Raw genomic sequence first — 144,179 nt, forward strand, 5'->3', positions numbered from 1 at the left:
ATGAAAGGAAGAAATAGTGACATCTAGGCAAGGATTCTTGCACTGAATCCTAGAGCTTTCTTCATGTTCAGTGGTTTCAATTCCCTCAGCCTGGTTGTATCAGATTCATCAAATCTGACCATGAAATGCTAAGTGACACTCTCATTGGCAATGCAAGGTCAGTGAGGTACCAAATAACTGAGGTTTACAACTCCCTGAGGGTATGTCTACACTACCCCGCTAGTTCGAACTAGCGGGGTAATGTAGGCATACCGCAATTGCAAATGAAGCCCGGGATTTGAATTTCCCAGGCTTCATTTGCATAAGCAGGGTGCCGCCATTTTTAAATCCCCACTCGTTCGAACCCCGTGCCGCATGGCTACACGAGGCACGAACTAGGTAGTTCGAACTAGGCTTCCTAGTTCGAACTACCGTTACTCCTCATTCCACAAGGAGTAATGGTAGTTCGAACTAGGCTTCCTAGTTCGAACTACCTAGTTCGTGCCGCGTGTAGCCACGCGGCACGGGGTTCGAACGAGCGGGGATTTAAAAATGGCGGCGCCCCGCTTATGCAAATGAAGCCCGGGAAATTCAAATCCCGGGCTTCATTTGCAATTGCGGTATGCCTACATTACCCCGCTAGTTTGAACTAGCGGGGTAGTGTAGACATACCCTGAGGGAACTGAGTAATACCAAGGCTGGAATCTGACATGAGGCTCAAAGCCTGGCAAACCAGATCACTAATGTCAGATTTCTGATCTTAATTGTGTTTTGTGTTCCAAATAAAGAAGGTATTACAAACTCAGTCGATGGATATCGTGACCACTACTACTTTGATGATAAGTTGTCTTAACTTCATTATGGGCTACAGAGATAATGAATTTGAATGTGCCATCGTTGCTTCCAATTAAATGGCAGAAAACTTAGGAGTTGAGCCTGTTTTCAAGGAAACTCATAATCATTGGAAGAAGAGACAGTTTGATTACAAGGACAGAGATTTTAGCTCACTCATTGGACATTTGAATATTGTCATAAACGATAAGTTTTGACTAATGAAGCACCACCAAAAGATCTGGGTGATTTTATGATCTTAGCAAGCTGCTGGCAGACAGGAAAATACTCTTGAAGAATTGTAGATCTTCACTTGATGCTGATATATGGGGAATGGTCAGACTTTAGTTGATAAAGGCCTCTGTGGCAAACTGGGCAACATCTTTCACATTTTGCACCACAGGAAGCACTCTTCACTTCTAGGTTTCCAATTCATTCATGATGCAGGCCTGAAAGACACTTTTCCTAATGCTTTGAGGATTCTGCTTACATGGTCGGTCATAGTCACAAGTGTTGAGTGTAGATTTTTGAAGCTCAGACTCATTAAAATATATATTGGATTGATAATGGCTGATGAAGGACTGACGTCACTTGCTATTTTATCACTTGAAAATGCCATTGGTCAATCTTTGGATATCTCTGACACCAAACTTAAGTTTATGAGAGGGTGAAGGTGAGAAATGTGACCTTTTGAACTAAAGGACTAGGTTTAACATTCTATGATTATCACCTACTGTAACACTAATAGTGATTCACCCAATGTTCGTGCACAGTTCAATTTTGTAATATAAGTACATTTCAGTTATTCTTAAAATTAAAAAGTTTCTATAAGCTTAGAGGAAACAAATGTTTTATTTGCTTATATATGACATGAATAAATAAAAATTTACAAATCCTCGTATGCAAATTTATTGCCTTATATGATAGGGACAAATAGTGCATCAAAGTTGTGAAATGGGCTACAAATACAATAAAAATAAGGTATTTCCAAAGTTTAACAAATGGAGAAGTGGGGACACCATTGATGGTCCTTGTCTGGGGCACCATTTGGTCTAGGGCTGGCACAGCCTATCTTTGACTGCTGTTTGCCAACATGACCTATTTGTTGTTGGTAACTCTCTGCTGTTGACAGTGTTGCACTGCTTTAAATTATGCTTTAATGTATCCTTGGGAAGTTTCTTCTGGTTGCCTCATGTGCAGTTACCCACTTTCAGTTTATCACACAGCAACTGCTTTGGCATTGAGGCAGTGAATGGGAACATATTTATGAGTGGGAGTGCTGAAATCCAGCCTCCTTACTTCTGGCCTTCCCCCAGCTGAGGCAGGGAGCAAAGCTCCAACACACAGAGTCTGGCATGGTAGCTGAGCCCCTGGTGCATGGGACCAGCAGCTAGGACCCTGGATGCCAGGTGAGGAGCCCAGGGGTGTTGCAGGTTCCCCCTCGACCTCCTCAAATGTCTAGTTCCCATGCCTATACATTCAGGTGTCACCCATCTTCCACACATGACCAGCCCAGTGCAACTGTGATGTGAAGAGCGTAACTTCAATCCCTGTGGAACAGCTGCATTCCAGAACCTCATTATTAGTAACTGTATCTTGCCATTTGATGTGGAATATGGCATGCAGATGTTGTACATTCAACTTATCTAAAAACTTGAAGAAGTGATGCACATAAATGGTCCAGGTCTTGCACCCATAGAATAAGTTCAACAGCACAACTGCTTTATAGACTTTTAATTTTGTTTGAAGTTTGTTTGAAGTTGCCAGACTCTGCCTGATAGTTTGTCAAATGATGAGCAGGCTTTGTCGATATGACTTATCTGTTCCTTGTATATAGCAGCATTATTCCACAATGTCTGTAATTGCTTTCAGCTGTGGTGGTGTGGTGTGCTGATGGTGACTTTTGGCTTTGTTTCAGGTTTTCTTAAAGCAGACTGAATATTAATTTAGCAGTGCAACTTATGTTTTTTAGTGAGTAGCTGTTGGATTTCTGGATCACTCTTGTTGAACTGGTCTTAGTGTTGTTTCACTATACTCAAAGTGGCAAGGGCAACTTGACATATAGTATCACAGAAAGACACCCATTTACTTCTAGCAGTAGCACAAGAGGTCAAACTAGCATGGCTGGACAGAGCTACTGTGATATTGTAGCAGAACTGTGCTTATAATAGCTTCATCTTAAAATCACTACATTTGATTGGTTTAAATGATGCTTACAATGCACTGGTCATATTACAATAATGGTTTGGAGTATATGGTGTAATAAGCCAAGAGTCGGCCACATTGTTACCTACCAGCTCTGTGTTCTTGGGGAACCAGAGCATGGAAACCCGTCATCCCTGTGTTCTTGGGGAGTCAGGGAGTGATAAACAAGGAAAACAATCCCACTTTCCTAGGCCTCTGCTTGAATCAAAGACGAAGCAACAAAAAGGCGGGGGAAGACACACCTAAATCCCTCCAGATAAGCGTGATAGGACTCCATTAGCATACAAAATGGAGAATAGCTCTTCCAAACAAGAGCCACACTGAACTATGGGATACTGAAAGCAGAAAAGCACTGCCTGATGGGAAATCTTTGCTCCAGATGCTAATGAACCCAGGCCCGCTCACCCCCAAATTAGTCATTATCAGACCAATTCTGGTAATAGATCTTATTGATATCCAAAATACTGAAGCTGCCTAGTTGTATTGTGAGCTCTTTCAAGGAACATCACCCATAGTCACTCTCTATTGTCTCACCTCTGTTTACCCATAAACAAATCCAGTGTTCTCCTTGAACTATTGTCCTGTCCCTACAAAAACGCCTACCTTTGCTCAAGAAAAACTGTTCTGATGCCTGGGTGTAAACTCTGCATCAATTCCATTGAGACTTCATCAGCTCCTGCCTGACTGTGGTGACAGTTCTGCTCTGCTTGTCTCCTGCCCTCTGAACCCCTCGGCTACCATCACCATCTGGGAACCCCAATCAGTGCAAGCTCCATGGAGTGGTGTGATATATATATCCACCCCCCACTCCACAAAGCCTCCTGACCCTGCCTTCTGTAATCAATTATATTGTTTGCTCGCCGTAACATTTGTAATTGGTTTTAATTTAGATTATATATATATATTGCAACAATGCTTCTTGTACCCCCAAAATCCTGTGGGGTTTGTTCATCCTGTGGTTTACCAGTGAATGATTGTGGTGCAAAAGTGGGGATAGGAAGGTGCTGAACCTGCGGGCATATGAGGATGGCAGCTTAAAGTGCTGTTAAATTCAGCCCACTGAGTCCAAAGGCACATGAGGGTTCAGCGTGGCATTGCTGTTAAACCCAGTCTGCCAAGTCCAGGGATGTATAAGGGGTCAGCTTGTGAGTGCTGATTAACCAGTCCTCTCAGACGTGCTCCGTTAGTGGGTTTGAGTGTCTGTGTGTTTCTAAGGTGGGAAGAATCCTGTCTTGAGGAACATAGTTCCTACAGGAGAGCTCCACTGGGAGGAGGAATTGGCAGCAGGGAGAGCACAAGTGGCACAAACAGCACACTGATAGAATTATTAACATTCCTCACCCCCGCAGCCCCATAAGAATATCCCTAATAAATAAGCATACTCCAGAGTAATGGGGAAATCTGGTAACAACATGTCTGACTGTAGTAATTTGTATGTCCTGGTGATCTTGCTGCCTGATTATGTGGTCAATATGATGCCATTGTTTGGATCTTAGGTGCATCCATGACATTTTTTTTGTCATGTAGATGGAAAAGGCATTTATGATCACTAGTTGTCACTTCACATATTCACTGAGTTGTAGAGTCCTGTTGCTATTCTTTTCCACAGTCCCCCGCTGTCTGCATGCTGCCAGGGTATCACATTACTTCCAACTCTTGCATAAGTCCCGCAGAATGATCAATTTGTTTGATTCTGGTGCAGACTGGATGAGTTTGTCTAAATCACTAGAGAACATCTTTCACATCATCAGAATTAATTAAGGTGGGAGCATAAGTGCTGCTGATGGAAGTATTCTACTTGTGTTTCAATGGCAAACACAAAGACGTAAAACAATTATGCCTTTACATAGACTTCAAAGGACACACTGAGGGAGCAATTAGGATAGGAGGAGAGCCAGCAGAAGACAGTCACAGAAGCTTAGGGAGGACAAGATTTCAAGAAGAGTATAGACAAAGGAGTCAAACTCATCAGAAGGGTAAGGATGGAGTACTGGTTCTGAGCTTTGGTTAGGAAGAGGTCAGTAGAGATTTTGGCAAGAGTAGTTTCTATGGAGTGCAAGTGGTGAAAAACAGACCAGAGACCAGACTCTGAAGGAGAGATAAAGGAGATACTAACAGAAAATACTGCATTTAAGGAGCTTAGAAATGAAAGGAAACAGAGATGGAGTGGTAGTAGGAGAGATAAGTGATACCAAAAGTGTGTGTTTTGTTTTGAAGAGACTAAAATGTTTGTATTGTGAGAAGAAAGAGACAAAGTGAAAGATTAATGGGAACAGTAAGGAAGCTATGAAAGTGAGTGCTAGCAAGATAAGGATATAGGTTGCAATGCAGTCATTGAGGCAAGTTGAGGGACAATAGGAGAGCAGACTAGAAACTTAACCCTCAATGTGTGTTTATTAATATTTATATTTTGCAATGGTGCACTATTCAATGTGTGTAATTTTTGATGGGATCTCCAAAATATTCTTCTATAGTCCCATTACATTCCAACAAGGCCACTATCATGGTTATCATGTCCAACATGCTTGTATCTATGGCATTCTAGTGTATGCATCTACATGACCACATAAGGTTGCAGGTTCTGTCTCTAATTTAATTTTCTCTTCCCATTTCTGTGCATGGCTGGGCAGAGAGTCTTTCAAAACATGTAGCTGAAGGGGACACAAATGTGCTTTCCGCACACATCTGCTCTTTTTTTATAAGAGATGAAATGCAATAAATACTTGTCCAGAGCCTCAGTCAATACTTAGGCCATCTTTACTGTGCTCAAGCTACTTCATGATAGCATATGGGAATGTGAAAAACAGACATTTCTTCTTGCAAGACTTTCAAAAAGATATTTACCTGTGGCTGTCACAAGGATTAAATTTATGGACTGAAAATTTGGAAGTCACTATATTTACGTAGTAGTATGCATAAACAGCTATAATATCTTCAAACAATAGCTCATGGAGAGTATGCCCTTCAAATGAATCATGATGCAAAACCCACAGAAGGCAAAGGAAAATCTTATGCTTTCTTTACCAACATATTACAGGACAGCACATATGTGAACACTAATTCTTCGCTAATATGCTGAGATTGTAATCAAGGTTTTGCATTATTCTGTGGGAGTAATTGATGTGTTTTCTTATCAGTGGGAGGCAGAAGGAAATTCATTTTGAAAATGCTGAGTTTGTCACTGGCAATGGAAACATAGTGAATGGGCTTAGGATATGATTTAACTGTGTCCCATACATTGGCATTTCTTTGTTTTTTAAGGTTTATGTTGATGAGGGATGTCGCACTTAACCATTCTTAATTCCTTTTAAAAAGTAATTTTTGTTTATGGAGTATTGCCTGATTTGTAAGGCCTAAGTCATTTTTATTAGTGTTCACTCTTATAGCAGTTCTCAAAATGTAACTGTAACATTCTGTATGTCAAAGCAACAACCCAGTGTCCCCTGTAAACTGTGCACTCATGGGGTCACTCAGGAGAGATTCAAATTCTGCCCAACTGAGTAGCAGAATACCTACAGCTCGGTTTTATTTGTTTTTGTTTTGTTTCTACTGATGGGGCACATTCACACATGCCCCATGCACATAAAAAATGTGATCCATTGTACTATTTCTGTCATATCTCAGGCTATGTCTACACTGTGAGGGTTTGGCAATGCTAGAGCTGTCAACATGAAAAAATTGCCAAAAGTGAAAACTGATCAAACTGTTTTTTCCGCCTCCCATTGGCAATATTTTGTGGCCACATTGCTAGCACCCTGTCAAGAAATATAGAAAAGCAATGTGGGCAAGCATCCCAGGCTATGTCTAGACTGATGGCTTCTTTCGGAAGAAGCTTTTCCAGAAGAGATCTTCCAATAAAACTTCTTCCAAAAGAGAACGTCTACACAGCAAAAGCGCATCGAAAAAGCGATTTGCTTTTTTGAAAGATAGCGTTCACACTGAATGGATGCTATCTGGCATTTAATCTGTGTTCACTATGGATGGAGTGGTCACCAGGGCACCTGTGTTTTTTCCTCTTTCCTCTTCTTTTGAAATAACTCACACTTTCCCATTCACACATGACTTTTTCCGAATGAGTCCTTTCAGAAAAAGACTTCTTCCTCATAGAAAGAGGTTTACCAATGTTGGAAAAACCCCTCTTCTTTTGATTTTTTCCCCCTAAAGAACACAATTGCAGTGTGGAGGCAACTTAAGTTTTTTCGGAAAAATAGTCATTTTTCTGAAAAAACTCTGCAATGTAGACTTACCCCCAGAGTGCAGTGTTTTTGGAAGGCAGAACTGATTCCCGCATTTTTTGGATTCCCTTGTAACTCTGTGAGCTCTCTGTGCTAAGGAATGTCAAAGCAGCACAGCAGTCTCTCCAGCCTTCCTCCTGCAGCAGTAGTCTGCCTGCTGCTGTGTTCCTAGCAGGACAGAACAAAAGCATTCCAATAATTTGCTCTTTGTTTGTTTCCCAAACAGAGTGGTTCACTCAGCTGTCAGATACTTCCCAGAGCATTGAAAGGGGAGGAGCGCATACCTACAGGACAGCAGAGAGTACAAAATACTGAGCACAGCAAACAGGAGAGGCATTGTGGGATACTGGCAGAAGCCAGTTCTCTCAACAAAACAAACAGCAGAGTCCACACTGGCTCTTTGTCAACAACAAAGCGGGGGTAGGGAGTCTTTTGCAGGGCTGGAATTTTTTTGTCACCAAAATTGAGCGTTTTTCCCTACAAATGTCACATTTTAGTGTAAATGCTCTCACTGCTTTGTTGCCAAAAGGCAGGTTTTGGTGACAAAATGTGCCAGTGTAGACAAGGCCTAAGTCTATTGTTTTTCCCATAATTGCTACGCGGGTAATCACAATTTCTACATTTGAATCTATTACTTCTTCTGTAGTTACTAATAAGTTAGTTGAATGAGCAAATATTTTCAGTCCTACCAATAATGCACATTGTCATAATCCAGTTTTAACTACTCTACCACTTATGGTGCCTAATTCATCCTCTGACTTCCAAGTATAGTTTGAGGGTTATGGTCATTTTTCCCCAGATTTTTGCCACATTAACATTCCTTTCTCTTGGTCATTAAATAAAATGTCATACTTGTGGGCATCATCAGAGATAAGCCTATCCTGATATGATTCTGGGCTATGAATTCTATTATTCTGACAGGTCCAAAAATTACTTTAATTGCTGCTTTCCTAGCTTCTAGAATCACATTCCTCTATGTAAATGGCAAAGGTTTTACTGTTTGGATGGGTTTTAGACCATTGGATTGTGAATGTCTTGCCGGAATTTGTACCATCAAAGAAAAATCATGGAGCCACAAATACCCAAAAGAACCAAGATGAATAGAACCTCATCTTTCCATCATTGGACTTCCCCTTCTGAAAGATATAAATAACGAGGTTCCCTTTTCCTTTCAAAACAAATGTATCTTGCATTTTAACAGTATAAATAACTTTCTAACTTTTCAGTAACAGAAAAAGAAGAAAATCCTTTTATAAATTGCTATTTTAACAGTAATTTTCCCTTTTTACCTATACTAAATTTTAATTAATTTTAACAAACATTTTTATTTAGTTCACACTACGTAACACTCTGCTATTAATATCAATAAAACAATTTAGTATTTCTATTATATCTACTCCTATGATGCCATACTCTCCCACTCCTCTACATATAAGTCTAAATCTAATGCTCATTTGTCTTTGGCTTATGTTAATTGATAATGGTGCACTTATAATCATTAAAAGTTGTCCTCCTACCACTTTTAAAGTACAAAATTATTTTGCGGGTGAATGAAAGTAGGTTAACTTCAGTATCTGAATTCAAAATGGATAGGGTCTAACTTATATAATATAATAAGACATTCCCACTCCAATATTGGAGTTGTTAAAAATAATTGGAACTAATAGCTTTCTGTTCTGGTCCAAAAATAGTGGTGTAATAATCATTCTGGGTATGGTCTCTTCATCTTCCGATGCCTCTACACCCTGATCACCACTATCTTCTTCTATACTACCTAATACCTGTCGTATTTTCCACTTCTTCCTTTGGCAGCTCCAAGAAGCCTATTATCTCTTCTTCGTTTAAATTAGGCAAATCTTCAAACTATCTATTGCCTGCCATTCGATCTCTCTTTTTCTTTCTCTCCTTTCTGCCTTTCTATTATTTTCATCTCTCTTTCTTTCCCTATTTGTGTAAAAAGACATGATCACTATCTTACTATTTATCACATTACTATTTCTACACTATTAGTATTAAAACATATTGGTTTGTTAGTATCCCTTATTTATATGCTGTTAGTTTTATTATAATTGCTAAACGTATTGGTATTACAATTAAATAATCTAAACTTAATCTCTAAACTTATCTTTTATTTTACCATTTTAACCACTTTTAATTCCTAAATTGATGGAGAGAGAAACACTCAAGGGAATGCGTATTTATTCTCCTAATATTCCTGTAAGCATGTACCCGTCACCTGATTTGTACCTTATGATGTCTGCATCTACTGCTGTATATTACTAGAAGATTTACCTGGCATTGGTCAGGCCCTTAACTCGATTAATTTTTTTTTACGGAAAATAAAATGAAAATGTACACACTCCATTTAAATCATTGCTCGAGGGTGTGACTGGGGATGATGGGTTCAGTACGCTGGCTGCCCCGGGGAGAGAGGACTATCCCAACCTTCTGTCACCGCAGCAGCTTGTGCCAACTTCAAGATATTTGCTGTTAGCACTGATCAGTACTATGTCAAGCACCATTTTAATGTGCCCTGATTTATATCTACTATGTGTGTGTTCATTGCTTTTTTTGTTGAACTGGTTCAAAATATGTCCACAGCCTGATAACTGACACTGTTTGTAGTTGGTGTATTTAGTGAATGCCATTGTATGTGCTTAAATGCTCTTGTATCTGGAGCAGGTCTGGTACATGTGCTTCCAATCACTAAATCCACGGTGGTTGGACATGTCTTCAGAATAAGAGTGTCAGAGGAGGTAGCCATGTTAGTCTGTAACTTAAAAAAACTTAAAAAACAACCAGTAGCACAAAAACAAAAACCCCAACAACCCAAAAACATACAGTATCATGAGCTTTCGTGGGCACAACCCACTTCTTCAGATGAGTGGAGCAACAGGCACAGAGGCAGCATTGTGCCTACAAAAGCTCATGATACTATATATATTTTTGTTAGTCTCTAAGGGTATGTTTACACTACAGCGTTATTTCGAAATAAGCTATTCCGAAATGGTTAATTCGAAATAGCTTATTTCAAAATAACGTGTCTACACACAAAATGCATTTCGAAGTAGAGTTTTGTTATTTTGAAATAGCGCGTCCACACTGAGTGGATACTGAATCGCACTTAAGGCTGGCTGGAACCAGGTCTGGCAGGGCATCAGGTCAGGATTTACTTTGTGTGGCTGCTGCCTGAGGCTGTCTGAAGCCTGTGCTTAAAGGGACCCCTCCTGAACAGCTGGTTCCCTACTTGCTTGCCTACCTCGATGAGGGACAGCAAAGCATTTTGTCTCTGCGTGCTCTGGTTGCCCTCACTCAGGACACTACAGCACTCTGCAACATGGAGCCAGAGCTTCCCCGTGCACTCTGGTGCTTCTCTTGGACGTGTTGTTGCGAGCCTGGCTGGACTTTCAGCAGGCTGCTATCCGGGAGGTCCATTGGGGGGCAGTCAGTATCCAGGAGGCCCTGCGGGAGAGCTTCCACCCTGAGGAGCACTAACAATCTCCCTGGTCTGCCCCACTGGGGGCTTGTGCATCATTCCTCCCTAATTTCCTTCCACTTACTCCCCGCCCCAGCTCCTTTTCCTTATGTCAAATAAAATACATGTTTTTTCATAAACACAAACTGTCTTTATTTAACAAAGCTAGAGGGGGGATGAAACTCCGGTGAGACTGGGGAAAGGAGGCGGGAGAGGGGAGAAAAGAGGGTTGGAGAGGGGAGGGGGAAACCTGAGAGGAGGAAGCTGGAAGGGGGAAGCAAGGGGAAGAATGGGGAGGGGAAGCTCAGGGCTTACGGGTGGAGGGGGGTCTAGCCGGACCAACTTGATTTTCATGCGAATCTGCTCCTGGGTTTGCATATGGCCTTTGGTGGCCAGGCTGGCAGCTATCCTGCCATAGATGGCCACGTTCCTCCGTCTAGTGTGGAGATCATGGACATTGGGGGCATCCCCCTCCAAACCTGAATAAAGTCCATGATCTCCACCCTGGACCAGGAAGGCGCCCGCCCTCTCTGGGCCCTGGCAGGCTCCTGGGAGCTGGCAGACTGCTCCTGGGGAGCAGTGGAGGGCTGGCTGCCAGTGGCTTGCTGGCTCATGTTTTGGGGTCACTGGGTCAGGGGCAGTGACTGCTGGCTCTGGGCTAGCAGGCTTGGAGCTGGCACAGGCACTGTGGCCAGAGTCTACCCCTTAAAGGGCTCCAGGGACGGGAGAGGGGAGGGAAAAGAGTGTTCTTGGTTGAGGCTGGAGTGGCCACCAGTGAACCCTGGGAAGGCTGGAGGCCCCCTATTTCAAAATAAGTGTCTACTCAGCACTTATTTTGAAATAGCTATTTCGAATTTGGTGCTATTCCTCATAGAATGAGGTTTACCAAATTTGAAATAAGCACTCCGTTATTTCAAATTTATTTTGAAATAGCAGTTTGGCTGTGTAGATGCTAGGAAAGTTATTCCAAAATAACTTGGCCTGCTTCACATACCTGGCGCTTGTGCTGGGGAGCAGGGTGGGGGCTTACAAGCCAATACGGCTCTCTGGCAAGTCTGCCAGGCGGGAGGAGCAGGTCAAGTCCTCAACCAGGCTCCATGGCTAGAGCACTGGAAGGAAAGAATCATCGAATCATAGAAACATAGAACTATAGAACTGGAAGAGACCTCAGAAGGTCAACAAGTCCAGCCCCCTGCTCTAGGCAGGATCAATCCCAAAGAGTGGGGACAAGCCCTGTACTGCAACCCCAGACCTCAGAAGGATCACTGAGCGGTGGAACTGGGCAAGCCCCTGCACCCTGACCCTGCTCCTCAGCAGGGGGAGTGCTGAGCAGGGCAGGCAGTGCTGGGGCAGGAGCAAAGCTGAAATGCCACTGGGAGGGCCTGGATCATCAGTGGGTGGGCTATGGCCCAATCAGGCCCACGGGTGGCTAAACCACTGCTGCTACCAGTCAGTTGTGAATCAGTTTGGAGTTGGAAAATCCACCATGTGGACTGTGGCAATACACGTGTGCAGAGCCATTGCCTCCTGCTACAAAGAACTGCAACTCTCTGTAATGTGCGGGAAATGCTTGATGACTTGAGGCAATGGGATCCCCTAACTGGTGGGGCAATAGATGCAGGGGCAGCCCATGCGCCTACGTTGCTGTTGGCCCGGGGCTCCCGATGATGACGTCACAGGGCGCCTGGGTGCCCAATGATTACATCATGGCCATTGACAGCCATGCAGGTGGGGGCACCGAGAGCGTCTTCTGCCTGGGGCACCAGCTGCCACAGCTGGCCTCAGGCAGCTCCTGAATAGATGGAATTTGCATATCCCAGGCCAACTTGCAAAGAAGTACATCAACCAATGAGAATGCCATTAGCTATCATCTTAGAAAAACCATGAAGGCTACGTCTACACTGGCCCCTCTTCCGGAAGGGGCATGTAAATTTCACGAGTCGTTGTAGGGAAATCCGCGGGGGATTTAAATATCCCCCGCGGCATTTAAATAAAAATGTCCGCCGCTTTTTTCCGGCTTTTAAAAAAGCCGGAAAAGAGCGTCTAGACTGGCCCCGATCCTCCAGAAAAAGTGCCCTTTTCCGGAGGCTCTTATTCCTACTTTGAAGTAAGAATAAGAGCCTCCGGAAAAGGGCACTTTTTCCGGAGGATCGGGGCCAGTCTAGACGCTCTTTTCCGGCTTTTTTAAAAGCCGGAAAAAAGCGGCGGACATTTTTATTTAAATGCCGCGGGGGATATTTAAATCCCCCGCGGATTTCCCTACGACGACTAGAGAAATTTACATGCCCCTTCCGGAAAAGGGGCCAGTGTAGACGTAGCCTGCAAGTCAGGAGATTTATTTGGGCATAAGGTTTTGGGGCTAAAAAGCACTTTGTCTGTTGCACGGAGTGGTTTTTACACACCAAAGCTTATGCAGCCCAAATGTGTTAGTCTGCCATAGTGCACTCCTCCTGTGTGTTCTTTTTAAACAGCTAGGCTGTGTCTAGACTGGCAAGTTTTTCCGCAAAATCATCTGCTTTTGCGGAAAAACTTGCCAGCTGTCTACATTGGCCGCTTGAATTTCTGCAAAAGCACTGACGATCTCATGTAAGATCGTCAGTGCTTTTCCGGAAATACTGTGCTGCTCCTGTTCGGGCAAAAGTCTTTTTCTGAAAGACTTTTGCACAAAAGGGCCAGTATAGACAGCACAGTACTGTTTTCTGCAAAAAAGCCCTGATCGCGAAAATGGCGATCGGGGCTTTTTTTTGCGGAAAAGCGCATCTAGATCGGCCACGGATGCTTTTCCGCAAAAAGTGCTTTTGCGCAAAAGCATCCTGCCAATCTAGACGTGCTTTTCCAAAAATGCTTTTAACGGAAAACTTTTCCGTTAAAAGCATTTTCGGAAAATCATGCCAGTGTAGATGCAGCCTTAGAGACTAACATGGCTACTCCTCTGAGTCTGGTCCTGAAGAACAGCAGCACACAGGCCCCTTTGGACACAGGAGCCTAGCTCAGGCCACGCACCAGTGGAACGGAACTGGAGCAGCACCGCCCCCTGGCCCCTCACACCCTGGGGGGGGGGGGGGGTTAAACCCTTGCACGTGAGGTCTGGAGGCCGGCCGGTCAGTAGCGGGGTGTAGGGGAGGGGCGACGCCACAGTGCCTGGCTGAGTACATCACGCGCCGGCAGCTGCTGAGTGAGGGCGAGCACGTGACAACCGTCCGCCACATTGGGGGTTTCTCCGCCGCCACGAGGCGACCGGCTTGCAGCGCATGCGCCGCACTCTCGGCCGTGGGGCTCGCGAGAGGCGGGGGGCCGAGGTTGTTGTGAAGCTGTTGGAAGCACGTGAAGCGCGCAACGTCATCATAAACACTAGTAGGGAAAATGGCGGCTCCTGCCTGCGGAAAGGTAACGAGCGGAGGGTGTGGGGGTAGGGAGGCGCCCGCTGCCTGGAGCGGGCGCGGCCTGTGCCGACGGGAAGGCCCGGCCGGGCCCTGGTGCTGCCGCGTGTCTCTGTCTGTCCTGGGCGGCGGGAGCGAGGCCAGGCCCCCCAGAGCGCTGGGCTGCACGGGGGAGCAGGGCTAGGTAGCCTGGCTGGCAGGGGACAGGGGAGATCCCTTCTGCTGCTGGGGAGGGGGCCCCTCAGGCGCTGGCGCCGAGTGTCCCCGTGGAGCGGCGGGGGGCAGAGGGGATGGGATCCCTGCGCTGGTTCTCGGGGGACTCCTCAGTGGGGGAAGGGAGGCGCTCGGTGACAGGCAGCGGCCGCCTTCGCCCCTCCCAGGGAGCTGGTGACATCGGGTGCCTGGCCCGGCGAAGCGGCGTCGTGCTGCCCGTTCCCACCAGCCTGTCGTGCCGCAGCCCCGGTGCTGGGGGCGGCGGGTTGTTGGTCGGCTCTGCCTTAGTCTGGCTGAGGCAGCTCCGCTCCACTCGGCGGGGTGTGCGTCGCTGGAGAACGCCCGGCCGCCGGCCAGCCCAGCGCTTTGGTGAAGCAGTGGAGCTGTCCCGTTGTCCTTGGCCTGGTGTGCAGCAGCCTTTTTGCCAGGCTTTGGCTGGAGTGCAGCGAATGTATCTACCTTTCCACACTTTTGGACAGGGATCGGCAACCTTTCCACACCAAAGAGCCAAACTGCATCACAGTTCAGAACAGTGGTCAACAAAAAGCCGTATAAGAATGGCCGTGCCTGAAAATACACAGCTTAATATTCTTGATAATTGACATGATGATTGATAGTAGTATAAATGAAACTCTTTACTTAGACTCCCTTTGGCCAGTGCTCTGCAGCCACAAACGGACTTGCAGGGAATCATGGGACCCCCCCCCAGGTGGCAACAGAGCGGAGATGACACAAAGGAGAGAAAAGGAAAAGAGTGGGCAGAGGAGATAAGGCTCTGGAGAGCACTGCTGAGAGATGGGGCTGGGCCGCTACAGGGCCTGGGGGGTGGGGGGGAGGAGGAGACAGAACTACAGGTTTGACCTTACCACGTGCTGGGGCCCAGCTGGGCACATGTGCTCCCCACAGGGTGCCCTTGTCCTTTGCAGACCTCAAGGAACCCGAGCACTTACCAGCCAGGTTCCCACCAGCCCTGTGGTGTGGGGCGGTGGGAAGCGACTCTCCACAGAACCCCCGGGAAGGCAGGAGGGAGACACTGGAGCCATTGAACCTTTCCCCTGAGCTGGAGCTGGGGCCAGGGCTGCATGATGGCTGCCCAGCTGCTCCTGGAGTGGGGACTGTAGCAGCTGCTGGAGCTGGAGTCCCGGGCTGCTCCTGGGACTGTCAGGGCCAGATTAAGAGGGGGCTAGCCAGGCAACTGCCCGGGGCGCCAACCTATGGGGGGCACCTGATTGAAATGGTAAGGGGCGCTGTGTGCCCAGAGGATGGGCCGTGCACGCGCTGTGCACCTATTGCCCAGGGCGTAAGTATGGCTCTGTCCGGCACTGGGGCCGGGGCTGTGGTATGGCTGTCCCCAGCAGCAGCTATGTGGCCTTGGCACCAGTCCTTCCGCAGCTCTAGCCCCAGCACATGGGGCAACTGTGTGCCATGCAGCCCTGCCCTGGGAGCAGCCGAGCAGCCATCACGTGGCCTTGGCCCCCCACTCTCCCACCAAGCCCACCAGCAGCAACAGCTTACTTTCCATATCCAGGGAGGGTGATAGCTGCTGTGTGAGGAAATGGACAGGATTAAAATTTTTTGTGTGCACCCGTGGGGAAATTTTTTGTGTGCACCCCTACAGGGAACTTAGCCTATCATCTGCCAAAAGAGCCATATTTGATTCTGTTGCGAGATGTAGATTGCTGACTCCTGCTTTAGGATGCTGTGTGGTCTGTAAATAGAACATAGTTTAAGATAAATCTAATAATTCAATATATGCAGGGCTCTACCATGAGCCAAAGGTTAAATGAGCACTCATTAGGTGCATTCATTAAGCCTTTGATTCATGGTAGAGCCCTGCATAGAACTATTTTATTAATCTCCCACATAATTTCATTTATTTTTATCCCACTTTTACCTGCAAAAACCTTAGATTCTGTAGGAAAGGCAAATACACACAAAAATATGGGTTACAGTTGCCAACTTTCCTGCCTGGATAAACTGTATGCCATTGTCGCAAACAGGTGCAGCATGTTTGCAAAAATTTGGTGGTGCCCAGTATGTCCTGACCCCACACCCGTTCTCCAATCAAGCTCTTCCCCTGCTTCCCTCAAGTCTCTGAGAGGGAATTTGGGTTTGCAAGGTGTTCAGGCAGGGTCATCCAGGGGCTGGCAAATGTCCTGGGAAAACTGCCCCCATTGCCCCAGGCCAATCCTCCCACCCCAAGGCTCTGCTCTTTCCTTGAAGTCCCAAACCAGTTCAGAAGCCTTCTCCCCCAAGCAACCTGAGCTGAAGTGTGTGTGTGTGTGTGCGCGTGTGCGCGTGCGCGCATATGCCTGGCAGGGGTGGCAGCAGGCCTCATCACTAGGGATATAAAATTCTGGTTAATCAGTTAGTTAAATGTTAGGATGATCCAACATTTAACTGGTTGACTAAGTGGGGTCTGAGCTAGGGACTGCTCTAGCCAGCTGTAGCAGACCCCAACCCCACACTGGGTCTGGCTACTGGCTTCCAGCCATCTGCCACTTGTGCCCAAATCCCAGTCCTGGGACTAGGGTTTACTCTGCTTGCTCCCAGCCTCCAGTGGAGCAGCCCATACCTGTGGAGCACACAGACTCCCCCCTGTTTGCAATGGGCCCACTGTGGGACTGGAGCAGCCCCCTGCCCATGGAAGGCAGGAAGCTGCTCCAGCCCCCACCAGTTACCCGGATCCAGTAAGGATCACCCATTTAGGATGATTGAGGCAGCTGCCATAGGGCCCACCAAACTCCCTCTAAGAACCCCTGTGGCTCTGGGTTTGGGTTCTGGGAGGGAGTTTGTGTTCTGGGTGCAGGCTCTGGGCTATAGCAGGAGATAGGAGGATGGGCAGGCTTGGTGAGGAAGTTTGGGGGTTGTAAGGAAGGGGAGAAGGTGCAATCTCTGGAGGGAGTGGCGTACACCAGAAGGAATGGGCGGGTGCACTCCACACCCTAGTATTTTTATTGCCCAACAAGTAATTCTGCTTATCACAATTCTTTGTATTCAGAATGAATTGCTTTAAAAAAAATTTCCAAGTTATGTTTGTATGTGTCACCCTTGAGAATCAGTAGCTTGGGTATGTACCCGAGTGAAAATCCTTGGTGTGAAGCTCACTGGTACATAAGAACAGCCATACTGGGTCAGACCAAAGGTCCATTTAGCCCAGTATCCTGTTTGCCCAACAGCTCACCAAAGTCTGAAAGTAAAGAATGGTGTTCTACTTCAGTCTCCTTGAAAGAGTAAGTACATTGCAGTTTCAGTGATGCTGGTCTTAACGCAAGAGAACACATATAATTATCCAAGTGTACCCTTTTTAGAGGGCATTTAAGACTCCTACACCTAGCTGAGTGGAGTTAGAGGAAGAATTTAGTAGAGAGCACTAAGTAGTAGATTGCTGTCTTGATGTTTGAGAGAGAATACAAAAACTAATGTAGGAGGCCATTTCTCATTTTTAGTTGAAAGTTGAATGTGACCTGCCAGTTCAACCAGAATTATTTAACTATCTATTTAGAAATATTTTGCAAATAAATTTCTTTAATGTTATACTTGAATTTTTAAAAAGCCTGTTAACTTGTTACTGAATTTTTTTTGCATTTCTCGTGAATTGAACAAAAATACATTGTTTTTGTTTTTAATCTGTATAACTTTCAGATTTCTAGAGTAGCAATGTTTGTTTCAAAGGCTACAGGAAATAGCTGTTTTGAAGTAACACTAGTCATTGGAAAAATGTCTTTGGTAGTTTTTAAAAAAACTAAATTTTAGGTCAAATTTTAGATTGTCTATTTCAGGCCAGTAATTTATTGGATGATCAACATTAGTTCAGTTTCATTCTTCATTACTAGGTGTCTGCTTGTTCCTTTGGAATCCCCATCACTCTTCTTTCCTTAATCGGGGAATTGGTACCTTATTCTCAATAGTTCAGCAATGCAAATTGAAATGGAAATTGGAACAATACTAGTGTGGGATTCTATAATGATGAGAAAAGTAGAAGCTGGTGTTATACAATACACAAGTGTTTTCTTTTTTCATATCTGGAAGCCATGACAGATCAAAACCTATTTGTGGATCCCATAGGTAATTTTTATCTTAAAAGGATAGTCTTTTGGCTTAACTACTGTTTTTTAAATAATTTCTTTCAAAATATATGAATGTTGAAGGATACTTCATTTCACAAGAGTAGGTAAGGTGCATATATTCTTCGCATAATTCACTTGGGTTTTTTTCACATTCTATCTCACAAATGTCATAATAAACAAGCTAGAATACGTGGAGTGTTGATTGTGCCAAGTAAATGCGTACTCCAAGGTGACATGTGGGCTTGAAGAAAACTAGTGATGACAACCTGTAGACAACTACATGATTAACCAATAAGCCCATGCTTATTAGTTTATCCTGTTGACTGTATGCATTCTCCCCTCCCACCCCCCCGCCCTTGCTGCCTCTGTATCAGTGCCTGTAGCCAACTCCCCACAAGCCTGGATTTGCCTGTCCCTCCCATCCCCGCATTGCTGCCTCTGATAGGCAGGAATTGATAAAGTGTGGGAGCTGGCATTTAAGTGTGCTGGTGCCATGGACCCACAGAGGCAGTGGGGGAGATGGGCAGGCAGGAACTAGCTGGGAGCATGCAGCTTAAATACAGCAGTGCAGGATGGTGGTGGTAGGGGAGGCTGCTGTGAAGTGGACTGTCTGTGGCAGGCCCAGGCTCACTGTTGACAGAGGTTGCTCCACAGCATCAGCTTCTGTCCGCAGAGGGTCTGAGCTCCCCATGGACAAAGGTTGCTCCGGCATCCCATGACACATCCTCTGTGCATGGTGAGCTTGGGCCTGCTGTGGACAGAGGCTGCTCTGTGGCAGCAGCCCCTGTCCATGGGTGGGGGGTCCATGCTACCTGCAGACAGAGACCTCTCTACAGAAGGAGCCTTTGTCCGAGAGGAGCTTTTTTAAACCGGCTCCCCTCTCTGACCAGCTCCTGTTTGCCACCCTGCGCTGCTGACTCTGATAGAGAAGCAACAGTGTGGAGTGGCAGGGCACTCTCTAGTAGTGGGGCCAGGAGCACATTGGCTGCTGTCTCCGGAGTCTGTTGAATAGTCATGTAACTACTAAAATTTGATGCGGTTACACAACTATTCAACTACACGCTATCTAACATCCCGAAAGAGAACCTTCTTTTCCTGCCAAGGAATTCTGTATATTGTGGTAAATGTCCATGGATGTAAGTCATGGTTTATGCTAGTGCAGATCATTTCCCCTCAGGGTTTGTGCCACAGCAGCTACATCAGTATAGCCATGTGTGACTGGTCTGAGGCTATGTCTAGACTATGGAGCTTTTTTCCGGGATACCAGGCATTCAGGGAATGCGTCTGCTCTTTTTTCATGAGGAAAAAGGGCTCTTCCAAAAGAGGAGGTTTTTCCGAAATTTGGCCCAGTGTAGACAGGTCAAATTTCAGAAAAACTTCTTCTGAAAAAACTATCAGAAACAGGTACACAAATTGTGGAGTGCAATTTGCATACCTTTTCCCAAAAAAAGTGTAGTGTAGACAGCCTCAGAGTTGACAGACTGAGAGTACTCAAATAGGGCAAACTGCAAAGAATGGGGTGAACACTCCCCCAAACTAGATGTTGTTCTAATACTTAGATTTACCAAGCCTGCAACAAAACTGCTTGTACGCTCATAGGTGCTGATTTCCTCTCTACCTGGTGGGATGCTCAACCCACACCCTCTACCCAGGTTTGTCCTGAGTCCACTCCTTCCCTATGCCCCCATCATTCTTAATCTGTTCTTAGCCTTGCCCCCATTCCACCCCTTCTCCACGCTCCATGCCTAACCACCCTCTTCCCACCCCCTCCACTGAGCTTCCGAGATGTATTGGGGCATGCGTTTGTGGCATTTAAGAGATTCTAGGAGAGAAGGGGAAAAGCTGATCAGCAGGGTTGCCAGTAGATAGGAGGCTCTGGAGGAAGAAGGGGAATGTGGCTGCTGTTGGTTGCTAATCATCCACTAATTTTTTTTTCCATGTGTGCTCCAGCCCTGGAGCACCCATGGAATGGTGCCTATGTCTGCAACACCTTACTAGTTATCCAGAAGCCAGAAATAGAGTTCCCTTAAAGCAGTTCAGTCTTGAGCTCCCACAAAGACAAATCAAATATGAGGACTATTGAAAATCTTGTTCATCATATAAAAAATTCTGTTAGTCTCAAACCCTCCATGTTAATAAATATCTCAGATTTTGCACAAATACATGCTTACTGCAAATTCTTATTAACTAAACTAAAATTAATTCTCCTTTGTTTCCTGAGTTATCCTAGGTCCTAATTCTTTTACTTGAACTTTTATTTCTGTTAGGCTCTCAAGAAGGGACTGTAACTCATTTTTCCCTCATTGGGTGTTCACCTTTTACAGTTTGCCCAAGTCAGGTTTACTTTCTGGGTCCTATTTGTAATGGTCCTGCCTTTTGACCGAACATTGCTCCTGATGAACATATTTCTTGATGCTTATTATTGGAGTTTTTCTGGCAGTTGAGGCAAGTGCTCTCCTTCCCCTTCCTTCTGTTTGTGTCTCTTTACCGGTTGTAAGGATAACATCTGAGCAGTAGTCATTTTTTCTGTGGCTCTGTTTTCTGCTTCATATATTGCCTCTATTGTATAAATCAGTGGTCCCCAATGCGATGCCCGCGGGCGCCATGGTGCCCGCCGAGGCATTTGTGCGCACCCGCCGACAACCTGGGCCAGCCGTGGCGCACTGCAGGCGCTGGCCCCAGGCGCGCGACATGCACCGGCGCCGGGTGCGCGGCGCTCGGGTGACCCCAGCCCCGGGGCACATGCCGGCGCGCGGCTCGGGCAGTGGCAGCGCCGGCCCTGGGCCCACGGCACAAGGTGCTCGGGCCGCCCTGGCCCCGGGTCACATGCTGGTGCCGGGTGCAAGGGCATCCCCGCCTCTGGCGTGCCCCAGGACGCATGGCACCGCCCCCGGGCGCCCGGCGTGTGAGTGGCCGCACCCCCGAGCGCCCGGGAGCCTCTAAATGTTGGGGACCACTGGTATAAATCATGTTCCATGATGTACATGTCAGCTAGGCTTTTGCTATAGTTTATTCTGCTCCCTTTGGTAGGATTCTTTGCTGTTGCCACACCTCCCATAAGACCCTTGAACAGCCTTATTTGTTTCTTGTACAATTATTATATTATTATGTTCATGGGCAATTTGGAGTATTAATTTAATTTTTTTTCAGTAATGGTTCATTATTCAGTTTCTTTTAAAAATAGTGACCATCTACCTTAAAACATGGTGTCAGTTCTCTGTCCTTCATTGCAGTCACCATGTTTTTTCTGTGCCTGCAAGTACCTATCTCTGCATCCCTGTGTGTCTCCCAGTGCTGCCAGCCAGCCCGGGTAAAACCTGCTGGAGGATGGGGATCTCCTCGACTACCAACAGCAGTGCAATAGGGCTTGAGTGGCTTCAGGCTGCTACTGCATGTTAGGGCTGTTAACTATCATGTATTTATGTAAACTTGTAACCACTGGATTTTTTTTTTAGTGGTTACAAGTTTGCACTCGGGTTGGGGGAAGGTAGGATAAAGAGGAAGCAGTGAGAGGGGCAGGTTGCTCCATGGGAGCTGAAATATGTGGGGAGCTGGCTTGAAAGCTGCTTCCTACAAGTACCGGCTCCTGCCTGATACAGAGGCAGCAACTAGGGGGAGGAGGGGAGGGACATGTAGTCATTAGGATTAACTAATAAACCCAAGCTTATTGGTTAATTGTATAACCAGCTACACACTAACATCCCTACTTTATGCCTCTGCCTGCACATCCTGTGGTGTGGGGAAGGTGTGTGCAGAGCTATCCCTTCCATAGGTGTAAGCTGTGAAATTAACAATTCATTTTGTAAACTGACTAGGTATCATTGATGCCAACTCTCCTAATTTGATCACAAGCCTCCTGATAATTAGGGCTTTTTTTTTTTTCTGGAAAGCCCCAGCCATGGTTACTAGAATTAAGCTGGATCTGGGAACTTCACTACGTGATGCCTTATGCACTATTATCAACTGTGACTGCTCTGACTTAGTAGATTGTATTTGTTTGGAGTATAGTATTTGAAGAGAATCACAGCCTTTTTTTTCTTAAAAACAACCGAACAAACAAAAGAACAACAACACCCCACTACCTTTAGATCTCATGGTTTGTGGAGAAAATCTAGACAGTGTGCCCCAAGTTCATCCAAAGATGTTTAACACCAGATGGCAAATCTAAAAATATACTTAGGGATTTTTGTTTGTGATTTCAAGAAGCCATTCTATTTTTGGAGGATAAGTTTTGAATTCTTGGGATTGGCCATACAGTACATGCAAGTTGACAGTTTCCCCCTTTGTCCAGGAGCCCAGAGAGAGACCAGGATCCTACAAAAGACATACAACTGGGTCCTCACCCTGAAACTCCCATGTCTTCATGTTGGGATGGCCCCCCACTAACATCTGCACTCTTGCATTGAGATCCTGCCCCCTCTCTGCTAACATCCACATTCTCACACTGGGATTCCCCACCACAGCCAGGGGTGACTGAAAGCGAAACCCACCAGCTCTGCCCCACTGGCTGCAGAAGCACATTAGCTCAAGCAGCTTCCTGGCCAGTGCTGTTTGCATTGCAGTGGAGGCAGCTACCTGTGGCCTCCGGGACAGAGCAGTGCCCTTGGCCCTGGGACTATGTGCACTGAGGCCCTGGGTGCTACTGGGAGCCATGTGCACAGGTGGGTCCCTGGGTGCTCCTTGTCCCCCCAGGCTGGCAGTTGCATGGCCCTGATTAAATAACTTTTTCAAAATATTTTGCAAGCCGGCTTTAGGAAATGCTTGGGCTGTAGATGGCCTGTGGACCAGGAGTTTGAGAACACCCCCCCCCCCCCCCCCCCCCCCGGTCTAAGGCACCATTTAACAGAAGGATTCATATAGTGCTTCTTTATAGTTAAAATGTTGTCTACACCAGTTGGAGGAATTCTTCTGTCAGCATACTTTACTTTCCCAAGAAGCAGTCCCATTGTCATAGTGCTGTCTAACCCTAGAATTCAGGTTGGCATAACTGCATCACTCCAGGGTGTAAATTTTTCACACCCATAAGTGGTGTAATTATACAAACATAGGTTGCTAGTGTAGACAAATCCTCATAAGGTGCTGTGAGGAGAGACCTGTGACTGCATAGGGTTCTTCTTTAGTCTTGTCTAAATTAGAATGTTTTTACCAGTGTAGTTATACCTATTAGGAATGTGATATTTTTTCTCTTTCACGTTTTTGACTGACATAGCTATGCCAGCAAAAGCTATGCAGGCAAAAAGTCTTTTTGATAGTATAGTTTATTATATTCAGGAAGCTGGTTTAAGCTATATCGTATGTCTGAACTGGTAAATCCTTTTAAGTATAGACAAGACTTCAATTACTTTTTCATTGAGCCGAAGAGATAAAGTATAACTCTCTTTTACTCATAATTCCAAAGTTTCTGAATATTCTTAATTGCATTTTGTATTCATTGCAGAACTCACAGTAAAATTTGTGTCTTATTCCCTGAGGCTTTTAACCTTTTTATGCTTGAGACACTTGTATTTCAGTTTAAATACCACTGTTATCGTATAATCAGATAGCTGTCACACCTATTCTAATATCGCGAGACACTTTCCAACTCTGGCAAGCTTATCATAAACTTGTCAATATTTGATGGCTTTTTACTTGAAGCCCAACTCCTGGAATGTAATGCAAATTCCACTTAAAAAAAGGAAAAAGCTGACTTTTCCAGTTCTCTTCATTGCTGTGAGAGAGCTTGAAGACATTAACCCTAAATGCTCCAGAGGAAGAAGACACATCACGACTCAGCTTTTTTAAAAGCTTCTGAATTCTAAGTAGTCTCATGATCTTTTAGGGGCCTGATTGCTGTTTTTTGAGTGCTTATGGTTGGCAATACCAGGTTCCAAAATGTTGGCACTGCTTTTATCCTGAATCTTCAGCCTCAGTTCTTCCTAAGCCCAAAGCTGCTAAAGAACTAGGGGTGTTAGAGTGTAATTGAATAGTCATGTAATAGCATCAAATTTTAGTGGTTACACAACTATTCAATAGTCCCCAGAAATGGTGCTGGCAGTGGGGAGCCCCGTCACCCTAACCTGCTGCCTCTCTATCCGGGGCAGCAGCACAGTGTGGCACATGGGAGTCAGTCTGTAAGGGGAGCCAGTTTAAAAAAACAGCCGGCTGCCCTTGTCCACGGGGGTCAGACAGAGGCTGCTCTTTGTTTTGGCATCATCAGAGTTGTCATTAGAACTAAACAGTTTTTGTAATAGACTTGTGGTTAAAGTTGCAACTATTCCAACTGTTTGAAATATAACACTAATAAATGTTTTGTTAGTACTTAAACATTTCTAAGGCATAGTCTGCACTACATAGTTAGATTAATATACGGTAGCTTATGTTGACCTATTTGTCAGTATCTACACCACAGCTTTGTCCTGCTACTGTTGTGTAATTAGGGTGATGCAGTATGTTACTTATATGCACTAGCTTTCTCTAACAGAGTCATGAAATTGACAAGAAGGTTGCCCAGGACTTGTTCCTGGTGAGGACATACACCACTGACCCAAGGAAATGTAGATGTGTGGCTGTAAGTTGACCTACTATAGATTAAGTTTTAGTGTACACATATCCTGAGTATCTTCAATACATAAGTACATTTTCAGGGCATAGACAGCATTCACAATGTTTTGCTAAGCTAATTGTACTTTTATCATGATCTTTATAATTACTTCTTTATCACCTCCTTTCTGATGATGATAAAAAAAAAAAAGAAATTGCTCTAGTGGTATGTTTTTTGTAATAAGCCCCATGGTTCAAAAAGAAAGAAAGGAAAGATGGTGTTTATATGGTGGCTTTTTTTAGCATATATTCATATTCATAATTTGAGCCATCCGAGAATTAAAGGAGAAGAGCATCAGATATGGAAAAAAAATGGACAGTTAGTGGATGGTTTCCATTCTTGGAATATTAATGAGGGAAACATTTTCCTCTGTTTTATTCTGCTTGTAAGTTATGTAGTTTAGCCTTAGTACAATCAGTTGTCCTACTTCTGTTTCAGTACAATATAGCATAACTATTAAACTCACTAATTATCATATATTGATATGTATAGTTAAATTATAATATTTTTTAGGCTTTTTAAAAATGTTAATTTGCTGTTCAGAAAGTGACTGGTGTGTTCCAGGATCTTAGTCTGATACAGTCTTCTTAGCAAACTGGCAGGCTTGTCCTGGGGTACCCCAGGCCCACAGATGTCAGTTCTTGCTACCTCGTATTTAGTGGCAGAATATTGTGCACTAGTATGGAGTCTATTATCACACATGAAATTAGTGGATATGCAGTTGTAGACCGCCATGTGCATCATCTCTGGTACCTCGTGTCCGATTTCATCTAATGGCTTCCAGTTCTGAGCAATATTGCTCCTCCTCATATCAAATGAAAGGCTGCCACTGGCAGGTTATGGAAAAAAAGTATATGCTGACCTAAACCTGCTGCTGTACAATTATCTTTTAAAAATTGCTAGCTACACATTTGCCATCATGTCACCCATTATCGTGTAGTAATGTGATAGTAGTTGTATAAACTGTTAACCGATGTGCCTGGGCTCATTGCTTAACCTTCATGGTTACACGTGGGGGACCCCGCCACCCTGCGCTACTTCCTCTGTATCAGAGGCGGCAGCGCAAGGGGAGGGGGCAGGTGGGAGCTTTTAAGCAGGTTGCCCGTGGGCATCGGCTCTTGCGGAGCTGCCTGCCCCCCTCTCTCCTGCATTGCGCCTCTGTGTCAGATACAGAGGTAGTAGTGCTCCTGCATATAAACATGTAACCGCTGAATTTTTTCAGTGGTTACACATTTACCTGAATAAATGCTTTTTAACATCCCTGTTATGGTCTCATCTGCCATGTTAGGCTGTTGGGGTGCAAACATTCTGAGAGCAATGGATTTCAGTTAAAATACCCAGCCAGTCTCTTATTACCAACCCCACAATATGTCTGCCTGGTTTTAACTTGCTCTGTCATCATTAGTCCTTGTTGAATAGGTTCAGACTGTGCCAGGTCTCTGTGCAGACAATCAATATCTCTGGAGCCTTCATGCAGCCCTTTTTACAACTGTGCTGCAACACAGATGATGGCATGCATTTTCAATGAGTGCCTGCTGACTAGGTTCAGCGGTGGTCTAGAACAGTGGTGTGTAACCCGTGGATTGCAACCCCCAATGGGGTCGCAGATGTCTTGCCGGGGATCATGGCACTTAGATCTGGCCAGCTGGGGGATAGGCCCGGCCATTGGTGGCTACATGGCACGGTGCTTCGATCTGGCCTGCTGGGGGTTGGGCATGGCCACACGGTTGGGCTCTTAGATCTGGTTGGTCAGTGGCTGGGCCCAGCAGTTGGCGGCTCCTGTAGTGCAGCACCTATATCTGGCTGGCACGATGGTCGCAGATCAAAAAAGGTTGCACGCCACTGGTCTAGAAGAACTGTATTATGCCACTCAAGATGCCTTTTTCGAAAGAGAGCGTCTAGACTGCAACCTCTTCTTTCGAAAAAGTGAGCCGCTTTTTCGAAAGAGAGCACCCAGGCAGTCTGGATGCTCTGTTTCGAAAAAGCCCTGTTTGCATTCAAGAACGCCTTTTTTCGAAAGAACACTTTCGAAAAACGGCGTTATTCCTCGTGAAATGAGGATTACCATCATCGAAAGAAAAGCCGCGTTCTTTCGATTTAATTTTGAAAGAACACAGCTGTAGTCTAGACGCAGGTGAAGTTTTTTTGAAAAAAGGCTACTTTTTTCAAAAAAAACCCTGCAGTCTAGACACCGCCTGTGTGTGTGTGCACACAGTTGTTTTTTGGGTTTTTTTGGCTTCTCACTTGTGTGTGGCCTGTGACTGATATCTCTGTGGTTTAGTGTCCTCCGACACAAAAAAGGTTCCCCATTCCTGCACTAAATATTTGCAGCTTTCTGTTGAACTTTTCATCAGGCAGGGCTGGAAATGAACAAGTACAGAGTTTGTTTCCAAACAAATCTTATTTGTATTATTTGATGTGTGTATTTGATGGGTGTATTATTTGATGAATAGATTGCCTGAAGAGTCTTCTGTAAAAAATTACTCTGTGCTCTTTCACAAATTCCAGCCGCGTTTAACATTGTCATATCCTTGACCTCTATGGATTTGAAGGTCTTTTCAAGTATTCTGTATATTGGCTTTGCAATTTTTTTTTATTTTTTTCCTTTGTAGTCCTCAGATGTCAGAAAACACTATTTAATTTCCCATGCATTATCTTGAGTGTATCACACAATGAAAAATACCGTGCTCTCTGTAGGAAGCATCCGGTTTTCAGTCAACAGTCATGTCATCATAGAATGCCTTCTGTAGGTTTTGGATAACATGTCAAGGACTTGTTTTTAGTTCTCTTTTATCAAGTTCTGATAGTTCAAGCAATTGTAAAGTACAAAAGGCTGTTCCTTGGGTCCCCTGTTTTGTTAGATCCGTAAAATGAAATCATTCAGCTAAAACCAATGTGGCATCAAAGAATTTTTTCAAAATTTCATATCATTTTGTGGTTTTTTCCTCAACTTGTTTAGAAGAGAACCTCAGTTTCAGTGTGGTTCTTCATACTTTTTTCCAGCCAAAGTGTAGTGAGAAATGCACAGAAATATGCTCGTGGCTTTCAAGCCGTTCGTATTATGCACTCCAATTACTTTTGAGTTCATCATCAGATTTACCAAGCACTGTTACTTTTGTTGCTGTTCATTGCATCCGTCAAAAAGACAGCAGGGAAAGTCAAACAGTTGAGTGCACAGATTCCACGCAGACCAATTTTTGGACAAGTTTTTTCTTTCAGCAAAGTCCTCAGAAATATTTACTGGAAAACCATGGTTACAGGAATCTCATGGAAAAGAGGCTGAATTCTTAGAAACTCCATTTGATGGGTACAAATGTTTGTACTTGTTAGCCATCTCCATGTTACTGGATCATTACTAGCCAGCTCTTCAGTAGTTTTACTCTGCAGTTCATTATCCAAAATTAATTCAAAGCTGATATCTTTGTTATTATTCCAAACAGGAATTTCTTGCTTGTGAGATCTTCCTCCTGGATATTGATGGATATCTTACATCATCTTCATATCAATCCCAGCCCATCTTTTCTTCCTTTTTACTTAATTTTCAAGTAGTATTACTCTTTGCTTTCATTTAGGGCTTGTCTAGACTACATCCCTCTTTCAAAAGAGGGATGTAAATGAGCCCAATTGAAAGTGCAAATGAAGCGAGGATTTAAATAATCCCGTGCTTCATTTGCATGATTGTGTCCCAGCGGTATTTTGAAAGTGAAACTGCAGTCTAGATGTGGTTCTTTTGCAAAAACCTGTTTTCCAAAGAATGTCAATGGTGTGTTTTTTTTTTTTTTTTTTTTTTGAAAGAACTGTGCCTAGACTACAGTTTCACTTTCGAAATACAGCTGGGACACGATCATGCAAATGAAGTGCGGGATATTTAATCCTCGCTTCATTTGCACTTTCAATCGGGCTCATTTACATCCCTCTTTCAAAAGAGGGATGTAGTCTAGATGAGCCCATAGTTTCTCCTTACAGGTATCATGTTGTTTCAGATGTTTCTTTGCTATCCAAGAGTCATACTCAAAAAGAAAACAGTTCTGTTACTACTTCTGCATTTTCATCACAGGTTTTTATTAGGGATGTTAAATTTTCGATTAACCAGCTAATTGAGTAGTTGATGAGTTGGGGGGCGAGGCTCATTATCCCCACTGCTGGCAACTTTTGCTACATTTCAAAGGCAGAGGCTCAGTGGGGAACCTGGTGTGAGCATGGATTGCTTCAGTCCTTGCTCATGCCGGGTTCCCTGCAGCACATCTGCTTCTCCTGTCCGTCTCTCCCCCCCCCCCCCCTCCCCCCCCCGCCGCACTGCTTACATCCGATTGATATAGAGGCAGCAACAGCGGGGGGACGGGAGAGGGGGAAGAATGCGAGTAGTTCACTGTTTGACTACTCTTTTACATCCCTAGTTTTTATTTCAGGGACAGTATGTACCATGTTAGTCATAAAAGAAGTAGGAATTAAAATCCTATTAACTTGAGAGGAAAAGTGTGCTTTATCAAAAAGTATATCTGTAAAACAGTATACAGGTTAAACCTCTTTCGTCCCAGATTCTGTGGTCTGGTAACATCCATGGTCCAGGAGGACCACATCTGTTGCTAGGCCAGAGAGTCCTGGCCGCAAACGTTGAGAGTGGCTGGGAGTAGAGCCAGTCTGGCAGGAAGCAGCCCACAGGGCTAGTGACCTGGGGGTAGAAAGCAATGGGAGAGACTGCTGCCCCATGGGGGATGGGAGCAGGGACCCTCAGGAGCAGGTGTGGCCCAGCACAAGGAGGATTAGAGGGGACAGGGAGCCCCAAGAATGGCTAGTGTCTTGCCCGGGTTAGGTGATTGGGTGTCAGGAATCCTCAGGAGGAGCTGTTGCCCTGCACTGGGATGGGGAACCCCTGGAGCAGCTACCGTTCTACATGGGGCCAGAGTGCAGAGCAGAACCAGGCAAGTGGGTCAGAGGAGGTCAGGCCTTTCGATTCTTCTGAGGCAACAGCCAGGAAGGAGAGCCCTCGGAGAGCCCGGACACCTGACCTCCCCTGTTCTGGCAAATTTCCTTGTTTGGGACCACTCGGGTGCCAGTCTAGGGATATTCAATTTGCACAACTTTTTTATAGTAGTTCATGATTACATTTAATAAGATTTGAATACAGGATGTACTACAGTTGATTCCCAATCTCCTGATGTAGAAGAAGTTGCAGTACAAATCAGTAATGATATGTTGATATATTGTCCTTAGAGCTCTATTTTTAAAAGATGGAGGAAAGAAGATGAAAGACTACGTAAACTAAGGATTATCAGGACTTGAGTTCATGGACCATGAGTTTGTAATGCAAGGCTTGAGCATCCGCACTTATTGGTGACACTCTAGAGATTTAGGCCTTGTGTATACTACGAGATAAGGTCAAATTAATTAGTGTGGTTTTTTTAAGCACTCAGTTTTGTGAAGTTGAAGGTGTATGTTCCCACAGGCTTCAGCCCTCGGTGCCAGCAAGTCTAAGTCAGCGTTGGTGACTCCTTACAATGGGGCCACAATCCACTTTGGGGTCCTGAGAATCACTGATCTATAATATTTACAAATTGCAGGGACATTTTAATACTGGCAACATGAGCTTTCCAACATGTGTGTCTCAAACTGTAGCTACCCGTGACCACACAGGGTGTTTTCTTATACATTATAGATAGGTGCATAAGAAGCCACTCTGCTTGTTCTCTAGTGTGATTTGCTGGTCTATAGCAAACACAAGTTGTGCTTTTTGATAGATTGATTCATAAGCATTTCATCCAAAGTGGGTCTTACCTATGAAAGATGTATATTTTTGTTAGTCTCAGAGGGTATGGCTAGACTACACGTTTTTGTTGGAAAAAGGTATGCAAAATACACTCTGCATTTTGCGTACTTTTTTCTGATTCTTTTGTTGGAAGAGGCTTTTCTGACATTTGGCCCATTTAGACTGGGCCAAATGGCTGAAACGTCCCCTCTTTCCAAAGCCCCCTTCTTCTTCATAGAACAAGGAATACAGAGGCTTCTGAAAGAGCGTGTTTGCTCTTCTGCAAAAAAAAAAAAAAAAAAAAAAAGCAGTATCCTGATAAACCCCCACAGTCTAGCCGTACCCTGAGATGCCACAGGACTTCTCATTGTTTCATACAATTTCAGTTTTCTTCAGAGTTACCTGTTACTTGGAAACAGCTACAATAGAAAGTTACAAACACCTTAGAATGGAGGTTGTTCATAATGCTGAAATGTTCATAACTCTGAACAAAACAGGGATGACTGGTGCCTGCAGGAGGAGTCAGGAAGGGGCCATGTGGGGGCAATCAAAATTTTTGTGAAGGAGAGCAGCGCATCTCCTGAATGCTAACACGAGTCACCTGTGGAACAAAATGTTACTGTTCTTTCAGACGTTTACAATTAAACATTGACTAAACACAGCTTTGAAAATTTATTATGAAGAAGAAAAGTGCATTTAACCATTTTAATTTAAAAGAACAGTTAAAAATGTTTCCTTACCTTGGCAAATCTTTTTTTAAACTTTCCCTTTATTTTTAGTAGTTTACTTGTAACACTGTACTGTATGTGCCCTGCCCTCGCCACTTTTTATGGTCCTTGTTACTGCCTGATTGCGTCCTTCCTAATGCAGCGTGTGGTTGATCAGTTTGTAACTCTGATGTTCGTAACTCTGAAGTTCTACTGTAATGTTATTTTTGCTAGTGCCCCTTTCTTCCTCCTTTGCCCTCTTTATCCTTCCTGTTAAATAGATTATAACCATCGATTATTAACATTCCAATCATGGGGATCGTTCCATCAAGTTTTAATAATACCAGCTAGATCAATTTATGCTCATTATTGAACAATTTGAATTCCTTTGTTACAACTAGTGCAGTGGTTTTCAATCTATTTGTTGTTGTGGGCCACATCCAGTACTACCTGTATGTCCCTGAGGATGTCACATGGGCTGCAACTCTGTGCTGATTAGACCACTGAGAACCACTGCATTAGTATATAGCAATTTAAGAATTTCTTATCTGTCTTGTTTGATTCCTTGGTTAATTTTGTTCTCATAAGACTTTCTTTGACATAAAGATGAAGTCACTTACATTTTATTTGGTAAAAAAAAAATCTAAGAATATTAAATTGTGCAACAGAAATAATAATGTAAAAATAAAATAGTTTAAACAAATATATATTGCTATTTCTAGTTTAGCTCATCCATGAGAGAGTTGCTTTTGAAACTAAAAAATGTCATTAAACTAAATATTATTGACTGAAGATTTTGATTGACTGAGTGCCAGTGTTACATGGCTTGCTCTGTTCTAGAGCTTCTGCTTTTTTTTTCATACTAAACTGAGGAACAGAGGCAACAGCGTGGGTGTGGTAGGGCAGGCAGCTCCGTGGAATTTGGTACTTAGCTCCCCCCTGAGCACAACTTCCCTCCCCTTCTGTGGGAAGCAGCAGGGGGAGGGAAAGAAGGGCAGGCTACTCAGCAGGAACCAGCACACATGGGAAGCCGACTTTTATCCCCACAGACACTGGCTCCTACCTCCCCCACCTTGCTGCCTCTGATTCAGAGGCAGCAAGGGTGTGTCGTGTGTAGTCATTTGGATTAACCAGTGAGCCCAGGCTTATCAGTTAATTGTTTAAATGACTATATGCTAACATCCCTAGTTAGGAATTCTGTTGTGAGATTAATTTTTTTCACAAATCTTTATCCACATTAACACATCCTCAGTCTCTCTATGTATTTATGATTTTAAATAAGTCTCAACATTTTATGAATTCAAAAATAAGTGCTTTATACCCAACATCCCATGTTATATGTGTTAAAATTAGTCTTGTGAAAGAGTTGATTGATCATAATAAATTTGACTATAGGACAGTTTCCACAACTAGATCATCCTGATTGCCTGTCGGCAAAGCTTTCTCTAAGCAGATGGACTAAGAACATAATAATGGCCATATTGGGTCAGATCAAAGGTCCATCCAACCCAGTACCCTGTCTACTGACAGTGGGCAATGCTAGGTGCCCCAGAGGGAGTGAATCGAACAGGTAATGATCAAGTGATCTCTCTCCTGCCATCCATCTTCACCCTCTGACAAACAGAGGCTAGAGGCATCCATACTATTCCTTACCCATACTGGCTAATAGCCATTTATGGACTTAACATCCATGAATTTATCTAGTTATCTTTTAAACCCTTCACAACCTCCTCAGGCAAGGAGTTCCACAGATTAACTATGGGCTGTGTGAAGAAGAACTTCCTTTTATTTGTTTTAAACCCTCTGCCCATTAGTTTCATTTGGTGGCCCCTAGTTCTTATATTATGGGAACAAGTAAATAACTTTTCCTTATTCACTTTCTCCACACCACTCATGATTTTATATACCTCTATCATATCCTCCCTTAGTCTCCTCTTTTCCAAGCTGAAAAGTCCCAGTCTCTTTAATCTCTCCTCATATGGGACCGGTTCCAAACCCCTAATCATTTTAGTTGCTCTTCTCTGAACCTTTTCTCATGCCAGTATATATATATTTTTAGATGAGGAGGCCACAGCTATATGCAGTATTCCAGGTGTGCACGTACCATGGATTTATATAAGGGCAATAAGATATTCTCTGTCTTATTTTCTATCCCTTTTTTAATGATTCCTAACATCCTGTTTTCTTTTTTGACTGCTGTTGCACACTGCATGGACGTCTTCAGAGAACTATCCACAATGACTCCAAGATCTCTTTCCTGATTAGTTGTAGCTAAATTAGCCCCCATCATATTATATGTATAGTTGGGGTTATTTTTTCTAATATGCATTACTTTACATTTATCCACATTAAATTTCATTTGCCATTTTGTTGCCTCGTCACTTAGTTTTGTGAGATCTTTTTGAAGTTCTTCACAGTCTGCTTTGGTCTTAACTACCTTGAGCAGTTTAGTATCGTTTGCAAACTTTGCCACCTCACTGTTTACCCCTTTCTCCAGATCACTTATGAATATGTTGAATAGGATTAGTCCTAGGACTGACCCTTGGGGAACACCACTAGTTACCCCTCTTCATTCTGAAAATTTACCATTTATTCCTACCCTTTGTTTCCTGTCTTTTAACCAGTTCACTCCATGAAAGGATCTTCCCTCTTATCCCATGACAACTTAATTTACGTAAGAGCCTTTGGTGAGGGACCTTGTCAAATACTTTCTGGAAATCTAAGTACACTATATCTACTGGATCCTCCTTGTCAACAAACATGTGGACCCCTTCAAAGAACTCTAATAGATTAGTAAGACATGATTTCCCATTACAGAAACCATGTTGACTTTTTCCCAACAAATTATGTTCTTCTATGTGTCTGACAATTTTATTCTTTACTGTTGTTTCAACTAATTTGTCCAGTACTGACATTAGACTTACTGGTCTGTAATTGCCGGGATCGCATCTAGAGCCCTTTTTAAATATTGGCATTACATTAGCTATCTTCCAGTCTTTGGGTACAGAAGCTGATTTAAAGGATAAGTTACAAACCATAGTTAATAGTTCTGCAATTTCACATTTGAGTTCTTTCTGAACTCTTGGGTGAATGCTCTTTGGTCCCAGTGACTTGTTACAGTTAAGTTTATCAATTAATTCTAAAACCTCCTCTAATGACACTTCAATTTGTGACAAGTCCTCAGATTTGTCACCTAGAAAGGACGGATCAGGTTGGGAATCTCCCTAACATCCTCGTTAGAATTCATTTAGTTTCTTTGCAATGACTTTATCGTCTTTTAAGTGCACCTTTTGTATCTCGATCATCAGGGGGTCCCACTGGTTGTTTAGCAAGCTTCCTGCTTTTGATGTACTTAAACATTTTGTTATTACCTTTTGAGTTTTTGGCTAGCTGTTCTTCAAACTCCTTTTGGCTTTTCTTATTACATTTTTACACTTAATTTGGCAGTGTTTATGCTCCTTTCTCTTTTACCTCACTAGGATTTGACTTCCACTTTTTAAAAGATGTCTTTTTATCTCTCATTGCTTCTTTTACATGGTTGTTAAGCCACGGTGGCTTTTTTTTTAGTTCTTCTACTATGTTTAATTTGGGGTGTACATTTAAGTAGGCCCTCTATTATGGTGTCTTTGAAAAGTGTCCATGCAGCTTGCAGGGATTTTACTTTAGTCACTGTATCTTTTAATTTCTGTTTAACTAACCTCCTCATTTTTGCGTAGTTCCCCTTCTTGAAATTAAATGCCACAGTATTGGACTGCTGAAGTGTTCTTCTCACCACAAGAATGTTCTTCCCATCACTTCTCATACCTTGGGCTACGGATTGATATGAAAGAGAATGTCCTACCAAACCAGATTTTAAAAGTCTGGACACTTAGCTTAAGTTCCTCAACTACTGCATTGCAGCATTAGCAAAGAGGTGATTTCTTAAGTCACAAACCCTGAGGAGGTGTGTAGATCAATATCATTATCTTGAATTACTTGGTAATTGGATTTCCATGGATAGTAGCACTTAATCTGTCCTTTGGAAAGGGAGGCTGCTATCTGTGGAAGGAGCAGAGGGGTAGCAAGAAAATAATGGTAAAATAATTTAATCTAGGAATTGGGCTTTTTCCCCCCCTATCTTAAAATATTCAAGACTTCTGTAGTTGGAAAAATGATTAAAACACTGGTTTCAAGAGAGAATAGCACTTATTTGAATAGGGATGTGAACGAATAGACAACCAGATGATTAAATGATAAGCATAGACTTAAAGGTTAGTCTAGTTGACTACTTGCATTCCCCCTCCTCCCCTGCCACTGCCTTTGTATCATAGGCGGCAAGCAGGGGGAAGCAGGAGCCAGAGCTGAGGAGAGCTGGCTTAAAAATCAGTTTCCCCCAGCATGGACTCTGTGGTGCTGAACTCCCCCGCTCCCTGTGCTGCTTCCGGGACACATGGGAGACTGCCATGAAGCAGCTTCTGCCTATGGTGGGGCCTGGCCCGCCTTGAGCAGAGGTTGCTTTGCAGCAGCAGCCCTTGTCCACGGGGGCAGTCCCAGCTCCCTGCAGACAGAGGCTGGTCCCCAGTAGCAGTCCCTGTCTGTGTGGGGTCCGAGCTGGCCATGGACAGAGGCTGCTTTGGCAGCAGCCCCTCTCTCACCAGCAGCCTTTGACCACAAGGAGCTCGGATCCCCCGTGGACAGGGGCATCTGCCATCCTGCACTGCTGCTTCTGTATCAGGTAGCTGGTCCGTGAGAGGAGTTGGTTTTGAAACTGGCTCCTCTGGCGGACCGGCTCCTGCTGGCCCCCCCACGCTGCTGCCTCTAATATAGAGGCAGTGGCACAGAGTGCCAGGGGACTTCCTGGGAGAGAGGCTGGAGCACACTGGCTGCTGACCTTGGAGACTATAGAATAGTCAACTAACCACTACGAATTCTTGCAGTTAGTCGACTCTTCTATTACCCTCTATCTAACATCACTGCCTTTGAATTCTTCACTGAGAAAGTTTGATTTATGAATATTGGTTGATATTACGAACTCTTGTGTCCTGGAATGCCTCTATATGGATGCAAAATCCACGATTTTCAGAAAGCCACTGTAGCACAAGCCTGGATATAATGGAGAACAATTAGACCTGTATGGTCTCCTGTTCTGGTGGAAGAACGTTGGGATAATGGGTATATGGTATGGAAGTTAACAAAGAAGTTAGTTACACCAGCTTCTTTGCAGGGAGGGAGGAGTGGAACATTCCCAGAAGAACAAAGAACCCAGGGATTGGAAGAGGACATACAGTCTTGAGATTGACACAAAGCTTTGGTCAGGAGAGATGAAGAGGCAGGTATGTTTCATAGAAGCAGAGTCCTGTTTAATGGTGGGACAGACTGAGTCAGAGAAGGCTAGCTGAGCTAGAAAGTCTCCGTGATTTTGAAGAGAAGCTGAGTTTCAGAAGGATTCCAGACGCTTCAGAGGATTTTACCCAAGCCCAAATAACTCATAAGCGTGGTGAGTAACCTGAGTCAGGGAAATGTAGGTGTGTTGATTATTTTGTATAGCTCTATGTACTTCTCATGCTATGTAAGTAAAGAGTGGTTTTCACGATCAGGTGCCACTGACTAGGTAAACTGTAAGCCAGTAAGCTAGGTTTGTTAGCTAGTCAACTGGCTGCCTATGTTTTGTCCACTGTCAGATATATTCCAACAAGAATGACCTGATATAGGTGATAGTTTATCTTTTTGATCGTGTTAGGGTGCCATCTGTATGAAAGTCTATTTAAATACCTTGGTTTTAAAAACGGCTCCCCTCATGGACCAGCTCCCTCCTGGCATCCCATACTACTGTTTTTGGTACAGAGGCAGTAGCGCGGAGTGGCTGGGGGCTCCTTGGGAGTGGGACCTGAGCGCACTGGCTGCTGGTCCTGCCCCCAGGGACTATAGAATAGTTGACTAACGGATAAGAATTCATGAGGTTAATAAACTATTCAGTTAATTGATATTTAACATCTCTAGGTTGCACCAGGCCCTATGCCCTCCTCAGGATGGCCCTGCGTACCATCAGTGCATAAAATGTACCTGTTTCTTTTATAATTGCTCTGCCCCCTCCTTTGGACGACCCTGCCTCCCACTAGAGTGTAAAAATGACCTTTTATAGTTGCTGTATATTTATTTAATTTAATTTTCTTTTCTTTTGCATCTGTTCAGTATTGAATAATGTTCACATTTAAATACTAGCATAACACTGCTTAAAGTAGTAAAACTCATATTTAAGAACTTCATTTCACTGTGTGCTGCATTTTTCTGAGTTAACATTGTGATGTTAACATTGTCACACCCTCATGCTTCATGAAATGGATTTATGGACACAAATATGCATAACTCAGAGATGCTTGGGACAAATTGCCTCATGTTATCTATCAATCTGAATGTCTTAATCCACTGGATCTGTATATCGTATTTTGGTGTATGTATCATTCTTGTGTGTAAAGTTAGATATATGGCGTATGAAATGGTTTTTAAATGTGCAAATGAAAGCCATCAAGTGTGTTTCCAATGCTGGGATGCCTCAGTGTCTGGGCAATCATATGTAAGCAGCCCCTTTTGTCCTTTAAGTCATAGCAATGGTTGGTCCTAGGAAGCTATGTGATCTCTCTAACTGGTAGGGACTTGCCAAGTAAAAATGAGAATCTGTAAAACAATGGGAAGCTTAGCAGGGTCTTGATCTTTGTGTGGCATGCCATTCCTAAGAAAGTGAGCCAGAGATCCCAGGGAAAATGAGACTGCCCTGGTTCTGAAGGTTTAGCAGGAATAAGAACAGTTTCAGGGTGAGTTTGTAATAAGTTTGTACTGAGGTTTTAGTGTTAGATTAGCTAAGCATTTTTTGTTGTTTTTAAATTTGTAATCTACTTTGCTCTTCCTTTTATCACTTACAACCACTTATATCCTACCACTTGTACTTAATAAAATCTCTTATTATCATCAAGCCAAGTGAAAATAATTGTTACCTGGGGGAGCAATCAGTGTATACATCCTCCTTCCATTGTAAAAGGGGGCTTACCCAAATGGGGTTCTGATCCCATTTGGGGAGTAGTATCCCAGGAAGCTGGGCCTAAAACTGCATTTTCCTTGGATCTGAAGCATTTCAGTGTCTGTACTACTCCTTGTGGCGGGGAGCAGTGATTTCAGCTCTGTGCTTTGGCTGCGGGAGACTAGGGAGCTGACTCAACAGGACAGGGCAGTGAGAAGCCCCAGAAAACAGGAAGGCGAGTGTCCGTGGCTTTGTCAGCACTCCAGGAAGGCCCCCTTCCCCCGGGGTCGTCTGTGACCTCACCCTGTCACAAACATCTCTTAAGTAACTTGTTTTTTGTACAATGAGTAGTCCTATGTCATCTTAGAGACTAACAAAAATATATAGAATCATGAGCTTTCATGAGTAAAACCCACTTCATCAGATGAATAGAATGGAAATAACAGTTTTTTATTAGGCATAAATATCTAAGGGTAAGAGTTTTGGAGACTATGAACTCATTCTTTTTGTTTACTGTCTAATAAATTAGTGCTTTATTATATTAGACAATTTTTGACAATATTTGATCTGTCGATATGCCAGTAATTTTTGGGCTAGTCAAATGCTAAACCCTACGGAAGGTTCACACCTTGTTGGAATTCTGGGGAATGTGCAAGAGCAACTGGAGAGGCTTGTGGCAGAAGGCATAGTTTTGTTGTCTAGGCATTTGGACTACTGGGTTCCCATTGCTAAGAGTTCTGTTAGAAATAAGGTCTGCATCTGAAAGACATGTCTGTGAGACTGTAGTCAGGGACAGTGCCTGTACTCTGTTAAGTCCCATTAAGCCATGAGCATGTGGGATTCAGTATTTGGATCCCCTCACAGAAGTCTGGTGAGTGCCCAGCAAGGAGAGCTTGACCAGATCAGTAACATTTGAACATAGGGATATTTCAAATAATTTTTTGTGTTTTTGCTGTACTAGATTGTCCAAAACTGGTGGTATGCAACCCCACTCATTTCTTGTCTCTAGCATTTAAAATAAATGATTCAATTTTATGTTTGTGAATAAGATTGTTGGTTACATAAAAAATTATAATACATTTATGGAAGACTGCAGAGTTAAATTCAGTTTTGCCTTTTTTTTTTTCAGCCCTGTACTCTGTCCAGCCAGTGCAGCATCCACGTAACATGTGTTTGCCAAATTTGGATTACTGTGTTTGAAAATATAATGGTTTAAATGGTCTAAAAAAAACAAATAAGTTTGTGAAAGGGTATTGGTTTTTAACACAGATTAAAAAATCTGAGTAGTTAGTAGAGACAGCTGTTAGATTTTATTTCCAGAAGTGTACATTTATCCATTTTGATCAATTCATGCAATTTTATATTTCAAGAACAAATATGCCTACAAAGTGAATTACATGTTTTATGTTTCTTTCTCAAAACCTTGATATTGAGTGTTTGAAGTTTTTTCCCACTAGATTCCCCTATTCCCCAGCCTAATAGTGAGTTTATTCAGATTCACACAAACCCTGGTTTTCATTTCCTTTGATTAAGGTTATTTATATCAAACAGGACAGGAGATCATGTTGAATCTTGGTAGAGGAGAACACTGTGTTTAGATTATTTTGCAGATACATTTTTTTTAATATATGGGAAAATATTGTCTCATTCAGCAGAAACAGTTTACATAACAAATCTTCAACTTCTGATGCACTTCAATTCCGTTTATAGAGTAAAATAATAGGGTAGTTGATTAGAGTTAACTCACATTTTTAAATAATACTGATTTCAGTTACAATACAGAATAAAAACTTTACACTGTTCTCTTTATATTTGCACTGTAAAATGATAAACAAGTGTTTTTCAATTCACTTCATATAAGTTCTCTATCACAAGTGCAACTTACAAATGTTGATTTTTGTTTTTGTTAAATGACTGTTGTTTTTGAATGCAATGTAAAACTTACAAAGAACCTATAGATCCGCTCAGTCCTACTTTTTCTTCAGCTAATTGCTAAAACATACACATTTGTTTACATTTATGGCAAATAATTTTTCTCACTTATTACAATGTTACCAGAAAGTGAGAACAGGTATTCGCCTGGGACTTAAGTAGCAGAAGTTTTGCGCAAAAGGGACTTTTCCCCGAACGGGAGCAGCATAGTATTTCCGCAGAAAGCACTGATTTCTTACAGTAGGAAGTCAGTGCTTTTGCGGAAATTCAAGCGGCCAGTGTAGACAGCTGGTAAGTTTTTCCGGAAAAGTGGCTGATTTTCCGGAAAAACTGGCCGGTCTAGACACAGCCTGAGATTCCAGCTACAACAGTGCCACGTGAATGCCTGTTTTCATTTTCCAGTGAGATTGTGAGCAAGAAATGGGTCACATTATCTCCTGCTAAATGTAAAGACACTTGTTTGAGTGATTGGCTGAAGAAAGAAAAGGATTGAGTGGATATGAAGGATCTGAACTTTTACAGTTTTATTCATGCAGTTTTTTATATAATTCTACATTTGTAAGTTCAACTTTTATGTAGTGATAGAAATGTAGCTGTGTTAGTCTGGGGTAGCTGAAGCAAAATGCAGGACAATGTAGCACTTTAAAGACTAACAAGATGGTTTATTAGATGATGAGCTTTCGTGGGCCAGACCCACTTACGAAAGCTCATCATCTAATAAACCATCTTGTTAGTCTTTAAAGTGCTACATTGTCCTGCATTTTCCTTCAACTTTTATGTAGTGATTGTACCACAGTAGTTATTAGTTTAATTGAAAAATATTTCCTTTGTTTTTTACAATGCAAATATTTGTAACGAAAAATATACATATAAAAAAATATGTTGAATACTGTACACTTTATATTTTATGTTGTAATTGAAATTGATATATTTGAAAATGTAGAAAACATCCAAAAATAATGAAGTAAAATGGTAATCTGTTGACACAAATCATTTTAATCACATAACCACCCCAGATACAAGCAGAGATCACAATTCAAATTAATTTTAATTGTCTAAAATTCCCCCAAGTAACTTTGTACTACAGTGTTTCATTGATCTTATAAATTAGTGGTTGCACAACTTTTTTTATACTGTGGACCAGCAAACCCATTCACAAACTTTTTGTGGATTGGTAACATTTTTACAGGTAAAATGTTACCTGTTTGCCCAGTCCCAACCCAACCCCTGGCTCTCCAGTGCCTAACTACTTTGACCCCTGCCCCTATGCCCCATGTCATTTGACCCTTTAACGTCTGGCCCCTACAGCCTATGCCCATACCCTCTTGCCCTGTGACCCCACCACATGCTCACCCAACACCCCTGCACTCCAGAGCAAGACTGCCCCTTTCTAAGGAGTGTGGCTGTTACTGCCATGCCAGTAGGGGGGATTGATCATTGGTAGCACACGTGTTCTCTCTTCCTTCGTACCCCACCATCCCAGGCATGTCTTGTGCCCTGATGCATAGAGGCAGGGGCAAGAGGAAGTGCAGATCCCCATCCGACCCTTCATCTTACCTGGATGGGAGGGGGGAGGAAAGAAGGTGTCGTCTCCTACTCTGCTGCCTCCTGCTCCGCCGCATTAACCTTAATGCTGCCGCTGGGCAAAACCAGCTACTGTAGCTGAGCCGCCACAAACTGCTGGCTTCGGCTCCAGCAGCCACCGTGGCCCGGCAGCCAGTAGTTTGCAGACCGGCACTGGTCTGCTGACTTGCACTTGAAACCACTGCTATAAATTAATCTTTCATTATACTGAAGTTGAAATCAAACATTTTGTGCAACAATCATTTCTTTGTCCAGGATAAGTCTGTGACAACTCACTTTGTGTTTATACATCAGGATTAATTTTGAATTTCAGGGCAAATCAAAATTATAGATTAATTGGATAGGTTAATTGTATAGTGCCATTTAGTTGCTGTAAATGTGACTTTTATAGCCTTTAATAATACTGTGAGTAAAGTTCCCTCTGTATTAGCTGTCTAGTTACTTAGGTTGTCTAAATGTTTGCTATAAAAACTCAGCATGTTGATCCATTTTTTTACAGGTTATATATGAACAAGAAGGGGTTTTCATTCATTCATCCTGTGCAAAAAATGATGACCAGGATAGTTTAATATCAGGAGTACTACGTGTCATAGAAAAGGTAATAATTTGATACAGCTCATTAGATTTTTTTTTTCTTTTGTTTACCTTCAGTGCATCTAATATACCAAACATATTGTAAGTTTAAAATAAAAATCCTGAGTGTTTGTGTTTTAAAAAACACTATCCTGTTTGGCCGCTGTACCTAAAATAACATATACATAAATAAATGCATATAATTCTTTGCATAAATAGGGAGAATTGCATTTTTGTAATTATCAACTTACTGAGGTTGTGTTTGATGGATTGGATTATAGGAAGCTGAAGTAATAGTAGACTGGAGACCATCAGATGATACTTTGGACTCGTCCAATATCCTCTGTGCTGGAAAGGTATGCTTATTAATTACTGGCATTCACCCTTTCTGCAGGTTTGGTTTATTGTTTATCTGCTAAATTTAGCTAGACGATCCTAAAAATAGAAATTTACTTCTTCAGAGTGGTGGTTAATTTTGTTACTGCAATGCCTAGGATTGATGCCTGTACTTGGACCCCATTATGTACAAACAGAACTATAAGACAGTTATGTTTTGCCCTCCAAGTGGAGGTCGCTAGGATCCAGTGAAACCTGGTCTTCAGATTATGAAAAAGGGAAGTGCTACCTCTGTGGATCTGCCTAGACTAGGTTTAAAGATATTGTGTTAAGATGTTAGCTCAAACACCCTAACAAAAATGGTTTAAATCTAGAAGAGAAAAGATCTTGTCTTTAACTGTACTAGTTTGGAATGTACTAAAATAAAGCTATTATAATACAAATAATTAAACCTTGCCTATTTTTGTTAAATTTTGGAAGATCTTAAATTGAAGTAGGTAACATGATCAAACATCAGACCTCTAATTCATAGTCAAGAAAAACTAGGCCTAAGACAAGTAATTGTCTCCTCCTTTCTTGATGTTGCAGAAATCTCTCTGTTGGCCTTTAAAGGATCTGTGCAGTCTTACTATGTGTGTAGATGTTAACTTCTGAATTTTTTTTAAGTGTGCCTATGGTAAACTCATATCTACCTAAGCTATAGTAATTCTAAGTCCCCACTATATTAAGCCCAATTTTGGACCCTGCCTACTAAATCTATTGAAATAAAAGCCCCATAAAAGATTAGAATGTTAAAGATCCTTTAGTGTAGTTGCTTAAAAACACCTGTACAGAGCGGTATCAAATCAAAACGAAAACTTATGAGAACTCTCTTCTCCTGCATCATGCCTACTACAGAGTGCTGGGTCTGGCTTGAACCCTCTAGGGTCAATAAAAGGTCTTGGCTCATCATGGTCCTGGACAACCTGTCACCTGTGCCACCTCATCCTCTTAATTCCACTTCCTCATCTGCTACTTTTTCTTTGGGGTTGAGGCCACCTGTCAGTGTATCCACTCCCCCTGAATTATCCATGGGCCATGTGGGTGGGGTTGTAGCTGAGGATGGTATCCAGCTCCTTATTGTAGAAGCAGCTCTTTGTTGTAGCACTAGAGCAATGGTTTCACTCTCTTGACTTCTGATATGCCTGCCCCGCTCCTTGAACTTTGCACAGCACTGATTTGTGTCCTATTAAAAGCCCTTCTTCCACATGCCGTGAGAAATCTTCCTGTATGTACTAAGGGTTCTGACAGCTGGAAAGGAGGTGGGGCTGCAGCTCTCCCCACAGAGCTTTGATCTCCCGTCTGTGCCTGTGTCCCATGCTCCATCCTCCAAGAGACGTGGTCTTTGGGATTACCGGGGTGGGAGGGGAGGGAGGAGCTGGTGCAGGGAGGCAACAGCGGTCACCTGAGTCTCTGTACCTCTCCCCTCCCCCCATTCTCCATGGCAGGATTTGGGGGTGATGGGCACAGACATGCCCTCCCCAGGCCACTGGGACTCCTGGGCCAGATTGTGAATATGTTCTGGCCATAGATGGCCTGTGGGCTGTGAATTTGAGGCTTCTGCAGTAGAACCTACAACTCTGATATACTTCACGTGGGAGATTGCTTAGTGTGTGAGTGTTCACTGGTGAGCAGTAAAGATGCCACATGAATTGTCCATGCTTAGCAAACAGCATGTGGAATTTCAAGATTTCCTATTCCTTTAAAAGGGTGGTGGTGGATGCCTGTCTACTTGGCTGCAGGATATTGCAGAATTCCTTATTCACTATATTTTATGGATTTCCATATAAAATTTGCGCAGATTAAGCAAACAAACTTGCAAGTCACTGTCCCAGCAAACTCAACATCAGCTTTTGACAGTCAGCATAGCATCTAGTAAATGACCAGTGAGGTTGTGCAAATTGTCATTGATGACAATCTGCAGACAGTGGTATGGCATGGATTACCAGAGGGGCTAAATTAGGTTGAAGAGCCCCTTTTTTGTGTTGATAGACAAGGCAGGTATAAATCAACTTGTCTCACAGCCTTTTGTAAATTTGTGGAGCACACAAATAGAAAAATGTGTTTACTTGCAGAGTGATCAGATTTCATTTGGAGATTATGGAGTAAAAAAGTTAATCTGGTCTATGCTCCCACAGCCCTTCTTACAAGGTCACTTTAAAAAAAGAAAGTAGGGCTAGGGAACCTAAGGTTTGGAGGATGGATGTGGTCCCCGACTTGCATGGATCTGGCCCCTGATGCTCAGGGCTCCCCCCAGCATTTGGGAGCCCACCCTGGCACAATATTTCAGCCCACACCCCATAGGGCCCCCCTACGCTCTGGTGTGTGAGGGGAATGTGGGGAGTGTCTTTTCCCTTCTCTGTCAGGACCACCTCAGTGTGGGTTTTTTTTTTTGTTTTTTGTTTGTGTGGCTCCCTACTGATTTTTCTGTGGGTCAGTGGCCCCCAAGCCCAAAAAAGGTTTCCCACCCCTGCTTTAAAGGGTTGGACCACACTTGACATTTGGAGAAAATTCTGCAGGTGTATTCAAAAGAAAGTGGAATTCTGAAATAGAATCACAAAGTATTCAGGGGTGCTAAAACTAGTTTTATAGCTAGTATGCTGAGAGCCATTGAATCAAACCCTGTATATGATAAGTCAACCATTGTCACAGCATCTTTAGTTCCAGCACCTATGGAAGCATTTGATTTTATATTGACCTTAGTATATGGCTGTCTCCAATACAAAGCGTAATGCTTTGCCATCTTAACTTTTACTTTTAATCCATGTTGCTGCCTTAACACTATGATCTTGGTTTAGAACAAATGCCAATTCTTTTTCTTAGTATCATTGACACATGGAATCTTTGTGGGGAGTTGGGAATGATTGTTTTAAAAATACTATGTATTTAACCTAGAATTGTTAAAATCATTCCCTTTCTGTTTGTTGTGGTCATAAGAAAGGGCAGAAGTAGCTTGAGCGTTTTACAGTTTAGAGTAATAAACAGTATATACAGTGTGTCATTACTGAGATGAGATCGGTTTGTCAATTTTGAATATGTAAGGTTGTTTTAAAATTTCTACTTAATGCTAGTGCATCTCTATCTGGGACGATTTAAGATTATTTGGGTGATCTTCACTGTCTTTTTATATAAATTTCAAATGTTTGGCTTTCTTCTGAGTTTAAATTTAACATGGCATTTCTTTTCTTTTTTAAATTTATTTGACAACTGTTCTTTTGAGGATTTTAACACTCATGTCTTTGTACTTTTGGCCTTACCTCCAATTTATCAAAGGTGTTTGTGTTTTTTGAATCTTGAAATTAGCTGTTGATAAAATTCAGTTTTAGTTTTTGTCTTTTGTTGTTGTTTTTTCGTCTTTTTTGTTCAGGATTCCAGTTCAGTTGTAGAATGGACACACACACCTAAAGAAAAATCTCCACGGGGGTCTGACCACCAGAATAATTATGAAGCAGAATGGGACATGGTCAACACAGTATCGTTTAAAAAGAAGCCACGTTCTAATGGAGGTGCATGCGAAAATAAATGCTGAAACTTCAAATATTTCATTTGCTATTTAACTTTTAGTTTTAAAAGAGCTGCTTACTTATAAAAATACTCTAGAATGTATTCCCTCAGACACTGAACTGCTGAGGTAACTTGTGGCTCGAATCACGTTTTTTTCAGGTCAGTTGATCTCTGCCCCCACAAAGCTGTCTGGTTCAGTTTAATTTCCTTTCTAAAAAAACTTTAGGGAGAATGTGATTGAAGCTTTAGTCTTGCTAGCATTTTAAAAGTTCACCCTACTGAGGTATAAATTAATGCTGTACTAGGCAGATGCTACTTCACTATTGGAACACTAGCAGAAGTTTTAATATACTACTATGCAGTGAAAGCATGCACATAAAAAAAAGACACGTATTTGGAGAATTGTACTCTGTTTCATACTTAATACTACAATTTTGGTAAAATTGTTGTTGGTTGCCTCTCGGGAGCCGAGGAAGACATGTTGTGCATTTCATGTGGCTCCGGAGCCCAAAGGTCGAAGCACACATGCGGCTACAAATAGGGCATGGGACGCCGGTTGTCAGAACAGGAGAGAACATAGCTCTGCGTTGTTTTTCACGTGCAGCTGCGAGGCATTGGCAACAGTTGTCCTCAAACTTTGTCACTGCTTTTCTCGTAAGGGAACGCCAGTTAGTCCTGTCTGCAGCAGCAAGTTCAAGTGGTTGAAGGCCTGTCCACTGCAAGTTGGTCTTCAGGTTATCCTTATACCTCTTCCTCAGGCATCCCTGTTTGCAACTACCACATACCAGCTCCCCGTAGAACAGCTGCCTCGGGATCCTGCTTTCGTCCATGTGGAGAACTTGGCCAGACCATCAAAGCTGGATCTGGAGGATCTTGGCTTTGATGCTTGTGGAACTAGTTCTGTCAAGCACATCTTGGTTAGTAATTCAGTCCTGCTAGCGTACTCACATGATTTATCGTAGGGAGCACATGTGGAACTGATCCATCCGCTTGATGTGCCTACAGTTCAGGATCCATGTTTCACAGCCATACAGGAGAGAGGTGAGGACCACGGCATTCTATACTTTGATTTTAGTTGATAGGCGAATATCTTCGTGCTGAAGAATTTTAATACGCAATCTCCCAAGTGCCTGACTGGCTTTCTGGATCCTCACTGTAATCTCTTTGTCAAGGGATCCATCACTTGATATTGTGCTGCCCAGGTACTACCTTCAGTTGTATGCCATTAATAGCGATACATGCCTGTGGAGGAGTACTACTTGGTGCAGGCTGGAAGAGGACTTCTGTTTTTCTGAGGCTAATTGTGAGACCGAATAGTTTAGATGCTTCAGAGAATCTGTCAATGATGGTCTGCAGGTGGTGCTCTTGGTGTGCCATATGGGCGCAGTCGTCAACATACAGCGCTTTGGTGATAAGCCTCTCCAGTGTCTTGGTCTTTGCAGTAAGGCGTCTCAAATCAAACATTGAACCATCCAAACAGTATCTGATGTAAATACCAAGATCTAAGTCTCTGACAGCATGCATGAGGACTTGAGCGAAGAACAGGTTAAAAAGCACCGGGGCAAATACGCAGCTCTGTTTCACGCCATTGGAGATGTTGAATTTCTCAGATGGCGCACCATCTGAGAGTACCTCTCTTGTCATGTTGTCGTGAAACAGCTTGATGAGTGAGATGAACTTTGTTGGGCAACCCAGTTCCTGAGGATGATCCACAATGCATCTCTGTTAACCGTGTTGAATCCCTTCATCAGATCAATGAAGACAGAGTAGAGTTTCATATTCTGCTCAAGGCACTTCTCTTCCACCTGTCTCATTACGAAGATCATATCGACAGTACTGCGATCGCGCGGAAACCACATTGTGACTCAGGGAGACTCCCTTTTGAAACTGTCGAAATCAGTCTGATCAGGATGATGCGGGCAAAAATTTTCCTGGCAACGGAAAGCAGCGAGTTCCCGCAATCGGCTCTTGCACCCGTATTCTTGTACAGAGCAACTATCACGGCATCACGGAGGTCAGATGGCATTTCTTCCTCTTCCCAAATACTGGTCATTTCTTATTTGGTAAAATAAGAAAATAAATAATTTGGAACCATCTGTTTTTTTATATCTAGATCCCAGGTGGGAAAAGGGCCTCTGCGGGCCAGGTTTGTCCCGCCAAGTGGATTGGTCCAGCCTGCAGACATCCTGCATCCAGGCCAATCAAGGCCTAGGGACGGGGGAGCACGCAAAGTTTCCTCCTGGCCTGCCCTTTCCCTGCAACGAGCGTGTGATGCTTAGAAGCACACTCCTTGCAGGTCGGGCAGGGCAGGAGGAGACTTTGCACACTTCCCTCGTCTGCAAGCCCTGATTAGCCTGGGGGTGGGGGAAGCGTGCCAAGTCTCCTCCTGCCCGGCAAGGGGCTTGACACTGAAAGTCAACTGCCAGCTGTTGCTCAGCTGATGGGTGATGGTAAGCAGCGCTCCCTGGCAGGGTGAGGGCAGACTTAGTGTGCTCCCCTCGCCCCAAGGCCCTGATAGACGTGGGGACAGGTGGGGGGGGAGGAAGGGGAGGAGCGTGCAAAGTCTCCTCCCCTCACCAGGGGTGCAGGTGTCTACAGAGAGCTGCCACCTGTTCAGAACAGCTGGCTGTTCTCTCTGGGGAAGGGGGCGTGGGCAAAGACTTCACATGCTCCCCCATCCCCAGACCAATCAGGGTCTTTGGGCAGGGAAGAACAGAAGTGTCCTGGCCCTGCTCCCTCTGCCTGAGGCCCTGACCCTTCTGGGATGGCCCAGAGCCACTTGAACAGTTTCTGAAGTGGCCCCCAGTCAAAAATTATTGGCCACTCCTGATCTAGACCATCAAGTTTTTATAATTAGAACATGCCCAGTTCTTATGTTTCTCATTATTTTGCTTGTAATTGTGGGATCTCTACTAGTTACTTTTGTTCTCCCTCTGCAATCCCCCTCCATCTTTTTATATTCATTGTCTTGCTCTGTGTTAGGACTGGATTCTATAACTTGAGGAGTGAATGGGGCCTACAAACCCCGTATTGAGCCTCTCCTGTTTTCAGGTAAACAGCTAGACAGCAACCACACAGCTGCCCAAACTGCCAATCATGGACGCTGGCTCCAACAACTTCACCCAGTAGAGGAAACAAAGCCTGCTATAAAGGGGAGAGTACAGAGAAGGAAAGAAAGGTTAAAAAGCCCTGGAATAGCTAATGGGTAACATCCTTGCATCAGGCTGCCTCCAAGAACGCGGCCAAAAGACTGAAACAATTTCTAGTGTGTCTAAAAACTGTTGTGCCTGGGGCAAACTAAGGAGTGCCAGTCAGGGCAGCAGAGACTCTACAAAAGACCACACTAGGAGTTGGTGACAGGGACCCTTTATGTTCATGTGGCAACACATCAATGATGGTGGTTCTTAGAGTGCATGTCTATATTTGTATTCCATTCCAGGTGCACATGAGCTGTCTGTGCTTAATATTAGAGATATTTAGTTAGTAGAGACCGTTGAGTCTGCTCCTGCACCTTAAGTACCCCTTAAACCACAGGTATAAAGGACTGTAGGACCAACCACCACTCCAATTCCTTCTCTCTGTCCATGGCTGCAATGGAATGCTCAGTGTCCTGTACACCTATAGTGTTAGCTCTTATTACTTTATTGCTGCACATAGTGGTTGCTTAATGTTAGGTTAGTGATTCCTTTTTGACAATTATCATTTTATAGCTGTTTTATAATATTTTGGTTAGGTTTCAGTAATTTTTCAGAAGCTTTCATTCACGTTCCCTCCCAATTTAGGGTTGTTTTTATTTTGTCTTTTTGGGTGATAATGCCTCACCCTGAAACACCCTACTTCAAATATTGCTCTTCTTGCAAGGTAATATTTCCTCCTAGTTATACTCAGGATTGTCTTTTGTTTATTGGAAACTTATCCCTTCAAAAAGCCGCCAGCGTCCGTCGGAACCTCGGTTGCTCTCCAGCCTTTTTCAGAACTTCATAGTTCATTGTTATTGTTAGGGTAGTTAGTGATAGTGTAGTATAGTTTTTCAGTTTAATAGTTAAAACAGTTATTGTTTAAAACAAAATTTATTTGCTGTCAGGGCTGTTTTGCCTTGATAACATTTCCTTAATGGGATGCCAGGCTCTGCAGGCTTCAAACACTATCTGTCCTGCAGGCTCTTAATCCCTGTCTCTGATGGGCACTTACAGTGTGCTTGGTGCCTCAGGCAGGCACATGCCACTTCCCAGTGCCAGCACTGCAAGCAGTTAACAACCCATGTGCATAAAGGCAGGGAGCTTCAAATGAAGCTTCACTCCCTTGAGAACACCATGAGACCAGCCTCGGATCCGGAGCACTCCACTTCACCTTGACAGCCCGCTCCATTGGCCGTGTCTGAGAAGGCTGCTCCCTCAGTCTCTGGTGTCACGGACTCTTCCTCTGACCAGCCTAGAAAGAGATCCCATTCTTCAAGTAAAGGTGTAACTCTCCTTCCAAAAAATAGGAGCAAACCCCCAAAATAACCCCTGCACTGACCTTGACTAGGGCACCAGACAGGGAGGTACTGGGGCTGTCTGACATAGATTCCTGAGAGTCCAAAGACCTCAGTAAGGCAGGTGCTAAGGCACCAGACAAGCCCAAGTCAAAATTGGTGCTGCTGCACTGTGTGCCTCTGCCTTTGCACCGACGAAAGCAAGGGCTAAGTCTGCTGGCACTGAAGAAACCTAGGTCTCATTTGGCATTATTGGCACCTATGCTGCTTCTAGCACCAACGAGGCACAAGCACCTGGCATCAGTGACCCCACATCCAGCACGATCAGCATCATGGTGGCCGTAATGCTCTCCATATTGCTTTCAGCACCAGTGGCCTCGGTGCCACAGCTTTTCACAATGGTAGAGAAGCTCAGAGTAATATCCATGCCAGTGACCCCACTATTTGGCACCAACGGTACTCCCACATCTAGCAGGTTTACTCTCTCCTCTCCTACAGGCTCAGCACTGCCACTCTCAAGCGATGAAGACAGGGAGACCTTGGTTAATACTCATATACCAAGGCATTCCTCCCCAATGCAGCCCTAGCAGCAGCAGCAGCAACAAGCTCCTCTGCAATGGTAGCGAACTTAATGGCTGCCCCTTCCAGTACCACTGTCAGCCAACTAGCTGTACTGGGACCCCTGGGCCCCTTACAGAGCCCAGGAAGTGCAACAGGTACAGCCTCAGTCAACTCCATCTACACCATCGAGGGCCACCTCTTTACCCTCCCTGGACATAGTCAACTTACCTGGAAGAAGATGAGTCAGCCTCAAGTGATGAAGAGTCTTCTGTCTCGTCATACCCACCAATGCACATCTCATCATCTTCCCTGATAACACAATGATGTCCCCTCCTCCCACAGCATGAGATGATTTTAAGTCGTTCCAAGAACTTTACAAGAGGGTGGCCAACGTCCTGGAGGAAAAGGAGTAGCTAGCAGGAAATGTGGTAGAGGGGTCAAGAGAGGACCAATGCTGTATCCACTTTACAGGAGCTTGAAACACGATGGTAATCCTAGGCAAGAGAGGCTTGGATTTTCCTCACAACAGTCTTAGTGGGTGGCCCAGAGGAGGTACTTCGCTAGGCTCTGTAATGCATACCTAGAGTGAAATACACATATGGACACCACATCTCAAAGAATTCAGTTAATTTACAAGTGAATACCTTTTATTTCTGACTGGGCTGAGGGGTGTCATGGGATATGTTACTTGTAGCTGGGATTTCATTCATTCAGTGAATCTACAGGTGCTAGATAAATGTTGTAGTATATAGCAGTAGAATGAAGTCTGACAGCTGTATTAACTGTTTAAAAGACTGGGATGAGGACAGGTAGAGTGGGAACTAAAGAATGTTACAGTGTACACTCTGTTCCCAGAGGTACTGTTATGTTTCTGGAACATTGGTAGTATTGATATGAGGTATATAGATGCTAATAGTGGAAACCAAATCATAACTGTCACAATTTTGTCTTTAAAGATGCTACAACTCATACAAATGGCGAAAGCAAGTGGTCATTCCAGTTCAGTTTGACAGATCTGAAATCAATCAAACAAAATAAAGAAGGCATGGGATGGTCTTATTTGGTATTCTGTCTGAAGGATGATGTCATCCTCCCAGCTCTTCATTTCCATCATGGTGATAGCAAATTATTGATTGTGTCCCTTGAAAAATATGTGGTGCTGTGTGAGTAAGTATCAAACAGTTCTTAATCTATTAATCTATTATATATTTGAGTTTCTGTCCGTCTGTATGTTCAAGAACTTCTAAACAGTAAGAGCTAGGACCACCAAATTTGGTATGCAGCTTCCTCTTATAGCTTGCTAAGCGTTTGGTTGTGCCAGGACAATGGGATATGCTTGGAATGCGCTTGTTGCTCATAAAATAGAGTGGAGGGGGCTCTGGTAGGGACTGTATAATGGGACTGTAGACTGTATAATGACTACAGGGGAGCAGCAAGGGGCCAAAGATGAGACTGGGACAACTGTATCCTCTTTGGAGCTGCAGGCAGCAGGGGTGGAGAAAGCTATCTACTATATATTTGCGAGAGTTTGTGTCCGTCCCCCTCCCCCCAGCTTTGCCCACTGCGGCTGCAGTGGCCACGGACAGGTGCTTCTCACCTAGCACCAAGCGGCTGTGGTGAGAGAGGGTGGGTTATCCTCTCTCCCTGAGACAGTCTGCATACTGAACCCCTCATCCCCATCCCAGAGCAATGATTTAATTGAAGAAAAACAAAAACTGAGTTAAGGATCCAAGCAATGCCTGGTAAATCTACTAGTATACAATATAAATAAATGCAATAATTGTGAATTCTAGCAATACACTTGCCAGTGTCAAACTAGGTTCTGAAAATTTAACATTGAGCAGTTAATAAAATTCCCTCCCTTTTAATCTTTTCTCACTATTTTAATATTTATCTCATTTCTAACAATTGATTTAATAGTTTTCACTTAAAATGTTTTGACATTTCAACGAGCTTCATCAATCTATAAAAAATCATACAACCTCTGCAAAAGCTGTGTCATGGTATTAGCACCCTCTAGTGAGTACAGAGTGGAAATGAAGAGGTTTATGTTTTGTTCACTTCACTGTTGTCAAGAGTTTGTGACTGTCAGTTTATCCTCTCTCCTAGTTTCTTCATCTAAAAATGGGGTTGATAATAGTCAACCTATGTAAATTACTTTGGGATCACCAATTATTGTCAGTCATATATCCTTGAAGATACCAACTTTCTTCTCTAGACTGGAAAATTTCTTTGAAGTTCAAAAGCTTGTGCCGTGCATGAATATAAGTTGGTACATTAAAAAGATTTTCTCACCTACTTTGTTTCCTATATAAGCAAAATAATTTATTATTGATGATGATTTCTATTGTCATTGTCAGCATACATTAGTCAAGAAGTTAAACTGCTGTAAAAAAAGTGTCACTCTGACATCTAAATCTATATGTGTTTCCTCCAAAATTATCTTCAAAACTACATTTATTGCTAATTTATGTGTTTGTTTTTAGCTACTTCACATTCTCTTAAAACTTTGAATTAAAAAAAATGGCCTGGAAAATGACTATGGAGATTTCAAGTATCTGAGAGACCTGTCCTGTTCTGTAACTCTTGCTGACCCAGAAATGAAGGACCAAATACAAATCCTGAACTCTGATACCCTCCTGATAGCCTAATAGTGATATATCACAAGTGCTGGTTTCTCACTGACAGTCTGTCCTGCAGGAACTTCATTTGTCTTGGGCTCTGGCTTAGTGGAGTTTTTCTGATCAGATGCATAGCTTATGTTTCAGAATACCCACTATTGTATTTAACTCAAGAAGTTGTTGTTCGGTGTCTTAATTATTATTTGTATTGTGAAAAACTTAAACAATGAATAGACTAGTAGCACCTTAAAGACTAATAAAACACATAGATGGTATCATGAGCTTTCGTGGGTACAGCTCACGTTGTCAGATGACAGAAGTGTTAGAAGTCCAGATCCGAGAATAAATAAGGGAAGGAGGGAGGGAGGAGAATGGGGAGGGGAGAGGGAAAAAAAGAGACAATGAATAGATAAGTTTCATAGGGGTAGCTGAGTTAGTCTGTAACAGGAAAAACTTAAAAAACAACATAGTCTAGTAGCACCTTAAAGACTAAATAGTTACAACAGGCTAATTGTACTGACATCTTCATCATATGGACCCACAGGAAAGAAACCCTTGAAGAATTTCACAGGGATTTCAACAAATTCTGCTCCACCATCTACCTCAGTCTGGATCAGTCCACACTAGAGACCCACTATCTTGACACTACAGTACAATTAAATAATGGACAAATTTCCACCAATCTATACGGGAAACCTACCGACCGCTACACTTACCTTCGTGGCTAGCTTCCATCCCAGACACATTTCTCAATCTGTTGTATATAGCCAAGCCCTGAGATACAACTGTATTTTCTCCAGTCCCACAGACAGAGACAGACTCCTACAGGATCTGTATAGAGCATTCATAAAACTGAAATACTCACTTGGAGCAATGAAAAAACAGATTGATAGAACCAAACAGTACCCAGTCATGAACTACTTCCAGACAAGCCAAAAAGAGAAAATAACACAATACCACTTATCTACAGTCCCCAACTTAAACCCCTCCAATGCATCGTCAACAATCTACAACCTGTCCTGGAAAATGACCACTCACTCTGAGGCCTTCAGGGGACAGGCCTCACTTACAGACAACCCCCTAACCTCAAACTAATTCTTTCCAGTAACCACACAGTACACCTCCATCATAATCATTCAGGAACCTACCCCTGCAGTCCGCCCCAGTGTCAACTCTGCCCACACATCTACACCAGCTATGTCCTCTTTGGACCCAACCACATCAGCTACCAAATCAGAGGCTCTTTTAACTGCACATCCACTAATGTGATCTATGCCAACAGTGCCCCACTGCCATGTATATTGGCCAAACTGGACAGTCTCTATGGGAAAGAATTAATGGACACAAATCATATATCTGAAAAGGGAATACACAAAAACCTGTTGGAGAACACTTGAATCTACCTGGACATTCATTAATGGATCTGCAAGTCACCCTTTTGTTTCAGACAAATTCCACAAGTTCAAATACACAGAGAACAATTGGAATTTAACTTCATTTACAAGTTTAATTCTTATGCAAATGGTATGAACAAAGACATCAGCTGGCTCGCACATTACCCTAACCGACACTTTTGTGGGTTAGGACTATTAATTTAGATATGTGGAAGCTGTATCGTTCGTTCTGGCCTTTCTCCCAATTGTGCTGTCCAGGGATGAGAAAAGATTAACATATAAAATTTATAACTGTGGAGAATTTTTTGAAGTCCTAAATGAAACGTGATGGATTGTGTAGACTCCACATGGACAAGGTAGTGCCAGCAAGGTCTTGGCATTAGGGTTAGCCCACCCCTTCCAGCCTTCTCAGTCACGGGGAAAGGCCTTTAAAAGGGAAGGAACTGCAGTCAGGAATTAGGAGGAACAACAGTATTGCAGCAGATTGTAGGAATAACTGCTGAAGCTATGGATGAATTACCAGCCAGGGAATGTTCACTATGACTCTAAGGAAAGTACTGTACAGTGGCCCAGCCCGAGCAATTTCCCACAACCCACTATGCTAGTGGGGAATTTTTGGCAGACTGTAAACTTTCTACCCTCCACCCTTTTTGAGGTTCCACAGGCAAATCATCTAATGTGTTAGAGTATGTGATTTAATTTTAGTTTCCCACTTGGAGAGACTTAAGTTCCACAAAGGGGGCAGAAGCCTTGCAAGTAGTAAGGAAGTGGGGCCTGTGCTGGACCCACCCGATGTAGATAACTCTGTGTGTTCAGGTACTTCCATCCTTTGAGAGGAACTGCAGGAGACTTTGTTACAGAGGGACTTGTGCCGTCATTAATAATTGCTTGCAAATTTCTGTATTGATCTGCAAGGTAGAAGCAAGGGAATACATGGTTTTAGTGAAGACTTCCATCTGACCCAACAATTTTTCTCAATACAAATCTTCATACATATCACCTTGTTGAAAAGGGAAATAGTGATTTTAAAATTTTAAGAAATATTTTGACCGGTTCACCTTGTGACCAGCTTCATAGTGCTAACATTTAGTCTCTGTATCCTTTGAGAAATATCCTTTAGATGTTCAACCCCCCCTAATTTGAAAGGCTGTCTAAAGTTTGTAAAAAAAAAATAGAGAATATCTGGTGTTTAAAATGTTTTGGGGATTAGAGTGAGTACTTCATATTTACATACTTTTAAGTGACATTAAAAAACATGTTACATATATTTGTGAGTTTATTCTCTTAAAAAACCAAATGTTTTCTAGAAATAACGTTAAGGTGGCAACATAGTTATTTTTCTTGCTACATTAGAAAAGTAATTTATGGCAAGTAGCAAGATAAATTTGAATCTGTAAATACAGTAATTGTAATAGTCAATTTAGTTTTTTGGCTGAATATACACATGATGCATTGAGAGTAATATAAGACTAATTATCATTATCTCCACCTGTTCCATTAGGCTCATATTTCTCTTTACTACTCCCTTTTCAGCATAATCTGCTGTTGCATTATTGTAGCCCAAAGATGGATATATGATCTTTTATTTTCTTGACAACTCTCCTTTGAAGTGGTACTCTTGTGACAAAAGTGTGTACTTTCTCACAACATGAAATCAGTACTACACTTAAGATGTTAAGTGTGCTATGAATAAAAAAAAAATCCTTCTTTTCTGGCCCGTGAATGTGATAATAGCAGTATCACAAAAAGAAACAGGGTAGGATTATTAGATCTTCTTTACAGTTACTAGGGAGCTGTTCCCCCTGCTCATTATGCTTGCCTACCCCACTCTCTCTGGGAGTAGTTGTTTGGTCAGGGGGAGGAGGCAGGAGTAGGTTGGTGTAAATGTCTGGCCATGGGGGAGGGGGCAGGAGTGGGATGGGGATGTGGGGTCTCGGTGGAAGGAGTAACAGGGCTGAGGGGGGAATCGGGATCGGATGGTGGAGGGGACGCGGGGAAGCCTGGTAGAAAGGTTGGGCGGAGGGGACCTGGTGTGGCCCGGGGGGAAGAGAGAAGGATTGGGCTTATCTGCTGGAGGGGGACCAAGGATGGCCTCGGGGGGAGGAGGCTCGAATGACAGGGGGAACGTGGGGCAGCTTGGGGTTGTGTGTTAGGCTCAGATGCCAGAGGAGACCCAGCCCCAGCAGCTCCTCCCTGGCAGCGCAGCCAACCTGGGCGAGAAGCGGGAGCCAGAGCTGGAATAGTCCATGTGATGGCATGAGGATGCAAATGACGTGATAATGTCACTCTTGTCCTGCAGGAAATTTAAAAAAAAATATATAGAGAGAGAAATGGTTTTCTAGTATAGCTACACTGGCAAACTCTCGTACTGGGATACATTGTACCTGTTCCCCAAGTGAAATAAACTGTATTTTCAAAAGGATTTTTTTGCTAGTATAGAATACTAGAACTGAAAGGGACCTGGAGAGGTCAAGTCCAGTCAAAACTGGCATATCCATTAAGGCTTTTGCCTACATAATTATGTCAGCAAAACATCATATCCTTATGCAACGTAGCTATACTAGCAAAACTTTTAAGTATAAATGAGGCTCAAATATATAACTGCTACTTAAAATATACTTCTACCAAATTCCGGTATATAAATACCACGCCTTAAATACAGCATGCAATTCTGATTGCCTCATCTTGAAAAAGATATGAGTAATGGGAAACGTACAGAGAAGGGCAAAAGAAATTATTTAGGTCATGGAATAGCTTCCATATGCATATAGAGTAAAAAGATTGGGGCTTTCCAGCTTGGAAAATAGATGATTCGGGTGGGGGGAAGAGTTATGATACAGGTCTTTGCATAGTGCATGGTCTACCTGCGGAACTTGTTGCAGGTTATGTTGTGAAGGCCAAGCTATAGTGGGATTCCAAAAAGAATTAGATAAATTAATGGAGGCTTGGACCATTAATGGATTTTACTCAAGATAGTCAGGGTCAGGGGTGCTACCCCATACTCTGGGTATCCCTAGCATCTAACAGCTGGGAGTGGATGACGGGATGGATTACTTGATAGTAGTCCTGTTCTGTCCATTCCCTCCTAAGAAACCTGGCATTTCCTGCTAAGCATGGCCCTCCTAACATTTTTATTGTTGCATCATTATAGGTGTTTCTTTGTCCTGCCTATCACTTGCTCTTCAGTTTACTACTGTGCATAATAGGTGGTTATAACAGCATTACAAATGCTTTCTAAGGAGTTTTTGACTAATAATGATTATTTTAATATGGTGAAAAGTAGGGTGCCTTGACTGCTTGTGAATAATACATGGTTGTGGTAGCTAACAAAAATTGAGGTTGTTTTTAGATCTGCATAGAGAGAGCACGATACTATCTATAAATGTCATTGACTTATTTGCTTTTTAAAATCTTAATGTTAAAAATTCCTCAATCTTTTCCCCCTACTCACCTGGAATAATGTTTTCTCATTCTGTACTCTATACCTTCCCTCTCTTCTAAACCTACTTCTTTAAATAGTTTCTCCAACAAATATTTCAATTTTTTGTGACAGCTTAGTATGGTCAATATTAAATAAAAATAAAAGAAAACATATGGTCTTTGTGTAAACAGTCAACTTAACCCTAATGTATTCTCTCTTCCTGTCCTCTTGCTAATATCATCACTCCTTGTTTTATTTTATGACATATATAACCTTAGTTAAAATATTTTCTGAGAAACGACATTCTCTTTATTTTCTGATATTGTATAGAAATGTTAAATTATCAATTATTTAATGTTTCGTTTCTTGCTATTTGCATTATTCATATATATTTTGTGCCCCTGAGAGCCATATAACAACATGGCTTTCTAAAACAACATAATAGGATAGGCTGTCATTTCTCTCCCCTCTCCTCAAACTTGGCTAACCTTTTTGCCTTCCATGTAATAATAATCTGTTCCAAAAGTATTCAGTCACTCCTAAAGTCAGTCTGTCTGAAGTGGCTAAGATGGAACAAATACAATGATTGGATTTGTCACTTCTAAATATTCTGTTCTATTTAGTTTGGCTTTGTATCTCTCATTTTATTGAATACGATCCTGTTCTGATGTCACGTTGTCAAATCTGAAATATTGTGAATAAATGCTTTTGTGAAGGTGTGTAGTTCCACATTTTGTTTTGAAGTATCTGTCTAGAGGGTGAACGTTTAATTAAAATGGAAATTTCTTACAAGAATTTTCATTCTCATAGCTTGGCAAAGCGTAATATGTGACTCAACCTTTGCCGCCTACTGCTGCTTTTAGCAAAACCCAGTTGTGGTTTATTAACTGCCATTGACTGTGGTCTGGCAGACTCGAAATGAGATCTCTTGTTGAATTTCATATCCTCCTGTATTAACATTGTATCCTGTCATGTTGGAATTGAAAAGAGATAATATTTATTAAAGTTCTTATCTTAGGCTTTAATAGCAAAGTATGTGTTCTTTGTAGCAATGAAATAAAAAGTAATTTTTGTTTCAAAGACTAGAAGTAATAAATTTAACCAGTTGATTTTCTAAATAGTGAACGACAGCTGAAGAGCAATGGAGGGGAAGGATTGTCATAATTTTGTAAGTGATTCACTGAAATACTAGTTCAGCCATCTGATGGTCAGGCTGGCATTTGGATTCCAAACTAGAATACCTTTTGCAAGACTGTAATATGACAATTCTGTTTCAGAATAGAATAGCTATGCTATTTACAAGCTTCATTAATTTTATATACAGTACTTATTTGGCTGAAAGTAGACGACATGATTGTAAATATTGTTGATTGAAGAACTCACAAAATAAAATCAGGAAGACTGCATTCTTGTGAGAGAGACAGTTTATTACTCGATTACTTACACATTTATATGCTAGATTTCTTATATCATTTACAACTTTTTGTTGGGTACCTTAGCATGAAATCTACAAGTAGTAAGAACAATCCCTGGAAAGTATAAGGAATATAATGGGTCTCTTACGTTCCTTTGCAGTTATGTTTTATTTTACATTTTATTTTATTTAAGCCTGTTTCACAACAGCTCATAAAGTAATGTCAAAGGAGAATTGTGGCACTTAAGTCCTAAGGCACTATGTACTGTTGTCTTAGACAAAATGCTAGCTTGTTAATGAGCAATGTATTTTGTTGTTCAGATTCTGGCTATTAAAAAGATTGAGAACTATATATAAAAATGAAAAAAATTGATTCTGTAAATCTTTTAGTAAGTGTATTATGTTCGGGGTGGGGGGGAGAGAGGATTTTATGTTGCTCATCAGCTTTTCTTACAAAAAGCACCAACTCTAACTTACAAAACCTAAAATTTTAAAAACGTTTGTGGAAAAACTGTATTTTATTACAGATCTCCAGAGGATAAAAGAATTCTTCTTGTCAATTGTCAGAACAAAAGCCTTTCCCAGTCTTTTGAAAATCTCCTTGATGAGCCAACATATGGTCTAATACAGGTATGGACTATATAAAAAAACAACCTATCCATCAGTATTCCTTTCTGGTTTTAAAACTGTTATTTAAAAATGGCTCTGCCATTCCACTGCCAAAAGAATTCCCAAACAATTAATTATACTTTGTGTAGTAAGTGCAGAACTTATATTCTACTTTTATTACATGTTCATAAAAATTAATTATCATATGATTAAGCCATTCCATAAGCTCCCAGTGCTGCTACTTCATATTGTACAGATTTTATTTCAGACAAAATTCTGCTTACTTCAGCTGTGTCTAAAGCATTATACATATTGGTACAGTAAAACTCCAATTGTCCGGCATCCAGTGATCCGGCACTCCTGATAGTCCGGCACCAACTGGAACCTGGAAGTGCTCCAGCCAGCCGGACAATTGGAGCTGCTCTGCCCCCGGCTTCCCCAAATCAGCTGCTGCTGAAACTGACCAGCGGCAGACTTGGGGAAGCCGGGGGCAGAGCAGCTGGGGTGCTGCAGGGTTGATCCCGCAGTGCCGCCCTCTCCCACACTGCGCAGTTCCTTGCTGATCCCCCACCCTCACCCGAGACCCCTCATAGCCCGCTTCTGGTACTCTGGCATATCTGATAATCTGGCACCCCCTGGGTCCTAAAGGTGCTGGATTATCAGAAGTTTACTGTATAAATATTTTAGATTATTTAAATACAATCCATTTTTTTCATGGAGGGAGGAAAGAAACACAAGGCAAATCTTGCCCAAATGTGTTAGGTAATTATTAGAGGAAAGAATGATTTCTACCAGTAATGTTATTTCACTTAGAATATGTGCTGTTCACTGCACAATATTGTACAAATAAAAACTATTCTGTTTTAGAAGTGCCAATCACTGGGTGAAATCTTGGCCTCAATAAAGGCTGCGGCAATATTGCCATTGACTTCTTTGGGATCAGAATCTCATCTCATTGATTGATTTGATTTACAAGGGAAGTAATATTAACTAAATTGTATTAGTTTTCAGATTTAGTGATCACAGATAGTTTATAAGATTTCTAGCAGGATGCTTCTTCAAGATGTATTTTCTCTGTGAAGGTAGAGCAACTAGACAGAAGAAAGACATTTTGGGCCATTCATCATTGGAAAGTAAGCACTAGATGTGACTTATTGTTCTAATTATAAGTAGGCCAGATTTAACTAGCACATCGCTGGCCAATCTCTGAAATAAAATCATTAGTTTAGACTAGACTAATACCTGTTGTTGATTTTTCTCATTTTAGTCTTTTTAGCACATTAGAATTCTACTATGCAAAATTGATATTACAATATCTTTAACTTCCAGAATAATTTGAGAAATTACTCTTGATTTTAATTTATATTTGTGTTAGAATAGGTGTGTAAAATGTTAGGCTGTTACTGTTAACTTGTTTTCCTCTCCTACTACATAGAAATTGAAGAAGGATCCGTATACAGCAACTATGGGAGGATTTTCCAAAGTGACAAACTATATTTTTGATAGTTTGCGAGGAAGTGACCCTTCAACTCAACAGCGACCACCATCTGAAATGGCAGACTTTCTTAATGATGCTATTCCAGGGCTAAAGATCAATCAACAGGAAGAACCAGGATTTGAAGTTATTACACGAGTAAGTGTAATATAATATAGACATAAAGTACGTTTTCTCACATGCTGAATATTTTCACTACTGCACTTACTGATTTTAAAATGATTGAAGCATGTTGTGTTTGCTCTTGAGGCTTTGGTTTATGTTTTGTTTATAAACTACAGGTCTGTTCCGGCCTAACTTTTAGGCTGTATCTAAGCCCACCTATGCTAATTTAAGCCTGAGAGGGTTGATACATTTTCCAACACAACCAGATCTTGACCCTTCCCCTCGAATCTTGCCACCTCCTGTCCATGAGGTCGGCTCTTGTCTTGCCTGTGGGTTTGGCGTGGCAACAGCCATATGATCTGCTTCTATCAATCACTGATCATTGTCGCTCTGTGTGTGTGCTGCAGAGTGAGAGGCACAATGCTGAAAAATGGCAGTGGCCAGTGAGAGAAGACACATTCGCTACTGTGCCAGTCCTGCAGCCTAGAGGAGGAAAACTGCAAATATTCTAGTTGTTTTCCCATCTGTTTTGGTACAGTCACTTGTGTCCTGCAACTCAATGGGACACTACTGTAAACCATGACATAGCATAAGATCAGCACTAATAGTTTGAGAGTGTACATCATTTATCTTCTTACAAAATTTCCAGGAGTTAAAACTTTTCTCTGAATTCATGAAAGGAAAAATGTTGAAGTGTCATTGCTAACTTTAGAGTCCAGTTTAGCTCTTATTGAAACTAGGGATGTCAACATGTAACTAGGGATGTCAACATGTAGTTGATTACACAATTAACCGGTAAACCTGGGCTTATCAGTTAAACCTATTCACTACATGCACTCTATATCAGAGGCAGCAAGGGGCAGGGCAGGCTCCTAAATGCATTGGAAACTGGCTCCTGCGAAGCCGCCTCCCCCCTGCTGCCTTCCACAGAGGCAGTAGGGGTGGAGGAGACAGGCCAGAGCCAGCATGCATGGGGAGACGGCTTTTAAGTGGTGCTCCCCATAAGTAGTGATTACATGTTTACACACATACCCAATAGTTAACATCCCTAACTGAAAGTAGTGGAAGCTCAGGTTGTTCATCTTATAAGGCTGTCCCCACAAAAACTGAACTGGTTCATTTCATGCTTGGCTTATTTCCTGCACTGATTTTAGATCTATCTTATGCACTTATATATTGAGAGACTGAAGATATGTGTGCAATTAACTTTATTTTTTGCATAGGTAACAATTTAGAATCTCCATTTCTATTTAAAACAAGTCTGACTGTATTAAAAATATTAAGTTGAATGCTCAGTTACAGTTGTAGCTGTATTGTAAATAGTTGGAGATAGCAAGTAATTCCATGCACTTAGTTTGACCATGAATGACTTACTGTGAACTCTGGATATTTGTACAGTTATATAAATAAAATACAATTATTTTATGAAGTGATTCATGGCCAGATGCTTTGAGGTGACATTAAATGGATGAGGAGTAATGTTTATAAAACTTTTTAAAACTCTAATAATTCAGGTTTTCTCAACAGCTGAAAACAAAAACAAAAATTCTCAGTTCAACTACATAATCTCTAGATTCCTAATATTTACTATCCAGCAATTGTTCAGTTAACCATGGACATTACAGAGAAATATATATGGTATATTTGAGATCATGCTGATCATGCCTTGATATGTTAAACTGCCTTCTAAGTAGCTAAAACCAACTTGAGCTTAAGTAGGCTTTGTTGCTGCTATGAGCAAACATTTTGTACTGCATGGCTAAAATAGGAACTAAATCTGAAGCTTGAGCCATACTCAGTGCGCACATATTTGGGTTGGGGATTGAGGAGAAAATAATTTTTTGGTCATGGTGCTTTGTTGCACTTTCAAAACTGCCCTGTCTTCGGCGTGAGAGAAGAATGGCCAGTGCGTATATACAGCAATTAATTTTCTCATCTCACTCTGAAATCCCTACTATGTTATGATGTACAAGAAACCCCTGTGGAACTGTGGCATGCTCCTCAAATATGTCCTTCCCCCGTTCCTTTTTTAACTTCCTATATACAGTGTACAGATGTGGTCTCTTCACCTCAAAAAAATATTTTGGCCTTGGAAAGGGTTCAGAAAAGGGCAACTAAAATGATTAGGGGATTGGAACGGGTCCCATATGAAGAGAAGTTAAAATGACTGGGACTTTTCAGTTTAGAAAAGAGGAGACTGAGGGGGGGATATGATAGTTATATAAAATCATGAGTTGTGTGGAAAGGGCAAATAAAGAAAAGTTGTTTATTAGTTCCCATAATAGAAGAAGTAGAGGACACCAAATGAAGTTAATGGGTAGCAGGTTGGAAGCTAATAAAAGAAGGTTCTTTTTCACACAGTGTGTAGTCAACCTGTGGAACTCCTTGCCAGAGGAGGCTGTGAAGGCTAGGACTATAACAGAGTTTAAAGAGAAGCTAGATAATTTCATGGAGGTTAGGTCCATAAAAGGCTATTAGCCAGGGGATAGAATTGGTGTCCCTGGCCTCTGTTTGTCAGAGGCTGGAGAGGGATGGCAGGAGACAAATCATTTGATCATTGTCTTCTGTCCACCCTCTCTGGGGCACCTGATGCTGGCCACTGTTGGAAGACAGGCTACTGGGCTAGATGGACCTTTGGTCTGACCCAGTATGGCCATTCTTATGTTCTTAGTGCATCTGTTGTGGCCATAGTCTTAAGTGCATATGGAGGAGCGAGCTGGATTTAATACTATTGTGTGTGGTGATGGTGTTTTTATTTTTAAATTAATGGATCAGTGCAATAGCATTCATGTAACATAGGGTTTTTTAATATTTTAGATTGATCTAGGTAAACGGCCTGAAATTATCAGAAGAGAGCCAGTGTCTACTGAGGAATGGACTAAGAACATGGATTCAGAAGGAAGAATCTTAGATGTTGACTACATAAAGCAAATGATATTCAAAGGGGTAAGTAATGCTCATTGATGAAGCTTTTGCTAGGAGTTGAATCAACCAATCACTTCAGATCAGATTTCACTAGACTCATAGACTCCAAGGTCAGAAGGGACCATTATGATCATCTAGTCTGACCCCCTGCACAGTGCAGGCCACAAAATCTCACCCACCCCTCCTAGAATAATCCTCTCATCTATATCTCAGATATTAAAGCCTTCAAATACTTTGAAGACCCCAAGATGCAGAGATCCTCTAGCTGTGATCTGTACCCCATGCTACAGAGGAAGGCGCTACTTTCTGCTTATTTGCAAACTGCCATTGAACTGATCTTATCATGCTTGCAATTTCTAGAAGGTTTTAAACTGGTCAGTGTTGTTGGACAGGTTATACAAAGGCTGTTGAAGTGTTCAAACAACATTAAGGCAAGTCTGCAACAACACAAAAAAAATGCTGTTCCAAGACAGAGGACTTTTGTTGTCTGATAAGAGACTTTGGAAATAAAAAAAGGTGGAGATAGGTGACTGGGTTTTGGTCAATACAGAAGAGACATGACTACTTAGGGAGGGAAAGTGTTCTAACCCAGCATGTCTGCATAATAGACTTTTGTCGACACAAGTTTCATTGGTGTAAAACGTTTGTAGTTATTACATCACTTGTGAATTTGTGTTTAGCTGCTCGTGTCAGTTTTTGCATATTCACCAGGAGCGCTTATGTTGATGTGTGGCACATCATGAATAGCATGCCATAAACCACGGCCATAAACCATAATATTACAGCATGCCATAAACCACTGCCTTTTGCAGATTTTTTGCAGTGCATTATGAAGCATATACAAGTTGTATAGGGGGGACTGAGACAGGAGTCAAATTTCCATTGTGTATCTTTTCCCATCCCATAACACCATCACCATCCAGTAACTTTTATACCTTTTTGAAAATCATACAAATCTTCATGGCATTTTTCACTGTCTACCATCTCTGAACAAAGTATGGAGCTCATAGCCCTCTGTGCTATGGTCATGAACGTTGCAAACACAGAATGAACAATATTCTGGTATCTTCATAGCTGCAGGAAGTTCTGCAACAATGGCTGTGGGGCATAGTGAAAAACAATTCAAGGTTGTTGGTATGAATGGAGTAGCTGCAGATGATGGAGCTTTTAGGTCTGAGAAATGGGCAGCAATTGGTGGGATCACATTGTAATGCAGGTTTAGTACAATGAACAGTGGCTGCAGGACTTTTGGATATGACAGGCTACGTTCTGGATCTGTATTCAGAGTTCATCTGAGCCTTTCAGCACATAGACACCAAAATGAGAGCTGCACTGACAGTTGACAAGCAAATGGTGATTGCATTCTGGAAGCTTGTAGTGCTAGATTGCTACCCATCAGTGGGAGGTCATTTTGGAGTTGGAAAATCCATAATGCGGGCCATTTTTATGCATGTATAGAGCAGTTAATTGTATCTTGCTATGCAGGACTGTGACTGCAGGTAATATACCAGACATTGTGGATGGATTGCTAGCTATTGGGTTCCTGAACTCCAGTGGATGAATGTATTTAAAAAAAATTAAAAGTGTATTACAAAGCAAAAATAATGCAAAAAATAGTATGATTAATAAGTATGGTGCAAACTAAATTAATGAAACAGAACCTCAAAATTAGAATGTAGAAAACATTCCTGCCTATCCATTTCTGATAAACCTGCCCCCATCACAGCTCTGACATGCCAGGGTATGTGAAGCTGTGGTTTACTGTTCTATGTTGTGGAGTGATAGGAGTAAGAATGCAACCCCTGATGCCACCTAGAATGGTGTGTGTGGGATGGTGGTGGTGGTAAGCATGGGGATTGCCAAAATGTAGTTATCCATTGACTGCATAGGGAAAAAGGGGTGTCAGTCTGTATCTGTGGGCCAGCAAGAGTCTGGAGGTCAGCAAGAGTTTGCAGCATTTGTGTTTGTTGCCTGAAAAGCTCCATTATGTCTGAGAGCATCTCTCCCTCCTTTTTCTCCTGATACTTTTGTGCCTTTCTCCTGTCTGTTTTTTCCTTCTCCAGGTTGTCTGCTATATTTATCCTCCAGGCCCTCTGTTCATAGTCTGATGTCTGACTGACTTGCAGGATCTTATTGAGTATGTTCTCCCTAGTCTGTTTTTTTTCCCTCTTCTTCCTCAAGATCAGATGTTTCTATGGGGGTTGAAGGGGCATCTCTCAAGGCTACAATGACAGCAGCTGCAGCAAAAACAGACAGATGTGATGTTGTATTTACAGTCACAGTGGAAAGTAAAAGATAAGTTGCAGAGCTTTTTTCCCTTACTCGTATGAGAGTTTTAAATAAGATATATTTATTGACACTCTTGCTTTGGAGTGCATCTGCATGTGAGGAGTATGACCTTCCAGGGATGGATTGTAGGGTAGAAAATGAGGCAGTTGTTTGCATAAACAATAAAATTTAATTCCCCATTTCCATGTGTTATAAGCACTGCATAGTGACAATGAGTGCTGGCACTATTTTATTATTTTAGCTGATACCTCATTCTTGCAGGTAACAAAGGCATAGTGAACACAGCTGCTGCTGGTGTTCCAAAGCTGCTTGAGTATGTATGCTGCTGATCTGTTTGTTGTAATTATGCCTGCAGATGTCATACTAGAATGGCATGGGATTGTCCTACAGTAGTGGAAGAAATAAGGTTTCTTCCTTCAGAAGGAAGGATATGAGAGTACCTCCATTAAAGTTTCATCAAGATCTCTCAAGACGAAGCTAGGAATGCCCTCACGTACATAAACAAATTTTTCCACATGATTCCCATTTTGCCACTTAGTCCTACAGTAGAATAAAAAAAAAATGAGCTCTACTTCTGTTTGTTTGCATCTCTTCTTATATGAGGAAAACAGTGACAAATAGATAACTGTGTAGTGCTAACTTGGAAGTGGGCGGGATGCCATCCTCACATTTAAACACACTGAAGAAGAATGCATGCATGCACCTAAGATTCCATTCCTTCACTGAGCTCACCCATGCCAACCGGGTAGCCTGGTGGAGTCTCCTAAAGATTCTGGCTTACAGCATAGCTGGACCCTCCTGCTGCATCTCTCTCTTCTGCCTCTTCCTTGCTGTTCATGGCAGAGTGTGTGTGTCAAGCTTCTGGGAGGTATCCACAGTGGTGTGTGAAGTGCTTGATTGGGTTTCCACCAAATATGATCATTGTAAAAGTGGCAGACCTATTGCTCCGCATCAGATCAACTTTTGGTCTTCCTGGCTTTTTGGTGTGCCTGCCACCATTCCTTCACTTTCATTGGGCACAGTTGCTGATCTGTCACACCCCTTCACCTGCATACCCTGTGCAATCATTTTGTATGTTTCTATGACTTATCTGTACCACTCTCTTCTCCTACAGACCCAGGGCATCCTATAATCCCTGTCCACGCTGGCAGGAGCAAACGTGGAGCTTGTAGTAGGCCAGTTGGTCAGTCACATATTTGGGAGAGCTACTAAGTGTGTTGTCCAAGGAGTGAAATCAGGAAAAAAACATTTAAAAATGCATTGAGTTTTAAGGATGTGTAGGAGTGGCTTCCGTGAAATATGCAGCAATGGAGTTCACTAGAGCAGTCATTATTGGGCATCATGGAGCAGCTGCTGGAAGACTATTAACATCAACATGGATTATATAGTGTCTGCACTAGAAACACAATATGTCGATCGGGGCTTAATGCCATTTGAGGAGGTATAATTGCTGCATCACTGTAATGGGCATTTACATCAACAGGAGATAAATCTGAGTGCAAACACATATGCAAATAGGTTGATGTAAAGCTACTTACATCAAGCTAACTCTGTAGTAGGTGTGAGCAAAACTGCTTTCACGGGCCAGATCCGGCCCACCAAGCGGGATGATCCTGCTGCTCCCCTGTCCCCAGGCCAATCAGGGCCTAGGGATGGAGGAGTGCACAGAGCTTAGAATCAACCCTGGTGGTTGACTCGAAGCATCGTGCACTGGAGGGCAAGAAGCAAGAGACTTTGTGCACTCACCCCGACCCTCAAGGCATTCAGGCCCTGGGGGCAGGGAGAAGCGCAAGAAGTCTCATCCTGCCCTTCCCTCTTGCAAGGAATGCACAGTGCTTTTGCATGCTCCCCCAACTCCTGATTGGCCTGGGGGTGAGCAGAGCGCACACAGTCTCCTCCCACTCTGCAAGGGGCACGGCACTTAGTTGCCAGCTACTAGGCAGGGGCAAGGAGAGAGACTTTGAGTGCTCTGTCTTCCCCAGGCCCTGATTGACCTGGAGGCTGTGGGGAGCACACAAAGTATGAACAGCTGGAGGTCCTCTCTGGGGGAGGCAAAGATTTCAAACCAATCAGGGTCTGTGGGAGGGGAAGCAGGGAAGTGTCCTGCCCCTTCTGCCTGAGGTCTTGCCCCTTCTGAAGTGGCCCCCAGTCAAAAATGATTGCTCACCCCTCCTCTATAGCGCAGATCAGGCCTAAGAAGGTACCTCCCAAGAAACCACTAATGTTTTACACTTGAATGAAAGTGCTATTTTCTTTAGGATGCCAGTCCCCTTTTTTTCTGAATTTGTTGTGGTCTTCCCTTCCTATCCTGACCTTGTTTTTTTTCTAACTGTGGTTTGTTCTGTTAGCAAGATTGTTGTGGGCTGTGTTGAAGCTGACTCTGAAAATTACTATTACATTTATCCATGTTTTGTGGAATCCTGCATTATGTGAACTCAGCTTCAGTGGTGCAAATCTAATAATAACTACAAACTAAAAATGAAGTTATGCAGGAGTTATAGCAGGAGCACAGTTCCTAATCAGTTATTGTGTGTGATGCTTGCTTTTTGTTTTCGGGTTGCTCCAGGTGCCCAGTAGGCTCTCTTGCTCGCTTTCTAATCTTTACAGTGTGCTGGAGAGGTCGTCTGTCTGAGCCAGGAATTCCGAAATGCACAACATCTTAAAATTGAGTAACAGCATTATCCCCACGTTTTTGTATTTTGGGCCATCATTTTCTTGCACATATACAGTTTTAATTATTTCTTATATGCATCAAGATTGAAAACCTGTCTTAAAGGGTAGAGCAAGAGTGAGGATCTCTTCCACCTATGCTGTGTGTTTTAGCTACCCTGTACCCTCTCATTTTGGTGTCTTTGTAGCAAGCTTATTGATTGGCTGTCATTGCAGTGCAGCCCATATGCGTGTTTACAAGCCCTGTACTAAGAAGGCTAGCATGTTTTAATGCCAAAGCACCTGACAGTGTATGAAGTGAATTCTTGAGATTCCTTCTGAACACGTCTCAATTTGCTTTTCATCTATTGGGTCTGATTATACTTGATTTGGTGGTAAGTGATACAGCAGATATTTGTGGCACTGCTGCAGCTATTTTAACATGGTGAAGAGAGGAATAGTGAGGAGTAAAATAATATTGCTACTGTCGTGGCTAATATTGGATTATTGAACAATAGCATTGCCAGTTCAAGAAGTATGTTTGTTTTGTCCTCACAGGTACAGTGTGGATGCTTGCCCAAAGGGTAGTGTTTCCCAAATGGTGTTCCACAGAACCCCAGGGTTCCACGAAATGAAAATAAGGGTTCCACGAGAAAATTCCATTACAATAACATTTTGATTTTAAAAAATAATTAATATTTAATGCATATTAGTTTTTTAGTTTTCTTTTTTGTACACCTTGTGATTTCTGTTTTTAAATGTGCAGTTAAACTAAATGTTGCTCTCACGACCTTGTTTAGCATTTGTTTATTATTATCCTTACTTATTTGTGCTCTACTTTTTCAGTTCCATATATAAGACTGTTATTAGGGGTTCCGCAAAATTCTTTTGAGTTTAAAACAGTTCCTTGGCCAAATAAAATTGGGAAGCACTGCCATAGGCGCTACAAGGACTCGTCCTATTTGAGGGCAGATAATGGTCAGGCAGGAGTAATCCTTGATATAGGAGAGAAATGTGGTAGGAAGACTTAACTATGAAAGATTGTTGAGTATACACCAATATTTTGAATTGTATGGTGGGATCATTTCCATGTTTTGTTTTTATTTATAGTTATGACACAAAGGGTATTTTAATATTAAAAACAGTGTACCAGGCCTTGGAATATTGGGTAATTGGGTCTAGGAGAGAGCAGATTTTAGAGATACAAAATAAAATTAGGACTTGTTACAGAAGTGTTAATATTTATTAGAATTTATCTTGTCTTTTAATGCTTATACAAAGGTTCAAGAATGATATTTTTGGTGAGGAAAAGTAGTATAGGGTGAAATGTAACTTACCTATTGATTCCTCCTTCACGGTTTCCAAGTTGTGCTTGATGCTTCCGTAGTTTTCACCAGCATCTGTGTAATCTGTTGATTTTGTTCCAGTCATTTGTCAAACAAATTGCATTTGTTCTTTAAATGCCTTTCTCGGTAAAGGCTAATTGGATTCTCTGTCCAGGTCTGTGGCTGTCTGGACTACAGAATTGGGGCGTGATTCCCTTTCCTTGCCCCATTGATGTTTCCTTATCACTAGGGCCCTACCAAATTAGGTTCCGTTTTGATCCATTTCAGTCATAGTGTTAAAATGGTCAATTACAAGGTTTCAGATACATACATCTGAAATTTCACTGTTTTGTAATGATGGGGGGGGGGAGGTTGAATTGCTACCCTCATTTCTGTACTGCCTTCCAAGGGAAGTTCCAGAGGTGGATCTGACTCCCCTTCCAAGAACAGCCAGAGCTATGCAAGGAAGGAGGTCGTCCCATTCCCTCCCCAGCAGCTAAGAACTCCCAGTACATAAGAACGGCCATACTGGGTCAGACCAAAGGTCCATCTATCCTAGTATCCTGTCTTCTGACAGTGGCCAGCGCCAGATGCCCCAGAGGGAGTGAACAGAACAGGGAAACTTCAAGCAGTCCCTCTCCTGCCACCCAGTACAGAGGAGATCAGACTCATATCCAAGAATCTCTTAGCTACAGGAAGCTCTGTAGATGCTGTCTTCCCAGCCTTGGAATTTTCCGTAGAGAGCAGAGGTCCCCAGTGGTGGGTCTGATCTTCCCTCCAAGAGCAGCCAAGCAGGGGAAAAGGACGTACCATCCCTCCTGACACCTGCTGGTACTAATAGCTGGAGACCAGTGCATAGTAGGATCCCCAAATGGGACATCCCCAGCCCTGTCAATACTGTTCACCTGTAATATATAGATTTCACAGGAGAAATATCTGATTTTTTTCCCATGAAATCTATAGATTGTAGGTGCATGCCACCTTTTTCACACTGTGAATTTGGTAGGTCCCTAGTCATCAAGCTAGTGCAAGTGTGAATAGTAGTGAGGCCACAGTAGCATGGGTAATGACAGTGGAGTCCCACCTGAACTGTGCTTGGAGTACAAACCCATCTGAAATTGGAGGGTATGTATTCAACACAACTGTGTTGCTGCTGCTTGTGCTACAGTAGCTACATGCCATTTCTACTTTTGTTAGTGTGATTGAGAATGTGAGTATGTGTACAGAAGCTGAGGAATCACATTTCTAGCTTGTAATGTAGCCATAACCTTTGAAACCCCATAATGAAGTGAGATTGCAGGTACTGTAAAGCTCTGTGGAAGGACACTCTTTGCCTTCAATAACCTGAAAAGTCATCTTAAATTTTGTTTTCAGTTATTGCTTTAAGAAGTGATTACTTGCTGTGGCACTGTTTCATCAGTAGAGCTAGACTCTTATATTCTTTGATTCTTATGTATTTTATATGCATACTTTCCCTTAGGGACTCTGCCATGCTTTGAGAAAAGAAGTATGGAAATTCCTTTTGGGTTATTTTCCTTGGCATAGTAGTAGAGAGGAAAGAATTAATTTGCAAAAAAGAAAAACGTGAGTAGAGACATACTTTTGTATTACAAATAGTTTCAGAATTTTTTCAAGTATATGTTTATTGTAGTGATATGGAAGTCCTCTTAGTCTGCAGAAAGCTAATTGTTTAATATTATTGAATGCAATATTTGAGCCTTCTTAAAAAGCCTACTGCATAAATATAAATGAGTCTATCATCATGACTTCCTCCTTCCATTTGCTCTGCTTTTTTATTTTTATGATATTGTGATATTCAAGTAATAAGTAAAATGACTTAGCAAGTTACGTTTAGTTTCAAAATGACTTTTTTTTTTAATTATTCAGGGACGAGTATTTCAGGATGAAACTTCAGTGGAAATCAGTTAGTGATGAACAAGAAAAACGAAATTCAAGATTAAGAGACTATAAGAGTCTTATAGGTAATTTTCCTTTTACAGATTTAGAGTGCAGTATTGGAATATGGATTAGGTTAATGGTGAGATTTAGAATACTAGCACCATTCCTCAGCACAGTGCGTTTTTTGTGACGGTAATGCCCAGTACGCAGTACCGGCACCTTCAGTCAGAGCTCAACAGTTTTTCCCCTGGAGTACTGGCACTTTTTTTTTTTAAATACAAAAAAAGAACTGCCTCAGCGTATTTCAAGGCCAGAGAATTTGCTGCAGAGTCAAGCTCCAAAATCTCAGCTTTCACGTAACTTTCTTTAAAAACTTCTTGGAATGGAAGGGCATGTCTTTAATTAAAGATGTTGCCAGTGAAGAAGGGCACTGACTTGCTCCAAAGGAGTACCATCCAATGTTCAGTGGCTCTGAAATTATGAAAGCAACATTGAGTACAGTTGTCATCAAATTCAGTAGTGTGAACTGTGTTTATTGAAATGACACACAATGTTCCATCTGTATCTAAGAACAAGCAGGCAATTTCATCCCAGTAATGATTGCAGAAATAAGACAAACTAAAATTTCATAATACTCGCTATAAGAAACCATGGAATAACAAGTGTAACAAAATCCCTTTGATTAAGCTTGTTTGTACATTAGCCTTTTCCCATTTTAGTTTTAAGATTATGCTGTATATCATATGCATTCATGAGTAGCATTTTACAGTTAACTCATCTAAAGTAGTCCTCATTGTTACTTTGATTTCAGTAAAATGTTTTTATATTTAATCATGAGGTTTCTGTAACAAGTGTGTAACAATTTAAAAAAAATTGAAAATCTGCTTGTAAATAAATCATCTTATTCCAGATGGGAATAATTTTCTTTTAAGTACTTACTCTTAAAAACCCTTTTAAAGCATTTTATAATGACATTGATGGAGTATAGATGATTTATTAAACACTTCAAAGCTCTGCAATAGTGTTTTATGAATTAGTAACTTTGAAGAGCATTTTTCATTTGTAGATATAGGCTTAGTAAAAATTATTTGGGAAATGTTTTATATCTGAGGGCTCTTTCTCAGAAAAAGATGTAAACAGAACAGACAGAACAAACAAGTTCTATGAAGGTCAAGATAATCCAGGACTGATCTTACTTCATGACATTTTGATGACCTATTGTATGTATGACTTTGATTTAGGTAAGTAGGACTCTTCTGAATTTTTTTTTATAAAAAAAAATGGTTAGTTAACAAGGATCACTTCTCAGAGTATTACTGCATTTTAAAAGTCTTTTAGTGTAGAATTACTTTATGAAGGTTAGTAAAGTTAAACAGAAATAAGGGTGTACATTTTCAAAAAAATTGAGACACAAGGATATATAGTGTGACAGGGTCAGTCCCACTCCTGGGCCCCTGACCCCTGTTCAGCCCACTGTCCCACAGTCTAGGAGTTCACTGGCCTTGGTTTGAGATTTGCAGAACACAAACTTTTAATCAAATGTAGGTATTTTTTATGACACAGAGGAAAATGGAGTTTTCAAACCATTTGGTTAAGTTTATTTGGAATATATCTACCAGTATGCTGTACCACTGAATAATTATGTAAACAATTGTTGTTCAGTAACACATTTGAAGCTTGGCATCTTGGCAGATAAGGAAGGCAAATCAGTTACCTTAGAATTCATAATTGAGTAAGTAAGTTAACAGTCCAAGATAAAGTTTAATTATTTCTTTTTTTTTAAGGGTATGTTCAAGGAATGAGTGACTTGCTTTCTCCTGTCTTGTATGTGATGGAAAATGAAGTTGATGCCTTTTGGTGCTTTGTATCCTACATGGATCAACTGGTAAAAACAAGATTTATTTATTTCGTGGTGTTAATGCAACTTTTATCATTTGAATTTAGTTATAAAACTTTTCAATTTTATCTCCTATGACTACAATTCAAAGTGTTGCACTACTTCCTCTGTCTTTAATGGAAAGAGGTGTTTAATGTTTTCAGAGCAGAAAGAAACACTTCAATATTGGTGTATGTACGAGTGCAGAATAGATGGACTATGCCCATGTAAATTAGGTGGCACTTATCTTCTCTCTTTTTTTAAAAATAGCAGGATGAAATACCCATCATTGCCAGAGGTTTACAGCATGTATGCACTGATAAAAGTACACTAACACAACCATAACCCTTCAGCTTCCAAGTCCCATTACATGACCAGTAAGAAGCTGAACATATTGTGTTACCCAGAATTTATCTCTGTATTTACAATGTGTGTGCACACATACTTTGGTAGCAGACAAAAATCAAGTCTCCAGTTTTCTCTTATTTCTTTTGTTTGTATATATATGTATGATAAATATGCTTTGTCTTTGACATAGCCTTTGATAGCTTTTGATGTTCTGAGAACATAAAGCTTCCAGAAATTTTTTTCTTCTCAACTACAGGGAAATTCTCCTAGCGTAAAAGTAGGTCTCAGGTGACAAAGAGCCAACATAGCCTTCTCTGAGGACCCCTGTTTCCTTCCTGAGTGCAACTATGATCCCTATATGCCAGATCATAGTCCTTTTGGGAGGGCTTGCACCCCTAAAGATACTCTAAATTGTGCTGGTGGACAAAATAGACTCTAATTGGCACCAAGATGAAGCTGCTCTTATTCTTCTTTGAGTTTTGTCCCTATGGGTGCTCCATTATAGGACCAAGCCTACTCTGGCAAGTTACTGTGCAATAAATCAGCTTTCAGCGCTGAAACTTTCGTGGTGTCCACACTGGTGTTGGCTTAGTGTTGACTAGTTCCACAGTTAGTGCACTCTAGGTATAGCACCTCTGTGAGAAGCATAGAATTTGCTGTGCTCTGGATAGTGCACTGGGTGGGGTGCCAGTATGGACACCATGGTGTAGTACTGCATCTTGATTGGCCTCCGGTACCCATCTCACAATGTCTGTTCTGGCCTTTCTGGTCATCTGTTTGAACTCTGCTGCCCTTCTCAGGTGACCAACCGACCAATCAACCAAGTGACCAAAAACCCGTCTTTGCATTCTTTTTGAAATTTGAAAGTCCCCTTTCTGTTCACTCAGGGACATGTGGCCATGCCTGCTCTATGTACCAGGAAATCCCTGGCTTGGAGCCATGCTGAGGTGCTAGGCCTCATTAGCATTTGGGAGAGGAGGCAGTCCAGTCCCAGCTGCATTTCAGCCATCAGAAGTACAATATCTGTGGGCACTTCTTTAGGTGCATGACCGACGGGGACTATGACTGGGGCACACTACAGTGTAGGTCAAAATGAAGGAGCTGCAAAACGCCTACCACAAGGCACGGAAAACAAATCACCACTCTGGTGCTGCGCCCACAACCTGCAGTTACTACAAAGAGCTAGATGATATAGTTGGAGGCGACCCCACTTCCACTCCGAAGACCCCCATGGACACCTCAGGGAGCATCTGACAGTGAACTGAGCCAGGAGGAGGAAGTTTTGGCTGGGTGTGCTCAGGAGGAGAGGGACCCAGAGTCAGAGGAGGACTCACTATCCATAGAGGCTCACAGTTGGGAGCTGTTTTGAACCCTGAAGAGAAGACCCCCAGGCACTTACAGTACCCCCAGGCTGTGGCTGATGCAACTGGTAAATGGTTAGAAAAGCAGTCAAGCAGGAGTAGTGAGAGGGTTACAGAAAGAAGGCTTGGTTCGGTGTGATGCTGCTATGGTCTTACGTTTTGGTAATCTGCCTCACGAATCTCATCAAAAGCTTCATGAGACTGCTGTGCCAACCTTCTCTTCAGATTAGCTGGCAGAGCAAAAGTGGCATTTAACCCCTGAAGACTGACAGTCCTTCACCAAGGGATTCTGTAGCATGGGATTCCCCTGCCCAGGGCCTCAAGGGATACCCATGCCACTGCAGCAAAGGTTTTTCTGGCCCTTTTCCCTTCCCCACTGCAGTTAGGGTTTCCCTCGGTGCCCTTAGTGGTGAACTCACCATTGTGGGGTTCCTGTGTGTTACGTATGCTCACTTCGGGACTGGCAGTGCTAGGTATGTGGACAGTGCAAGTGTTTTGAAAGGGTTGGGAAAGCGCTGTGTCTAGCATGAACAATGGGCCTTCTGTGACATAGTAATTTTGTCCTTGATAGGGCTGGCCTTGGAATACCAGTCTCAGGAAGTTATAACTCCTGCAGAGTATTTGAGATGGGCATGGAAGCACCCACGAAAGACTAGAGAGGAGTTTTTGCGAGACATCCTGAGTTGCCATGCAGACACCAAACATAAAATGGAGGGATAATGGCTGGAGGGAGCTAAAGAAGAGCACATTGTGGCTCCTAAGCGTTATGGAGCTCCAAGTGAACATGCTGGAGGTGCTGCAGGCACTGCAGATGAAGCAACTACGTGACCAGCCCACCTGCAGCCAATGTCCCAAAACTTTTTCCAACACACCCCTGCCCTTCCTCCCCCTATGCAGACCCAAGCTTGTCAAAAGCTGCTCTAGAACCCAGGTTCAGTGCAATGTTGCCATGCTGCAAGCTACTTGCTGGGCTCTGGAGTTGTTGATAAACAAAAATGTGTGTTAAACTGTATCCTTTGGACTAGCTTTATCTGAGCGGTGCTCAACTCTACTAAAGCATTCCTGCCACACAGCAGGTTCAACACTGTCACATCTCATCACCAGCCTCTTGGCACACCTATTCACAACAGCCCAGGTCTGCCTCAGACTTCTGGGCCATTTGGCAGCTTTCACTTATGTGATCCATTACACACAGCACAAAAAGCAGTCTCTTCATCTGTGCTGGCCACCTGGACAAGGTCCTCATGATCCCACAGAGCATACTTACCTGTAAAGTGGTGGATCAACCCAAGGTGGGTGCCTGAGACAGTGCCATTTGTAAGTCCATGACCTATGATCTTGCTGTTGTTGGATGCCTCAGACCTTGACTGGGGGCACATCCTGGGACTTTGTGATCATGGGGAAGTTGGTCTCTGAAAGAGCATGCACTATGCATAAACATCAGAGAGCTCAAGGACATCCACCTAGCTTGTGCGGGTCTTTGTGTTATCTGAGTAAGTTGTACAGGTCTTGATGGACAATATAGCCTTGATGTAAACAGATAAGGGGAAGTATGCTCATTAGCTGTATGTCAGGAAGCCATCCGCTTTGTAGGACTTTTGTCCCCCACATGATATTTACCTGGACGTTGTACATCTTCCCGGCTTCTAAAATGCACTGGCAGATAGCCTTCTTATGCGCTCCCCATCACTGAGAGCTCCACTCTGATGTAACCCTGATGTTTTTCCAAATATGGCGACCCCCCCCCCCCCATGGGCGTGTTCTCTATGGCACAGATCAAGAAATGTCTCCAGTTCTGCTCATTCAAGGTCTCATCAAGGATTCCCTTTTGGATGCTTTTCTTCTTTCAGGGATGGGAGATCTGATGTATGCATTCTGGCTGATCCCTCTCATGAGCACAATCCTGTCAAAAATCGAGACACAATGCATGAGTCGTCATGATCACCTCAGCATGGCCTTGCTAGCACTGGTTCAGCATGCTCATGACTTAGCTGCAGCCACTCTGTGGCCACTGTCCAAATGCCCAGATCTGCTCTTGGAAGACCTTGGCTCTTGCACCTGGACCTCGCCCTTTTCACCTCACAGTTTGGGTGATATGTGGCTGAACACAGAAGAACTAACCTGTTACAGTCAGATGCAGTAGGTTTCTAGAGTTACTTAGGTGGCAAAATGGAAATGATTCTTCTGCTGGGCATCAGAATGTAATGTTTACCTGACCCAGTCATCGCTGCAGTTCATCCTGGGCTACCTGCTTCATCTAAAGCAACAAGGCCTTGCCTTTTCCCTCATCAAGATACTCTTGGCAGCCATATCAGCTTTTCATCTGCACATTCAAGATTGATCGGTATTTTCGCATGCAATGAAAGGAACTTGAAAGGGGCCTGGAGTACTCTTACTGGAGGCCAGAGACCTGGTTCTCCAGTGTGTCCTCAAACTTGACCCTTACTAGGCTCACAATGCTGTCATTTGAGCCTATGGCTTCATACTTCCTGTTTCATTTGTTGTGGACAGTTGCTTTTCTTCTGTCCCATTACCTAAGTAAGGAAATTCCCCAAAATAAAAGCTCTCATGTCAAAGCCTCTGTATATGGTCTTCTGCAAGGATGAGATCCAACTGTGACCCCATCCGGCTTTCCTGTTGAAGGTGGTGTCCCCCTTGCATGTCAACCCAGAGCCACACTCATCCAGTGATGGAAAGTAGCTACATAGTTCAGATATTCGGTATGCACAGGCATTGTATTTGAAGCACACTCCACCTTTCCACAGGTTGACTCAGCTCTTTGTAGTGACAGTGGAAAGAATGCAGGGCCTTCTGGCATCCACTCAGAGGATCTTGCACTGCATTACCTCCTGCATCCGTACCGGTTACAAGCTGGCTCAGGTCCTGCTGCTGCCTATTGTGAAGGTCCACTTGACCAGAGCACAAGCATCCTTGGTGGCCTTCCTTGCACGTGTCCCAATTCAGGACATATGCAGGGCTGCTATGTGGTCTTAATACATCATGAATGTCTGTAATAGTGCTGTTAGCCAGCAGGCCACATGGACTTGGGTTCAGCAGAGTTGTGTTGCAGTCTGCATGTCCATGAACTCCTACCTACCTCCAGTGGTCCTGCTTGGGAGTCACCTCTAATGGAATGGACATGAACAAACACAGCAGCGGTGGGCAATAATTTTTGATCATAGAATCATAGAATACTAGGACTGGAAGGGACCTCGAGAGGTCATCGTGTCCAGTCGCCTGCCCCCGTGGCAGGACCAAATATTGTCTAGACCATCCCTGATAGACATTTATCTAACCTACTTTTAAATATCTCCAGAGACGGGGATTCCACCTCTGGGCAATTTATTCCAGTGTTTGACTACCTTGACAGTTAAGAACTTTTTCCTAATGTCCAACCTAAACCTCCCTTGCTTCAGTTTAAGCCCATTGCTGCTTGTTCTATCCTCAGAGGCAAAGATGAACAAGTTTTCTTTCTCCTCCTTATGACACCCTTTTAGATACCTGAAAACGACTATCATGTTCCCTCTCAGTCTTCTCTTTTCTAAACTAAACAAACCCAATTCTTTCAGCCTTCCCTCATAGGTCATGTTTTTTAGACCTTTAATTATTCTCTTTGCTTTTCTTTGGACCCTATCCAATTTTTCCACATCTTTCTTGAAATGTGGTGCCCAGAACTGGACTCAATATTCCAAGTGAGGCCTATCCAGCGCAGAGTAGAGCGGAATAATGACTTCTCGTATCTTGCTCATAACTCACCTGTTAATACATCCCAGAATCATGTTTGCTTTCTTTGCAACAGCATCACTCTGCTGACTCATATTCAGCTTGTGGTCCACTATAACCCCTAGATCCCTTTCTGCTGTACTCCTTCTTAGACAGTCGCTTCCCATTCTGTATGTGTGAAACTGATTGTTCCTTCCTAAGTGGAGCACTTTACATTTGTCGTTATTAAACTTCATCCTGTTTACATCAGACCATTTCTCCAATTTGTCCAGATCATTTTGAATTATGACCCTATCTTGCAGATTAGTCGCAACCCCTCCCAGCTTGGTATAATCTGCAAACTTAATAAGCATACTTTCTATGCCAATATCTAAATTGTTGATGGGAGGCCACTCCAAGATTTTGGAAAGTGGTTGAGGGCTGCACTCTTCCATGATCTTAATGAGGGATGTGGGGTCTGGAATGGAGGTTGGGTGCAGAATGGAGCTTGGGGTAAGAGATTGGGGTGCAGGAGGGAGAGAGGGGTCTCGGAGGGAGTTTGGTGAAGGAAGCAGTCACCTGTAGGGACACTATTCAAAGGGAAAAAGAAGTGTGCCTTGTTCAGTAATTATGATTCTTTGACGTGTGTTCCTATGGGTGCTCCACTACCTATTCGCCTCCTCTCTGCTTTGGAGTGCTCATCTTTGATTCTGCGTTAGAAGAGAAACTGAGGATGGTTCACCTGCACAACACTGATTAGCCTTATGACAGAGCATAAGAGAGGGTGGCACAGTGCATGGATGAGCCGAACAGACACTTACCAGAACTCAATGATTAGAAGTGCAGACATGCAAACATCTTTACAGTGGAACTTGCATAGGGTTAGGGTTCTCAAAGAACCATATTAGTGCACAAGATGAGTAAAGTCCTTTTCTGTCCTGCTGGATTGGGCACAACAGTGAGTCTAGTCCATAAAGTATGACTGTTACAACATATATGAAATACTGCCTGTATGATACACTGGAAAAATGAATTTGTGTATGCCTGAGCTCTTGTAGGGGTAATATACTTTTTTTCCCCCAAATTATAGTGTTATTCATTTAAGCAAATGCTCTTTTCCAAGAACAACTTTGCATATGGAATGTTGTGAAATGAACACAATGGTTTAGCATAAAATGCCCTCAATTGTCCTCTGACGGGGTATAGAAAATTATTAAAATGATGATTTCTGCCTTAAACTCTCTAGCTCCTATTTGGAGACAGAGGAATTTATTCGCTGTAAATCTTGTATCCAAGTTGCAGAGTAAGTATGTCTGTGGAAGATTAAGTACAAATATCCCTGAGCCAGAGAGACAGCTTATTTATTGCTTAAGCTTCCAATTGAGGGCAAAAATTTACCAGACCTTGGCTCTGTTCTTTTAAACACTTAGGCTACGTCTACACTGGCCCCTTCTTCGGAAGGGGCATGCTAATTTTGAACTTGGGAATAGGGAAATCCGCGGGGGATTTAAATAAACATGGCCGCCGCTGTTTTTCCGGCTTGGGGAAAAGCCGGAAAAAAGCGTCTAGACTGGCGCGATCCTCCGGAATAAAGCCCTTTTCCGGAGGATCTCTTATTCCTACTTCAAAGAATAAGAGATCCTCCGGAAAAGGGCTTTATTCCGGAGGATCGCGCCAGTCTAGATGCTTTTTTCCGGCTTTTCCCCAAGCCGGAAAAAAAGCGGCGGCCATGTTTATTTAAATCCCGCGGGGGATATTTAAATCCCCTGCGGATTTCCCTATTCCCAAGTTCAAAATTAGCATGCCCCTTCCGAAGAAGGGGCCAGTGTAGACGTAGCCTTACTGTATGAAATAGTTAACAGTAACCTTCTGTTATTAGAGCAATTATTCTAACTTATGTGTAAACTTGTAGTTTTTTTGTGAATTATAACCATTTTTAATCTAGTGTACTATTTATCAGTATCAATACCTGACAGAGTGCTAATATTTATTTCCCATCAAGCATGAGAATTTTGAGGAACAAATGCAGGGTATGAAGACACAATTAATTCAACTGAGTACTTTGCTTCGCTTGCTAGACAGTGGGTTTTGCAGTTACTTAGGTATGTATAACATCTCAAACAACTTGTTGTTTTTAGAGTAGTATATGCCTAGACATTCTAAAGTCCTTTAAACACTTTACCAACATAAATCTGTTATATTTTTAATTCAGGACTGCTTTATTCTTGTAATTTGGCCATAGTACAATGTCTTTGAAAGAAAAGAAACTTACTGTTGTATTTCTTTGTGCCCTAGAGTGCAAAATCTTTATAATGTGTCATTATGTATGCTGTTGTCCTACATGAACAATAAATATTCAAATTAAAAACATTTAACAGATTTTAATTGGTTTTCATGAATAGCAAAATTGCTGTGTCATGTAATTGATATTTAAGCAGAACTTCCCACTAAGTTTAATGGAGACTTAGTTTTAATAAATTAATGGCAGGATAACAGCCCTATAAAATGCATATTTCCTTTGTTTTATATTCGGAAGAAATGTGTCATTCTTTTGTTAGAATCTCAAGACTCGGGATACCTTTATTTTTGCTTCCGATGGCTTCTGATCCGATTTAAAAGAGAATTTAGCTTTCAAGATATTCTTCGATTATGGGAGGTAAGAAAACAATTAGATACTTAATCTAAATTTAATTCCACTTGTCTTTGGAAGGTGGTTGATTTCAAAAAAAGACCGGTGATGACACAGTGGGGACATACTAGTACAGTTTTTGTAGATAAATTGTGCCTTTCTTACCTATAAGAAGACTTTTTAAATTTACACTGTAAAAATGCTCTGTCCGGGTTGGTGCAGCGGAGCCAATCCAGCCCGGGCGGGTGGGGAGGTGCTTCAGTCCCTTAATTGGTTAAACTTCACATTTTTACACACAGACACATACACTAAATATTTAGATTAGGGATATAAAATCCCATTTAACTGTGTGTGTGTGTGTGTGTGTGTGTGTGTGTGTGTGTGTGCAATTTAATTTTCTGTAGTGATTGTTTTTTGCTATTCTTACCCCTTTCAACTAATGAATAAAGATATCAAAGGTGTTTGTAGAATCCTACTAAAATGTGCTGGTTCTCCTGAGTGCATCTTAAAAAATGGAATACAAACATTATTTTTCAGTTTCATTGCCAGGAGAAGTGATACTACAAATCACATGCTTTGTTGGCTTTTAAAAATGTTCAAAAAACCCATTTAACATCTAATCAAATTGTGGCGTTTATGCCAACATTTCCTCCATCTGAAGATTAATGCCATTCTTTTAGAAAGTTAGGGTCTGATTCACCACTACATCACTCCAATTTTATACCCAAGTCATTCTACCAATACAAAAATAGAGTGCTGTCAAATGTACAATGTAAACAGAAAAAATACCCAATTTCTTAAGTCAATCCTCTTTCAGATACAGTAAAAGTAAGGGTTACTTGTCTACAGTAAATCCAATATTTTCAGACAGAATTGTGATTTAGCAAGTTGGACTGTTGTCATGGGGTATATGCAATATATGCTAAAAATATGCAAGGGCTTTCTTTGTTAGTGTGTTCAACCAGTTTTAAGCTAGTGCAACACAAACAACATAAGACTTGAATGATGGTGAATTGGGACTTTTGTCTTATAACTTATTACAGATTTTCATATTCAGTGGGATAGCAGTGGGCACACGTAACCCCCTACTATGATTGTGTCTGAAAAGGCATAAGGTGGTGCTGGGGGAAGTCTTGTTCTCAAATTTTTTGAGGTTCTGCATTTTGATAGTATTTGTGTATGATCAATTTTTGTTGGTGATTTTCACTTCCTTTTCCATCTGGTGGTATGTAACATTACTGCCATGCACTTCCCTGGAAAAACAATAAGTAGTCCTGTGGCTAGGGTTCCCACTAAGCTGTGTGGTAGCATGACCCCACAGCTGCTTAATAAGCCCCGCCAGCCAGGGACTCAGAGCTTCAGGGACTCAGAGCTGCCTGGCTTGGGGATGGGCACTTCTCCCTCAGTACAGCAGCTGCTTCTTTTTGAGGACAAAGCAGTGAGTCTCTCAGACAGGTATGGAGGGGACATGCAAAATTTTGGAAAAGTAATAATGGACCTTTTTAAATAGTAGTAATTAGGAAAGCAAACATATGTACTGTGGCTTTAAGAAAAATTTGCTGAAACAATATATACAATCAACCATTACACCTTCAATTTTTTAAAATAACTAATTTGGTATAACTACAAGGCCATAACCAGGGCAGGGCAGCACTCCAGAGTACAAAGCTAGCGAAAAGGGTAGGGAGAATAAAACAAAACAAAAAAATTAGGGTATAGAGCCCTACAGATGACATGGCATTGCCACCCTTCTATGCTGCTGCTGTTGGTGCTACTTTCTTCAGAGCTGGGTGCCTGGTCAGGGGCCACCACTCTCCAACTTCAAAGGCAGCACTGCTGCAGGGCTGTACCTCCCACCCCTTTTTTAGTCTTTTTTTCCAAATGCTGTTTCCCCTCCACCTCCACTGGCTTCATTTCAGAGTTACTATTTCAAAATAGCAGTAATGTGGATGCTCCATTGCTGCTATTTCGAAATAGCTCCTCCTCAAGGCTATTCAAAGTAATTACTCCCCAGTGCTTCCAAATTGAGGTACTGCATCCCATCCACATTAGGGGAGTTTGCCTTGGACTAATTTTGAGGCTTCCCTGTAGTGTGGACGTTCTATTTCAAAATAGTTACTTTAAGAGTTATTCTGGAATAACTTATTTTGAAATAGCCTTGTAGTGTAGATGTACCCTCAGTGTATAAAGTTGTACTTCATTGTCTTTTTTTGGTCTTCAGAAGAAAGCCATCAATTTTCATTTCCAATTTCAAAAGCCGTTTTAATACTTTAACAGGTAATGTGGACAGAGTTGCCTTGCCAGAATTTTCATCTTCTCATCTGTTGTGCTATCCTGGAATCTGAAAAGCAGCAAATAATGGACAAGCATTATGGTTTTAATGAAATACTAAAGGTATCTGATACGGTTCTTAATTTTAAGTGTAAATTAATCCTTCGAATGGATTCTTTTCTGGTTTTACATTTGGGAAAAAAAGGACATGAATGTATAGTGTGTGTCCTCCTGAGTGGTTATAGTTAATTCATTCCAGAATTCTTTAAGGGGCAAGGTAACCCAATAATTGTAATCATGGACCAGTCATTTCCCACCTGTTAAAGGTTAAACACTTGGGTTAATAAGTGTCAATATTTTCACTTTAGTAGATAGAATATTAGTATTTAACTCTCTTTGAACCACTTAGTAAATTGCATAAATCTAAATCATTGTTACTTCATCTTCTCTAAATGTATGTAGTGTTACCTCTTGAGCTCTTGGAATTAGGAATTGCCTGATGTGAGATGCGTTTGTATATTACACTACAGCAAGGAACATTGATAAGGACTCATCTTAAGAATCCTATAAATGCTGACCAGTTGCTTTGAGATGCTGAGCACATTCAGTTCCCATTTATCAATGGATGTGAAGCGATTTAAGCTTTTTTTTCAAGTTTGAAGCCTTAATCTCAATGTGGCATTTACAACAGAGGAGAATATTATTTTAACACAACAGCGTATTTTTTTCTAATCTGCTATTTGCCATTTCTGTTTTTTATAAACATATTTTTAGCACATCAATGAACTGTCTATGAAAATTGATGTGGAAGATATACTCTGTAAAGCGGAAGCAATTTCTGTGCAGATGATGAATTGCAAGGTAAAGTTATTTTAAAGTTATATGAGTATTTGATACAGTAAAAAATACATAGTTGTCCATAATAAAATAAATATAGAGCTCTTGAAATAATTCCTTTTGAAATAGTTCAGTTTTTAGATGTGATGGGAATATGTAGTCAGCCTTTGATTAGATATTTTACAAAAGCCTCATATACCTCTATAGTCAGAGTTGAACATTTGGTATCAGAAGTATATTACTGTGTGAAGAAAGCTGGAATTTTGCTCTTGGATAGGTTATTTTGATGTGTTCAGATCAGATTAGCTGATATACAGGTGAGTTCACGTTTGATATGTGGGAAGTTGAGGGTGGAGTCGGAGTAACACTACTGCCTATTGGACAAAAAGCACATAGACTTCATTTGGTTTCATAGGACAGATGAATAACATTGTTAATCAGATAATAATTACATGAATACAGTTTATTTTTTCAGGCAGCAAAGATAGCAGCTGGACATTTTCTTGAAAATAATCAATCTTTATGCAATATTAATATTAAACATATTTTCACTACAGATTAGACTTTATTCTTATAAATGCTTTCAGGAATTTAAGAGTAATATGTTTGTTAATGTGTTCCAATTAACTCTCTTCTATTTAATATGTTTAGTAGAATAAGATATACAATGATAAATGTTTCCTCCTCATAGGAATTGCCTCAAGCAGTTTGTGAGGTCCTAGGGATGGAGAACAGTGCTGTGACAACCCCAGATTCAGACACTAGAGAAGATGAAAGTGTTACTGTGATGAGTCCTTCTGCATCAACATATCAAAATATCTCTATGCCTGTAACTGCTGCCAATGGAACAAGAGATAACTCACAACAGATGGCTGAGACACACAGTGCCCATAGATTGACACCTACATAATTACTTCTGGTTAAATTCTTGAAGAGACTCTTTATTGCAGCTCTTTTTTCAAGCACTTGAGGGGTGGATGTTTAGAATTTGGTGTTTGATTAAGCTTTAAGGTTTTGGAAAGAAATTCTGTACTGTAATGCTCCTGCATTAAAGCTTTACAACATAACCTGACCTACTTATTTTTGTAGTAACTTCTACCACAATAGCCTTTTGTTTTCAATAACATTCCTTACTATTTTTGTAGCAAAGTGCATTTCTTTTTTTGGTGATGAACTGGAAATGGCTAATAGTTAAAAGGTGAATGATTTGGAAATGATGCATCTGCTGAGTTTTGACTTTTATAATTTTAAGCTTTGGTGATTCTTAGGTTTGATCAGATTCAGCATAGGCAACCTGTACATCATTTCCATGGAAGAGGGACATTTCCATTTCCAGAAGAGGAATGTTTTGTAAATGAACAGGGGTTTTCCTTCTCAAATGTTTACAAAAATATTTGTTGCTGTTTGAATGTAGATTTGAAATGGACGTTTTTGACTTGCACAGTTTCATGTCCAGATACTGATTTTTTTTGTGTAATTTAGGAACGGATGAACAGTATATTTTTTACATTTAACATCTCTTCCCTTACATGCATACACATATATACCCTGTATACATAAGCAATTATTTGTGAATACTAAAAGGATAGCATATTTTCAATATTTGAATAAACTTGACTGTTCATACAAGTCAATTTGACCAAATTAATAAACTCAAGCTGAGCTCTTTTTGAAAACTGTTTTCTAAATAACCACTACTTCTTGTAGGTATGATCAGTTCTGCGCCTGGTGTAATTTTACAATTAATTTCTTGCAAAGTTTATCTTTACCAATAATGTTTATCATCTTTTCTAATAGTATATTAACTGATCAGTAGACTCCTATTTAAACTGTTTCTATGCCAGACTCTTTGGGACACGTAAAAGCAGATACAAAACTACTTGGATATAGTAGTCACAATGATCTCAATAAAACATTCTTTGTATATGAAAAAGGGAGTGTGAGTTTATACCATGCCATGCTGTCTGACTTTAAGTCTTGCGGTATTTAACATAACTGATCCAATATATTCATTGTTATTTCACAACTATTGTACATATTATATTATAAAATAAACCTCAAAACCAATTTGGTGTGTTTGTTTAAATCTTATTTAGGGACACACAAACTTAGTTTTGTGGGTGATATGGGAAAATTAGTAGAAAATTGTGCATAGCTAATGGCTGTTTCCAAGTCATTTAAATTTTGTTTTGAGTGGGTAATGAAAGGCAATGGAAAAATCTGATTTCTCCAGAGAAGAGTGTACTGTTCATCATCTCGAGCCCATTGTTGATAGTGAGTAGGCAAAGGGAAACATTTTCCCCCTCCTACTTTGGAGAAACTTACTACTGTATTATTAATGATGATGGTACTGTCCAAAGCAAATACTTGAATTGATACACAAAGACTTCAGTATGTAAAATAAATCATTGAAATGACTTGAGACTTGGTTAAACTTTTCACACCTCTTCTACACAAACACAGCGAAGGGTGGATTGAATCAATATAGGTTTTGTTTTTAATACCGTCAGTGTGTTATCTTTCATCAGTTAATAACTAAGAAATCCATTCAGCAAAAATCAAGGATACAGAACTCAGCATCTCCACAGTCTTTAATTTCCTCTTTTACAGGAAATTGCTTTGGCGCATCATGATACTTTTGTCCCCCTTTAGGCACTGAGTTTTTGGGTAATTCTTTTTATGTAACAAAATTGAATACTTTTTTTTGGTCTAGTATATTACATGAGTTAAAAGTGTCAAGTTACTTTAAATAAGTTCTGCCATAGTATGTTTTAGAGCAAAATATCTTGCTTCACTGAGAAGGCTTGCACAATATATTTCTATAATATTTAGACAAATAACCTATGTTAAAGTAATGTTTATATAGGGATTATTGCTAAACCATACACAAATTGTGAAATTTTATTAGGAACTTTGCTCAGTTCCTCACCATTATCTCATGCATTCTATATGATGAGGACTGATCCCTCTCCACACCAAAATGTACAAAAAGTGTAAAATTCAGTATTGTGATTTCTTTTCTCCCCAGTCCCTCCCCTCAACTTGTGAAAAAGCTCAATGAAACAGGCTCCCATCTCTCCCAAATGCACAAAGACAGTGTTTTTTTAAGAAAAAGACATTGTGTGATTCAACTTGTGTGCGTATTTTTCAAACCTAAAGAGGTACATACTTTCCAAATTAAATGCTTGCCTTTCTGTTCATTAAAATGTAAAAATACAGTTCCTCATTTTGATGGGTAGGTTTACCAATCTTCACCCTGCCCTTAGATAGTTCAGTAACTTTTACCGAGTTACTTGCTTTTGTAATACCTAACCTTAGTACAGATTTTTAAACCAAAGCAATATGAGTGTGCACAAACATGTTTCATTCTTGCTGAGCCAGCTAGAAGGAATGCAGTGTTCAGAATTGTATAAAATTGGGAAATCAATATATCCTGGCTTCTACAAACTGTCAACACTCGGACATAATGAACTATTGGGGAAAAAAAACCCTTTGCAAATATATATATTTGGGATACAAATCTGAATTGTTGATGTTAAAAGGTAGAGAATGAAGAAACTCATGTTAGTTTCATCAGCTAGGATTAAGCTCATTCTTCCTCATACAAGGATCTTCACATGAGCTCATGCTATGACAGTTATTTTTTAAATCAGTTCTGCTGGCTCAATCATATATCTGGAGTGTTTTGTGTGGTTCCAGTGTTTTGTTAATTAAATCAAGACATATTTTCATTGAAATTGCAACAGAAGTGTCTTCAGCCTGTAATTTGTCAAGCACATGAAATTGCAAAAAGCCACTTTCAAATTACTTTTGTAAATTGGGTCTTTCTCTACAGAGTTCTATCCTTGGGTAAAACTAATCCTATCTTCAGATCAAGGACTATTCTGTGATCGATGCATATTTCAACACATTTATGGCAAATACAGTATCAGTCCTCCTTTTTCATTGACTGTTTGTAGAAAAAGTGTTGAGCTTGTACAATGTGTTTAAAATTATGCTAAATGTTACTCCTTTCTCAACAAGATTTGAATAGTTTGAATATTAGTATGTTAGAAGTTTAGGAAGAATATATCCAGGTTGAATTGTTTCAATAATTTTTAATTGCTTATTTGTATTAAACAGAAGATGTTGTTAGTGTTTAAAGAAGGATTGCAACTTTCTTACCTGATTAAACTCTTCGCCATTCAGTTACTGTAATGACCCAATCATTGACTGCTAGTTCTTTGCCACTTTTGGGATGTTGAAGTTGAAAAGAGTCTGTTCTGGAATTAAGCTGATACTGAAGAGCTGCTGGAAGGCTTGGCGTGGGGTTGAATATGTTTAGATGACAGTGATGGTTCCCTTGCAAGATCACTCATTAATAGAGGCGTCTTCTGTAGACAATCCAGTTCAGTGATGCAACTGAAAGGGAAAACAACTGAAGGGACAAACCCTACCACTGATTTTTAAGGATGTATTACTTTAATCTCAGTCTACAAACAGTAAAATGCTTTAATACCTTAGTGGGTGGTAAGAGCGTGGATTTATTTTAAGTGTAAATTAGATTGAATATTTGGATTTTGTAATGTTTGGTTTGTGGATAACTATAACATTTTTTCTTTCTCCCGTTCTCTTCCCCCCTCCCCCCCCATTTATTTTGGTCCTGGATACCCAACACTCTGGTCATCTGAAGAAGTAGGCTGTGTCCACGAAAGTTCATGATACCATCTACATGTTTTGTTAGTCTTTAAAGTGCTACCAGACTATTTGTTGCTTTTTTAAGTTTATAACATCTCTGTAATAATTTTTTACTGTTAAAGTTGAGAGTGAATATTAGTCCTTTTTACATTGGCTGTAAAAAAATATAATAGCTAATTATACTTATCTGACTATCCACAATATGCGATTTGTCCTTATAGGCCTGTTCATATAAAAGTTAACTTATTTTGAAGATGCCTTCTCTTGGGTTGTGTTTGCTTTTTGTTTTGGGAAAAAGAGCTATAGGGAAAGAGAAACATCAGCAGTTCCTGGAAAGCTTAAACCTGTCAAGTGTTTGATTTATAATAGTGTTTGATGTTGTCAGAAAGAAAGGATTGATTACTCAGAGGAAGAGCTTTACTTAATTTTCCACATTTGAAATTTTAAATATAGTTGAATTCAACTGGCATGAATGTGAAGATGGTTTGGGGCAAAACATGCTTTTTAAACGTTTGCACCCTGTTAGGGGGACTATAAGACTTATGGTTAAGGATTATAATTTCCTTATTTCTGTTGTATTTAGCTATTTTTGAGTATTGAACTATAAGTTAGTGAAGTTGAGCACTGAAAGAATTTTGAAATCCTCTTGTTAATTTTTTTCTCTCTCCGAGATTTTTTAATATCATATATTTTTTCAAATGACAAATTAAATCACTAAATGTTGCATTTTTTTTATTATTTTGCTCTAATTGTATTTGTATAGTGATTGTTCTTTATACTGACTTAGAGCTTTTCTATGTGATGCTTTAGTCTGCACCAAAGGGGTGTAAATTACTGTCATGCACCAACTGGCCTGTATGGGCCCTGCTGGTGTGCATTAGAATTTTTTTAGTACACATTTATTTCCCATTTCATAATGTGCACCCCAACTTGGAAGTACATTTTATTCAATGGCATTCACTATTGGAGACATTAACAGGAATTTTGGGGCAGCCAGATATTAAAACGCTTCTATTCCAGTAGCTGCTCATGGCTGTTCAAGTGTGATGCAAGTGAATCACTCTCGTTAGGCTCATCTAGACTACATTTCTCTGTCAAAAAAGGAATGTAAACGAGCCCGATCAAAAAGCGCAAATGAAGTGTGGATTTAAATATCTTGCACTTCATTTGCATATTCATGTCTGATTGCTGTTTCAAAAAAGGGTTTTTCGAAAGTGAAACTGCAGTCCAGACGCAGTTCTTTTGGGGGGGAAAAAAAACCTTTTTAGAAAAAATGAGTATGGACTCTTTCAAAAAGGGTTTTTCCCAAAAGAACCGCATCTAGACTGTGGTTTCACGTTTGAAAAACCCTTTTTCGAAACCGATCAGAAGCGAATATGCAAATGAAGCACAGGATATTTAAATCCGTGCTTCATTTGCACTTTCAATGGAGCTAATTTACATTCTTCTTGCGACAGAGGAATGTAGTCTAGACGAGCCCTTAGAGAGTGACCTTGTCCACCACAGAAATATCACAAGAAAAGTGTCTCTTTACCTGACCAGCTCCACCATCAGGCTGCTTTTTTTTAAATTCCACTTTTTAAAAAAGGAGAGAGATGTTTGTTACATACTCATATTGCAGGGGTTTTCAACCTTTTTTTTTAACCTCTCTCTCCTCCACATGCTGTAAAAGCTCCACAGCCTGCCTGTGACACAACTACTCTTTTGCTGCATATCCAGCATTAGGTGGTAGATAGCAGGGCAGTTGCTCCACACAATGCGGGCCCCATAAAGATAAGTTACTTTGGATTCAACTTCAGCCCCAGGTGGGAGGGTTTGGGCTTTAGCTTTCTGCCTTGAGCCCCAATTACTCTAATATTAGCCCTGCTCTTTGGTTTATTTTGGCAGATCCCCTGAAACATGCTTGGGACCCCCTCCAAGGGGCCTGGGACCCCTTGTTAAAAACTGGTGTCATATTGCATTTGATAGTTTGCCTGGAGAAGGTGGCTGGAAATGCAATTCCAAAATAGCTCCCCTCATGAACACAATTTCAGAACAAAAGTGACTTTATACTGAAAAACGGACTCTCTTTAGATGGGCACTAATTATTCTGGAATAAAATTAGTTTTGTGCAGAATAGCAAACACAGGGGGAGTTATCCTGTAATAAGTAACTCAGCTAGAAGTATTCCACAATACTTATTATAGTCAATTTCTCTATGTAAACAAGCCCTCACTGAATTTCCCCAGATGTCCTTCATAATTCATGGAGAGTTGGCTGGTCATGTGGCTCTGGGTGCTAATACAGATTAAAATGCAGCTAGAATATATTCAGTGCTTTCTTAAAATTATCATCACATTAAAAATTGTTGTATTTGCCACATTTGTGTTATGTGATTATGAATATGAGGGGAAGATTTCTTCATTTAATTCAAAATAAGATGAAAATGGTCCATACAATCATGGATGGGATGGGGGGAGATGATCCACAAGATCATCTTTATTTTAAAATGGGGGGATCTATCTTGGCCCTTAAAAGACAGTTTTTTAAAGAGAAGACTGAAGCTCTGTCCAGTGCACCTGCGTTTGGATAAATTATTGCTGTGATTGCTCATGCAAATTTAGTGATAGCATGCACAAAATATCCAGCTGAGTACATAAATAGATATTTACATGTGCAATCATTGCACTTGGGTGTGCAAACATTTGTTCCTTCTGTGAAGACATCAGGAACCTTTACTCCAGGGTTGAAGAAAGAAAAGGAATTATGATTCAAAATGTGTTTTGTATTATTAAACTTAGTAATAATATGTCTAGTGCCTGAAGATCTATGTTAGCAGGCACTGCTCACTACTCCAGGCTTAAGTCTGAGTTCCATTTTGCAGCTAAAGCACAGTAAAGCACAGAGTTTAACCTCTATTTTTTGGTATAAAAATACAGTGTATTTTCCCCAAAATACCACCACCTAATCTTTGGAACGGATTTAAATTCTCAGAAAATTCAAAGAAATTTTGTTATAATTTGCGTTTTCTTAAAAGATCCGCTTTTAATTAACACTTGTCAGTTTTCTTTTTCATCAGTGATCTTTACAATAGAATAAAACAGACTTTCCAAACTGTTCATACAGTTAAAATTAAGTGAACTTTTCTACATTGGCTACATTTGAAGAAACCAATTTGTAGTTACTTTTGTTGATAAATTAAATTATCTAATTGCAGTGATTGTTTAAGGTCAACAGTCTTAGAGGTAACTCTTAGACTGTTTTCATTAGTTAAGACACCTTTTTTTCTTAACCTGAAGTAAAGCAAAGCCAAAGCAGTTCATAGATGTTAGCAAGTTGTCAGACTATTTTCTTCCTCAACTTTACTACTGACTTCTGTAAAAACTACAAACTGCCATCTTCACAGGATTGTAACTTGAATTAAGAATGCACCTTTTTCTCCAAGGCAAAGCTGAAAGGATGTCCAAGACACCAAAATAACTCAATTGTCACCTTTCCACTACAGGTAATTTGCATGCAGGAGTTGTTGGTATAATAACAAAGTTGTTTGAGATGTCAAGCATTCTCGATTGATTGATTACTTGGCTAAACTGTCATTGTTTTTTATAGATTCCATGTCTGCATGCATTATTGCTTAAAGCAGTTGTGGACAACTAGCAGCTGTGAGCTGCTTAAAGCCCACTGGGGTTCCGCTTGTGGCCCATGGACCCTTTGTTCCCCTCCACGCACTTCTCATGCACTGGGACCCTGAAACACCATCTTTTCTACTCCTCCCCCTCCCACTACTTTTGGAGCACTACAAATCTGTTGATTCTGAAATGCCAAGAATCAGCTGTTCTAGCTCTGGGAGGGAGGGGGAGTAGCAGGGTTGGAGCACAAAGCAGGAGATTCATGGCACTCGAAGTGCTGGGAGGGTGGGGGAGGAGTAGGAAGTGCACTGCCCCAGTGTGTGTGAGATGCATGGGGAAAGGCAGAGAGGGGTGTGCGGGCCACAGGTTGAACCCCAGTGGGCTGCAGCAGCAGGTTGTTCGCCACCAGATGGAGGGCCACTCGAAGACAATATGTCAACTGCAGATCAAGGATCAGACTCACCAGCATGTCAGGTGTTTTTTTGGTGACCAAACAGTGCAAAGCAGTTGTTAAATCTATTCTGGCTGGCTGTGCACTAGCTATATTTCTGTAGTGTATTAATGAAATGTTCCCTTGAATGTTAAAATAGCTTAAAGATTTATGGTTGATACTACAGGTCTTCAAATATCACATGCTAGCATTTTTGAGTTTCCATGGAAATTCCAGTTACAAAGATGTTGCAATTATCTCAAAACTAACCATTTTAAATCTAGGAAACTCAGAGTTAAGAAAAATCCAAATGTTTTAGGACAACCTTAAGTGTAAGAGAGAAACATGAAGGCACCCAAACAATTTCATTCTTCCCTGATGATGATAAAAACGAGAAAAATCTCTTTAAAAATCTGGCCCTACAAACTCTAAAATGCCCTTTAATCATACTATGGTTATTTCATGATGATTGTTTTACACTGTTTTAAATGCATCTTAATGTAGTTTTTGGTCTGTGAATTTATATTGAGTATTTACTCAGGTGTCCTCCTTCTTTGCCTACAGTATCGAACTTGGAGGTAGGTAGTTCTGTTTAATGAATTCTGGATGATTCCTGTAACATGAACACAGACCAATATGTACAATGTTGTAAAGTAATGAGATATGATATAAACTTTTATTCCAGTAATCATTTGTCCCTCAGGGTGGCTTTAAATATGGAATAGTCCAACTGTTAAAATTGAACACAAAGAACCATTTCTCTTTAGGAAATGAATTGTAGGAGTAGGACTGTTAAAACAGTTGAATAATCTGATCAGTTATTCACTGTCTCTTCATCAGTTATGCTAAAGAGTATTAAAAGAATGAGAGAATACTTTACTAAATGCTTGTTACCTAACTCAGTTGTGATAGATGAACAATGGTACTGTGTCTGGGTAACAGGGCCATCTTAGTTTTGTTTGATGTCGTAGCTGGGAAACTAGAATCTAACAGCAAAGGTGGCCCTGCTCTGTCATTCCAATAAAAGAAAAACTTAGGCAGCACAGCTTGTTGTAGTCACTGGAGCATTTCAAATAGTGACAGGCAATCTTGTTCACATGAGTCAGGCAACCTCAGGAAATTTGTCAACATGCCTCAGATATATCGGTGTTGTACATCAGGGCCTGGAGAAGATGACACACATTTCTTTTCCCCAAACAATAATGAATAAGCTTGGTATCCAGGTACAAGGCCATGGAATTTATGTGCATGAATGCATACACATGCATATTATTACCCCAAATAAGAAAATAGGAATATTCAATAAAAATAATAGGGGAAAAACTACCTTAATGAGGGTTATCAGCAACAGTAAAGCCTTTGTTGTTTTACAGTAGCAGCTACAGGACCTGACACACACATCACAAACAGTCCCTGCTCTTGGGAGTTACTTATCTAAGTAGACAAACAGTGGGAGAAAAGAAGAATGACACTTTTTTTTTTTTTTTTTTTTTTACAGATAGGGAATGGAGGAACAGAGATTAAATTACTTGGGAATGGAAACTATGACACTTGAATTCCCATTCCTGATCCTCAGCCACAAGACTATGCTTCTCCTTAGAGAAGTTGCTTGATTGACAAAGGCTAGACCTACTCTAGAAACTTCTGCCAGTATAGCAATGTTGGTTAGGGGATTTATTAATTGTAATATTTCTACAATGGCAGAAGTGCTAGAAATTAATTATACCAGCTAAAAGTGAATGTTAGTACAGCAATGCCTTGTTTTCTGGTGTAAGATGAGTTTACAGCAGGGAGGGTTGCTGGCCCATAAAACTTTTGTCATACAGACCTGGACTAGTAAGACTGTACTTATTACTAGAGTTACTGACTAGGGATATAATAGTATAGTCAATTAACTGTTGAACTGATAAGCAAAAGCGTATAGGTTAATGCTATAGACTACATGCATTTCCCTCCCCTCCCTGTCAGTAGACTTTTTTAGCAGGCTTGCTAGCAGCCTGGCTCAGTCCCAGTTTGCGACAGGTCTGGGACCTATCCCTGCTGCGGCTCTGCATTTAAAGTGTATTGGGAGCTGGGTGGGCAAACAGCCCAGCTCAGTCCTGGCTTGCACCGCCAGACCTCCCGCCCCAGACAGGGACTGATGCCACACCTCACTGCTGCCTCTTTCTCAGAAGCAGCAGCAGCACAGGACAAGTAGCTGGTCCGTGAGGGGAGTTGGTTTCTAAACTGGCTCCTCTCACAGAGCAGCTCCCACCTGACACCCCACGCTGCTGTCTCTGATACAGTGGCTGCCAGCTCTGCCCCCGAGGACTATAGAATAGTGGACTAAACAATACAATTTCATGAGTTTACTCGACTATTCAATTAACTGATATTTAACATTCCTGTTACTGATATCTACTTTCAGTTGCTCATGTGCCATTTGTATGTATTTTAAAGTCATGCCATTTAAGGCTTTGATCTTCGTAGATGACCGTCTTTCCCAGATTGGGTCTAGTCAGTATCTGGATGGGAGACTGCTGCAGGAAAGTTGTGTTGATGACTCATTTGATGTAACAGTAACCAGTGCCCACATGCGGCAATAAAGAACACTATACATCTGGAAACTGTATGTTTGAATGAGACTTTACAGAGATGCTGACACTTATAATTAAAAATCCCATTGCATTGTCAGTTTCTTTTACCCTATATAAAATAACTTCATTCAATATGTTGTATGGCTAAGCCTGAAAAAAGGGAAGAAGGAAAGAACAACAAGAATGGTATGAGAAAGCAATAAAAGGTTGCCATGTGAAATGAAATATTAGATTTGGTCTAAAATTGATAATTGTATTGATTAAAACTAAACCTCAAAACAATTCCAATAGTAGTCCTCAGAAATGTGGACATTCAACCATTATGTTCTCATTGAATTACCATTTGAGTAATTAAATTGTACTTACCTAAGGTACAATAACCGTCAGTTCCAACACTTAAGGTCATCTTGGGCTGCTTAAAAGCTTCAGGGGGTAGCCGAGTTAGTCTGTACAGGATAAACTTAAAAAACAACGAATGGTCTGGTAGCACTTTATAGACTAACAAAACATGTAGATGGTATCATAAGCTTTCATGGGAACAGCCCACTTCTTCAGATGACTGGAGTTTTGAGTTTAGGATGTGCAGACACAAAATAAATGGCGGCGGGGAGGGGCTGGAAACAAGAAACAGAGGGTATGGAAATATCAAAGGGAAAAACAGGAAGGCAGAACTGGGAATCACTAAGAATCTGAAGACTAGGTAGTTAAAGCAGATAAGAATCAAAGGCAATAGATAGGAAGGGTACACCAACACAGGAATCTACACCAAGAGCTGTTTGCACCTTCATTGAATGTTAGGTTGATAGTGTCCCAACTATCCCTTATCATGACAGTCCATTAGCATGAGAATTGAACTTGCAGATGAATTGTAATTCCAATGTGTGTCAGTGTATTTGACTAGTAGAATTAGTTTGACACAATTGGCTCTGATACCTCCCAGAGGATCTCCTCTTGGATTATGTCCTGTATCTGCACGTTATGACCTGGCAAAGATCCCTTCCCATTCAATCTGGGCACAGGCCTTTCTTACTCATGTCCTGATCCAAAACATTTGAAGAGTGGCTATCTGGTCATCTGTTCACATGTTCATGTCCCACTATGCTATCTAGCATCAGGCTAGAGAGGATACTATATTTGGAAGGGCAGTGTTACAGACTGCAGACCGGTGATCTCCAAACCCTCCACCGGATAGCAGCTTGGGAATCATCTAACTTGAAATGCACATGAGCAATCACTTGAAGAAAAGACGGTTATGTACCTTCCATAACTGGTTTCTTTGAGATGTGTTGCTGATGTCCATTCCAAAATCCTCCCACCTCCCTTCTATCAGAGTAACTTTTGGCAAGAAGGAACTGAGGGAGGACAGGTTGGCAGTGGACTATATACCTTGCCATGCTGGCATCGCTATAAGGGTTTCTCCTGCCATTGTATGGAATTCTGCTAGGGAAAAGCTTTCTGACTGTGCACGCGGGGCACACACACATAATGTGAAATGGACATGAGCAACACAACTTGAAGAGCACCGGTTAGAGAAGGTATGTAACTGTCTTTTTCAACTTCCAGTCCACAGGATCTGCTTTTGTCCACTAAATTAATAAGCTTTCTACAATCAGACACAGTCTCTGAATGTAAGGTACTTATTTACAGTGATCATTTCTTAAACTCTTTTGATAAATTAGAGTGAGTGCCTTAGATCAAGCATTTTTTTTAGTCATTGAATAATTTGTATGGCTCTTCTCTGAACTGTCTTCAATTTTTTCACATTAAACGAAAAAAATTAAATGAGTTTCCATGAAGCAAATTTTCTGTATCTTGAGTTTCCAAAAAGAAAGAAAACAACTATATGAAAGTCTCTTTCTCTTTTGCACAGAAACTCACTGCATCAGGATTTTTCTGTAAGTGTACTGCTTTAAACATTTTCTGTTTGAAGGATTTGATTGTTTACTCCCTTTGGGACCAACCTCAGATGGTTCAATAACTTACAGAATTCAGTTCCACTGGCTTTGTAAGTTCCTTTAATGGGAGTTATTTGGCTCATGAAATTTATGCACTTCATGGGGGTGCCTGTACTGTTTGTAAGCTAACTTAATATAATCAGTGGGCTATAGACTTCAGAAAAGTCATGAGTATAATTGCAATAAACACAGCCTACAAATTCTGCATAATCATCCCACAAACTTTGAAAATATCCAGCCTAGTTTGTGATCCTACTCAAAGCCTGTGGACTTGGAAAACTTGGAAATGCTAAATGTGGTCTTTGAATCCTAGTGTGTGGGTTGGGCTGCAGCCATGGATCTTCTTGTGTCTGTAGAGAACACCCAGAGAAAGTTCAGTAATAGATCTTACAAGCTCTGTAGAAGGAGTGGGCCTCAAATTATGGTGCATGGGCAACATTGAGCCCACCGACACATTTTAAACAGCATGCTGAGTCCAGTGGCATTACATTTACATGCAGCTCATTTGTCAGCAGGTTACGAGAGTTTGTTTACATTGGGCATTTGTGATTTGCCATTCCCAGTCAATGGGAGCTTTGGGAATGGTATGGGCCGCAGATACATACTGGTCATCACTTCCTGCAGCTCCTATTTGCTGGGACTGGCAAAACACAGCCGCTGGAAGCTGCAGGAAATTGTATCTGCAGATGTTCAAAGACAGTTCTGGTGAGAAGTGGTCAGCTTGAGTTTTGGATGAGGTGTGCGCTGGAGAGACTCAAACACAGCCCCATTTTTGAATACTAAGTTTAACAACTCCAATTTTAAAGCACAATTTTTAACCACTGGGCCATTAGCCTTTCAGGATATGTTGCTCCTGTGGCAAACACTGTTTCTACTGGCCAGTAGAAATGCAATTATACAACATGAGGTTCCCACAAGCAGAGGGGACTGGTCAGGGGGAATCTGGGGAAGGGCCAGGACAACTCCCCTCTACCTAGAGCAGACCTGCCCCTGCTTCTCCCCACCTGTTCCTCCAACTAAGGTGTCCTGTGGACTAGTGAAGCTGGTGGCAGTAGCAGGGGTCCACCATGTCCCCTTCTGTGCTCACAGGCAGCAGAGCAAGGCGTATCCAGCTGCTTTGCTTCCGCAGCCACTGCTTCGCTCCACTTGCTTCCAGGGAGTGTGGGACAGTCCCACCTGCTCCGGCAGAGAAGCATGGCCAGGCAAACAAAGCAGCTGGGGGCCTCCTTGCTCTGTTTCCCCTGCTGCTGTTGGTAAGCGCAGGGGCAGGGCCAGACTCTTTCTACGGATGTCAGCTCCCCCTTGTTTGTTCTCCTGCTGGCTGCTGACTAGCCCCTTGCCCCTGCTGCCCAGGAGAGGGGGCATGCACAACCCCTGATAATGGCCCATGTGTTGCCCCTATCCATGAGGAACTTAATCAAAACAAACATCTGGGTACATCTAGAAACACCTCCTGGCAGGGAGTTCCACAGGTTAACACAACACATGCCAGGGGGCCAGGACACAGACTGGTAGTTACAATCCATGGAGGAGCACTCTACTCCGGGGGCAGTCCTGTATGCAAACATACAATGGGGGGGGACCAAGTGGGCCCAACACGGGGGGGCTCCTCGTGCTGCCTGCCCCGATGCGGCCTGAAGGCCATCCAGTCCTCCGCCCCCGCAGAGGCAGTGGCAATGGCCACCCCTCCCACCAGTAGCTCCCACTCCCCCCTCCCAATTCAGAGCCCCCTTCCTCCTCCCACCCTACATCCCCATTGTTAAGAAAAAGTTTAATGGGTTGACACAAAAAACTGTGTTGTTTATTGGGCGGTGGTGGGCGGGGGGGAGGGAAGGGTTGGAGATGGGAGGAAAATGTAAAGGGAGACAGAGCCTCTGTCTCCCTTTACATTTTCCTCCCTCCTACCGTGGGGCCTAGGAGAACATCTCCGTCAGGGCCTGCCATATGCGCACCCCATCATGGTGCGCCTGGCGGGTGGCAGCTGTGCGGGGCTGCTCGAAAGCCTGGCCCTCGGCTGGCATCCACGCTGGGAGGAAGGCCTCCTTCCGCTCCACAAAATTGTGGAGCACACAACACGCAGCCACTACTTCGGGTACGTTCCACTCACCCATCTCAAGATGGGTGAGCAGACAATGGAAGCGGGCCTTCAGATGACCGAAGGCACACTTGACCTGGTTGCGGGCCCGGCTGAGGCAATCATTGAATTGTGCCCTGTCGGGGTCTGTCTGCCTCGTGTAGGGCCGCATCAACCAGGGCAGCAGAGGGTAGGCTGTGTCCCCCATAACACATATTGGCACAGGCATGTCCCCAATTCCCGCTGTGGGAAGAACGTGCCTGCCTCCAGCCTATGAAACAGGCCAGAGTGTCGTAGGATGCGGGTGTCATGTGCCCTGCCAGCCTACCCCGTGTAAATGTCCGTGAAGCGGCCACAGTGGTCCATGAGGGGCTGGAGCATGATGGAAAAGTACCCCTTGTGGTTGATGAAATGGGCCACTTGATGCTCCGGGGCATGGAGGAGGATGTGGGTCGCATCCAGGGCTCCCCCACAGTTGGGGAACCCCAGGGCAGCGAAGCCGGCCACCGTTGCGTCCACGCAGATGACTCGCTGGAGCAGGACGTTGCTGATGGTGTGGATGACCTGCAGAAGGGTGCACAGAAACACAGGGGAACGCTTCACATAAGGCAGGGTGAGTGCATGCTCCCTTGGGGGGTGCCCCCCCATGATGCCCTCTGTCTTCACACACACCAGGGCCCCCTTGCCCCATGCCCCTTCCCCCCCGGACCAGCTGGCCTATGCGAGGGAGGGATGGCCCAAACCCCTGGGTGACGGGGCATCTCCCACTCTCCCCATCCCCCCAGCCTGGAGTCTTCCCTTCCTCCGGGCATAGAGTGCAGCACCCTCCTTCCCTCCCCCCAACTCCCCAGGACTTACCTGCATCACGACAGCACCGACGGTGGATCTGCCCACCCCAAACTGGTGTGCTACCGATCGGTAGCTGTCCGGGATGGCCAGCTTCCAGATGGAGACCCTCTTGTCCACGGGGATGAGGAACAACTTAATCATTGCTGGATGGGCGATGAAATTTTTGGGTGTAAAAAGTAGAAAAATAATGAAGTGCTGTAAAACTTAAAACAAAAATTCAGTTTTTGCCAAATTTCAATTGTTTTGACATAACCCCCAGACTTCTGTCAAGTACCCCTAAGGCTACTCGTACTACTGGTTGAGAAACACTGGTCTGCGTCTACACTGCAACGCTATTTCAGGATACCAGAGTATCCTGAAATAGCGATCTTCCATCTTCACAGCAAGCCAGTTATTTTGGGTTCGCAATTGCAATGTCCCTGTAAACCTTATTCCACGAGGAGTAAGGGATGTTTTGGAATAATGGGTTATTTTGAAATTTGGTGCTGTGTAGACAGATCTTTCAAAATAAGATTGAAATAAGATACGCAATATGTGTAGCTCAAATGGCATATCTTATTTCAAACTATGGTGCAGTGTAGAAGTAGCCTTACACTTTTAGGTTACGTCTACATTGGCAAGATTTTGCGCAAAAACTTGCCGCCTGTCTACTCTGGTCGTGAGTTCTTGCGCAAGAACACTGACGTTCTAATGTAAGAAATCTGTGCTTCTTGCGCAAAAACTATGACGCTCATGTTCAGGAATAAGCCCTCTTGCGCAAGTGTTCTTGCGTAAGAGGCCAGTGTAGACAGGCAACATGAATTTCTTGCGCAAGAAAGCATCTACACTGGCACGGATGCTTTTGCACAAAAGCACATCTCTTGTGCAAAAGCACATGCCAGTGTAGACACTCTCTTGCACAAATACTTTAACACAAAAACTCTTGTGTTAAAAGGATTTGCGCAAAATCTTGCCAATGTAGATGTAGCCTTAGAGTTAAGCACAACATGATGTATTTTCTTTAACTGATCTGCTCTGGCCCACCATAGGAATAAGACTGACCAATATGGCCCTGGCAGCTGCAAGTTTAGGGACCCCTGGTCTATAGGATGTCTTTGACCCCTGAAAGCTTACTAATATTAATATATTGTAGAAAATGATCATGTACTAGCTGGAGGTTTAATTAGGATGAAATCTTTACAGCAAGAGTGGATGTCTCTGAAAGCTTTGCAAGGTCCTCCCCATCTCTAACAACACTGATTTTATGCAAACAAGAAGTAAGTTGAGTACTATTCCTGTGGAGCCCTAGTTTAAACACTGCATTATTTGAGGGAAATCTGGGAGATCATAGTGCAGAGCTGCAGGCCACAACTCAGGCTGCCCTTTGTCTGCACCTCCTTTTCCCCCAGATCAGGGTGAGAGAAGGAGGCACCAGACTCTACCAGACCCAGGGGCTGTGTCCTACTGGCTTGATGTTCATGTTGCCCCAGTGCTGTAGTTGGCGCATAGCCAGTGATTGGGACAGTGTTGTATAAGAAAAATTCAAAAACCAATTAATAGTCTTGCAGCACCTTAGCGACTAACAAAACAGGTGCACGATATTAGAGCTGTTGTGTGCACAACCCACTTCTTCAAATGACTGGAGTTATGAAAGGTTCAGTGTCTAAATAAAGAGGGGAGGGGGGAGAGGCGGAAAAAAAGGGGCAAGAAATAGTCAAGTGTCCATGCTACATGAGGGGGATAGGGAAGGTGGTAAACAGAAGAGTTGTATAGAGGAGGAGCAGGAGAAAAAAACCACAGAAAGTTATGCCGACCCCAGCTGCCAGGCAGCCCGCAGGAGGGGCTGGGCCACTGGGCTCCTTCCACAGCGTCCCCTGGGTTTCAGCACAGAGGTGCCCAGGACGTTTCCACATCCCGAGCGCTCTCAGCGCCTCGCAGGGCGGGGCCGGCGGGTTCAGGCCCAGTCCTGCCGCCGAACGCCGGAGTCTGCTGCTGCCGCCCCTTTGCCCAGCCGCCTGCTTCGCTCCCGCCCCGGGGGGACAGCGCTGGCCACCGCCAGCCGCGCGCGAACCCGCTTATCAGCCTCCCATCAGCTCCCGCCAGGCGCATAAAAGGCGGCGGCGCCGCCAGGGGAGAGCTCACAGCGCGCCGCCTGCCGCCCGCCCGCCCGCCGCGCAGCAAGGAAGCCGCCCGGGTCCCCATGCAGCCCGCGATGATGATGTTCTCCAGTAAATACTGGGCCCGGCGAGGGCTCTCCCTCGACTCAGCCGTGCCCGGGGAGCACCAGGGACTCGGCAGCCTGACAGTGAGTATCCCGCGCGGGCTGTCGCGCTGCAGCCGCCCAGCTCGCTAACCATTGGCTACCGGGCGCCTTCAGTGTCGTCTCGGAGGACGCCCAGAGTCCCAAGCTGTGATCACAAACCTTGACCAGGGATGGCCCCGAGCTGTAGAGGGGGGCGAGCCCGTCACACGGCGTCGCTCCGGGCTGGAGTGCGGGTTGGGCTCAGCTAGTGGGGTTGCATTTGCTCAGCATTGAAGGTGCTTTCCTCGCTTTCCCTTTGAAACGCAGAAAGTAGCATCAAGCATCAGCAATTGTCCCTCCCTCTCACCCCCCCCCCCGGCTTTCTAGTACGTGGTTTCCAAAGCAAAGCAACAGAAGATCCTGAGAACTCTCGGTCTTAATCTTTGTTCCAATATTTAAGAATAGTAATTAAATATTGGTGATAGCAGCAAAAACAAGAAAGGAGCATGCAAGGCAAATAACATAACCACTAATATAGAGAGGGAAAGCAGGTAACATTCTTCTTAGACGCTTCCAAATAAGCAATTTTTATTCAGATAGTTCATGCCACAAATAGTTTACAGACCTTGGGAACACACTTCAATTTACATATAATCATAGCGTTGGAAGAGACCTCAGGAGGTCATTGGACCAATCCCAACTAATTCCTCCCAGCCAGGGCTTTATCAAGATGGGACTTAAAAATCTCTAGGGATGGAGATCCCACCACCGGCCTAGGCAACCCATCCTAGTGCTTCACCACACTCCTATGAGTTGGTCTTCTTTTTTTAATAATTAAAAATACTCAATGAAATGCTGTTTATTTGTAACTAGGGTTGACCAATTCCTTCTAGTTCTTATTACCATCAGGAGAACTTTTGAACAGTGGCTCCAGATAAAATAAAGCAAACAGCATACTAAATTCCACAGGCAATATCAGAGCGAATCACTGTATTTAGTACTCCGTGTCCCAGGAAAGTCAATTTAACTAACTTGCATCTCAGAATTAGACATGTGCTTAAGTGTTTGGTTGAATCAGACAGAGTCAATAAGAGGAAAATGCTTAAGTATTTTTATAGACTATGATTCTGCAACTGATGCCCCACACAGTCTATCTTCACAGAGTTGGTTGTAGATTTGGGACCAATTATTTTTGAGATTATTTACAAATAGGATATATTTACACTGAATTGGTAAGTCCAGCATTTTAATACACAGTGCATATTTGGCTTTGAAATATTAGCGTTTTGATTCCTCAACTGGAAGAGATACAGTAGCATATAGAAAAAAGCATGTAGATAAAATGTCTTCTCATGTAAAAATACTATTGAAAGATATAAACTAATCTGTAATATGATCTGAACACCCAGAAGATATTTTGGTATTTTCAAAGCATTACACCAACTGGTTTATAATTGTATTTCAACATTTTATGCAAACAAATATTATCTGTATATTTTTATTTGCAATGTTAACATAGCTCATACATTCTAATAATCTTTGCTTAAATAATGTATAGTAAAACAGAGAGAGGGAGAGAAAGAGAGACATACACAAACACATATACATCTCCTGTGGAAAATATGGGGCCGAACCCTCAATTGGTGTAATTCAGCATAGCTTTATTGGATTCACTGGAGTTATGCCATTTTACATCAAATGTGGGTTTGATCCATTGTCTTTATAGTAAAGATGACATATCCCTTTTTGTGCTATACCATAAATGACTATTTAAGTGTTTATTCATCACTGTTTTATTTGCGTTATTGATATCAATGGGTAACCTTAGAATAAGGATCACACTCCCTCTGCAAGGTTGGAGCGCCAGTGCCAGCTTCCTGCTGTGGAATGGAGAGCCCTGAGCCTGCGGGCCAGATCCGGCTTGTGGGGGCAGGAAGCGACTCTGTGCATTGCTGCTCTCTCGCTACCCAGCTGGCAGTATGGCAGTGCAGGAAACCACTTGATTGGATGCCTTTCCCACTGTTCCCATTGGCCAAATCCCTGTATCCCCCTAATGCTCAGATCCCTTCTCCCACCCATCTCACACACCCCTCCCACCTAGACCAAGACCCCTATCCCCATCCCCCACCTGCACCCTCCCTTCCACCCAGACCTCACACTCCCACACGTTCCTGCACCCATCTTGTCATCATGGGTGGTTGGCTGGTGATCTTTGGAAAAGTTTGCATTTCCAAATACAGTAAACTTCCGATAATCTGGCACCTTTAGGACCCAGGAGGTGCCGGATTATCAGATATGCTGGACTATCAGAAGGGGGGGGCTATGACGGGTCTGGGGTGGGGTGGAGGGGAAGCCACCACAGACCCCTCATAGCCCCCCCTTCCGATAGTCCGGCTCTGCCCCAGGCATCCCCGATTCAGCTGCTGCTGGTCAGTTTCAGCTGCTGCCGGGTTGGTCCCGTAGTGCTACCCCTTGGGGCTGCAAGACCAACCCGGCAGCACCCCAGATGCTCTGCCCCCAGCTTCCCCGATTCAGCTGCTGGTCAGTTTCAGCAGCGGCTGAATTGGGGAAGCTGGGCGCAAAGCAGCTCCAATTGTCCAGCTGCCCTGAGCACTGCTGGGTTCCCGATGGTGCCGGACCATCAGGAGTGCCGGAGCATTGGATGCTGGACCAATGGAGTTTTACTGTGGTTTGAGAAATACTGACATAGAGTACATCTACACTGCATGCTTATTTCGGAATACAGGCAGTCCCCGGGTTACATGGATCCGACTTACATCGGATCCCTACTTACAAACGGGGTGAGGCAACCCAGCACTAGCTGCTTCCCCCCAGCAGACCAGGGAGATGCGGAGCGGCTTTTCTCAGGAGACACCTCAGCTTGAGAATAAAGGACTGAGGGAAGTGAGGTGTGGGAGAATAAAACTGAGCTCTGGAGAAATGTTTGGCTAGAGTTTCTCCTACAATATGTACCAGTTCCGACTTACATACAAATTCAACTTAAGAACAAACCTACAGTCCCTATCTTGTACGTAACCCGGGGACTGCCTGTAAGCTATTCCAGAAGATATATTCCAAAATAACTTATTTTGAAATAGTGTCCACACTTCAGGGAAGCTTAAAAATTAGTCAGAGGCAGGCTCCCCTAATGTGGATGCACTATCTCGATTTAGAGCCGCAGGAAGCACTGGGAGGATATTACTAGGAATGACCCTGGTGAGGAGCTATTTCAAAATAGCAGCAGTGGAATGTCCACACTGCAGCTATTTTGAAATATCTGTTTCGGAAGAGGAGTTATTCCTCGTGGAATGAGGTTTACAGAAGCTGGAATAAGTTGCCTGTTTTAATATTATTTCAAAATAATGGAATTGCTATATAAATGCTCGCATTGTTATTTTGGAATAATGCTAATTATTCCGAAATAATGGTGCAGTGTAGATGCACCCGATATAGAGTAGTAACTTGCATGGCTAATAAAGCTAGTTCTCACAGTATCACAATTTCTTCTGTTGTGTTCATAATGATTAACTCATCTAGTTTAGCAAAGGGGAATGGTGGCTTATAGCAGTCGCTTCAGATATTATCCATTTGTCACAATTACAGAACACGGGGGCTCAGTCTTAAGAGATGCTGAATACCATAATTTCCCACTTAAAGTCAGTAGGTGCTGTGCACCTTTCAGGATTGGGTAGTTAATTATCATGCTGCTATGTACTTTTCTTCCAAAAATGTACACACAGCTGACAAGTCTAGAGGATAGACTGCAAAATTAAAAATAGCATTTTGTCAAAGCAAGTGTAGGCTGCATACTTCACAGATAAGCTATCTCCCAAAAATAATTTGAAAAATGTTTATTATAACAAAATATTAAAAAGAAATATATTAGGAGCACATATTTCAAATTAAGTGTACACTAGACTGTTTTCCTGAATCAGGACCTAAAACAGGATTACCAACTAAAGACAATGGGGTGATCCATTTAATAAATGCAAACCCATGCAGATCTTGTCTACACTTAACTTTTACCCATGTTTGAAAAATGTTTTAACCATTGAGTCAATCTAAACATAATTCCATCTGGATTGATTTCAGACAATCCTATTATCCAATATGGGGGCAAACATTGTTTAAATTTTTTTAAATGTTTTTGAACATAAAATAACATAAAATAGGGAACTAGGCCCAGACATGACTTTTGAACTGCTTGGGCCTTTCCACAAGTTCTAAGTAAACTGGATTCAAACAAGTTTTGACTGGCCAAACAATTAAAAAACTATGTGCAAGCTTATTTTCCTGCTAAACTGTATACCACATTGGTGCACCTGTGCTTGTTGCTGGCAGAGCAAGTTTTCACAAGAGCAATTAAATTGGTTAAATCCTCTAATATGATCTATGCCCATACAGACAAAACCACCCTAGATCAGGGCTACCCAACGCGAGGCCTGTGGGCCACATGCGGCCCATGGCCTGTTTGTTTGCGGCCCATGGGTGGGAGCCAAAACAAAAAAGTAGTCAATATAATGGTCTTCTGTTGATAAGCACTTTAGTAGTTAAATTCCTGGACTGTCAGGGTATGTCTACACTACCACCCTAATTCAAACTAGCATGGTTAATGTAGGCATCCGAAGTTGCAAATGAAGCCCGGGATTTAAATATCCCGGGCTTCATTTGCATCTTGCCGGGTGCTGCCATTTTTAAAGCCCCGGTAGTTCGGACTCCGTGCCCGCGGCTACACGCGGCATGGAGTAGGTAGTTCGGATTAGGCTCTCTAATCCGAAATACCGTTACTCCTCGTGGAACAAGGTGTACCGGTAGTTCGGATTAGAGAGCCTAATCTGAACTACCTACTCCGTGCCGCGTGTAGCCGCGGGCACGGAGTCCGAACTACCGGAGCTTTAAAAATGGCGGCGCCCGGCAAGATGCAAATGAAGCCCGGGAAATTCAAATCCTGGGCTTCATTTGCAACTTCGAATGCCTACATTAACCACCCTAGTTTGAACTAGGGTGGTAGTGTAGACATACCCTCATTGCTTATTAAAAGTGCTGTCACATGGGTTGTGGCCCTCGGCATGTGCTGTGAGTATTAATGTGGCCCTGGGCCTTCCAAAGTTGAGTAGCCGTGCCCTAGATAATTCACAAATATTCTAATAAAGGGTTAAAACAGGGTGCAGGTTTTAATTAGTTTTGAAACTAGTTAGTTTAACTGCTTCTGCTTGTTACTGCCAATGTACACATGTATGGTGTGTCTAGCCTACATAACGTCGACAGAACTCGGCAGTTTTGTCGACGCCGGTAAACCTAATTCTACGAGGAATAACAGAGTTCTGTCGACAGAAGGCGTTAGTGCATCTACACTGTCCTTTGCGTCTACAGTCTCAGGTCGACAAAGTGGCTTGCTTTGACGACAGATCTGGATGTAGTCTAGACTCTCTTTGTCGACAGAAGCTTTGTTGACAGTATCTATCGACAAAGCCTCTGTCGACAAAAACCTGTAGTCTAGACGTACCCTTGGTGCCAATGTGGACTCAGAGATGCTGAAATACATTACTCATCTCTTTACTTTCTGCCATGTATGCTGTCTGACTGAAGTATTCCAGAATGCCTAGCTTTTGGAAACTGAACTGGGAACTGCATGCTACTTACCCAGAAGATATTATAACTTAAATGGTATAGGACACTTCTACTATGGACTAGCATGGTTAGTCTGTATGCACTGAACTGTCTGTAGTGAAACTTCATCAGTTAACAGATTAGTCCTTGTTGCCACAAATGGAGATTTGGGTAGAAAGGATCTGATCCAATTTTAAAAGGAGTTAGTGTAAAATAAGTTCAAAATACTTTGCCTGGTCGATGAGGAATAGGCAGAATCTTGTTAAAGCTTCTTTTGAAAGCAGAGATTGGGACTCAGGGCATATCTTCAGTTGGAATAAATTCACAGCTCTGCTGAAGTCAGTGGAGGATCTGATGGAAACAAGGAGATGATTTGCCTCAGGGTTCCCACCTATTCTTAAAACTAATTTTTAGAACAGGTTGAACATGGCTTTAACTGTTTCAAGCCTTTTTAGCTGCACCCTTTTATTGTTGGCTCCCCATTCCCCAAATTGTTGGCTCATTGTTTTTATCTCAAGAACAGAATATACTAATGAACAGTTAAATCTGAAATGGACACAGTGATCGAGATAATGATATTTTTTGGTTGCAAACATCTGAAACATTTAAAAGGGGTCTTCTAATTTACCAAAAGTAAGAACACATGCCCTCTGAAGATTTGTCTGCACTCAGGTGTCTCAAGCATGACATCCAAATCTGCTAGTCACTTTTGAAAATCTTGGCCACTATGACTAAAGCTCTTGGTATAGATGGACTACTTAGAAGCACCTCAAAAAGACTTAAGCTGTGAAGTTGATGATAATGTGCTATTGTGAAATAGGGAAGGAAACTGAATGGTAAGAGAAGTTTACAGGTGTGGGAGGCTCAACAATGTGAAAATTTAAAAAAGAGAAATGTCCTTTGGGGTAACTGGTCAGATTTATTTGGCTTGAAGCTATTTTTAAAAGGTTCAGCTAATTCAAATTTCTTCTGATAGATAGAACCTAAACATATCTTCCTGTTTAATTGATATAATCAATGGATAGTTTTTAGTTCATTAAGAGCAATGAAAAATAGGTGTCAACATTAAATCTAGTGCAATGTAGAATACAACATTTCTGTTTATGGATTTTATGGACAATTCAAATAGAGTCAAAACTGTGGGCTAGATAATCAGTGGTGTCAATTGACACAACTCCATTGCCGTCAGAGATGCAACAGTAAAGCCAAATAAGGAATTGTTCCGTCCAGTCTTTGCTGATTACTACTTATAATAACATTGCTTAATGGTGTCATGATATTTGTGTCCTATTTCTGTATTAGTCTCTTATGTCTTTGACGTTTGCCACAACTTTTTCTGATTTTGAATATGCTGCTTACCTTTTTTTATAGTCAGGATCATTTTAATTCAGGTATTTTCTGGCAAAAGCTGTCTGTGTGAAAGGAATGTTTGATATTTTTCAAAAATGTGCATTTGAAATGAATGCATTTTTTATCTACTTTCTTGCAGCCAAACAGAGCCAATTCTGGTAAAAATGATGAAAAGAAAGGAAATAAAGGAAGCGGCAAAAGTGAATCGGTTTCTGATAGTGGAAAGACAGCTGTAGTGTTTTCCTTGAAAAATGAAATTGGTGGATTGGTGAAAGCTCTGAGACTCTTCCAGGTAAATATTGCAAATAATTATTATTATTGGAATAGGAAGGGACATCTGGCTTAATTGTCAGCTAGTGTAAACTGGTGTAGCACCACTGAAGACAAAGAAGTACATGAAATAATACTTTCCATTTGATTACCTACAGAGTATGTAACCAGTCCAGCAAAGCTTGTAAGCATGTGTTTGACTTTGGGCCTATACATAGTTCCCATTAAGTGAATGGACTGCTAAAGTTCTAGCTATTAAATGCCCTAAGCCAGCAAAGTACTGAAGCTTGTGATAAAGTTTAAAACACACGAGTCATCCCATTGACTCCCAGTGTTGGTGTTGACTCCAGTAGGACTATTTATGTGCTTTAAATTAAGCACATGCTTTAGTGCAGTGTTGGAACAGGGTCTTGGTCAGCAGAATGGGAATTATGGAGTATTAATATACAGTCAGGCCCTAATACAGTTCAGTGCATATGGACAGAGTCACTAGCATAGCAGGTCATCTATACCCTATCAGTTACAGGAGTGAGGCTTTAGTATGTCAGCAGCTGTAGTGCCAGGGGGAATGCCACTAATGCAACTAGGTACTCATTCAGTACCCAAGTACAAGAACTGAAATATCTTCCAGAGTTTACAACAAATAATCAGGATGGAAGCTATAAAAGATGAAAATGTATTAACCAAGGATGAAACATACCCCTATGTAGAAGGTCAGAGGAAAAACTATGTAACATGTAAGCCCTAAAGGTGCGTAAGCATTGTTGGAAACTTGTGTTTGGCCCTTTGTCTTGGGGTGAATTTCACCCAGAATGAAAATGCAGTATAGTGGCCAAGAAAGATAGACCAGATCTCTTCAGATTTGACATCCTTTAGTGGGTGGAGAGGGAGGTAGTCATAAGTAATGGATTGGTTGACCGGTTGTGCCTCATGCAAAAGTAGAAATAATTATGAATGTTTGACATCCATTAGCAAATCAGAAGTTGTGATGGGAGAGGCATTATTAATGATAAAGCCATTTTGACACCCATATTCACTAAGAGTTGTAGATCTTGCCAAGGTCATTATTCTAGAGAATCAATTGGTCTGGACTTCCATTTTGTTATTCTTATTCTAGGTCATTCATACTTAGTACAAGAAAAGTAGATGAGAAATGAAATATACTTATAATCACAAAATAAATATTGGCTTTATTTGTCAGAGACATATTGAATAAAATGCTGTTTTTGTACCAATTGTGCCCTTTGTTGGAAAAACTAAAATATACTGAAATGAACACCGACTGAATATTTTGTATCTGCGTCTCTTATCAATGTACCATTGTATTATCCTTTTTAAAGCAACGAATACAATATTCTTTGCAAAAGATGATCTTGGTAAATCACCTTTAAATTCCCTGGGACTATAATAATAATAATAATAATCATCTAATGAAAAGAATAATACATTAAACTTGCGTCATTTTCCCCTGAACACACTTCAAATTCCTCATTATGCATTTAAGTGAAGGCTGAGTATCTTTAATGTAAACTTCTATTACTTTAAAAATATATTTAATATGCTGCCAATTATATTGTTCTAAATGAATCGTTTATGTATGGAGTCCAATGTTTCATCTTCCCACAGGAAAAACATGTGAGTATGGTTCACATTGAATCAAGAAAATCCAAGAGAAGGAATTCAGAAGTAGAAATTTTTGTGGACTGTGACTGCAGTAAGAAAGAATTTAATGAACTAATTCAGTTGCTAAAGTTTCAGACTAACATCGTAACTCTTAATCCACCAGAAAACATCTGGACTGATGAAGACGGTAAAGATGCTTTATTTAGAAAATAGTAAACATTTCAATTTGCGAACTACAACAATTTCCCCCTCTAATATTTTCAATTCCCCTCTATCTTCCACAGAACTTGACTGCGTCCCTTGGTTCCCCAGGAAGATTGCTGAATTAGACAGATGCTCACAGAGAGTTCTAATGTATGGCTCTGAGCTAGATGCAGATCACCCAGTAAGTGTGAAATAAAGTCATGATCTTATTTGGATTTTAAATCCTAGTTGAAGGGCTATTTGTTATCTACAACATAATTTAAAAATAATTTTGCAGATAATTATTCATTTTGTTCAACTAGTTGAGTTATAAGCACTATTATGAAGAATTTCAATGTAGGGGCCTGATTGTCAGCAGGTGGGTGTTCAGCAATTAATGAAAATCAGGTCTCTGATTGCATGAATGAATTCATTCAGTTTGCTGAGGTAAGAGACCTAAGCACTGAGGCACTCCAAAATCACTTTTGATCCCCATTTACAGCCTGCATCCATGTTTTACAAATAGATGGAGGATAGATATTCTAAACAGTTTGGGTTATTGTAAACTTAAGTTCTGCCACAAATAAAAAATGTGGACATGAAATAAAAATGCATCTCAAAGTGAGTGTAGGAAAACAAAGCATGTGAAAGGATGCTTGCCCTCTAACTAGAGGATCGTTGGAAGGTATCAGAGCACTCTCCAGTCTGAGCATGACTTACTGTGCTTTCTGAAATCAGTGCCAATGTATAAATCCCTATTTCATACACTGTATAATGCCAAAAAATACCAAATCAAAAAGAAAGGAAAGTGAGCCCTTAGTAATTATTTGGTTTCATTCTCCCATAGTTAACTTCAACATATGCCTAACCTATAAGACCTTAAGAGTGAACTACAGTGATTGGCTGCCTAGCACAACTTCTCTGTTTATAGTACACACATTGTATTTGTGCTAATAGATGGGCAATCATTAAAGTGAAACCATCAAAATTTGATGGAAACCATCAAAAACTTTCCTCAACTGTTTTGGTTGGCTTGCTTCTATTTTTGTTTTTTGTAATGGGGGGAGGGACTATATAGAGCATTTGAATTTAGTAACTTTAGGATTAAACATTCTGAAATAATATCACTCACATGTATTCAAAGAATGTACAGATTGGAAAACTCTTACTTCACATCTTACTATAGGTTGGAACTCCCTGGTCCGGCACCGTTGGGACCTGTCCAGTCCCAAACAAGAGAATTTGCCAGACTGAGCTGGTCTCCTGCCACCGGCCCCAAGTTCCATCGCCTACTGCTGGCAGGCTGCCCCAGCAAGCACCCTGACTCCTCCTCCCTCTCCATTCCCCCAAACTGACTGGATGGCTTGCTCAGATGCTGCTGGCTCCCTGGACAGCACAGAGTCCTGCTCTTGTCCCCAGGGTTCGGCCCCACACATCCAGGGGCAGTTGTGGGGCTCTGGCCCTGGCCCTGGCCCTGGCCCTGGCCCTGCATTCCAGCTGGCTGTTATGGGGCTCCTGCCAGCCTTGTGCTCTAGTGGGCTGCTTTGGGGCCCTGGCCCTGTGCTCCAGCGGGCTGCTGTGGGGCTCTGGCCCTGGCCACATGCTCCAGAGAGCTGCTGTGGGGCTCTGGAGCAGGCTGCTGCGGGTCTCTGACGCTGGGCTGCTGCAAAGCTCAACTACAGTTCCATGCCTCCCAGGTGCTGCTGCAGTGCTCTGGCTCTGCATTCCTGTAGGGTGCCAAGAAACTCCAGCCCTGTGCGGACCATGCTGCCAGGCTCTTTATCCTGGCCCTGTGCTGCTGTGGGCTGCTGAAGCCCTGGTCCCATGCTGCCCCCAGCCAGGGCTGCTGCCCCCGCTGCCCCAGCCCCAGCCCCAGCCCCAGCTGTCCCTCCTTAGGCTCCCAGTCTCAGTGGTCCAGGAGCATCCAGGGTCCTGCTGGATGAGGCATCTTGCCAGACCAGAGTGTGCCAGTTTTGGAGGTACAATCTGTACCTCTAGTTCAGAGTCATGTTATGGACTAGTCATGGATTCTCCTCTGTTTTGAGGCTTCTTTACTTTGTGCCTCTGGTGCAAAGTGGTCCTATACTGTAGGGAAGATCACCTCAGTGACATTTCTCCAAAGAATCAATGCCCATAAAACAGATATTAGACAGGATTACAAAGAAAAAACAGTTTCTTGCCATTTCAGCCAGAAAGGACATTGTCTCAATGACTTGATTACCTGCATCCTGCTTCAAAGACCTTTTCAGACCACACTTGAAAGAGAATCCTCTGAACTGTCATTCATACTTAAATCCGACACTTTACGCCTAAGTTTAAACAAAGACATTAATTATCTTACCCATTACAAAGATAGCTTCCCCAATTATCACCTCTAATATCATTAGCTCACAGACATTTACCTCCCCCCTCTACCCCCTTTCTGTTCTGAAATTTGATTTGTCCTTTTCATATGTGTTCATTTTTTTAATTGTATCCTTTGGTATATATAGTTGTGACAATTTTCTTCCACTATTTGATCTGAGGAAGTGGGTCTGGCCCACGAAAGCTCATCACCTAATAAACCATCTTGTTAGACTTTAAAGTGCTACATAGTCCTGTTTTTTGTTTCACCTCAGTGTAGGGCATCTTTAAGGGTAAATAGCCAGCACATTCAGCCCCTCCCTTCAATAAGCTGAAGACTGGTGTATTAGACCAGTCCCCTGGGCTAAGGGAGCACACCCCCAATCCTGAATCATTCTGTTCACTTCTTTTTCATGGACAAGGATGAGAGTCTGTATCTTTGGGAACTCCCAAATCTGCAGATTACCTTCAGCCACTTAACAGTAACTTTGCTTCAAATAGAAGCATTTCAGCCTCAGTAGGGCTCCTTCCAGCCTCACATTGATGATTGTGATGGGTCATTTAATGTTGTTTTACATTTTAAAGCGGTGCCTTCACCGAATACTTAAAGCAGGTTTCTGCAGATCACATTGATTTTTATAGACAATGAAAAATACATGTGCATGACATAAAAGCAGAGTATGTGTTACAATTTAGAGAAATGGGATAGATATAATTTACATCACATTTGTGATCCTACATAGAGTGCTAGTACTTAGAAATAGGACAAAAACCCTAACTATTGGACACCTATAGAGTCTAGACTATTTCTGGTCCCTGCTCTGACTATTCTGTGGCAGAGTATAAAAGCTATAAGGGGCCAGGAGGACTACCCAGATACAGTGGCAGTCCAACACCATCGTGAGTATGTCTATACTGCAGTGTAAGACCAGGGCTTGAACTCAGACTCAGATCTAATCCCATTTCTTTCTGCTAACACAGCACTTAGACCCTGGTCCCAGGACCACACAGGAGTGGAGGATTTTGCTACAGGGGACAAACTCTTGAGCCACAACAAACTAGATATTCTGCTGTCTGTCCCGTTCTGTCTGGGCCTCCAGAACCATTTTCTTTGTTTAAAAGAGGAAAAAGGTGTACTTCTAGTTCCACTTATTGATCCAAAGTGTGCAGCTGATTAACTCAGCACTTGCTTCACAAAGGAAATAGCCTAGGTAACTCCAGTCAGGATTAACAACTTTATGCATGTAAGAAACCTTTTCCATTAAGTGCCATACATTATAATTCATCATTGTCACTGTTATTCTTCATTAGAAATTCACTTAAACAATATAAAGCAATCAACAAAAATATAGGGGAGGAAAAAGGAATAAAAAGTTTTTTGGAAACCGTGACCTGTGAAGAAGTAGGGCTCATGAAATAACTTTCTCTTGGTAGATGTACACTAGATGAGTAATGCCAGTGGAACAAAACAAAATGAGTCTGCCAAACATTTGAATGATGTTGCAAGGCCTGCTGCCTTGGTCTGTGCTTCAGAATAGGAGGCTTGAATGTGTTCACAGTCCCTTTTGCGTTCTCTCCTACATCTCCCAGCAGTACAAGTACAGGCATGCACACACATACACACACATATATGCATGTACATTATAGTGGCTGCTTCCTGCCACTTTGAGTACTCTAGCTGCAGCTGCAAGCCCCATGATAGTTATAAACCCAATTTTTTGGGAAATTTAGGCAAGCAAGCAATTTGCATTTTAACATGTAAATATATGCAGTAGGAATAAAGAATATAGGCCATACTTACAATAGAGGGGCCTCTATCCTGGGAAGCAGGGACTCTGAAAAAAAGTTTGGGGGAATCATGATAGCTAATCAATTGAACAGAAGCTCCGAGTGTGATGCTGGGGCCAAAGAGCTAATGTGATTGTGGGATGCATAAACAGGGCGCTCTTGAGTAGGAATAGACAGGTTATTTTACCTCTGTATTTAGAACTGGTGCAACCACTGCTGGAATACTGTGTCCAGTTCTGGTTCCTACAGTTCAAGAAGGACATTGATAAATTGGAGAGAGTTCAGAGAAGAGCCACGAGAATGATTTAAAGGACTAAAAAGCATGCCCTTTAGTGATAGACTCAAAGAGCTCAATCTGTTTAGCTTAACAAAAAGGAGATTGGGGTTACCTGAGTATCATCAATAACTAGCTACGTGGAGAACAATTGTTCAGTATTGGGCACTTCAGCTTAGCAGGGAAAGGTAGAACAAGATCCAGTGGCTGGAAGTGGAAGCTAGACAAGTTCAGACTTGAAATAAGGCACAGTTTTTTTTAGTGAGGATAATTACCCATTGGAACATTTTACCAAGGGTCATGTGGGATTCTCTAGCACTGATAGTTTTAAAGTTGAAATTGAAGGTTTTTCTAAAAGCTCTCTGTAGAAATTGTTCTGAGGGAAGTTCTCTGGTCTTTGTGGTACAGGAGGTCAGACTAGAAGATCACAATAGTCTCTTTGGTTTGGGAATCTATGGATTGAGGCTATGTTGAACAACAGCTGTTTGTCTATCATTTTTGTGGGTTTTGTCCATGCACAGTGATGGGAAAGTGGTATTTTTTCTGGTTACACTACTGCCTAGTTGAGTGGAGCAAGTGCAAATATACTTTCTGGGCTACTGTGCCTGTTTGAAATTAAATTTAAATCCATTCCAATCTTTCCCTTAAAGTGAACTTTTGTTACATAGCCTGAAAACTGAAATGTGTCTGAGGCTATGTCTACACGATGGGGGTTTTTCGGGATACCAGAGGTATCCTAAAAAAAACCCGCCACATCCAAGGAACACATTTGTACTTCTGCTATTTTTTGCGGAAGTGCAAACGTTCTCTTTTGGAAGCTCCTGTATTCCTCCTTCCACGAGGAAGAAGGGGGCTTCCGTAAGAGGGTTGTTTCCTGACATTTGGTCCAGTCTAGACAGGCCAAATGTTGGAAAAGCCTCTTCTGACAAAAGAATTAGGAAAATCTACGCAAAATGTGGAGTGCATTTTGCGTAACTTTTTCCGACAAAACCTTGCAGTCTAGACCTAGTCTGAGTGTGTTTGTGTATAAAGAAGAGATGTTGCATGTGGTTTTGAATAACCTAAAGTAGTATAGAAGCACAGGTGTGTATGTTACACACACCACCCTCTGGACCTGATCCTCAAAGAAAATAAGTCAGTTACAGCTACAGTAATAGGGATTGAGCTCAAGATGTAGTTGCCCACTTTTTACCCAGGCCCATCCCTCTCGAGCCCACCTGGCAAACTAGCCCTAGTGAAGGACCAGGGTGCTGGGGCTAACCCCGTTTTGACCCAGCTTTCCAGCCAGGCAGCAGGGCTGGGACTTGTCCTCTCCACTTGCTCCCCTCCATCTTGGTACTGCAGCTTGCCCCGCTCTGCTCCAGCTCTCTGGCCAGGGAGCAGGGTTGGGTGTTACCCCCGTCTCTCCTGTCCTAATCCCTCTGCCCTCTATTCTTGCCCACCCAACATGAAGTTGGGGCCATCCAAGTGGGCCCTTCTGTCTATGGCTCTGGCTCCTGCTTTCTCTCCAGAGGTGTTTTGTTCGGTCCCCAGTGTGATAGTTAAGATGGTGCCTATCACAGTAGCATCTTCAAAAGAAGCCCTTCATGAATTCAGTTTTCAAGCCATTAAAGAAGTGTGACACATGAGTTAAGGACTTAGCTTCATGCCTGCTTGAGAAAGTCATGGAGGTGTTTGGGTGGCCTGAAGTTGAGTCATAGGTAGTTTCCCCATGTTTAATATTTTTGGCTGTGTGATGGCATTCGTACAGAGCACTTCTCCTGGAAATGTTCCTTTTTGGAACATTAGGCTTTTTTCCCCACAGTAAAATAGAAGCTGCTAATCAGAAACCAATATAATTAAGCACTAAATAGATACTGTTATGATTTCTTTAAAAATTCTTTCAGCTGATTTTCTTTCTCTTTGTTATAATTTAGTCTCTTCTTCCTTCTTAAGGGATTTAAGGACAATGTATATCGACAGAGAAGAAAGTATTTTGTGGATGTTGCCATGAGTTATAAATAGTAAGTACTGGTATAATTCTTTATCGTGTTGCTAAGTTAGAAAAAATTCACACTCTACTTAATTCTGTTAGCATGAAGTTTTGCAACAGACAAATGAGCTATTGAACTTTGACCAGTTTAACGTATTCTATAGATGACAAACCTAAAGCATGAAATCATATAATTTTTCAGTATAATTATTAGCAAGTGAGGCATTTAGACACAAAGTGCTGCATTGTCATCATTATGTTCTTGGCTAGTTTAATGTAAGGAGCTATTTTACAAATGTTTTTAATATCCTATGATGAAATGAATCCACATACAAGGGACACAGACATCTCCTATAGGTGGCCTAGAATCCAGGTCTCTTAACTCCAAAACACAGGTCTCTACCACTTCAGCCAAAAAAGAATTTCCTCACTACACGTGGAACCCCTTTTCCTCCCTGTGGAACAGTCACTAGAGGGCAGTAGCTTACAAAGGGTTTACACTATTAGAGCTGGCTGGGAAGTGGTTTTTCATCAGAAGATGCTGAACTGTCCAAAATGAAGTGTGGAAACATTTAGATTTTTATAAATTTCTGCCCCAGCCAGATGTAGACTGCATGTCAAGAAGTCTGGAAGCCTTGAGGCCCCAGCAGGAGGTTCCAACTTTAGCCTGGAAGTCCTAGTGTCATTGACTCTGAAGCAGTCAGCATGGTGGAGCTGCCTTAGAGCTGCAGACTCTAGAACAGGAGTCACCAACCTGTCAATTAGGATCAATAGGTCAATCCTGGAGTCTCAGCCAGTCAATCGCGATCTCTGGGCCACTGAAGTCCAACAGCACAGCAGGGCTCAAGACAGGCTGCCTGCCAGCTTCAAGCTCATCTCTGTGCTCTCATCACCTATTAAACCATCTTGTTAGTCTTTAAAGTGCTACATAGTTTTTCCTTTTGTTTTGGATAAAGGGGGACAGCGTGTCTGCAAACTGCCTGTGCCTGCAGCCCCATTGGCTGGCTCTGGGCCAAGGGGAGCTGTGAGGACAGTGATGGCGGCAGTGTGCGAAGACAAGATGTTTCCTCCCCCCAATGGCTGCACAGTGACAAGTTCGTAGCCATCAATTTCTGGGAGCAATACGGAGTCATGGCCAGCAGGCAACCTGTCTGAGCCTTGCTATACTGCCTGCCGGGAGCCACTTGTGATAAACACCTGCTCCTGGCCAGAGCCTACACCTCACCCCCCCTCTTGCACCTAGGTCCTAGACCGGATCCCCCTACCAAAGCCCCTCCTCTATTCCCTCTTGCACCCCAACACTCTGCCCCAACCTGGAACCCCTTCCCAGAGCCAGCACCCCTCTTGTACTCCAGCACTGACCTAGCCTGGATTCACCTCCTGTTCCCAAATTCCCTCCCAGAGCTTGCACCTGTCACCCCTTCCTGCTCCCAAAAGACCTGTCCCCAAGCCTGCACCCCCTTTACAGCCCAGTGAAGTGAGTGAGGGTAGGGAAGGGCAAGTGACAAGGAGAGGGAAAATGGAGTAGGTGGGGTAGGGTAGGGGCGGGGCCTCAGAAGGGCCAGCATAGATGCTGGGTTGTCTTGAAATTTAAAAAATTATGTTGGGCATAGAAAAGTTGGACACTGCTGCTCTAGAAGCCTTTAGGGCACCAAGGCAGGCAGGCTCAATACAGGGGTCTCAAGGCTTTCACATTCCCAGCCATGAAGCATGAGGCGTGGCAATGCTGGAAGCTGTGGTGGCTCAACTGCTCCTATGCAAACCCATGTGATGCCCTGGGCTAATCTGTGAGGAGCTGGTGGCAATACAAAGAGTTTCCAAATCAGGACATCTGGTTGCTCTTTTTTTGTTTGTTTGTTTGTTTGTTTTGTTTAGCAAAATCAAATGAAAAAGTTTTGATTTTTCTGGAATGAAGTATTTTTAGAATTTTCTCTCCCAAGGGATTTTTGAAACTTTGGGTGTTTGTTCTGATTCAGAATGTCCTGTGGAAGAGACATCACAAAGTTCAACCAGCTGTATGCACCATGCACTTGTCTAATTAGACAAACTTTATCCCTTTCACTTGAGATTCACAAGAGTTCAACTCCTAGGCTGTGTCTAGACAGGCCAGTTTTTTCGGAAAATCAGCCGCTTTTCTGGAAAAACTTGCCAGCTGTCTACACTGGCCACTTGAATTTCCGCAAAAGCACTGACTTCCTACTGTAAGAAATCAGTGCTTCTTGTGGAAATACTATTCTGCTCCTGTTCAGGCAAAAGTCCCTTTTGTGCAAAGCTTTTGCACAAAAGGGCCAGTGTAGACAGCTCAGATTTGTTTTCCGCAAAAAAGCCCCAATTGTGAAAATGGCGATCGGGGCTTTTTTGCGGAAAACGTGTCTAGAGTGGCACAGACGCTTTTCCGCAAAAAGTGCTTTTGCGGAAAAGCGTCCATGCCAATCTAGATGCTCTGTTTCGAAAATGCTTTTAACGGAAAACTTTTCCGTTAAAAGCATTTCCGGAAAATCATGCCAATCTAGACGCAGCCCTACTGTTCATCTGGAGAGACTGTCTATGCTACAGACAACCATCACAGTTACAAAATAAATCACACTCATATCTGCAGAACTGGGAGTAGAATACTGATACTTAGTTCCCAAAACACTGCCTAGGACTTGTATGAAAGGAGATCACTGTTATCTGGTAGTGGGGAGGCTGCAGAGATGACGCACACAGTCTTTGGGCAAATGGAGAGAAGAGGAAGAAAAGATTTACACTACATCTCTAACTTATTAATAAGTGCCAGCCAGTTTGCTGTATTTGGAAAATGAGCCCTCAAAGGAAGGTAAAGGAAAACAGAGAGGCATATGTATTGGGTGAGGGGTGATAGCTATGTGCCAGCGCCAAAGAGAAGGAGAGAGTGCCAACATATAAGGCCAGAATATACAGCAAAAATGGGGAAATAGACAGTTACAAATTAATTTAAAAAGAGAGAATGAGGTTTGAGGCTGCTGATTGGGAAAAGAACTTCTAGAAAAGAATAGATGTATGTGAGAATTATCGAAGAGGCAAGAGGAATCCCACTGGAGGTTGGTACCACATCTCTGAGTTTCTTATCAGAACTGTGAAATGGCAAAGCGAATAATATAATCCACAGAAGTAAGGGAAAACATTAAATTGTATGGTACAAAGAAGGAAAACAAGCCATTCCAAAGCTTACATTAACCTGTAAGTGACAGAGGAGCAAGCAAGCCTAAACATGCTGAGCATTGCCCATAGATTTCTGTGTCTGCAGAGGAACATGATACACATTCACTGGGGTGCCTGTGTCACTACCTAGGATTAAAACAAGCTGTTAGAAATGTTACCTTGTTCCCATATACACAGATGAAAGAACATTCCTGAGGAACAAGAGACAGAATCACAAAATGTTTGTGAGGAAAAAGGCCTGGTTCTTAATTTCAGCTATAGTTAGAACATAGACTGGGGCATTAGAAATATCTTAAATCCTGCACTGGCAAGAGGATTTATTTACTACTCTGAGATTGGATGCTTCAGCTATAAACTGATGCTAATTTGATATTAGTCAAGTGACAGCTCTACAGGTAATGCATTTGTTTGCTTGCAGTATGGGAGACGGCCACATTCAAAGCTTGTCTTGTAAGATCTATTTTATACCTTTATAAAATGCAGAAAATGATAGATCTGACTTAGCAGGTGCATACAACCGTCAAAGTACAAAGTTTTCACAGGTTAAAAGTCAAGCTGCTGGGGCAAAGAATACAATAGTTTAAGCCTGATGAAAATCAATAGAATTATACCAATATGCAACTAGGGCACATGAGAACAGAATTGGGGGCCTTTTATCATCCTCCTGTGGTTGATAACCAGTGGAATCCTTGTTATGTTTTTTTTTAAACAAAAATTTGCTAGGGCCAGATTCTGCTTCCATTCTCACAAAGAAATGTTCTCATGAAAAGGCTCAGTCTTGCTTCAGTAGGAATCAATAGGAGTCAGGATTTAGCCCACACTTTTATATTTATGCCTCATTCTGTTTTGTTCCAGATCAGTTACATTTTAATATATTTCTTTTCACTTTTCTCTTGTTTTCTCCTTATATTTTGGTGGTGTTTCCTCTCCCCATTCTCTGATATTGGAAGCTAATGAGACAATACTGAGTCCATTCTTAAGCAGTCTTTTCAGGAAATTTCATAGAGGGCCGAATATATTTGGGTCTTGCCTTTTCTGTATCAGGTATATTATTTTGTTACAGTTATCTGCAAATACTTTGTTGCTGTCCGGACAGGTGAATGAATGAAATACTTCATACCTTGTTCCCCACCAACATGAAAAACTCATCCACAAATAAAATGCTTTTCAGCTCCTAGGATCAAGTGACCATGGTCTGATTAATATTTAAATCACTAACTAAGATCTTCTGTAATGATTCACAAACTGCGAGCCATGGTATACTTGGTGTAGGATGCCTTGCTCCCTTATTTCCACATACTAAGTCACAAATCCATTAGTTATTTTCTTAATGTTATTTTCCATGTAATTATTGCACATTCTTTAGTCTCATTGACTTCAAATGAGACAAGAGTGAATTAGGATTTGTTTGACGAGTGTTCCTGTTTTTGAGCCCTAGCACTCTCTGGGTGACTGTATTGGAGCCAAGCTCCTAACAACATGCTAGGTTCCTTGGGATTCAAACACTGCACTTTAAACACTGTCCCAATATCAAACGGACACTCACAGTGTATCCAATGTCTTGGTGAGGCACACATCCCACAAAAGTGTTCATACTGCAAGAAATTGTCAGCTAGATCCCTTAACACTGGGGTTTTCAAAGTTGGGTCATGGGCCCACTCAGATAAGCCACTGGCGGGCCACTAGATGGTTTGTTTCTCTAAGCATCAATAGGGCAGAGCCTTTCAGCTCTTATTGGCTGCAGTTCATCATTTTTAGCCAACAGAAGTGTGAAAACCCCTCCTTAAAACTAGAGACCTATGACTGAATCTCCTCCTAATTTAGAAATCCCCCAGGCCGTCCTCAGACCTCGAGACTAGGTCTCTTCCATGAGAGATGTCTTCAGCAGCGGTCTTGGACAAAGGACCCCGTTTGCCACCTGGAAAATCCAAACAGCTTACAAAACATAGGTTCCCAACGTTACCTCAGAGTGAACACTTAAAGAAGCAGCATTCTCCAGGCAAAAAATTCAGCCTTGGTACTGACGGCACCATTTACCATGGACCTAGAAGCACTGGGAGCATCAGGTATGCCGATATCCTGAGGGACAAAGGCAAAGGAACTGCAAGACCCTATCACTGGTGTGTGAGCTAAGAAGCAGCTATCCGGCTACCATTGACACTGAAGAAGTTGGCACCTGCTTCCTGCAAGGCAGTGTCAACAACTGCCGGCACACAAATGGAAGCACCTTCAGCACCACTGGTGCAGATAACTATGTGCACCCCAACACTGCTTATGATATACACTGAGTTAGCACTAACCTTGGTACCTGGGACACCATTGTTCAGTACGCATGGTACACCAGTCCACCCTCAACCTAATCTGGTCTCGACACTGGCGAGTTCAGCACTGCCATTCTCATCAGATGAGGAAGAAGAGGTGGAAGTGACACCACATGTCAGTGTTCCCCAAAGTAACCTCAGCAAGCCTCATCATTTTCATCCCAACAGTGGCAACCTTTTTTATGTTTTGGTCACGGCTTCAACAACTCTCCCACCAATTCAAGGTTGCGAAACCTACCATCTATTCAGTCACTGCCTGTTACCATATTACCCCATCTGGTGCAATGTTACCTCTGACGGATGGGTCCTAGAAATAATCCTCAAAGGTTATGCCATCCCATTTACCTCTACCACATCTACCCACCAACCTTCAAGGACCCTTCCCACAAGACTCTGTCACAAGAGGAAGTCACTCACCTATTACACCTAGAAGCTGTGTTGAGGAGGTACCACTTCAACAAAGGGGAATGGGATTCTACTCCCACTATTTTCTCACACCAAAGCAAAGTGGGGGTTGGCGGTTTATCCTGGATTTACGTCTATTGACTAAATTGCCATCCACATTTCAAAATGGTACCACTGGCAACAATAATTCCACTTCTAAAAAAAGGAGTTTTGCTGTCATCCCTGGACCTTCAGGATGCTTATTTTCATATTGTTATACACCTGGCACACAGGAGATTCCTCTGTTTCATGCTTACCACTCAAAACTGCCAGTATTGAATTCTACCATTTGGACTAACCACAGTACCTAGAGTCATCACAAAAGTCTTTGTGGTCACAGCTGCCCACCGAACAACTTGGGCATAAAATATTCCCATACTTTGATGATTGCCTAATAATGGCATTGTCCCTCCAAGAGGCAACAACCACCAGACTCACTGTGCATCTACTGACCACCATAGGCTTCCAGATAAACTACCAAAAGTCCCTTCTTGTTCCAACTCAACAGCTGGACTTTATTGGAGCCCAACTATACTGTATCGAAGTGAAGGTAAAGGTCCCTCAACCATGTTTTCACACCTTAATGGACCTAATTTCAACAGTCACATGAAGTCCCCAACTAAAAGTCAGACAATGTCTCCAATTATTAGGGCACATCACAGCCACCACATTTGTAGTTAAACATTCAAGACTGCACATGCAGTGCCTACAGGGATGGTTATAAAGCTCATACAAATACCACAAACACTTACTGCACAAACTACTAAACATGCCCTCCAGAGTTTCCTTCAATGGTGGCTGCAACCAATGGATGTGTGCACAGGAATCCCCTGCCAACAACAAACCCTCTCAGCCACAGTAATCACAGACGCATCCCTCAAGGGGTGGGGAGCCTACATCTCACACAACCCAATTCAGAGACGATAGATGATAGCAGAATCCACTTTACATATCAGTGTTCTAGAGCTCTGAGCTGTAAGACAAGCATGCAAACATTTTCTACCATTAATACGCCACAAAACTGTCAAGATCCTCACAAACATCATGGGGTGCATGTACTGTATAAACCAACAGGGCGGAGCATGATCCTACCCATTATGCATGAAAACCATACGTCTATGGCAATGGTGCATAGCCACCCAAAAAGACATCTTTGCAACATATCTTCTGGGAATACAGAATAGCACTGCGGACTGGCTCAGCAGACACTTCCACCAGAACCATCAAGGTCATCAAGTCCAGCCCCCTGCCCAAAGCAGGACCAATCCCAACTTAATCAACCTAGCCTGGGCTTTGTCAAGCCGAGACTTAAAAGCCTCAAGGGATGGAGATTCCACCACCTCCCTAGGGAACCTATTCCAGTGCTTCACCACCCTCCTAGTGAAATAGTTTTTCCTAATATCCAATCTAGATCTCCCCCACTGTAACTTGAAAACTGTAACAAAGAATAGGTGTTATTCTTTGTAGAATGAGGTTTACAGAAGTTGCAATAAGTTGTCTGCTATTTTGAAATTATTTCAAAATAACAGAATTGCTGTGTAGACACTTGCATAGTTATTTTGGAATAACGGCCATTATTCCGAAATAACTTTGCTATCTCCATGTGGCACCATAAAATCAAAATATACACCACTTTTACACATCCAACTACCAAGTGTTTCACAAAAGGGCTAAACACTTCCCCGCTATTAAAACAACCTTCCCTGATGTGGGACCTCAGTATGGGTATGTCTACACTACCCCTCTAGTTCGAACTAGCGGGGTAATGTAGGCATACCGCACTTGCAAATGAAGCCCGGGATTTGAATTTCCCGGGCTTCATTTGCATAAGCGGGGAGCCGCCATTTTTAAAACCCCGCTGGTTCGAACCCCGTGCAGCGCGGCTACACGGGGCTCGAACTAGGTGTACCGGTAGTTCGGAATAGGAAGCCTAGTCCGAACTACCTAGTTCGAGCCCCGTGTAGCCGCGCTACACGGGGTTCGAACCAGCGGGGTTTTAAAAATGGAAATAAAGCCTTTTCCGGAAGATCCCTTATTCCCGATTTTAAGAAAAGGCTTTATTTTCCGAAAGATCCCGTCTATACTGGCGCTTTTCTCCGGCAAAGCCCCGAGCCGGAAAAAAGCGGCAGCCATGTTCATGCAAATGCCACGGGGGATATTTAAATCCCCCACAGCATTTGCAATTCCGACTTGTCTCATTAGCATCCCTTTTCCGGAAAAGGGTGCCAATGTAGTCACAGCCCTAATGTAGAACACTCACCAGGACAACCATCTCAAAGAACCTCAGTTACTGCACAAGGTATGTAATCCTCTCGTCAGGATCTGGCCTGGTAAAAGAAAAGCTAAAGTTAGCCAAGCTCTCAGTGTTGCTATCAGAATTTTCTTCTCTTGTCATATGCTGTTTTTCTCTCTGCTTTTTCTTATTCTGAAGATTGCAGGGTACCCTTATTAGTCTTGCTAGCACTACTGTGATTGATTTAGTGAATTTCTCTGGAGTTAATGGTATCTGTTCCTTCACATACAAATATAACACTTACATACTTTTAATTTTGTCTTGCCAAATCAGGCCTATATTTTGAATTCATTACCATCCCCAGGAGTTAGTAATTTTTCTGCACTACCTACAAATACCTGCTGTGTTGTAATTTTCTTGTCACACAAGCTTCCAAGACAAACTAATTCCAATCACATTCTAATTTTATTTGTAATAGTTCTCAGTCCTAGCACATAGGGGAAGAAACATACTAATTTCATGTTCTTTTCAATTTTATGCATCCCTTTTTAGATTTTTCATTTTTCTTGGTTATATCTGCTTTGATTATTTAAGTAAAGAAATTGGTAGAAAAAACAACATGGCAGGGAAAAAACCCTTCATAACTTTTTTACAGGCTGTTTTAATGTTTTTATATAAAACTAATAAGTATACAGTGGGGAAGGAGAGAGGAAATTTTTATCTTGTGATTAGTTACAGAATACATTTTCTCTCTTGCTTACATTCTCTTTCACTGTTACCTATTTACATTTTTTACATAGATATGGACCTACCAAATACTATAGGTTGGTCTGACCTAGCTGTCTGGGTAGGATAAGTCTGTGCAGAAGCTTGAAATGTAATTCCCAGCTCCGACAGACATACATACACTATCTCTGTCCAAGCTAGTCTGCTTACAAATAGCAGTATGGCCGTGATGGCACAGGAAGTGATATAGGTTAGCTTCCAAAGTACAATTGAGTACAGTCAAGATTCTAGGTATGTATTTAAGATGCTAGCCAGGAACTAGTTTTGAACTTAAACATGGAAAAAATCTTGGTAATTCTTAGTAATCAATTGGAGTAAAGCCTCCAGTAAAAGTAACAGAAGTAAAAGTTCAACAACTCATAATTCAGGTTTGAGGCTACCCTATTCATTGTGCAGATTGCAGATTCATAATGTACCACCACTTTTGTTCTGGTGCAGGTGTAACATTCACCTAGTGTGGTTCACTGTCCCATGTAGTGGCACTTAGACCACCTAAAGCAAGAGCTGAGAGCAAGGGAGCTCTACAGCCTAAGCTGAGAGCCAGCTGGCTTTATCGGTCAAGAAGTAGAGGCTCCTATACTGAGGTCCTACGTTCAAATCTGCCCTGTGATGGTTACACAGGCAGCTTGTGGGGCTCAGAGCCTGGGGCTAGAGAGGCTGAAATGGAAGATCACAGTGAGATGGAATTATTTGTGTGTGTGACCTATAGATGTGGTAGAGCAGGCTCAATTCAGAACTAGTTTCACTGATCCTCCTGCTGAGGAAATTAGTGTCATGATGAGATGGAAAGAGGGAGGAAGGAAAAAACAGACTCCTGTAGACAGGATGCACCTTCTGATAGGGAATTTAAAGGTGAATTAACCTTAATTCAGGGCCTAATGAATTAGTTGGGACAATAAGTAAATTAAAACACTCAAGTTACAAACCTCCCAAATTCTTGGCTTTGTTGAATCACAAAGCAGATATGAAGCCAACTGATGCTTCCCTTTTTGCAGGGAATTGTTGAGTAATGTTGCAGGATCTGTGCCAACCTCTCCCTCACTTCCCCAGCACAGTGTGGCTGGTTAAAAAGGGACATGGCTAGATAGAATGGACTCATTGCAGCAGACGGTACTTACAGCCCCTGTTGTGCTCTTCAGGATCAGACTGGCAATCTGAAGATGGGTAGGGCATGAAGGTGCCTTACACACACTTGAATGGTGCCCTCCCTCTTAAATTGAACTGGATGCCAGCTGGCTAATTCTGAAGGTGTGACCCACATGATAGAGACAAATTGACACAGCTTCTTTAAGGAGAATTGTGCCTCTTTGATCTATTAGAGTTCTTTGGCCACATCCACAAAAGAGTGGACAAAGGAGATTTGGTAGATTTAATTGTTTAGAATTTAAGTCCCTCACAAGGGACTACTAGATAAATGAGCCCGGAGGTGATGGATAAAATTCTGTCATCGATCAGAAATTGATTGAAAGAGAAAAAAAAAGGGTCTTGTGATATTCTTTCACATCTGATTGCATTACTATGTGGCCTCACATTCAGAAATACACAGTTTGAGGTGCAAGGAGTCCTTTCTGATATCACAATATATGCATTATAAATATAGAACAAAAACAATTTCAGGGAGCTTCCCAATAATATTTGTGTATGTCTGAAGAGAAGGTTTGATTTCAAGTTTTTATTATTTATATAGGACCACTAATGTGCACACAGTTATTTACTGATGTAGAAATAAACAAAAGACACATGGAAGTGATGTTCCCGCTCAGAAGATTTTACTGTCTAAAATCAGTCTAGCAACTGTGTTGTGTGTTAAGAATATTTCTCCTCTTTTTTAGTGGTCAACCCATTCCCAGGGTGGAGTATACAGCTGAAGAAATTAAAACGTGGGGTACAGTATTCAGGGAACTCACCAAACTCTATCCCACTCACGCTTGCCGTGAATATTTAAAAAACTTCCCTTTGCTGACCAAGTATTGTGGATATAGAGAGGATAATGTACCTCAACTGGAAGATGTTTCTATTTTTCTTAAAGGTAAGGTTCATGTTTAGTTTTTGTATAGCCGTTATATCATGGAAAAATGTTATCTTTTCCTAGGACCTAATCCAAAATCCACTGAATGGAAGAACCTCCATTGACATAAAAGGATTTTGGATTAAGCCATTTGTCAACACACACATTGTTGCATTGTAATGTTTTCCACAGGAAGGAAATCGGAGTGTATGATAGTTATTTTAACAGGAATATATGAAGTTCAGAGAAGTGGCTTGGTAACATACTTGTACACCACATACCATATCTGCTATATGAGAGAGTTTCTGTATGTGTCCGTCCTTCTGTCTGTCTTTGAGTCTGTTTGTTCAAGAACTCCTCCTAAACAGTAAGGTCTAAGACCACCAAATTTGATATGCCGTTTCCTTTTATCATAACTTAAAGCAAAGTCAGGTTTTGGTTGTGCCAGGACAGCCATCAGCTGCCCCTACCACCTCCCCTGAGCCACCCTCACACCTCCCAACCCCTGAACTTGTACCCCTGACTCCTGAACTTCTACCCCTAGCCATGACTTCTGCACTCCCCTTCAGCCTCCTGTCCTGAGGTACCCGAGCAATGCTGGGTAAATCTTCTAGTAAAGTTATATTGGCAGTAGACGGGGGTGGCCCGTGAGCCTAGGCGAGCTAGGCAGCTGCCTAGGGCGCCGCTGGGCCGGGCGCCCGATGATGACGTCATGGCCATTGATGGCCGTGCAGGCAGGAGTGCCAATTGCACCACCCCGCCTAGGGCGCCAGCTGCTGCAGCCAGCCTCGGGCCGCTCCTGGCAGTAGAGAAAGGTCTTGTGGTGTGACTGGGGAGGCAAGTACAGATAGCTGTGTTGTGGAAATGAATGCAATGAAGGAATACTGCTTCTCCTGTTTGTTCACCTAGTAGGAAGGAAGAAGACAGAATTTTAAATGTTGCGACAGTAGAATTTTAAAGATGGCTTCAGGCACAGCAGATGCTCATTTTTCCTCTATCAAGCATGAGACTCCCAGAACCAAAAAGACCTTTGTGAAGAATAAGGGGCCCTTAAGATAGCATGTATATGTTTCACACTTGAACACAAGGGAGCTATGTTAGAAGGAAATTAATAAATGGAGGAATATGCAAAACTACTACCTAGCTCTGTGGTTTTTATTTGGAATGTTGCCCATGGCTCCTGGTTCATGATATTGTCTGTGTCTATGGCAAAAGTTACGGATGGTGGACATGCACTTTTCCAGCTATGTTTGAATATTCCCAAATTAACTTTGCAGAATTCTAGTACAATTCTGAAGTTTTGATTTTGAAGTGCCAGGCCTGGCGTTGTGGAGCTACGCCCTTGCCCCGCACAACACGACTGACTGATAGTTGACTTAGGCTTGGACTACTGGGGCCAGGCATTTTTGGCTGCATGGGGTTAGGAAACGTTAAGCCAGCAGGACAGCAGGTAAAGGGGGGGCTATGATGGTGAGCCCGCCGCCTACCAATCATCATCCTGCTACAAGGACAAATGCAAAGTACTCCACTTAGGAAGGAACAATCAGTCTCACACATACAAAATGGGAAGTGACTGTCTAGGAAGGAGTATGGTAGAAAGGGATCTAGGGGTTATAGTGGACCACAAGCTAAATATGAGCCAACAGTGTATCGCTGCTGCAAAAAAAGCAAACATGATTCTGGGATGCATTAACAGGTGTGTTGTGAGCAAGACATGAGAAGTCATTCTTCCGCTCTGCTCTGTGCTGATTAGGCCTCAATTTGGAGTATTGTGTCCAGTTCTGGGCACCTCATTTCAAGAAAGATGTGGAGAAATTGGAGAAGGTCCAGAGAAGAGCAACAAGGGGCTGTTAACAGGGAGTTTGGAGAGGGAGTTGGGAAAGGGATAAGATACACTCACCATTCCTTAACATCTTTTCACTACACTCCTTCCCTTCAAGGAGGCATTTAATAACAACTGAGGAATCTCTCAGAGAAGAAGGCAGGTATGGATGGTGATAGGTCAGCTGTTGTTACCTGCACAGCATGTGCCATGTTTATCTTCCTCCCAGACGAAAGAAGGGATTTCATCTGCACAAAGTTGGTCTCTATTTTGGAAGAATAAATTAGAGAACTGGAGGCCCAAGTATTAACCCTACGTTCCATCAGAGAGGATGAATTCTCGATAGAAGGCAGCGTTTAATCCTGCAGGCACAGCAGGCTGAAGAGCCAGTCAGAGCAGTAGAGGACAAGGAAGAAAACTGGCAGCATGTAACCTCTAGAAGGAGAAGGCGGCCAACTCAGGTATCCCCCATTCCTGTAGAGGTAAGTAACCACTTTTCAGGCTCTCTCCATAGGCACTGCAGTGGAAAATGCTTTGGCAAGGACCTCTCAGGGAAGAAATCAGAAGGGAATACCATCTACCGGAAGGCATGGGATGCATAGTCGTATGGATGGGGGTTCCACAACCAGCACCCCCAAAAGAAGACGGGTGGTTGGGGACTCCCTCCTAAGAGGGACTGTGTCATCCATCTGCCGTCCAGACCTGCAGTCTCAAGAAGTGTGCTACTTACCAGGAGCTCGTATTCAGGATGTGACCGAGAGTCTTCGGAAAGTGATTAAACCTTTGGATCGCTACCCCTTCCTGCTTCTCCATATAGGAACTAATGATATGGTGAAGAATGACCTTGAGTGGGTCACATGTAGCACTGGGAAGGAGGATCAAGGAATTTGAAGTGCAAGTGGTGTTCTCATCCATCCTTCCGGTTGAAGGAAAAGGGATCGTCGAATTGAGGAAGTAAATGCGTGGTTGCGCAGGTGGTGTCGGAGAGAGACTGTAAATATGGATTGGATAAATGGACTGTAAGATGGATAGAAAGCTGGCTAGACTGTCTGGCCCAATGGGTAGTGATCAATGGCTCGATGTCAGGTTGGCGGTCAATTTCTAGCAGAGTGCCCAAAGGATCTGTTCTTGGAATGGTTTTGTTCAACATCTTTATTAATGATCTGGATGAGGAGATGGATTACACCCTCAGCAAGTTTGCAGATGACACTAAGCTAGGGGGAAAGGTAGATACGCTGGAGTGTGTCTAAACTACACCCCTCTGCTCTGCAGAGGGATGTAGATTAGGCACATTGCTATTGCAAATGAAGCACGGATTTAAATATCCCACACTTCATTTGAATAGAAATGGCCGCCACTTTTTGCCAATGCGGCACTTTGCTGGCAAAAAGTGGCAGTCTAGATGGGGATCAGTTGACAAGGAAAGCCTTTTCTAACTGATCTCTTATGCCTCATGTAACGAAGTTTACAGAATCGGTCAGAAAAGGCTTTCCTTGTCGACTGATCCCCGTCTAGACTGCCGCTTTTTGCTGGCAAAGTGCTGTGTCGGCAAAAAGCGGTGGCCATTTCTATTCAAATGAAGCACGGGATATTTAATTTCCCACTTCATTTGCAATAACGATGTGCCTAATCTACATCCCTCTGTTGACAGAGGGGTGTAGTTTAGACATACCCCTGGAGGGCAGGGATAAGGTCCAGAGTGACCTGGACAGAGTAGAGGATTGGGCCAAAAGAAATCTGATGAGGTTCAGCAAGGACAAGTGCAGAGTCCTGCACTTGGGACGGAAGAATCCCAAGCATTGTTACAGGCTGGGGACTGAATGGCTAAGTAGCAGTTCAGCAGAAAAGGACCTGGGGATGACAGTGGATGAGAAGCTGGATATGAGTACCCTTGAATCCAAGAAGGCTAATGGCATATTACGTTGCATTAGGATGAGCATTGCCAGCAGATCCAGAGAAGTGATTATTTCCCTTTATTCGGCTCTGGTGAGGCCACATCTGGAATATTGTGTACAGTTCTGGGCTCCGCACTATAGAAAAGATGTGGACGCATTGGAGAGGGTCCAGCGGAGGGCGACCAACATGATTAGAGGGCTGGAGCGCATGATCTATGAGGAGAGACTGAGGGATTTGGGTTTGTTTAGTCTGCAGAAGAGTAGAGTGAGGGAGGATTTGATAGCAGCCTTCAACTTACTGATGGGAGGTTCCAAAGAGGATGGAGACAGACTGTTCACAGTAGTGATGTATGGCAGAACAAGGAGCAATTGTCTCAAGTTACAGTGGGAGAGGTCTAGGTTGGATATTAGGAAAAACTATTTCCCTAGGAGCATGGTGAAGCACTGGAATGGGTTTCCTAGGGAGGTGGTGGAATCTCCATCCCTAGAGGTGTTTGTCTCAGCTTGACAAAGCCCTGGCTGGGTTGACTTACTTGGGATTGGTCCTGCTTTGGGTAGGGGGCTGGACTTGATGACCTCCTGAAGTGTCTTCCAGATCTATGATTCTATGAATGATTAAAGGTCTAGAGAACATGACATATGAAGGAAGACTGAAAGAATTGGGCTTGTTTAGTTTGGAAAGGAGAAGACTAAGAGGGGACATGATAGCAGTTTTCAGGTATTTAAAAGGGTGTCACAAGGAGGAGGGAGAAAAATTTGTTGTCCTTAGCCTCTGAGGCTAGGACAAGAAGCAATGCAGCAAGGGAGGTTTAGGCTGGACATTAGGAAAAAGTTCCTAACTGTCAGGGTGATGAAACACTGGAATAAATTGCCTCGGGAGGTTGTGGAATCTCCGTCTCTGGAGATATTTCAAAGCAGGTTAGATAAATGTCTATCAGGGATGCTCTAGACAGTACTTGGCTCTGCCATGAGTGCAGGGGATTGGACTTGATGACCTCTCAAGGTCCCTTCCAGTTCTAGTATGATTCTATGAAAATAGTATAGAGAGAACTTGCAAAAGAACTAGACTGATCAAAGTCATTGTGAGTTTGAAATAACTTCCCTGTAGAACCAGGGCTAAGGATAGAAATTCTGTGTCCATGGGAAAGATGTAGGGGGAGGGGGACAGCTCCTGCCCCCTGAAAGGAACAGGATCTCAGACGGAAGGGGCAGGCTGGGAGCCTACCTTTGTGCACTACTGGATCATGCAGACAGGGGCTCTGGCAGTAATTTAAAGGGCTTAGAGTTCCTGCTGCAGCTGCAATAGTGGCTGCGGCATATGGGAGCCATGGGAACTTTTAAATTTCTCTGCTGTCCCCTTCTTCTCTCCTCATCCCTCGTTGGTGTCCCTGTGAGGGACTAGTCTGACAAGGGAATGCATTATTAAATGAAAAATGAGCATCTGACATATGAATGTCACCTATATGTTTATTTAAACAATTTCTGAGATACTTTAAATGTGTAATTATTTTTATAGTTTAATTTCAGTAAACGTGATTTTGCATCATATTTCACAAAATTCAGAATTTGTGTTGGAAACTTCTATAATGTTCTTGTTTAGTGCCATACACAAAAACAGATATTTCATGCTGTTATTGCTTACATTAGCCTTGACTTCTTTTCTAGTAATAGTTCTTAAATAATCCATGAATTAGCATGTCCAACTGAACTCTCCCTTGCCGCAATTTAAGCCAATTGCTTCTTGTCCTATCCTCAGAGGTTAAGGAAAATAATTTCTCTCTCTTTATTACTTCAAGCTGCTTTAATTAAGTGTATTTTAGCAATGCAAGGAGTGTGCAAATAGCATAGAATTTTTGGCCAGTGTTTTCAGTATCTTGTTTCTGATAGAATAAATAACTACAAATCCTTGATTGGCTCTCAGATGTTGATGTATCCAACCTGATTTTTTCACTGTCTCATCCACTTTAGAAAGATCTGGCTTCACAGTGAGACCAGTTGCTGGATATCTGTCCCCTCGTGATTTTTTAGCAGGATTAGCCTATAGAGTTTTTCACTGCACTCAATATGTACGGCATGGTTCTGACCCTCTCTACACACCAGAACCGTAAGTATGCCATGTCCTATTCATTTGTTATTAAAATAAACTATAGCTAAATTTTAAATTTCTACTTTTTCATGTTGATTTGGCCCTTTCAATAATACACTTCTTTTCACAGACTCTAGTGAAGAATCTTTGCACAAAGCATGAAATATCTTCTCTAGTGAAGTCAATGGCAAAACTCTTATTGACTTCAGTGGAGTGAGAATTTTTTGCTCATTTTTTTTCAAGTTGGGCTTTGAGCTTGGTCTGAGGATTTGGCCTATGTTGTTTGTAGAGCCGCTTGATTTTTTTTTAAACAAACTCAACTGTTATTGATGGAAAATTGGGTTTTCAACTAAATACAATTTTTATCAATGTGTTTGCAGAAAATTTCAAGGTTTTTTGGTCTACAGATCAAATGCATGGAAACTTTTTTTTTCTTCCAGTTTTTGGCCAAAACCAAAATATTTTAATGTAGACATAGTGCCTCTTGGGAGTTGTAGTTTGGGAATCTCATGTCCCCAATGTATGTGCTGGACTCCCAGCCTGACTTCCTTTTTTATACATTTAAGGCATGGGACTCCATGATACACTGCTTCCCCTCACCAAGAGAGGGGATCATGGTGCATTATGGGGGATGGACTCTGATCAGATACCCTGAGCCATATGAGGAGAACCTATGACTCCCATTATATCAGCATTTCCAAATTGAAATGTTTGGTTTTTTGATGAAATATATGGGTGGTTGATTTTTCACTGAAAATTCTTAATCTTTTTTTGGGGGAAAGGGATTGGCATTGAATGTTCATGCTCTATGCAAGACTAGTAATTCCATCAATGGACATTGCTAACTTTATAAACCGTAAGGGCCATATTTGAGAAGTTTATCAGTTATAAAATGATAGTTTTTCTTTATTCTGTATGTATTCCTTTTGTATTTTATTTTTGTATAATTCATGGAGACAGTAACCAAAGTCAAAACTCACACAGATGTGTTAATATCTGTGGCCCTAATCCTGCAAACACTTAAGACCCTGCATAACTTTGCTCACAAGAGCAAATCCATTGAAGCTCTGAGAAAAAAGATATAAATCCAATAGCAGCATTTAAAAAAAAAAAACTGTTAAAAGCTATATCTAAAAATAATCTAATGTACTATCCTGGTTGGAGCCACCAGTTGGCACTGTTCTCTTTCTTATAGAAGGAGCTTTGCACAGTATTTGAAGGAAGGCGGTATTGTTAGTTTTGTAATGCAGTTTCTTTTTGGGGAAGCTGTGGCAAGCGTCAAAGGAATTGTCTGTCTTCCTAGTCTCTCTAACGAGAGTCGGCTCTTGAGGCAGAGTTACTACAAAGAAACTGAGCATTGGTGCTCTGGCTGAGATTCCTGAAAAAGAGTATTGATTGAATGCTGGTCAGTCACCTGTGCTCATAACCTGGTATATAGGGTATGTCTACACGGCTGCTATGGGAATATACACCAATTGTTTTTACTTCATAAATATCAGCATTGGGGGTGTGTGGGAATCATGAATAACAGAGCACACCAAAGTGCTGTGCTGTAACTCCTCCTTATACATCCTGTGGGCATGAACTAAAATGTAACCCTGTCTGAAGAAGACTACATTAATGAGAGCTGTTAACCTTTTAGTTTGCACTTACAACATGCACACCAAGGGGGAGTTACAGTGCAGCAATTTGATGCACCCTGCTATTCACACTCCCTATACTCTGAACTGTGGGGTAGTGTAGACGAACCCATAGCATAGATAAAAAACTGCACTAAGAAGATACTTGACTGTGCTACAATGCATTTAACAGTGGGAAGATAACTTGCCAACCCCAACGTTGGCTAACACTCAGCAGAGGAATGCTGATATTTATAAGTAAAAACAATTGGTGCATATTCCCAACCAGTGCAAGGAATTTTTGAGAGTTATCCCACTAAGTGTAAAAGCCCCGAGGCAACAAACACTTTGAATATATGTGCAATTGTGTTCTCACGAGTTGTCCCTTTGGCTACTATGTTAATGGTATCAATGCTTAGTTCATACAGGTTCAGAACTTTGCAGAATGTTTTAGAAATTAGGCTGTAATATGTAATAATTAGGGTGGCCAGATGTTTGGTTTGCGACGGAAAGTCCTGTTGAAAAGGGGACCTGATGATGTCCGGTAAGATCTACTGACTGGACACCCAAAGTCCAGTTATTGCAGGTGAGGAAGCACTGGGTCATCACTCACGCTAGCCTCTACTCAGCCAGGGCCTCTTCTTACCTGCATTGGGCTGCTGCAGCTCCCAGTCCTGGCTCTGCAGGCAAGTCTCTCCTGACCCTCATACGGCAGAGGGGAGAGGAGAAAAGCAGTGACAGAGGGAGGGGGGGAAGAGGAGCAAACAAGGGGTGGGACCTCAGTGGGGTGGAATGGGGATAGATGTGGGTCCTCGGGAAAGAATGGATCAGGATGGGTCCTCACATGGCAGGGGAAGTTCTGGCACTCTTCCTGCAGTGTCCATTTAAAAAATATTACAAAGTTAGCAATGTTACTAGTAACCAACATTCTTATGATACATTGTTTTAGAGTATTCACGGTGTCCTGAGAGTCAGTGTAGTAACTCTAGTGAAATTAAAATACTTACTTTTGCTTCTAAATATAATGGGAAAGCCTTGTTATCGCCTTGATGGCTCTAAGCATTAGAACTGTATACATTATATAGGTACAGTACTTAGACTTCACAATATCTTCTGGCAAGGAGTTCCACATGTTGACTGAGCATTCCGTGTAGTACTTCCTTTTGTTTTTTTTAAAACTGCTACTTATTGATTTAATTTGTGTTTGGGGAAGGAGTAAATAACTTGTGTTTGAGGAAGGAGTCAATAACTCTTCTTTATTTACGTTCTTTACACTTGTCATGGTTTTATAGATCTCTATCATATCCTCCCTTAGTTGTTTCTTTTCCAAGCTAAAAAGTTCCAGTCTTATTACTCTCTTCTCATATGGCAGCCATTCCAAACCTCTAATAATTTTGTTGCCCCTTTTTGAACTTTTTCCCATACCAAGATACCTTTTTCAAGATGAGGCAACCTTATTTGCATGCAGTATTCATGATGTGGGTGTACAATGGATTTATATAGAGGCAATAAGATATCCTGTCTTATTTGCTATCCCTTTATTAATGCTTTTTAGCATTCTGTTTGCTTTTTTGACTGCTGATGCACATTGAGTGTAAATTTTCAGAGAAATATCCACAATGACTCCAAGATCTCTCTCTGTAGTGGTAACAGCTAATTTAATCCCCAACATTCTATGGCTGTGTCTAGACTGGCAAGTTTTTCTGCAAAATCATCTGATTTTGTGGAAAAACTTGCCAGCTGTCTACACTGGCCGCTTGAATTTCCAGAAAAGCACTGACGATCTCATATAAAATCATCAGTGCTTTTCCGGAAATACTATGCTGCTCCCGTTTGGGCAAAAGTCTTTTTCTGAAAGACTTTTGCGCAAAAGGGCCAGTGTAGACAGCATAGTACTGTTTTCCGGAAAAAAGCCACGATCGCAAAAATGGCGATCGGGGCTTTTTTGTGGAAAACCGCGTCTAGATTGGCCATGGACGCTTTTCCGCAAAAAGTGCTTTTGCGGAAAAGCATCCTGCCAATCTAGACGTGATTTTTCCGAAAATGCTTTTAACGGAAAACTTTTCCGTTAAAAGCATTTCCGGAAAATCATGCCAGTGTAGACGTAGCCTATATGTACAGTTTGAATTATGTTTTCCAATATGCATTACTTTGCATTTATCAACATTAAAATTCATCTGTCATTTTGTGACTTAGTACTAGCATTTGAATCACGGATGAGAAGCTAATTATAAAAAGGAACTTTACTATTTATGTGCTGATCTATTTGCTCCAAAATCATATATAATTTCAGATAAATGGAGAGCAAAAAATGGTAAAGACTTCGTCTGATTTTCATAAGATTTGGCATATTTGCAGATGCTCTAAAAAACTGGATGAATTTCTGGTTCCATTAAAGTCAATGACAAAACTGTTGACTCCACTGGGGGAGAGGACGTTACCTTTAATATTTGGCATTTTGCAGTACAGTAACTACAATGCCCAGCTTTCTCTCATCTGGGGTGTGTCTACACTGGGCCACTTATTCCGGAGAATCAGCCGCTTTTCCGGAATAAGCCGCGAGCTGTCTACACTGGCCCTTGAATTTCCGGAAAAGCAACGATGCTGTACTGTACAAAATCAGCCGCTATTCCGGAAACCGTACGATGCTCCCGCTCGGGCATAAGTCCTTTTTCCGGAAAAGCTTTTCCGGAAAAGGGCCAGTGTAGACAGCTTTTCCGGAAAAGCAGAAGAAACGTAAAAAAGCGGTTTGGACGGCGGGAGACCCCGTAGAAGCCACGGACTTCCGCATTACCCGAGGGCTTAAAGAGCACGCACACTACTGGCCGCACGTGGCAGGAAGCCCCCAGAGACCTCCCTTCCCAGCTCTGCGACGTGGCAAGTGTGCTGCCCAGCCACCTGAGCGGAGGCATGGCAGCTCGAGGTGGTCAGCCACCGTCACCCGGGGCAGAGGAGGAAGCCCCCAGGGGCCGGAAGCGCAGGGCCCCATCCTGGACCCCCAGGGAGCTGGAGGCCCTCCTGGACCTGTGGGAGGAGGAGGAGGGTCTCCATGACCTCCAGTCCCGCCGCCGGAATGCTGAGCTGTACACCCGGATGGCCCGGAACCTCGCCCAGCAAGGGCACCCCAGCCGCAACTGCGAGCAGGTCCGCTCGAAGGTTAAGGAGTTGCGGCTGGGGTACGTGCGGGCCACGGAGGGGAGGGGAGCAGGGCCTGATGCCTGCCCCTATTTTGAGCGGCTGAACTCATTTTTGGGCGAGCCAGCCCCGCAAGGCCCAGCTGTCCCCGTTGACACCTGCCAGCACCCCCCGATCATTCGTCCCACCGAACCGGAGGAGGAAGACGAGAGCGGCGGCGCTTCGGGAGAGGAGGCCAGCGTTGCCACCCAGCAGGCCCCCTCCAGCAGCTCCTCTGTGGCCGGGGAGGAACCCACTGGTGAGTCTTTGAAGGTTACACTCCCAAAGGGCGGGGGGCGGAGGGCGGGGGGGAGCGAGACCCAAGTGTCCGGAGGGGGGAAGGGGAGAGCATGTCACTCAGGCCACGTGAGCTGCACGCTGCATAGCATGCGGCAGTTAGCAGCACGTGCAACCACGTGCAGCCTGGTGACTGAGCGGCAGGTGGCCATGGCAGGCAGCTGCGGGCACGGCTGGGACCGTGCTTCTCACAACACATTTCAGCGGGATCAGGGGGAAGGGTGGATGCCGGCTGGAACCGGCCAGGGCCTGAGGGACTCAGCCCAGAGCCTGCTGCTCCACCAAGGGGTGCAGCACAGGGAATGGCACACTGTCCCAGGCCTGGCTGTGAGGCACAGCCAGCTGCTCCTGGGATAAGTGCAGCGTCACAGTCCTGTGACCGTGGACCGCCACCGAGCCGCTCACCTGCTCCCAGTGCCTTGGCAGGTTCCCCGAGGGAAGTCCCCACTGCGGCCACACCTGTCCCTGGGCTACCAGGCTTGCGGGAGGGATAGTGGGAGGGAGATGGGCCCCTGAGTTTTGCTGCAAGGATGGGACATCGCCCCACCCCGTCACCCTTTCTGGTTCTGACCAGGAGATATCGCACTCAATGGGATCTGAGAGCCCAGACCGCCACTGACAGGTGTGCTCCCAGGCACTGCGTGGGGATGCATCTCGCTCCCTGTCAAACACCAGTGATTAGCCCTAAGCTTTTCACAGTGTCCACCGGCAGGGAGTTCCACAGGTGAACGCAGCACAAGCACCCCCCTGCCCTGCACGGAGCCAGGATACAGACCGGTGCTTACAATACTGCAGGGAGGACCCTACTCCCAGGGGTGGTCCTTCTTGCCAACATACAACACCCCCCGGGAGCAGGAGGGGAACTGAGTGGGCCCAAGCCACAACTGTGCGGTCACCTGGGGCTCTGGGGTGGAGGGCACGGAGGTGTGGGGACAGTGGATGGCCTGCCTGACTGACCCGTCCTTTCTTCTCTTCCCTGCAGCGGGACCCAGCACCAGACCAGCGACTCCAGCAGCAGTGGCACCCCCAGCTGCCCAAGCCCGGAGGACCAGGCTCCGACACCGGGACCAGCTGCTTCGGCGTCATGTCACCGCGGTGGAGGGGATCCAGACCTCCATTGCGGAGCGTGTGCAGGGGGACCAGGAGTGGCGGCAGGAGGGATGGGCTGCGTTCCTGGAGGAATGCCGCAAGATGCGTGCCACAATGGGCACCCTGACGGCACATTTAATACATGCCATCCACTATGGCATGGCCGGACCGCATGCCCCCGCCATCCCTCCGGGAGCACAGCCCATGCCCCCTCCTATCCCTGCTCCTCTCCCAGCTCCTGCCCTTCTCCCTGCTCCTGCTCATGCTCCTGACCCTGACCCTGACCCTGACCGTGCTCATGCTCCTGACCCTGCTCATGCTCCTGCTCCTGACCCTGAAGACCGAGCTCCTACTCGTGCTCCTGACCCTGAAGACCATGCTCCTACTCGTGCTTCTACTCGTGCTCCTACTCGTGCTCCTACTCGTGGGCACCTCAGCGTGCAGGCTGCCCCAACGCGGTCTGCCCAGCGTGGGCAGGTCCGCCCCCAGAGGGGCGCTCGCAGGGGCCACCCGTCCCAGTAACTGCCCCCCCCTCCTTCTCGCAGTTAAAGCTCCCCCCCGTCCTTCTCGCAGTTAAAGCTCCCCCCCCTCCTTCTCGCAGTTAAAGCTCCCCCCCCTCCTTCTCGCAGTTAAAGGTCCCCCCCGTCCTTCTCGCAGTTAAAGCTCCCCCCCCTCCTTCTCGCAGTTAAAGCTCCCCCCCCTCCTTCTCGCAGTTAAAGCTCCCCCCCCTCCTTCTCGCAGTTAAAGGTCCCCCCCGTCCTTCTCGCAGTTAAAGCTCCCCCCCCCTCCTTTGTAAATAAAAAGTTCTGTTTTCATTTCAATCTTGTGTGG

At 42.6% G+C, this 144,179-nt stretch overlaps 2 protein-coding genes across 5 annotated transcripts in view; both read left to right on the forward strand.

The window, feature by feature from the left end:
• The first annotated feature begins 13,906 nt into the window (after positions 1-13,906).
• TBC1D15 (TBC1 domain family member 15) lies at positions 13,907-88,655 on the forward strand. Of its 4 annotated transcripts, XM_006121546.5 has the most exons (19): positions 13,907-14,112; positions 36,625-36,733; positions 42,431-42,529; positions 42,786-42,860; positions 46,247-46,385; positions 52,375-52,585; positions 60,796-60,898; positions 61,960-62,010; positions 62,313-62,510; positions 65,295-65,423; positions 73,146-73,249; positions 73,553-73,647; positions 74,689-74,805; positions 75,349-75,449; positions 82,854-82,953; positions 83,410-83,507; positions 85,758-85,874; positions 86,526-86,612; positions 87,280-88,655. In XM_006121546.5, the coding sequence occupies exons 2-19, from the start codon at positions 36,722-36,724 to the stop codon at positions 87,496-87,498; spliced, it is 2,055 nt and encodes a 684-aa protein (XP_006121608.2). In that variant the 5' UTR covers positions 13,907-14,112; positions 36,625-36,721; the 3' UTR covers positions 87,499-88,655. The 4 variants fall into 4 exon arrangements, with proteins under 4 accessions (XP_006121608.2, XP_006121607.2, XP_014428269.2 ...); XM_006121545.5 differs by lacking the exon at positions 36,625-36,733; XM_014572783.4 differs by lacking the exons at positions 13,907-14,112; positions 36,625-36,733 and adding an exon at positions 36,742-36,897.
• Positions 88,656-104,348: 15,693 nt separating this feature from the next.
• TPH2 (tryptophan hydroxylase 2) overlaps positions 104,349-144,179 on the forward strand; it is a 90,877-nt gene continuing 51,046 nt past the window's right edge. Inside the window, exons 1-7 of the mRNA XM_075919425.2 lie at positions 104,349-105,041; positions 112,078-112,230; positions 113,835-114,018; positions 114,116-114,216; positions 120,355-120,422; positions 131,191-131,387; positions 137,052-137,187. Coding sequence (XP_075775540.1) covers positions 104,937-105,041; positions 112,078-112,230; positions 113,835-114,018; positions 114,116-114,216; positions 120,355-120,422; positions 131,191-131,387; positions 137,052-137,187 — 944 coding nt within the window. The 5' untranslated portion in view covers positions 104,349-104,936. The remainder of the gene's footprint in view (positions 105,042-112,077; positions 112,231-113,834; positions 114,019-114,115; positions 114,217-120,354; positions 120,423-131,190; positions 131,388-137,051; positions 137,188-144,179) is intronic.

This window comes from Pelodiscus sinensis, chromosome 1, assembly GCF_052426305.1.
Source record: "Pelodiscus sinensis isolate ZL-2025 chromosome 1, ASM5242630v1, whole genome shotgun sequence".
NCBI lineage: Eukaryota > Metazoa > Chordata > Testudines > Trionychidae > Pelodiscus > Pelodiscus sinensis.

What these genes read in the sequence shown, in the direction of transcription:
- TBC1D15 (XM_006121545.5), top strand. Translation starts at nt 14,089, where the DNA reads ATGGCGGCTCCTGCCTGCGGAAAG. An exon ending in GAAGCCACGTTCTAATGGAG is followed by an intron (nt 46,386 to 52,374) that starts GTGCATGCGAAA and finishes TTGTCTTTAAAG; the next exon opens with ATGCTACAACTCATACAAAT. An exon ending in TATGTATGACTTTGATTTAG is followed by an intron (nt 74,806 to 75,348) that starts GTAAGTAGGACT and finishes TTTTTTTTTAAG; the next exon opens with GGTATGTTCAAGGAATGAGT.